This window comes from Cetorhinus maximus, chromosome 7, assembly GCF_964194155.1.
Source record: "Cetorhinus maximus chromosome 7, sCetMax3.hap1.1, whole genome shotgun sequence".
In the NCBI taxonomy this organism is placed as follows: domain Eukaryota; kingdom Metazoa; phylum Chordata; class Chondrichthyes; order Lamniformes; family Cetorhinidae; genus Cetorhinus; species Cetorhinus maximus.
In genome coordinates this window covers 45,126,763-45,265,164 of record NC_135885.1, presented here as the reverse complement: position 1 = coordinate 45,265,164, position 138,402 = coordinate 45,126,763, and the positions used below count along the sequence as shown (strand labels likewise).

The 138,402-nt window shown below is 43.8% G+C and overlaps 1 protein-coding gene across 2 annotated transcripts; it reads left to right on the top strand.

Moving 5' to 3' along the window:
• The first annotated feature begins 40,501 nt into the window (after positions 1-40,501).
• On the top strand, positions 40,502-137,739 carry LOC144682761 (anoctamin-7-like). 2 transcript variants are annotated; one of them, XR_013577100.1, is made up of 22 exons: positions 40,502-40,899; positions 42,906-43,079; positions 64,597-64,651; positions 64,884-64,940; positions 81,907-82,038; positions 83,969-84,161; positions 85,557-85,679; positions 86,788-86,883; positions 96,795-96,883; positions 101,905-102,020; positions 103,428-103,517; positions 106,291-106,443; positions 109,514-109,550; positions 109,995-110,104; positions 110,190-110,341; positions 115,537-115,699; positions 117,495-117,624; positions 125,135-125,268; positions 127,529-127,609; positions 132,974-133,045; positions 137,184-137,424; positions 137,461-137,739. XR_013577100.1 is itself a non-coding variant. In XM_078545420.1 (21 exons), the coding sequence occupies exons 1-20, from the start codon at positions 40,603-40,605 to the stop codon at positions 133,025-133,027; spliced, it is 2,436 nt and encodes an 811-aa protein (XP_078401546.1). In that variant the 5' UTR covers positions 40,502-40,602; the 3' UTR covers positions 133,028-133,045; positions 137,184-137,433. The 2 variants fall into 2 exon arrangements, 1 of the variants encoding a protein (XP_078401546.1); XM_078545420.1 differs by lacking the exon at positions 137,461-137,739 and having other exon boundaries at positions 137,184-137,433.
• Positions 137,740-138,402: the final 663 nt, after the last annotated feature.

The following is a 138,402-nucleotide window of genomic DNA, read 5'->3' as shown; positions in this document are numbered from 1 at the left end:
TAATTATCACTGTGGTATGAGGCCCTTGCATCTATCAGAAATGCTCTTTCTGCTATACCGTTTCTACAAGATGATCTCTTAACAGGTGCAACATGAGAGTAAGTATGGTGTAGTTATAGTCAATTCTGATTCTGTTCAATAGTTTTGACACTGACACCATATTGATAGTTACAACTTTGCTTAAATACTGTAATGTACTTATGTTAAATAGTCATTTTCTATGGACAATTGAGTTGTACTACCCTGTTTTCCCTTGGGTAAAAGCTGTGCTGTCGTTCCACGTTCCCTTTTACTCTGTTCACATGCACCTTTCCTGGTGCACTGTTCAGTCTACAAGACCCTCCTATTCATTCATTCCCTTACATATCCTTCTTTTTCCCCTCTTTCTGCCTCTTGTCCTTCTATTTCTGCTCATTGGAGTTTTAAAAAATGAGAGGTGATCTTATTGAAGCATGTAAGATTGAGGTGCTTGACAGGGTAGATGCTGGGAGGACGCTTCCCCTTGTGGGGGGAATCAAGAACTAGGGGCTTATCTTTAAAAAAAATAAGGGGTCTCCCATTTAAAGCGGAGCAGAGGAATTTCTTCTTTCAGAGGTTGTTAGTCTTTGATATTCTCTTCCATAGAAAGCAGTGGAGGTTGGGTCATTGTCTAACTTCACCCTGAATATGTTCAGATTTTTGATCATCAAGGGTTATGGAGTGGCAGGAAGGAACGTGGAATTAAGGCCATAATCAGATTCACCATGATCTTTTCGAATGGCGGAGCAGGCTTAAGAGGCCGAATAGCCTACTTCTGCTCCTATTTCTAATGTTATTAAATGTAAGGATAAAATTTGCAGATTGATTTGGGTCTAGAATTACAAGACTACCCTCTTATGAATCACTTTTTTAAAAATTTGTCTATAGATTCTGCATAAATGATGGGAACTAAACTGCACTTTAATTCCTGTAATTCCTAATGAATCACAGTCCATGGATACACAACAGAAGAGCAACAAATCCCTTGGTGAAGTTGGATGTTTTTGTGTAGTAATTATTTTAGTGCATTGTACTTGATAAAATATTTTCTCCTGATGTTAAGGTGATGCCATTATTTCATTCATGGTTGATTGCCAATTTAATTGTCATTTTAAAAAAAACAACAATGTACAATTTAGTTTACCAATGGGCCAAAATTTGCTATTTCCAAAGATATTAATGAACTAGAGCATTTATACAACTATGGGCAAAATTTTAATTGTAGTACTGTATGTCACTAGTGATAATCCTGTTGTGCATTAGTATTAGGGACAAATAAGTTATTTTGCACTAGTTATCATATTTAACACATGCATTTTTAATAAATGTGTAGGTTCACTATTCGGAGTGAAAAAATGAATTGTGTGAAGACCAAATAGTAAACAATGTTTATATTATAATTGTCTTTTAAAATGGCAACTATCTTTTATAAAATATATTTTTGCCTTTGCTGCCATTTGCAAATAAAGGGGAAAAAAGCAGTCGGGAGGTGCATTTCTCCATTCTGGGTCACTAGGGAAGCAAAAATGAATATCTTGTCCTGCTGTAGAAAAACTCTGCTCTAAATCGAACTCTCACTAGTGAAATAGAACATGCAGCATTATGTTAAGATCAGCTTTTGTACAATGTCGGTATAAATGGTGATAATATTTTTCCTGACTATTGTCTTTGTGCTGTACTGTTTATCATAGAAATTAGGGTGAATCTCATGGCTCATCCCAGTTTTTGAGGGGTCAATGCAAATGAATATGGTTTCAAACAAATGGAAGTTTATGCAAGTGGTGGATATTCATGTTTCTTTTAAATATCTCTTGAATGCTACTAAATGAAATGTAAAACAATTAATCAAATTAAGGACTTCAGTCTCAGTTTATGAATGTTACCTAAACCCCAAAACTGAATTACTGCCTTAAATGTACTTGATCTGTTAGTAATCAACAATGGGATGATTTCTATTACCATTGTGGCAGTCATTAAGTGAGAGCGTTTGAAGAGAAAAGAGGGGTTGCATGACGACGAGCAAAGAGCAGCCCATGTCCTGAAGATGTATCCAACCAAGTAATAAAGGCCTTCATATTGCCAGATTTTCTTCACAGTATACCAGAGGAAGGTGTGTGTGTGTGTAGGCACGCACATGTTATAAAACAATTCATAGATTTTGTGTTCAGAAATTTATTTGTAAAAGTGGCCATGCATAAGAGGAGGAAATCTGGAAGAAGGTGTGTGTGTGTGTCTGATTTTTGAGTCTATTGGACTTGAGAGAGTAAGGAAAGCTTTGTTAAGGAGCAACTGATTCATCCATGTACATATTTTCAAAATCACAAACTGGTCTCAAATGTTGGTAGCTGTGCATTTGTGTCATTAGTGCTTGCTGAGTCACTTAGAAAATTGCCTTCAGTGGGCGACATGCAAATACAATGAAACAAAAGGTTGCTATTGTCCTCTGTACCACACTGGAATCTCTTGCTATGGGAGAGGCATTAAATAGACAGAACCATCCTTGTTATACTCTTGTGCAATATTTTAATACTGTAAAGTCAGAATATTGCTGTATATATTTGTTGTGGTCTCTACATCACAATATGTTTAAGTTGTCAGCACTTTTTTTTAATTTTGCATTCCACTATGCACGCCACCATTTATTTCCAATTGTTTATTTCTTCATACTAAAGTAATGCACATGGTGACACCAAGGGTTGGTACAAACTAAATAATTATATAACTATAGTATACATTTCAGTAACTACTAACATAAAGCGTATAACCAGCTATCCTCTCCTCTAACATCATTCAGTTGATTATTTTCTGGTACCCTTAATTCCCTGGGCATTTTGTGTGATATATAGTCTGATGTCACAGAATAAAGATAATGTCTTTGTCACAATGAGTTATCAAGAGCCACTCAATTTGTTGGGAAACTCACTCATTTATTTATCATTCTTGCTTGTAAATCAAATTCCTATTTGTTTGAAGTAGTTTGCGATTGGTCCAACTTGTTCTGATCATGATCGCTTCCCGCATTTCCCAGATATTGACACACTAACTCTCCAAGCTCTGGTTTTCACTGGTATTAAAAGCCCTGATTCAGGTGATTGTTTCCTTTATTATTGCTCCCAGGTATCACCTGCCTAAGATTTTAACCTCTCTGGTCAGTCAGCAAACAATGGTAATTGTTTCATATTATGTGATTTATGTTTTGGATTATTTTTTAAGTTGGAAGTTTTAAAGCAATATTGTAAGAATTTAAATAAAATATTTCTGATGATATTTGCTGAATGGGCAACGTTTGTACAAAAGCTAGTAAATGACTGCAGCTGAAAGCTATCATATGCCAAAGTATTAAAATAATTAAATTTGGTAGCAGGAAATGGCTTTCTTTTTGTTTTAATGCTTTAACACACTTCTTCTAAAACCCATCAAAACAATTTACATGATTTTCCAGAAATCACAGTTATCACTTTCAGATGTTGGGAATCTGTAGAAGAGCTGATCCAATAAAGGTATTTATTTTTCATGAATTATTAAATTGCAGCCTAGCTACATGGTGAAAATAGGCATTGATGTTTTCTTCAATATTTTTGATTTCCATTTTTCTACCTTTTTTACTTTTCTCCTCCGTGATGTTCCTCAATGGATGGTTAAAGTTTATTTGATAATTGTAACAGGCTGCAGTCACATCTCCATAAGTGGAATGTCTAATTCCACATGACAATCTGATCAAGAATTGATAAACTTGCAGCGTCTAATTAGCTAATGATATTTACGATGATCTGGGAGACGTCCTACCTGCCCCCCTCCTCCTCCATGCTATGGAGAATGCTAGAAGGAAGAAAAAGAGGAGAATACAAATAATTTAACAAATGGAATTGGTAGCTAGATCAATCTAATAAAGAAACCTCGGTGTTGAAGCTGCAATGACTCAAAAGAATGAATGTCATCTTATGTTATAGGACAGCATAAAATTAGGATCTATAATTTACTCCTTGGTAAACTGGGGCTTTTCTCCTCCCCTGCCATTTGCCTGACCTTCAGGTAAGCAGAATGTATCTGAAGTGCACCTGGTTGTAAATTGCCTTCATTCAGAGCTCCATGGGCCAGGTGTTCAGGTGTCAGGGAGCAAATACAATTGAGAATCAAGCTGAATACAGAAGTTCAGGAGAGATGTGAAAAAGCAAATATGAGAAGCGAAGAGGGATTATGAAAAAAGACTGGCAGCTAACATAAAAGGAAATCCCAAAGTATTCTATAAGCACATGATTAGTAAAGGGGTGGTAAAAGGAGTAGAGCCAATTAGGGACCAAAAAGGGGATTTACATAGCGGCAAGAGGCATGGCTGAGGTGTTAAATGAATACTTTGCCTCTGTCTTTACCTACGAGGTAGATGCTGCCCAGGCCCTGGTGACAGAGGAAGAAACTCAGTCACTAGAAGGGTTTAAAATTGATGATGATATATTGGATAAGCTGTTGGTACTTAAAGTTGATGAGGCACCAAGACCGTATGAGATGCATCTAAGAACATTGAAGGAAGTGAGAGTGGAAATTGCAGAGGCATTGGCAATCTTTCAATGTTCCCTGGATTCAGTGAAGGTGACAGAAGACTGGAGAATTTCAAACATTATGCCCTTGTTCAAAAAAGGTTGTGAAGATCTGCCCTGCAATTTGCAATTACAGACCAATCGTTTTAACTTCGGTGGTGGGGAAACTTCTATAAACAATTATTCGGGATAAAATAAATAGTCACATGGAAAACTTTGGGCTGATTCGGAAGAGTCGACATGGATTTGTTAAAGGAAAATAGTGTCTAACTAATTTGCTGGAGTTTTTTGAAGAGGTAACAGGTGGCTGATGAGGGCAAAGACATTGATGTGGTGTATATGGACTTCCAGAAGGCATTCAATGCAGTGCCACACAACAAAGTTTTATAGGTCATGGAATTAAAAGGGACAGTAGCAATGTGGATACAAAATTGGCTGAGGGATAGGAAACAAAGTAATGGTTAATGGGTATTTTTCAGGCTGGAAGAAGGTTTGTAGTTGAGTTCCCCAGGGGCTGCTCTTCCTGATATATATAAATGATCTAGATCTTGGTGTGCAGGGTCAGTTTCAAAGTTTGCAGATGACACAACTTGGGAGAATTGTAAACTGTGAGGAGGACAATGTAAAACTTCAAAAGGACATTGACACATTGGTGGCATGGGTAGATAGATGGCAGATGAAGCTCATAGCTGAGAAGTGAGGTGATGCATTTTGGTACAAAGAACATGGAGAGACAGTATAAAATAAAGGATACTATTCTAAAGGGTGTGCAGGAGCAGAGATACCTGGACATATACGTACATAAGTCATTAAAGATGGCAGGACAGTTAGAGAAAGCTGTTTCTAAAGCACACAGTATTCTGGGCTTCATTAATAGGGACATAAAGTGCAAGAGCAGGGAGGTTATGATGAACTTATATAAGACACTGGTTAGACCTCAGCTGGAGTATTGTGTACAGTTCTGGGCGCCACACTATAGGAAGGATGTGAACGCATAGGAGAGAGTGCAGAAGAGGTTTACGAGAATGGTTCCAGGGATGAGACACTTCAGTTATGAGGAAAGATTGGAGAAGTTGGGACTCTTTTCCTTGGAGAGGAGAAAGCTGAGTGGAGACTTGATAGAAATTTTCAAAATAATGAGGGGCCTGGACGGAGTAGATAGGGAGAAACTGTTCTCGCTCATAAATGGATCAAGAACCAGAGCGCACAGTTTTAAAGTGTTTTGCAAATGTGAGGTGAGAGAACTTTCTCACAACGAGTAGTTAGGGTTTGGAATGCACTGCCTAGAAGTGTGGTGGAGGTAGGTTCAATTGAGGCATTCAAGAGGGCATTGGATGATTATCTAAATAGAAACAATGTGCAGGGTTATAGGGAAAAGGCAGGAGATTGGTACTAAGTTAAAATGCTCAGGGAGCAGGTGCAGACATGATTAGCCAAACACTCCGTCTACACCGTAACGATTCTGTGATTCTCTCGTCCCCCTGCACCTGGAAATGCCAAGCACTGAAAGCAGAGAAGGAAAACCTAAGAGGCTGCAACAAGGATAGCTGCTGGTGTCGGGATTTCTGGCTGCTATCCAAACACCAGCCAAAAAGTGTCCAATAGCAGTACCTAACCTTTCTGTGCTTCAGCCTTGCTTGTTTTTCCTGATCCTCCCTAGCCTATCTAGCTCTAATCCACGCCAAGTTCTGTTCACCCATCACCCATGTGCTCTTTGATATATGTTTGCTCCAGGTTAAGCAGCAATCGTTTTTTTAAATTTCTCATCCTTGTTTTCAAATCACTCCATGGCCCACCCTTTCCTATCAGTGGAACCTTTTTCATCTGCAGCCTCCACTTCTGACTTGAGTATCTCCATTTTTAATTGCCCTACCATTTGCAACAGTGCTTTCAGCTACCTGGGCCTTAAAGCTCTGGCATCCCCTCACTAAACCTCTCCACCTCTCTTTCCTCCTTTTTAATACACTTTTAAATGCTACCTACTTTACCCTAATATCTGCTTTGTGTAGCCCAATGTCAAATTTTGTTTGATAAAGTTACTGTGAAACACCTTGGGACATTTTTCTACTACATTAAAGGCACTATATAAATTGTGTTGTTTTTACTGCTCAAATGGTCTATCCATTTGGACTAAGTCTGTTCCTTTAAAATAATATAAAGACTTCAATCAAATGCTCCATAAAAATCTGAAATGTGTCACTATCGGGTTGAGACTGGTATTCTGACGAGTTGAATAACTAGGGCAGTAGAGAGGACTTTTAAACTAAATAGTGGGGCGAAGAGATCAATTTGAAGGAAGATGTATTTTCTCTTAAATTTACGACAAGGCAATAATATAGTAACAGTGACATGGGTAATAAGCACAGCATGGCAGGAAGGAACAAAGCATACAGACTTTGGAGTGCACTAGTAGATAAGGCCAGAGCTTGCAAAAATAGTAAAAAGGTAGAACTGAAAGCTCTGTATCTGAATGTACATAGCATTAATAACAAAATGGATGAATTGTAAGCCCAAATAGAAATAAATTTCAGAGACATGGCTTCAAGGTGACCAAGGCTGAGACCTGAATATTCAAGGATACTTGACATTTCAGAAAGACAGGAAGCTAGGAAAAGGTGGTGGCTTTGTTCTGTTAATTAAGGCAGACATTAGTACAGTTGTGAGAGATGACCTCTAAAGAGCAAGATGTAGAATCAGTTTGGGTGGAGAGTAAAGAAAAATAGCGAAGGTAAGATGTCACTTGTGGGAGTAGATTATAGGTCCCGTAACAGTAGTATACAAGAAGAAATAATGGGAGCCTTTAAGAAAGGTACAGCAATAATCATGGGTTACTTAAATCAACACACACATTAGATGAATCAGATTGCCAAAGGTAGCCTGGAAGATGAGTTCAAGTGTATTTGGGACACTTTCTTAGAGTAGTATGTTCTACAGCCAACCGGGGAACAGGCTATTCTAGACCTGGTAATGTGCAATGAGACAGGACTAATTCCATAATAAAGGAGCCTCTAGATAGTCGTGGTCATAAACATGATTGATTTTAACATTCGGTTTGAAGGTGAGAAGAGTGGATCTAAGACTAGTGTTTTAAACTTAAGGGCAATTACAAGGGTATGAAGACAGCGTTGGCTCAAGTGAACTGGGAAATTAAGTTATGGAGTGGAGATGCAGTGGCAGATATTTGGAGAGCTCTTTCATAACATTCATCAAAGATACGTTACAGTGAGAAAGAAAGGCTCTGGGAGAGGGATGCACCATCTGTGACTGACTAAGAAAATTAAAGGAAGAATCTAGTTAGAAAGAAAAACCATACAATTCTACAAAGATTAGTGACAAGTCAGAAGATTGGACAGCATTTAAAATCTAGCAAAGAATGACTAAAAAATTAATAAGAGGTATGCGAGAGAACTAGCTAGAAATATGAAAATAGGTAGTTTCTACAAATATTTAAAAAGGAAAAGAATGAAAGAAGCAAGTGTTCTGGAGAGAGAGTCTGGGGAATTAATAATGGAAAATATGAAATGGCAGAAATGTTGAACAGATATTTTGTCTGTCTTCACTGTAGAAGATGCAAATATCCCAGAAATACTGATCGAGTACTTAATAAGAATACTTATGAATAAGAATACTTATAAATCAAGAGGTGAAAGGGAGAGAGAAACTTGAAACAATTACAACAGTCAGGGAAAGGATAATGAGAAAACTATTAGAACTAAAGGCTGACATGTCCCCAGGACCTGATGCCCTGCATCCTAGGTCCTAAAAGAAGTGGCTGCTGAAATAGTAGATGCATTTTTTAATTTTCCAAAATTTCCTAGATTCTGGGAAAGTCTCCTCTCCTCAAGAAAGGAAGAAGACCAAGTGTGAAACTATAGGCCAATTAGTCTAACCCACTGTCATAAGGAAATTGCTAGAGTCCATTATTAAGGAGATTATAGCAGGGCACTTAAAATCTTAATGCAATTAGACAGTGTCAACATGGTTTTATGAAATGGAAATCATGGTTATTTGAGAAAGTTACAGATTCCCTTATCCACACTGCTTGTTAATGTGGTGGAGTTGGATGTCCAAGTGTCATTTGATAAGGTTACTATGTAAAATGTGAGCTCATGGTTTTGGGTAACATATTAGCATGGATAGAGGATTGATTAGCGAAAGCGAAGCAGAGAGTAGAGATAAATGTAACAGCTTGCCAACCTGCAAATGAACTCAAGTGGAGTGCCACAGGGATCAGTTCCTCAACTATTTACAGTCTATATCAATAACTTGGATGAAGGGACCAAATGTATGGTTACTAAATTTGCTGATGACACAAAGATGGGTGGGAAAGAAAGTAATGAAGGGGACATAGGAATCTATAAAGGGATAACCCTAGAGTGGGCAAAAACTTAGCAGATGGAGTATAATGTGGGAGCATGTGAATTCGCCCACTTTGGCAGGAGGAATAGAAAAACAGGATTATTTAGAGGAAGGAATGTGCTAATTAAGGGTAGAAAGCAGGACAAGCAACGTACAGATAGCCCTAGTGGGGGTGGGAAGGGATCGAAATAGGCTAAAAGGTAGAGATAAAATAATGAATGGAAATACATTTAAAAATAATGGAAATAGGTGGGAAAAGAAAAATCTATATAAGTTATTGAAAATAAAAAGAAAAGGGGGATCGGAAAGGGGATCATTAGTCATCTCAATTTCTCTGCTCCTCTCACCCACTCTAACCTGTCTCTCTCTGAACTTGCTGCACTCTGTTCTCTCAGGTCCAACCCTGACATTGTCATCAAACTTGCTGACAAGGGTGGTGCTGTTGTTGTCTGACGCACTGACCTCTACCTCGCAGAGGCTGAGTGTTAACACGCAGACGCTTCATCCTACCTCCACCTGTACCATGACCCCACCACTGAACATCAAGCCATTGTTTCCAGGACTATTACTGACCTCATGTGCTCTGGAGATCTTCCTTCCACAGCTTCCAACCTCATATTCTCCCAACCTCGGATGGCCCGCTTCTACTCCTACCCAAAATCCACAAACAGGACTGTCCCGGCAGAATGATCATGTCAGCCTGTTCCAGCCCCACGGAACTCATTTCTTGCTATCTTGACTCCATTTTCTCTCCCCTAGTCCAGTCCCTTCCCACCTACATCCGTGATTCCTCTGACACCCTACATCATATTAACAATTTCCAGTTCCCTGGCCCCAACCGTCTCCTCTTCATCATGGACGTCCAATCCCTCTACACCTCCACCCCCCACCGGGATGGTCTGATGGCTCTCCACTTCTTCCTCGAACAGAGGCCCAAACAATCCCCATCCACCACTACGCTCCTCCGTCTGGCTGAACTTGTTCTCACACTGAACAATTTCTCCTTTAACTCCTCTCACTTCCTCCAAATAAAAGGTGTGGCTATGGGTACCCGCATGGGCCCCAGCTATGCCTGTCTCTTTATGGGGTACGTGGAACATTCCTTGTTCCAGTCCTACACCGGCCCCCTCCCACAACTCTTTCTCCGGTACATCGATGATTACTTCGGTGCTGCTTCATGCTCTCGTCTGGACCTGGAATAATTTATTAATTTTGCTACCAATTTCCAACCCTCCATCATTTTCACATGGTCCATCTCTGACACTTCCCTTTCCTTCCTTGACCTCTCTGTCTCAATTTCTGGTGATAGACTGTCCACCAGCATTCATTTCAAGCCTACGGACTCCCACAGCTACCTCGACTACAGCTCCTCACACCCCGCTTCCTGTAAGGACTCCATCCCATTCTATCAGTTCCTTCGCCTCCGTCACATCTGTTCTGATGATGCCACTTTCAAAAACAGTTCCTCTGACATGTCTTCCTTCTTACTTAACCGAGGTTTTCCACCCACAGTGGTTGACAGGGCCCTCAACCATGTCCAGCCCATCTCCCATGCATCCGCCCTCACACCTTCCTCACCCTCCCAGAACCATGATAGGGTCCCCCTTGTCCTCACTTATCACCCCACCAGCCTCCGCATTCAAAGGATCATCCTCCGCCATTTCTGCCAACTCCAGCATGATGCCACTACCAAACACATCTTTCCTTCACCCCCCCGCTGGCAGCATTCCGCAGGAATCGTTCCCTCCGGGTCACCCTGGTCCACTCCTCCATCACCCACTACACCTCAACCCCCTCCCACGGCACCTTCCTATGCAACTGCAGAAGGTGCAACACCTGCCCCTTTACTTCCCCTCTCCTCACCGTCCAAGGGCCCAAACACTCATTTCAATTGAAGCAGCATTTCACTTGCACTTCCCTCAATTTAGTCTACTGCATTCGTTGCTCCCAATGCAGTTTCCTCTACATCGGAGAGACCAAACGCAGACTGGGTGACCGCTTTGCAGAACACCTTCAGTCTATCTGCAATCATTACCCAGACCTCCCTGTCGCTTGCCATTTCAACACTCCACCCTGCTCTCATGCCCACATGTCCGTCCTTGGCTTGCTGCATTGTTCCAGTGAAGCTCAAAGCAAACTGGAGGAACAGTACCTCATCTTCCGACTAGGCACTTTACAGCCTTCCGGACTGAATATTGAGTTCAACAATTTTAGATCATGAACTCTGTCCTCCATCCCCACCCCCTTTCCAATCCCCCTTTTTGTTTTTTCCCAATAATTTATATAGATTTTTCTTTTCCCACCTATTTCCATTATTTTTAAATGTATTTCCATCCATTGTTTTATCTCTACCGTTTAGCCTATTTCGATCCCTTCCCTTCACCCACCCCACCCCCACTAGGGCCATCTGTACCTTGCTTGTCCTGCTTTCTAACCTTAATTAGCACATTCCTTAGATAATATCACCACCTTCAACACCTTTCTCCTTTTGTCTGTGACATCTTTTGGTTATCTCCACCTATCACTGGCCCTCTATCCAGCTCTACCTGTCCCACCCCCCCCCACCCCCCACTTAAACCTACTTATATTTCACCTCTTTTCTATTTTTACTTAGTTCTGTTGAAGAGTCATACGGACTCGAAACGTTAACTGTGTTCCTCTCCGCAGGTGCTGCCAGACCTGCTGAGTTTTTCCAGGTGTTTTTATTTTTGTTTTGGATTTCCAGCATCCACAGTTTTTTGCTTAGTGTTTAATTGACTGCCACTTCTCTTCAAGGAATGCCTACCTTGAAGAAGTTTTTCTCTTCTCTCCGTCAGGATTTTCGAATCTCTCTTTTGCCTTGTTCACCTTCATTGCTTTCCATTTCTCTCCTGGTGTTTGACAAGGTGTTTACTAAAACCCGCTTTCACAGCCATATTTCCTTCCTCAGTGACTGTATCCGTCTCCGACTTACTCCACGTGAATTTCAACTGAAATTCCATCCCTCATGTTTCGAACCCACCCAGGATTACAGGTATCTCCGGGACATACAACACTCCTCGGACTGCTGTTCTCGTCGCATTCTGAGATCCACACTCAGTGCCATGCGCCGCCATATGAACACACTCGACCACTCCCTCCAGCAGCACCGCCGCCTCCTTTTTCAAAGCTGTGCGTGCCCCCCCGTTTCATTTTATTCTTCGTCTCATCCGACGCCTCAACAAGAAACTTTGTCTCTTTTTTTCAGGTGCAAAGGTACGCAAGCTCCAACAACTCAATGACACCAACTCCCATCCAGGACCCTCCACCCCTGCCTGTCCCTCAGTCCCCATTCTGTCTTCCAATCCCAGCCCCGGCCGTGTATTCACCATACCGTCTGACCTTCCCCTCTCCGACGCTGAACGTTCAGTGCTCAGCAAAGGACTTAGTTTCATACCCTTACGCCCTCATCTCAATGAATTTCGGGCTCGGCACGATGCTGAACTCTTCTTACACTGCCTTCGTCTCCATGCTCACTTCTTTGGGCATGAGTCCTCTCACCGTTCAACGGATCCTTTTACCCACCTCCAATATTCTCCCTCCACCTGGACCCCTCCCTTTGGATTCTTACCTTCTCTTGATCTTTTCATTGAGAACTGTCGGCGTGACATTAGTCGTCTCAATTTCTCTGCCCCTCTCACCCATTCTAACCTTTCTCTCTCTGAACTTGCTGCACTCCGATCTCTCAGGTCCAACCCTGACATTGTCATCAAACCCGCTGACAAGGGTGGTGCTGTTGTCTGGCGCACTGACCTCTACCTCGCAGAGGCTGAGCGTCAACTTACAGACACTTCCTCCTACCTCTCCCTGGACCATGACCCCACCACTGAACATCAAGCCATTGTTTCCAGGACTGTTACTGACCTCATCTCCTCTGGAGATCTTCCTCCCACAGCCTCCAACCTGATAGAAGCCCAACCTCGGATGGCCCGTTTCTACCTCCTACCCAAAATCCACAAACAGGACTGTCCCGGCAGACCGATCGTGTCAGCCTGTTCCTGCCCCACGGAACTCATTTCTTGCTATCTTGACTCCCTTCTCTCTCCCCTTGTCCAGTCCCTTCCCACCTACATCTGTGACTCCTCTGACACCCTACATCATATTAGCAATTTCCAGTTCCCTGGCCCCAACCGCCACCTCTTCACCATGGACGTCCAATCCCTCTACACCTCCATCCCCCACCGGGATGGTCTGATGGCTCTCCGCTTCTTCCTCGAACAGAGGCCCGAACAATCCCCATCCACCACTACTCTCCTCCGTCTGGCTGAACTTGTTCTCACACTGAACAATTTCTCCTTTAACTCCTCTCACTTCCTCCAAATAAAAGGTGTTGCTATGGGTACCCGCATGGGCCCCAGCTATGCCTGTCCCTTTATGGGGTATGTGGAACATTCCTTGTTCCAGTCCTACACCGGCCCCCTCCCACAACTCTTTCTCTGGTACATCGATGATTACTTTGGTGCTGCTTCGTGCTCTCGTCTGGACCTGGAATAATTTATTAATTTTGCTTCCAATTTCCACTCCTCCATCATTTTCACATGGTCCATCTCTGACACTTCCCTTCCCTTCCTTGACCTTGCTGTCTCAATTTCTGGTGATAGACTGTCCACCAGTATTCCTTACAAGCCTACCGACTCCCACAGCTACCTCGACTACAGCTCCTCACATCCCACTTCCTGTAAGGACTCCATCCCATTCTCTCAGTTCCTTCACCTCTGTCGCATCTGTTCTGATGATGCCACTTTCAAAAACAGTTCCTCTGACATGTCTTCCTTTTTCCTTAACTGAGGTTTTCCACCCACGGTGGTTGACAGGGCCCTCAACCGTGTCCGGCCCATCTCCCGTGCATCCGCCCTCACACCTTCTCCTCCCTCCCAGAAACATGATAGGGTCCCCCTTGTCCTCACTTATCACCCCACCAGCCTCCGCATTCAAAGGATCATCTTGCGCCATTTCCACCAACTCCAGCATGATGCCACCACCAAACACATCTTCCCTTCACCCCCCCTGGCGGCATTCCATAGGGATCGTTCCCTCCGTGACACCCTGGTCCACTCCTCCATCACCCCCTACACCTCAACCCCCTCCCACGGCACCTTCCCATGCAACTGCAGAAGATGCAACACCTGCCCCTTTAATTCCCCTCTCCTCACCGTCCAAGGGTCCAAACACTCATTTCAAGTGAAGCAGCATTTCACTTGCACTTCCTTCAATTTAGTCTACTGCATTCGTTGCTCCCAATGCGGTTTCCTCTACATTGGAGAGACCAAACACAGACTGGGTGACCGCTTTGCAGAACACCTTCGGTCTGTCCGCAAGCGTTACCCAGACCTCCCTGTCGCTTGCCATTTCAACACTCCACCCTGCTCTCATGCCCACATGTCCATCCTTGGCCTGCTGCATTGTTCCAGTGAACCTCAACGCAAATTGGAGGAACAGCACCTCATCTTCCAACTAGGCACTTTACAGCCTTCTGGACTGAATATTGAGTTCAACAATTTTAGATCATGAACTCTCTCCTCCATCCCCACCCCCTTTCCGATTTTCCCCCTCCTTTTTGTTTTTTCCAATAATTTATATAGATTTTTCTTTTCCCACCTATTTCCATTATTTTTAAATGTATTTCCATCCATTGTTTTATCTCTACCTTTTAGCCTTTTTCGATTCCTTCACCCACTCCACCCCCACTAGGGCTATCTGTACCTTGCTTGTCCTGCTTTCTACCCTTAATTAGCACACTCCTTTAGATAATATCACCACCTTCAACACCTCTTTGTCCTTTTGTATGTGACATCTTTTGGTTATCTCCACCTATCACTGGCCCTCTATCCAGCTCTTCTTGTCCCACCCCACCCCCTTAAACCAGCTTATATTTCACCCCTTTTCTATTTTTCCTTAGTTCTGTTGAAGTCTTGCGGTCTCGAAACGTTAACTGTGTTCCTCTCCACAGATGCTGCCAGACCTGCTGAGTTTTTCCAGGTATTTTTGTTTTTATAAAAGTAAGGAAGTTTTTTTGCTGCAGTTGCACAGGACAGTGGTGAGACCACATCTGGAGTTTTGTGTCCAGCTTTGGGTGTAGTTTTGGTCTCCTTACTTGAAAGGATGTAATTGTATTAGAAACAGTTCAGAGAAGATTCACTTGACTGATTCCTAGAGTACAGGGGTTATCATATGAGGAAAGGTTGGACAGGTTGGGGTCTGTATTCATTAACTTTTAGAAGAATGAGATGTGATCTTATTGAAATGTCATATAAGAGCCTGAGGGGGCTTGACAGGATAGATACTGAAAGGATGTTACCCTTGTGGGAGAGTCTAGAACTAGGCGAGACAGTTTAAAAATAAGGGATCTCCCATTTAAGGCGGAGATGAGATTTTTTTTCTGAGGGTAATTAGTCTATGGAATTCTCTTCCCAGGGGAGCAGTAGAGGCAGGGTCATGAAATATTTTTAAGGCTTAGTTTGAAGCTTGATTTGACAAGAGAGTCAAAGGTTATAGGGGGCTGGTCAGGAAAGCCGAGTGAAAATGTAAAATAGTGGAGTAGGCTTGAGGGGTTGAATGGCCTGCCCCTGCTCCAAGTTCATATGTTGTAGCTGGATGCCTAGAGGCCTCCTTGGCTGGTTTGAATCTAGTGCCCAATGTTGAAAGGGGAAAATCCATTCCGCAAAGATTGTTAAATCTTGTGGAAAGCTTTTGAGGTTTGCAGTGAGGGCTTCCTCTTTGCTGCTTACTGAGAAATCTGGGCCATAGTAAAGCTAGAAGGAATGAGTTGTCCTCCTGTTACACAGTACTAATTCACAACCCCCAGATCTTTCTCCCATTCAGCAGCTTTAAGAGCGAAATTCTGCACAGGTTGCATATGCTTGCCTCAACCTAACAGTGAAACGTTACACTTATCTAAACTTATACCAGATATGGGTCCATTCCATCATATCTAGACCTGGCTGTGATTGAGTTCTTACCTAAGGTCCTTTACAACAACATCTTTGTTTGTCTGCAAAATTGCATGTTGCCTCATTTCTTTCCCCACCATATTGCTATCATCCAGACCATTGATGGATATCAGTCTTGGCTTAGTAGTAGCACTGAACTGGAATACCATGGGTTCAAGCCCACAGCAGAGCACACAATCCAGGCTATCGCTTGCATGCAATGGTAAGGGAGTGCGGTTAGAGAAAAGAAAGAGTAGTTATGTTTGCATTTACTTAAATGAAATACATGAACATTTAATTTCATATTTTGGAAATTATATCTCTGGAGAAATAAAAAGCAAAATACTATAGATTCTAGAAATCTGAAATAATAAAGTCTGGAAATACTCAGCAGGTGAGTTCTGATGAAAGGTCATCAACCTGAAACGTTAACTCTTTCTCTCCATGGATATTGCCTGACCTGCTGAGCTTTTCCTGCACATTTTGTTCTTTATGTGGAGAAATCACCTGTTTTGAATACTTCATTTGTATAAATTAAACTTCCACAGCAAATTGATGATGTAAGATTTTCCCTGTTATTTTATGAGGAGATACGGGGGTGGTTTAATCATTCTTGCTCACTTGGTATTGACTTACATAGAGTTCTGCCACCATTAGAGTTGCAGAGGACAGACGAAGAGCTGATGCTACACTACACATCCCTATGAATGGAAGTCTTTGCCTATCTCCCCACGTGCTCCAGATGGCTCGGGTAGTGGCTGTGCTATCAAATTAATTTTTCTTAGAATAGTCAAGGATGCAGATTTCCAAAAGGAAGTTGTCGATGAGTTATTCTCACCTACTTTCCTGGCTTCCAGTAGAATGTACAATAATGCAGGCTTATCTTTTATAAAATGTGTTGGGTGATTTGTTACTCACAGATGCAATTTACACATCTTTCCCTAACACCTTCAAATAGCTGATAATGGTTGAATAGGCCATTTGGCCCATTGAGCCTGCTCTGCCATTCAATAAGATCATGGCTGATCTGATTGTGGACTACTCTCCTGTCTGTTCCCCATAACCCTCAACTCCCTTGTTGATCAAAAATCTAACTCAGCCTTGAATATTTTCAGTGAATCTGCAATTGTTCAGCAAATGTTATTCAATCTCAAGTGTGCAGAAGTATACTAACAACCAATTTTGAGATTGCAAGCTTAACTGGTAATGTGGCTCATTTATGCTTGCTAGAAGAGGAAGGGAAAGAGGAAAATTTCCAGGCTCCTTTTTTATTTAACTAAACAAGCCTGGTGAACAACAGTTCCCCAGTGCTTTCTCCATGGTATCACCTCAATCAATCAGTCAATTTGCCAACCAATCAGCACCCTTTTATCAAACAGTTGCTCCCTTTGAAATTTGGCATTCTTGCATCTGTCCTTATGAGTGCAAGATGAAAAACTTTGACAGCATGTCTCTTTTTCAGCAATACAACATGTTTTAAAGTAACTTCCTTGTGGCTCTTCTTGAGAGCCACAATTGATGTCAATTGTCAATTGATGATTCCGAAGTATCCATTCAAAGTGTGTAACTTAAGATGTAATAATTCCCAATGTGTTTACATGCAGCAATGCAAGAGTTGTTGCTTGGTGAATAAAACAGTTGTCAGTGAAAGGGGTTAACTTCTTTGCATGTTTATAAGAAAACAAAGCATTGGAAATATGCAGCCGCAGCTCTGGCAGCATCTTTGGAGTGAGAAACAGTTAATAATTTGAATCAAATATGACTTCTTTAGAACGGAGGGCAGGTAGAAATTGATGGGTTTTATGTCAATGATAGGGCAAAAGGAAAGGAAGAACAAAGAGGGAAGGTTGGGATAGGGTAGAGTGCAGGAGAGATTAAATGCCAAAGATGTCTTGGAACAAAAGGCAAAAGGAGTGATAATAGTTGTAGTAAAGAAACAAATCACCTGTCCAGAGTGAGTCTGAATGGCAGAATAATGAACAGTTCTCCAACAGCAAAACGATGAAAAACAAGATGGGGAATAAAGTTCATGGTCTAGAATTGTTGAACTCCATGTTGAGTCCGGAAGGCTGTAAAGAGCCTAATCAGAAGATGAGGTGCTGTTCCTCGTGCTTGCGTTAAGCTTTTCTGGAACACTGCAGTAGGCCAAAGTCAGAAATATGAGCATGAGAGCAAGGTGGTAAACTAAAATGGCAAGCAATCAGAAGTTTGGGGGTCATGCTCGCTGACTGAGTAGAGGTATTCTGCAAAGTGGTCATTCAAATCTGTGTTTGGTCTCCCCAAAGTAGAGGAAACCGCATTGTGAGCAGCAAATACAGTACAGTAAATTGACAGAAGTAGATGTAAGTTGTTACTTCACCTTGAAAGAGTGTTTGGGTCCTTGGACAGCGAGGAGAGAGGAAGTGAAAGAACAGGTGTTACACCTGCGATTTTATGGGAAGGTGCCATGAGAAGGGGACAGACACGGTGTTGGGGGTGATTGAGGAGTGGGCCAGGGTGTCACGGAGGGAACGGTCCCTTTAGAATACTGACAGGGAATGGGAGGGGCAAATATGTTTGGTGGTGGCATCACATTGGAGGCGGTGGAAATGGCAGAGTATGATCAGTTGAATGTGGAAACTGCTGGGTGGAAGGTGAGGACCAGGGAACCTATTGTGGTTCTGGAAGGGAGGGAAGGTGGGAAAGCAGAAGTGGGAAATAAGTCAGACACAGTTGAGAGCTCTCCTGACTACATTATGGGTGGGGGAATCCTCAGTTCAGGAAAAAGGAAAACAATGTGGCAGGTGACGCCCACATCTCGTAAACAAAGGGAAAAAAAGGAGTAAATGGATAATGAACATAAAACTAAAACAAGATAATAAAGAATTAAAAACATACTTTAAACATTAAAAGGATAATTTGTAGACCATTGTCAAGAGGCAATTTTTAATTTGGAACAAATGGCTGTCTCCTTATGGTTCAAAATTTAGGACAACTGAAATAACCACTTATAGAGTTGATGAACTTGGAACGGAGCATTATCTGCAGGTTCCAGCATTTTGTGTATTTTTTAAAGAAAAGGAAGCAGCCGTGGGAACTTGTAGGAAGATATGTGTGAATATGTAGAAATGCCGAGTGCTTAACATGAACGCCTAGGATGTTTGTGCAGAATTCTTTGTTTGAAAACCTCCCTTCAAAATGTGTGATGTTATTTTTAGTGTCAGCTCCAACTCTTCTTTTCAAAGGGCTAAAAGCAGTTTTGTAGTCTTTGATAGTATTTTGAACATTTTAATCAATACTTATGCTTCAAGCATCCAAGTTTGGTAATTGTTTTCTCTTTGTATACATGCAAATTGTTTTTGAAATAAAAACAGAAAATGCTGAAAATAATGCTGCCAAATCTGCTGCATATTTCCAGCCTCTTCAATTTTTGTTTCAGATCTCCAGCAATTCTTTTTATTCTGTCTCGGGATGTAGGCTTTGTTGGCTAGGCTAGCATTTATTGCCCATCCCTAATGGATCAGTGTCATAGTTCCATGTCAGGACAGCGTATTTTGCTTTTATATTTATTTTTGAGATATCTTGAGTCCTGTTTTTTTGCATTTTGAACTGATTTCAAACTGGGGAAAAAGCACATAAATTTCTGGCTCTTTCGAGTTTTAACATATTACAGGGATCCACATTTTAAAGTTCATGAAGGTGTGCGTATGGCTGTTGAGTACACTCATTTTAATTTAACATAGTGCCCCAGAATTGAGGAAAACTTTGGTACTTTACATTTTGAAGACACTGGTTTGGATTGAAGGTGAAAATTATATAGAAGAATAGACAAGAAAGCCGAGTGCAGCTGTAAAGAATTCCAAGTTACAGGTGTCGGATGGTGCCTGGTAGTAAATCAATTGGAACTTCTTAAAAGCTACTATTATGCAGTTTAAATTTAGGTGGGTTTTTCCGGACTGTCAGTGGTGGGCATTGTGGCAGGCAGGACCAGAAAATTCAGAGTGCGGCCAAAAGTCAGTTTCCTGCTGGCGTAAAAATGGATTGCCATTTTCCGCTCCAGATTTCCATGGTAGGTAAGGTTGCCTGCTGCGCTATGTTGGGAACTGCATTTGCATACGTTTGCATCTCATGAATGCTCATTAAAATCCCAGCTCACCCAGAAGTATACCCCCACTCCAAATCAAATGGCCATGCTGGCAGCTAATTAGACCAGTGTGAATCACAACCAGCTATAACTGACATATACCTGGTGAACCGCACTTCACTCACAACTTCAAGATTTGTGCATGCAACAGTCACTTACCTATCACTGCGCTGCAGTCAAGGTGCTTCAACTCTGTGCCAAGGCTGCTGAGGCAAGACCAGCAGGAAGGGGAGAGGTGGGTCTAGAAGGTACAAGTTTGACTGTTTGTGGTGGGGTGGGGGGAGTCGGAATTGAGACTAGACATAGGCAAGGGGCTGGAAGGCATATGCATGGCTGCAGGTGGGGTGGGGTGTGATGGGGTGGGATGTGGTGGCGGTTGCCTGGAGCACTGGGTTGGGCGGAGGGGGGGAGCAAAAACTATGTGAAAGGAAGAGGGGGCATAAGTCTGAGGGAGTCCTGGTGAATTGCACCAGAAAGTAAAGACGGTCCTGGGGCAGTGCCGCACCATGTGCAGGCTATGCTTGGTACACATGTCCTGGTCCCATTCCAGTGAGGGGAGGGCCTGTCTGTGCTGTGTCAGTTGTGGACAACATGGTGTGCAGAATGTGGTCAGCTGCTCACACACCTGGGGGTTGATGGCTTAGTTCTGGGCCACAGATGGCACAGTTAGTGGAGGCATCTGCACCTGTAGATGGGGAACTTGTAACTAAAAGGGGGTCACTTGATGGTCGCAAGGGGGGGCGGTGATCTCAGTAGGTCACTGTGCACAGGGCCTCAAGATGGGGAGGGGTCAGGTTGACATTGGGATATCAACAGAAAATGGATAAGGAGGGAGGACAGGGATATCTACAAGAATCACGATGAGCTCCAGAGTTGGAGGGGGAGGAAAGAGAGTAATCAGAGGGAGGAAAACTTGCACATGATGCTCTTCCAGGGCGATAGGAGGGACTTGAACAGTGAAGGGAGTGGGGTGCTGTTGGAAGCTGGTCTCATAGTAGTAGTGGAGCAGCACCATTTTGGCAGCCAATGGAACAATGCAGGAAGAGAAAGAAAAAGAGAAAAAAATTCACCAGGAGAGGGGTATGAGGGATTGTCAGAGGAGTCAAACTACTGCATTTTTGGACCAACAGAAGGGGCAGCCCAATAATTTCCACTTCAGGATTTAGAGAGCCAGCTGAGACATGTCAGGAACACTGAAATACCGAATGAAGGATTTGGGCACCTTAACTCATGATGCTCATTCATAGCGATTTTGGGGCCAAATGTTGATTGAGTTTGTTCCTCACATAGGAATACGCAAAGGTCACGAGGATCCAACTGTAAAAGGGCAACAGCTAAAGTGCATATTGAAAAAGCTCCAAAGACTGCTACACCAGCTGAAGGGGTTCAGGCTTTACATGCCTCAACGATTACAGTCATTGTATTAATGCAAGCCTGGGCTCTAGTCTACTCCAAAGAAGGCAGCCTGAATGTGCCCTGACCGAGGCTCATAGCGCCTGGCTGTAATCATCCAGATCCAACCATCTTTGTGAAAGCACTGTCATGCCTGGGAGTTGGAAGGGAGGGGTGGTCGGGGGCAGGGGAGGGGGGCAAAACTCAGCTTGCAGTAATCTTTCATTCTGTCTACAGCTGCAAGGGAGGATCTGGTGATAGAGTGCCTGGAATGAGGGCAGCCCAAAGGCTTCACAATGACTCCCTAGCATGGTGATGGAAGGTGATTATTGCAGGGTAATGTTCAATGTTCAATCATGTTTCTGATCAATTTTTCCACAGGCACGAGAAGGAGCGCAGAATGAAGGCAGCAGGCAACACTGCTTCCTTCATGGCTCTCCTGCAATTGAGGAGGCCCATCACTGTCAGGCAGGGCAAAGGGAAGAGCCACGCACTGAGGAACATGGGCTAGTGGGGCCCCATGAAGACCCAGAAACTGAAGCCAATTGCACAGGGATGTGGCTTTAAGAGCTCGCTGAGAACAGCCACTACAATTCATCAATAGAAATGAAAAGGCTTCCACTTTCTCAATGCGCAACTGATTTGGAGCACCATAAGCAGGGTTATGCAGGTTTGTGAGATGCCCTGAGAGCTCGCATGACTCTTGCATCTTGAGTCATTCTCAGGTGCACTGCTGGAGACCTTAGTCTAGTTGGTTGAGAGGAGGAGAGCTGCCATGTTTCTGCAAGGCCAGAGGCCCTCCGCACATTCAAGGTTGGCACATCGGTTACAAAGGCAACCCCTAAAAGACGTGGCTAATGATACCTGTTCAGCGGCCAGAAAATGGTTCTGAGAGGTACAATGCAGCTCATTCTGTGACATGCTCTTTGATTGAGCAGCCCATTGGCATGCTGAAGATGTGTTTCAGATGAGTTCCTCGGTAGTGTCTGAGGCCCAACCATCTTCAGTTGCTTCATCAATGGCCTTCCTTCCATCATAACGTCAGAAATGGGGATGTTCACTGATGCTTGCACTATATTCAGCATCATTCACAACTCTTCACATACTGAAGCAGTCTATGTCCAAATGCAGCAAGACCTGGACATATCCAAGCTAGGGCTAACAAGTGGAAAGTAACATTTGCACCACACAAGTGCCAGGCAATGACCATCTCCAACAAAATAGAATCTAACCATCACCCATTGATGTTCAATGGCATTACTATCACTGAATCCCCCACTATCAACATCCTGAGGGTTACTATTAACATATGGACTATCCATATGAATACTGTGGCTACAAGAGCAGGTCAGGGGCTGGGAATCCTGCAGCAAGTAACTCATCTCCTGACTCCCCAAAGCTCATACACCATCTACAAGGCACAAGTCAGGAGTGTGATGGAATACTCCCCACTTGCCTGGATGAGCGCAGCTTGAACAATAGTTAAGAAGCTCGATAACATCCAGAACAAAGCAGCCCAATTGATTAGCACCCCATCCACAAACATTTACTCCCTCCACCACCAGCGTGTACCATTTACAAGATGCACTTCATAAACTCACCAAGGCTCCCTAGCTAGCGTTAGGAATTAGAAATAATTTTAAGTAAGTTATATGTGTATGTTAGGAACAAGATATAGCTTTAAGTCTAATTTTTTAAAAAAATTTGTGTGTTAAAAAAGTGAAACCCCTGCATCTAGTTTCATTTAGGTTCAGTTGAGGCATTCAAAGAGGAATTGGATTTCTACCTGAAAAGAGAGAATGTATAAAGTTACGGGGATAGAGCAGGTGAATGGGACTAGATGCAGACTCGATGGACCGAAGGGCCTCTTCTGTACTGTGTGATTCTGAAATGCTCTTTCAGAGAGCCAGTGCAGACTCAATGGGCCAAATGGCCTCCTTCTGCACTGTCAAGATACTATGATAGGATCTTTCTCTGTGAAATGTTGCTTGTGGTTTTGTTTGTATACATTTTTAATGAGGTTTTATGACCCTTGAAGTGCAGAGCTGTGTTACAAAAGGGGTTAGTAGCTAGTTAAGTTTAAAAAAAACAAAGTAGAGAAAACATTGCTGTTTCCTAGCAACAGGGAGCCCAGAAAGATAGGGAAAAACAGAAAAGCAGTTTGACTTCGGTTGATAGGGGTATTCCACAGAGACTCTCAGAGCAGGCAGGAAGGGAGCTGCAGAGAGTAGATTTCCCAAAAGAAAAGAAGGTCCCTGAAACCAGAAAGGAGGATCCCAAGAAGACCTTCTAGTCAAAGGAAAAGAGCAGGAATCCGGAAAAGGTTCTGTTCAGTGAAGTTAAAGTAAGGAGCAGAGGAAAAGGCTCTGAATTAGAGTGTCACGACTCACTGGGGATGGTGCGTTGTAATGTCAATCCCCACTGTTCCCCGAGCCATGACAAATGTGATGAGTTTGATCAGACCACAAAACTGTCTCAATTCTACCTAACCATTTAATTTAGGTTAACAGAATACGATCACCAGGTTTGTAAACTTAACAAGTAAATAACAGTTTATTAAATAAATTGTCTTTAACCAGTATCAAAAGTAAGAAAATTGAGCTGCTAACTTTTAACTCTATAACTTAAATTCTACCCCTTCTTAACCCCTATACACAAACGCACACGATGGAAAAATACTAGGAACCTATTCTTGTAATTGCTGTCCTTTAGCCTCTTTTGAACTTTGTGATTATGGGCGAAGCTATAACCTTCACTCCTGCTAAATCATTCCCCAGGAGTAAATCCACTCCATCCACGGGTGATCTCTTAACCACTCCTACAACCACCAATCCAGACAACAAATCACACTCCAATTGCACTTTGTACAATGGAACTGGGACATACTCTCCACTTATCCCGTTTACTAATACTTTAGCCTTCATTGAACTCTCTGGAAGGAAAGCTAAGACCTTCTCCAGCAAAAGAGTTTGAGTAGCTCCTGTGTCCCTTAATATAGTTATGGATTTAGCTGCATCATTTTATGAAAAAGGGGTTATCTTCCCTTTAGATAAAAACCCTTTATATCTCTCATCTACCTTATTCGCTTTACCTGCATTCACAGCAGTGTTTACCTCCAATTCCTTATTTGTAGTTAAAGCTACAATTTGGTAACACGTCGGTCTTCAAGTTTCACCTCCACCCTCAGTACCTTCCTTCCTGATCTTGGGAGGAGATCTCAAAGTATTTCCAGCTATCCATTCTTTACCCTGGCTACTTGCCTTCCTTTAACTGTCCCACTTTCTATCCTTTTCAAATTTATGGGGGTGGATGGAAAAAAGGTTTAGTTTATGGATCAGCTCATAATTGTCAGCCATTACTGCTGCCTGTCTGGCAGTTGCAACTCTTCGATCTTCCACATGTGTTCTTATTACAGAAGGCAGGGAGTTTTTAAATTCTTACAAGAGAATGGTCTCTCTGAGAACTTCATATGTAATTTCAACTCCTAATGCTCGTATCCACCTGTCAAAACTATTTTGCTTAATCCTTTCAAATTCAATGTAAGTTTGCACAGGCTGTTTCCTTAAATTTCAAACTTTTGTCTGTGCTTCAGGAACCAATTCATATGCACTCAAAATGGCCTGTTTTACCACATCAGCCCTGGAAACCTCCTCTGACTGTAAAACATAAATTTCCTGTGCTCTACCTGTCAATTTGCTCTGCATGGGCAATGTCCAGTTTTCCTTTGGCCAGTTCATCTGTTTAGCTATCTTCTCAAATGAAATAAAGACTGCTTCAACTTTCCTCAAACTTTAGAAGAGCCTGTATGAATTTAAACATCTCCCCCCTGGGTTCTGGTCTGGAAATAAGTGCTGCCTCACGTATTGGTGTCTCTTTTTTAACTGTCAGCATTTTAAGCTAAAATTCTCTCTCTTTTTCTCTTTCATCCTAACTTTGCCATTTCTAACTCCCTTTGAAATGTCCTTTCTCTTTCTTTTTCTGCTGCCCCTAGTTCCAATTTTTATTTTGCAACTGAATTTGGTCCCATCCCAATGAACACCCCTTGGAGAACTCAGTCTCTCGCGTATTCATTCCAATCTTAAATGCTGTGCCAACTCTTCGATTATCTCTGCCTTCCTAGCTTTGGGATCCCTTGTAGAGTCATCAGGGTCATTTCTTCCACTTGCAGGGTAGCTTTAGCAATTTCCAGTGCCATCTTATTTATGACAGTGTAAACCTGGTGTTTCCTTTTAGCCTTTTATTTACTAAATCTACACCCAAATCGTCCTTGTCTTTTGTTCCATAATGTCCCAGAGCTGAGCCCAAACTTTGTCACGACTCACTGGGGGTAGTGCGCTGTAATATCGAGCCCCACTCTTCCTTGAGCCGCGACAAATGTGAAAAGTTTGATCAAATCATCAGATTGCCCCAATCCTACCTAACTGTTTAATTTAGGTTAACAGAATCCGAGCACCAGGTTTGTAAACTTAATAAGTAAGTAACTGTTTATTGAAAAAACTGTCGTTAACCAATGGCAAAAGAAAGAACTATGAACTGCTAATTTCTAACTCTATAACTTAAACTCCACCACCTTCTTAAATCTCTATACACACACATACAAGACACATAAGACACACAAAATGATGGATTTTAAGGGTGGGCTAAAACAGTTCAATAGCACCAATTCCGGACTGCAGGATTCGATGGGTTGATTTGGAATGTCTTCCAAATTCCTTTCAGTTCTTGTTGATTACGCGATGTGGTCTTCCAGCACTTTCAGTATTTAGTTCACTGGTTGAGCACATGCCATTCAATGTCTCTAACAGTGATTTTTCCCTTTGCCTCTTGATAGGGGTTTTCATAGAGAGCAGGTTATTTAGATATGAGGAGAAAAAGCCAGCTATTATTGTGGAATTACTGGAATTTTCCACACACAAGTGAAAGAGGTTTTAGGTCTTGTCCTTTCAGGCTTGGAGCTATTCGGGTGCACTGCCCTCGCATAAAACCTGGTCACTTGGTCAGGAGCCAATTAAAACATTGTTGCCAGGCAGCTCCCTTGGTTCAGGACTCCTTTCCGGCACCATCCTGTCTTTCATGGCACACTCTGTTCCAGGACAGCAACATTGTATACATGGAGGCGATAGCATAGTGATATTGTCACTGGACCCAGAGACCCAGGGTAGTGTTCTAGGGACCTGGGTTTGAATCCCACCATGGCAGATAGTGGGATTTGAATTCAATAAATATCTGGAATTAAAAGTCTAATGATGACCATTATTGATTGTCATAAAAACCCATCTGGTTCACTAGTGTCCTTTAAGGGAGGAAATCTGCTGTCCTCACCTGGTCTGGCCTACATGTGACTCCAGGCCACATAGCAATGTGGTTGACTCTTAAATGCTCCTTCAGCAGGGGCAATTAAAGATGGGCAATAAATGCTGGCCTAGCCGGCATTCCAAGAATGAATATTTAAAAAAGATCTCTCATCCTGTGCCAGTGGACATGTCTTTCAAACTGCAGCCATTGTAATTCTAATCCACAGCCAACAGAAAACAAAAAGATATGTTCTTTACAGTGCAAATCAAGCAGACTACTTTGTCCTGATGTCAAGTTCACATTCTTCCTTTGTGTCTCTCTTTTTGCTTCTCGTATTTTTTTATTGCTTCTTTCTCATTCCCTCTCTCCCTTTCCCTCTCTCATGCCTATTTTTTACCTTTTCATTACTTGCCCCATGTCTCTAATGCTGTCTTTTTAATTTCGTTCTCTGCTCTGTAATCTTCCACTCCAAAATTCTAATTCCCTTTCCTCTCCCTTTCATTCCCTATCTCTTTCTCTCACTCCTACTTCTTATCTTCCCCCCTCATACATTCCCTTTTTCATCTCTCTCATTCCTTCACTCACCTGAAGTAAGTGGAAGTATGGGCCTGTCTCACAGCAAAGGCACCCACAAGAAACAGGAGTTAGGCCTTGTATGCCGATCAACAGACCTCAATATGTACCGGTTGCCACTGGAAAACCAACTGGAAGTGAACTGGTTTACTTTCAGAAGGCCGTCTTCCAGCGTTTTGGGGCTGGAGGCCTTCTGCCTGGTAACAGTAGCCAGATGGATCTGTAGCTGCTGGTCATTGCTGTTGCTGCAGGCCTCATAAATCTGAAGCGGTTGATGGATTAACACCTCCACCTCAGCACAGTTGCAAACAGTCTCTCCCACTTTCTGTTCAACCTTCTTAACCTTCACTTACATGGCCAGATATTCTCACTGGGGTGGGAAACAGGAGCCTGGACTGTTTCTGGGTCCGGAACTCCATGGGGAGAAGCCCTTTGGGATTTTCTTAATTGCTAATGAGAGAGGTTTTCTGTCCAATTAAGGGTGGCAGGTGGGCTCTTGAATCTGGATGGCCAATCAGAGGCCTCAGAGAAGCAGCAGGCTGCAGTAGAGGGTAAGTAACTGAGAGGGTGCTTCATCATGGAGATGCCCTCTCACCAACCTTTTTAAAACTTTAAATATAAAACAGAGAATGCCACCAATTTGGAGAGGGATGGGGGGTGGGGTGTGGTCATGAGGAAGTGGGGAATCCCTCTACAGGATAGCCTTTGCCTGCACTAGCACCCAGGCAGGCAGACAGGAAGGACTGTAGGCTTGCCTGGAGCATTTCCAGAGTGGAATTGCCACTAGATGCACACCAGTGCCTCCCACCCCCTACTCCCCCCACGCCACCTGGTGGAATGGCAAACTGGAGGCTGACAGGAAAACCCTATTCATCTGCATTTAACAAGGCTCTTAGTGAGCCTCATTGGCTACCTGCCCTGTGGAGGCATGTGACTGGCGGCAGTACTTCTGGGACCTGCCCACCTCTGTTCCCAACCCCACTCACCCCCCACTCCAACTTTAGCAGGGCCCAAAGATTTAGCCCACACCATAGGACGAATACTGAAGAACTGAACTTTGTCGTGATTTGAAAGCAGATCATTGATCTCAGTGCTCCTGGACTAGGGAAGACAATTTATCGAAGATTTCTGGTCATGACTGCAAATCAATGACCTCTACTGGAAAGTGTGTGTGTGGGGCCATCAAGTTCAGCTGTGATGCTTCAGTGATCCAACTGAAGCTCAATGTTGGGAGTCAAGCTTGAACAATGACAACTGCTTGTGTACAAGATCCCTTGGCCCAGCTTGCATACATTTCTGACACTGAAAAGAAGAAAAAGGGAAAAACATTCAGGGACAAGATTCTTAACATGATCAGCTGGGTCATCTTCCCATAAATACCAGTTTCAAGTGCCTCCCAACCCCATGCCATCTGGTGGAATAGCAAACTGGAGGCTGATTGGAAAACCCTATTCAGCTGCATTTAACAAGGCTCTTAGTGAGCCTCATTGGCTACCTGCCCTGTGGAGGCATGCGACTGGTGGCAGTACTTCTGGGACCTGCCCACCTCTGTTCCCAACCCCGTCCCCCCCACTCCAAACTGAAATCTTCAATCTCATTAAAAGTAAAACGACATCGTAAAAATTCACAGGACAAGCTGTGTAACAGGAAAACTGAGGCATAGACCTCACCCACTGTCCACCCACGCACAAGTCATTAAGTGTGAGTCTTGCTCTACGCCCTAAAAGGCCAAGTTCAATTTTACTTCACAAAGTACTGCACAGTGTCTGACTATCTTAGCCCAACAGGAGAAGCATCCTATCCCATCCCCCAAGTCACACACACAGAACACCTTTTATCGCAAGGATCACAAATAGATACGTTGAACAGAGGAGAAAGTATTTACATTCAGAATGAATCAGTCTCATAAACAAGCTGTGTGAAATCAGACACTACAGTACATATAATGGATGTTGTAAAATCCCAACTATCCTAAATAAATAAACCTCGTCAATTCTGAACATCAGGACTTTGACCTAAAAATGACACAGGAAAAGAGCTCATAAGGGCCGCTTCAAAGATTATGGGCTTTGTGAACATGAATATTCCAGCATATCTTACTGTCCTGGCCCAGTGGGCTACTGCACTCAATTCACCCGAGGCTGATTTACACAAAGTAAATATTATATGATTTGTTTGGAGATGTTGGAAAGAGTCTTTTCAAATTGAGCTTCTTAGTTTCCATCAATTATCTATCAATCTGACTTATGCTAAAAGCTGCAGTCTTTTCGCCTACTCATCCTTTCAGTGCTATTTGTCTGTAAAAATGTCTTTAATTTCTCTGTTTGTTGAATTTCCTGTTGTAGCCTTTAGAAGCTTGATTCTTAGAAGTCTGATACACAGTTTAGTAATTAAGCATTTAACTCTTTCTGCTTTTTATATAGCTGTGTCTGCATTGTCTTTGCTGCTGCTGTTTGTTACTGCATTTCTACATTGTACTATTGCTGCCAGCAGCTCACTTCGTTAGCGGCGAACACAGGGGGCGATTTTCAAATGGTGTTCAAAATGGGCACAAAGTCTGCGGAACAACCTTTCCTCCCGCTGGCATGAGGCACAGACTTCATTAACATCAATTATCCTTGCACATAGGAGTCAGTGGTGCTGCAAGCTATGATTTTACACAGCTGCAAACAGCCCTCCCCAACTTGACACTACCTGCGTCCACCCCACTCCCACCTTCCTTAAGTTTGATTGTTTGCTGGGCACAGCAGTATTATATCTACTAACCTATTGCAGTGGCACTTTGATTCCATATTTAACTGAAGTTATCCCCACCACTCTCCAGTATGAGAGGTTACTCATTCCCATTTATCCACTTAACCCATTGCCTTTACAACCTCTCCACATATTTAATTATTCCATATTTAACTGAAGTTATCCCCACCACCCTCCAGTATGAGAGGTTACTCATTCCCATTTATCCACTTAACCCATTGCCTTTACAACCTCTCCACCCCAGAACTGTATGTCTGCACCCAACACCCCCAGCACTATTCAGCAATCTTTCCATGCTGCCGTTTCTGCTAAGAGACATCCACATTGAGCAAATTACACAATTATATTGAAATTAAGCCTCAATAATATTTAACTACAATGTGGCCAACAGATTTTGTGCAAGTACAAAACCCTATTGGTAAATTAGATGAGGTGCTGAATGGGCAGGAATCTGGCATAACACATCTCTGTCCATTTTTCTGCTCTGTTGCACCCTCTTTACACTCGCTAACCGATCAGAGAATTGACCCTAATATTTAATTTCTTCTAAACAATTTATTAGACATTTCAAGTGCTCGTATTGTTTATCTTGTTCTGAATGACAATTGATTGCAGATAAGGATGTTGTGCTTTTATCCCCTCCCTAAATCACACGTGCACTAGCTAGCAGCAATCAATTAATAGTCCCCCATCATCCATAAAAAAATTAAGACGAACTGGAGTTTCCATCCTGGTTGTTAGGAAACCCTAGTGGACATTTGTGTGCATGCGTACAACCTGTGGAGACTTACTCATCTGTATACAGGAATGGCCCTTGGAGCAGTTAGCCTCTGCCCATAGGAACACAACCTTCAGGAGAATAATGAAGAAAGAAAATTAGTGGACATAAAAATTGTTTGTTTAATGTTTATTATGAAATACTGTGTCCAGTCCCTTCACTTAGTAAACTATGTCAGTTATGGGATGGAGGCAGCAAAAACTGATTTTACAGTGTAAGTCAAAACTTGTGGTGTAAAATGCAATATTCTGCAGGTGTGAGGTACAATCGATCACTTAGAAAAACTGTGCCAAAGTTCACAGGAACTATATGAATCTTCAGGGACCCACTTTGATTCTGTGACTCTAAGTAAACTGGAGAACTGATGTAGGATTCAAGATGGTTCCTGGGTTGCCAACTCCTATGGAGCTCCAGGCACTTGTACCCATGGCCATCCACTTCCATTCTTTGCCCTTTTGACGCAGTTTCCTCTCTTCCACTTCCCAAGCTCCTCTGGCTCTAATAATGGATGCATAGCCTTAACTACAAGTTAACTGCTAGTCTAACCCAAACCGCCACTGACCATACTTAGTCCTTGTTTTCCTTAGTAAGCACTGGATCTTTTCTTAAATTTGGCTTCCAAAATTCCTGGACAATTTTTTGCGCTGGACTAAACTAGGCCACACAGATTCAGTTAGTGTGTCTTTCATTTGATGTTCCATTGCTTAAACTTTAAAGCTCCCTAACCTACATTCATGGCCAATGCCTTAATCTTGCTGTCCCATGTGGCTTTGTTACTCCCATCATGTCAATCACAGGTAATGCCATCTTTGACTTCCTTGTATCAATCTTCAACCACATCCCCCTTCGCATTCCCAAATCCACTTCCTTCTATGTCTGTCCCTGGAAAAAACTCTCTCCCAATTCACTTACAATTGTACCTTCAAATCCCAACTGTCTAGATTTTGGCCCTCCATTCACCAGAACATTTCTGCGGCTTCTGATCTGCCCAACCACACCATCACCTCCACCTTTGATGTTCTATTCCTCATTAACACCATTACTCTCTCTCACTCTGCTTGTTCCCTCTGGTACAGTCCTCATCTTTGCTCCCTTAAATCCAAAGGACGCAAACGTGAACAGATGTGGCAGCGATTGGTTTAGCAGATCTGGCTGGGCCACATTTCGGGTCCTGCTCCTTCCTGACTGCCAAACTGCTCACTGTTTCAGGATCATCCTGGATGCAACGATATCCCCAGCTGCCTTTTCTCTACTGCAGCCCATGTTAATAAACCACTGTGCCTGTCTCCTTCAACCTCACCTCCACCAACAGGTGTGAGGAGCTCATGAACTTGTTTGCCATTATAATTGAGATCATCCTAACAACTGCCTCTGTCAAATGCCTCTGTCAGCTCCCTCCCTTCCCCTGTCTGAGGGGTTGTCACACCACCCCCTCTCGCAACCATGTCATAAAACTTGTATGCAGCCCCCTGTTCCTCCGCCGCCCGCCCCCCCCCCACCCCACCCCTGCACCATATCTCACCCACATGCCAGCCCTTGGTGACACCATCCAAAACATAACAGTTTCCACATCTACCCTGACGACACCCAGCTCTACCTCACCATCGCGTCTTTAAATTACCAGGCTGCTTGTTCAACATCCAGTACAGGATGAGCAGAAATTTCCTTTAGCTAAATATTTGGAAGACCAAAGCCATTTGTCATGCCCAATACAGGCATGAAGATATTACGAATTTTTTTAAAGAAACTAAACAGAAGAAGGCAGCAAAAATATGGCGGCCCAAGGATCACCTGACTTCTTTTATGGATTGAAACACTCCCCAGGCTGTTGTTAACTCAATGGATGGAATCAATGGTCCTGTTAGCAGCAGCTGTGCTTGGTGGCATGAACGGATAATATGGCGGGAAGGCCAAAAATTGATTTCACAACGTCATGAAACCAATTTGCAATCATCCGCTCCGCCCATCAATGGCAGGCTGTGTTTCCCACCACCACATGTCAGGAACTTCATTGTTATATCTGCATATCGTTATAAGCCCAGCTCATCAGAATCATCCCCTCACACTGGATCATCCGAGCACATCAACATGATTGCATGCCGACATGTTTCACAACTGAACATAGGCGACGTGCACCCGGTGAGCTGCACTTCACTGGGGACTTCAAGGTTTGTTTGCCTACCTTGCTTTGGACAGCACTCGCAATCCTTGGGCCCATAGAACCATAGAAAAGTTACAGCACAGAAGGAGGCCATTCAGCCCATCTTGTCCATGCCAGCCCGAGGACACCCAGGTGCCCTTTCTAATCCCACCTTCCTGCACCCGGCCCATAGCCCTGCAGTTTACAGCACTTAAGGTGCAGATTCAGGCACTTTTTAAAAGAGTTTAGAGTTTCTGCCTCTACCACCAACTTGGGCAGCGAATTCCAGACACCCACTACCCTCTGCGTAAATAAGTTCTTCCTCATGTCCCCCCTACACCTTCTGCTACTTACCCTGGTCCTAGAATTCCCCACCAAGGGAAACAATTTTATCCTGTCCACTCTATCTATTCCCCTCATAATTTTGTACACCTCAATCAAATCACCTCTCAGTCTTCTTTGTTCTAAGGAAAATAACTCCAACCTATCCAATCTCTCCTTGTAGCTACACTTTTCTAACCCTGGCAACATTCTTGTAAACCTCCTTTGCACTCTCTCCAGAGCTATTACGTCCTTCCTGTAATGTGGTGACCAGAACTGCACACAATACTCCAGTTGTGGCCTCACCAGTGTTTTATACAATTCCAACATTATATCCTTACTTTTATATTCTATACCTCTGCCAATGAAGGAGAGCATTCCATATGCCTTCTTTACAACCTTGTCTATTTGAACTGCTGCCTTCAGAGACCTGTGTACTTGTACATCAAGATCTCTCACTTCATCAACCCCTCTTAGTATATTCCCATTTATTTTGTAATCCCTGTAACTGTTTGACCTCCCTAAATGTATGACCTCACACTTCTCTATGTTAAAATCCATCTGCCACTTTACCGCCCACTCCACCCACCCATCTATATTGTTTTGGAGATTATGGCTATCCTCTACACTATCCACTACTCAGCCAATCTTCGTGTCATCTGCAAATTTCCCAATCATGCCCCCCATGTTCACGTCCAAATCATTAATATATAACACAAACAGCAAGGGTCCCAACACCGAGCCCTGTGGAACATCACTTTCCATTCGCAAGGGCATCCATCAACCATTACCCTTTGTTTCCTGTTACAAAGCCAACCATTTATCCAGTTTGCCACATTACCTTGAATCCCATGGGCTTTTACTTTCCTGACCAATCTGCCATGTGGGACCTTGTCAAATGCCTTGCTAAAATCCATGTACACAACATCCACTGCACTACCTTCATCAACCCTTCTTGTTACTTCCTCAAAGAATTCAATCAAATTTGTGAGGCAAGACCTTCCTTTAACAAATCCATGCTGACCATCCCTCACTAGTCCATGCCTTTCCACATGACAGTTAATCCTATCTCTCAGGATTGATTCTACTAATTTGCTCACCACCGATGTAAGACTAACTGGCCTATAATTGTTTGGCATTTCCTTTGATCCCTTTTTAAACAATGGAACTACGTTTGCATTTCTCCAGTCCTCCGGTACCTCCCCTGTATCTAGTGAAGATTGGAAAATCATCCTCAGAGCATCTGCTATCTCCTCCCTGACTTCCTTCAGCAGCCTCGGAAACAATCCATCTGGCCCTGGTGACTTATCAACTTTCAAGGATTTTAACCCTTCGAGTACTTCCTCTCTCTTTATGACTATCCTGTCCAATATCTCTCAGTGTTCCTCCTGGACTACTATATCTACATCCTCCCTTTCCTTTGTAAACTCGGAGACAAAATATTCATTCAAAACCCTTCCCACAGCCACTGCATCTACACACAAGTTTCCATCTTCATCTCTGATAGGTCCCACTTTTTCCTTAACTAACCTTTTAGCATTAATGTATTGATAAAATATCTTTGGGTTACCTTTAACTTTACTTGCTAACCTTTTTTCATGCCCCCTCTTTGATTTCCTTATTTCCATTTTTACTTCATTCCTGCACTTCCTATATTCGTTTAGGCTATTTGCAGTGCTTAGTTCTTTGTGCCTATCATATGCTTTCTTTTTCTGTTTGATCTTCCCCTGTATTCCTCTAGACAACCAGGGGGTCTAGATTTGGCAGTACCACTATTATTTTTGTAGGGGACATGTCTACTTTGTACAATTAGGATCTCGCTTTTTAGTGCTTCCCTCTGGTCTTCCACTGTTTTATCCTCCAGCAGTGCTGTCCAGTCCACCTCAGCCAAGTCCCTTCTCATTTCTGCAAAATTTGCCTTCCCCCAGTTCAAGACTTTTACTCCTGCCTTGTCTCTGTCCTTTTCCACGGTAATGCTAAATCTAACTGAATTATGATCACTGTCCCGGATATGGTCACCAACTGTCACTTCACCCACTTGCCCTTCTTCGTTCCCCAAGACTAGGTCTAGAATTGCATCTTCTCTCGTTGGGTTTGTCAATAATTGGTTGAAAACATTTTCCTGGACACACTGCATGAATTTTTCTCCCTCAGTGCCCCTTCTATTATTTGAATCCCAATTGATATTAGGATAGTTGAAGTCTCCTACTATTATTGACCTCTTGTTCTTACAAGCAGAAATTTGCCTACATATTTCTTCTTCTATCTCCCTTTCACTACTTGGGGGTCTGTAGTATACTCCCGGTAGTGTGACTGCCCCTTTTTTATTTCTAAGCTCAATCCGTAAAGCCTCGTTTGTTGACCCATTTAGTATATCATCCCTTCTCACAACTGGAATTGATTCTTTAACCATTAGTGCTACCCCCTCCTCCTTTTTTATCTCCTACTCTATCGTGTCTGAAGGCTCTATATCCAGGGATATTAAGCTGCCAGTTTTGTCCCTCCTTTAGCCAGGTCTCCATTGTAGCAATGACATCCTGCTGCCATGTGTCTACCTGTGCCCTTAACTCATCTACCTTGTTTGTAATACTCCTTGCATTGAAGTATAAACAGTTTAACCCCGTCAATTTCCCTTGCTGGACACTTTGTAAACTTTGCTTCTGCTGTAACTCCATGTCTATCACAACATCCCTAGCTAATGTTCTATCTCCATTTTTCTGATCTGAATCTGACCTATCTGATCCTACTTCTGGGATCCCATCCCCCTGTCACACTAGTTTAAATACTCCCCAACAGAACTAGCAAAAGCCCCCTCAAGGACACTGGTCCCAGCTCTGCCTGGGTGCAGCCCGTCCGGTTTGTACAGGTCCCACCTTCCCCAGAACCGGTCCCAGTGCCTCAAGCATCTGAATCCCTCCCGGCTACACCATCTCTCCAGCCACGTGTTCATTTGGTCTATCCTCTTATTCCTGCTCTCGCTAACACGTGGAACTGGGAGTAATCCTGAGATTACTACATTTGAGGTCCTGCATTTTAATTTATCTCCTAACTACCTGTACTGAATTTGCAGGTCCTCATCCCTTACTTTACCTATGTCGTTGGAACCAATGTGTACCACGACCACTGGCTGTTTACCTTCCCTCCCCAGAATGTCCTGCTCTGTGTCATCCTGGACCCTGGCACCAGGGAGGCAACATACCATCCTTGATTCACGTTTACGGCCACAGAAGCGTCTGTCTGTGCCCCTAACTATTGAATCCCCTATCACTATAGCCCTGCCACTTGTTTTCCTCCCACCCCTCTGAGCAGCATAGCCACCTATGGTGCCATGAACTTGGCTGTTGCTGCTTTCCCCTGAGAGGCCTTCCCCCCAACAGTATCCAAAGCGGTATATCTGTTAGAGAGGGGGATGACCACAGGGGACTCCTGCACTACCCTCCTGAGTCTTTTACTGTTCCTGATGGTCACCCATTCCCTTTCTGCCCATGTAATCTTTACCTGCGGTGTGACCACCTCGCTAAACGTGCTATCCACGACTTGTTCACCATCGTGGAAGCTCCACAATGAGTCCACTCGCAGCTCCAGCTCCGAAATCCTGTTAGCTAGAAGCTGCATTTGGACACACCTTCCGCACACATGGTCACCAGGGACGTTGGAAGCGACCCTCATTTCTCACATCCTGCAGGAGGAGCATATCATGGGTCATCAGCTCCAGGCATCGCAGGCAGCCCTGCATCACTTTTAGGCAGACTCACGGGCAGGTTTCTACTTTCGAGACCAGCCGTAAGTTGGGGTTGGCTTTTCAATGGCTGCAGAGTGAGAGCTTGCTTGTGGAAGGGGGAAATGTAACCTCAGGTAAGGGAAGGGGCTGCAGGCACAGGGAATCACTGGGAAAGAGGGGTATCCCAGGGTGTGTGTGGGGACATGTTTGATCTGTACAAGTAGCCTCAAGATGGTGAGGGCTGAGGAGGCAGTCTTCAAAGATGAGGCCAGATGGAATGTGAGGGTGTGTATTAGAGAGTGAGTGCTGAAGTCCCCTGTGCTAGGAGTGAGTGAGATGCCAGTGGATGTATGATGGGCTTTTGAGTGTGTGAGTTTACAATGATGAGATGGTTGCATTAAATTGATGGCACGGATGAGATCATTCTACCCCTTTCTGCACTGGATGGTGAACCTCTTCTGGGCAGCATTGGCACTGACCATTTCTGCCACCACCTCCCAAGCTGGAGTAGTGACAATGATGGGCCTCCTGTGGCCAGAGTGAGGTAGAGGACATCGTGGCAGGCTCCAAAGGTGTCCAGAAGGCATCGCTGAATCAGGGGGCTGCACTCTTCTTGGATTTTGGGTCCATATCATCACCAGTATCCTCTTGAGCTGGAAGCACTGAGAGGTGTGCGTGTGGCTGAACTTCAAATCTGGCTCCCAGAGTGAGGAAGCGGCGAGGTGATGGCGTGGTGGGTGAATCAGAAGCCGCCTGCTGGTGAAATGGCATGTTTCCTGGAATACATGATTAATGAGTGGGATTGGGACAATATGGTGTGAAAAGCCGCCATTGCGGCCAGTAGGTAAAATGTTCTTTCTCCCGCCCGCTACCGCACTTACTGAAAGTCTGGGATGATTCTGCCCAATGTCTTTCCCCTGAAAAGGCATTCAAAAGGGTAATTTAAATTGAATGGGCATTCAACTACAAAACCATGGCTGTCTCAAAAGCTCTCAAAGTGTGAAAAAATAGCCCACTACCATCTTTTGGAAGAAGGACTTTGAACTCGTAATTAGTCACATGATTACGTCAGCCATGTTTGTTACCTATTCTTTTAAAATAACAGAAGTAGCTGTTCAGATTGAAAACACCATGACAGATACCATCTGAATCACCAAAAACCATCAAATCAGCTGCAAGTCAATCAAGCAGCCAAGGTGAAACAACTGTACCTTGAAAGTGGAAGAAGGATTCTTCCCCCAACCTATTCCATCTTCAAGTTCACCTGAGAGCCAGCCTCCTGCAATTCAACTGCATAAAGCCTCACAGCTTACTGGGAATTCTCTGCTTTACAAACCTGAATTCCAGCTAAAGCATCAATTCACCTAAGAAACTACAGGCCTGCCACAAAAGAGACTGAAATAATCCCAGATTGTAACTACTTTTTTTCATCTTTATGCATATGATATTTTATGTGAGATGTTGCGTTTTAACTTCTGGGCAAATATGTATTAATGAATAGTCTTCTTTATTTTTAAATTCGCCAAAGGCATGTAAATTCTTTAAATTGAGCCAAACCGCTGAAGGTAAGAAAACACACTAACCTTACATATAAAAATACTTTGATCATGGACTAAAAGAAAATACATAATGGGAGAATCAGAAGCCGCCTGCTGGTGAAATGGCATGTTTCCCAAAATACATGATTAATGAGGTGGGATTGGGACAGTATGGCGTGAAAAGCCACCATTGCGGCCAGTAGGTAAAACGTTCTTTCTCCCACCCGCTACCACACTTAGTGAAAGTCTGAGATGATTCTGCCCAATGTCTTTCCCCTGAAAAGGCATTCAAAAGGGTAATTTAAATTGAATGGGCATTCAATTACAAAATTTGTCTTTGATCGCCGCCACAAACTCCATTCCCTAGCCACCGACTCCATCCCTTTCCTTGGCAACTGTATCAGGCTGAACCTGACCATTCACAACCTTGCTGTTTATATTTGTCCCAAGGATGATCTTCTGTCCACAAGTTTGAGTCATCGCTGAGATTGGCTACTTCCACCTCTATAACATCACCCAACTTCGTCCCTGCCTCAGCTCATCTGCCGCTGAAACCCTTCATGACTTTGTTACCTTTAGACTTAACTATTCCAACACAATCTTGTTCTATCTCTTACATTCTATCCTGTGTAAACTCGAGGTCTTCCAAAACTCTGCTACTTGTGTCCTGACTCCGAGTTAACTCCAACAGCACCGAGTCCTGTTCTGTCCTCACCCCTGTGCTTCCTGATCGACATTGGCTCCTGGTGAAGCAACACCTCAATCTTAGGGCTGGATTTTCCAGCCTCACCCGCCACCAGGATAATCCATTCCCACTGAAAATTAATGGACTTTTGGCTGGGCCGCCCCATACCCTGCAGTGGGTCCCTCCATGACGGGCCCAGAAAATTCTCCTTCTTGTTTTTAAATCCCTCCATGGCCTTGCCTCCAGCCCCACAACTCTCTGAGATATCTGCACTCTTCCAATTCTGTCCTCTTGAGCATCTATCTTTTCAATTGCTCCATCATTGATAGTCATGCCTTCAGCTGCCAAGGACGTAAGCTCTGGAAATCCCTCCCTAAACCCCTCTGCCCATACACCTTGCTTCGCTCTTTCATTAAAACCTACCTGTTTTTGGTCATCTGCCCTAATATCTCCTAACTTGGCTTGGTTTCATATTTTGTTTGCTTATTCTCCTGTTAAGTGCCTTGAAGTGTTTTATTATATTAAAGGTGATATATACGTAGAATAAAACAGAAAATACTGGAAAAACTCAGCAGGTCTGGCAGCATCTGTGGAGAAAGAAACAGAGTTAACATTTCGAGTCCGTATCACTCTTCAGAGTTTGTCCAGCATTTTCTGTTTTTATTTCAGATTTCCAGCACCCGCAGTATTTTGCTTTGATATAAATATAAATAGTTGTTGCTGTATACTTTGGCAACATTGTGGCAAGGTCAATAATAGTTTTTACTTAGTTTTAATTTTTGCTCGTGGAGGTTATACTATCAGGGCCAATTATTAATGGGGTATCCTGGTACCTTTGCCTGTATTTTGAGATTGAACTCGGGAATTTTGATTTTTTTTGTGAAAACTGTGAATAATTGGCCATTCTCATTGTGGTTAGCTGTCCTTCTATGCACTAGCTCAATGTTATCATCTTTTGTTGAAGCCCATTATGCACAGCAAAATAGTACACATCATGTACCAGGTAGATATCTGACATTCAACAGCACTGAGAAAGAGGGGCTGTGGGATTTAGCACTCCTCGGAATTCACAATATGGGACTTGAAGATCTGAGGTAGGGCACCGAGACTTTGGTGATTGTGCTAGGAGTCAATAATAGTAAAACTAAAACATATTTGCTCATAAAGGTTTCGAAATTCCCTTGCCTGTTTCCTCTGATCCATTATGAAGCTAAGTGTCCAACCATTAGGCAAGCTGAGATTCGCGCATGTGCGTCCGCGAAAGAGAGCGTCACCTCGTTACCTATTAATACACCCAGTGAGTTTCAGTCTTTCAGGTTCTGGCTGAGGCTTGTCTTACTCATGCTGACATTCTCACCATACTTGTTGATGGTATGCAAAATTGAGATTTTACACCCGGAAGAGTGTAGGTGCTACAGGGACAATGGGAACTGGAGAGGATCTGCAAGTGCCTGACTATGTGTTAGTGTATGAGAAGAATGCCCACCCTTACTCCCAACAGAGAATGGACTTTCTGAGGGAGGTGAAAAAGGCTGGGCTTAGCCTGGATCCTGATGTTACCGAAGGGTCCAGCCTGGAGGCTATGGAGGAGATGCAGAATGATGATATCAAACAGAAGGGACAGGAAGATGTAAATCAAATAATCAAAATTCAAGCCCCTTTTGAGATACTGAGCCAAGCGGCGGAGAAAATGAGATTGAAGATGCCAATGAATGTTCATGTAAGAAAATCATAACTACTTCTGTATTTAACAACTTGTAAAGATTCAGTTTAGCATCTGAGCGATCAGCCGTTAGAACCATTGCCTCTACATAGAAATATACGTATCTCCGAAGGATCTAAATTATTGATGAGAATTTATAATCCCTTTACGTTTCGTTAAAAAGGTGTGTTGTTTACACGCCCGAGCCTTTTACAGTATGTATCCTTGGACTTTACACTCGTGCCACATGCAGCTTTACTTATTTCAACATGGGATGAATGTATAATATCTATGCAATGTCACTGTAGATGATCTTTCCGAGGAACATTCTGTAGAAAGTTCATTTTCTAAAGGCCTGTAGGATTCATTTTATCAAAAAGAATCCAATTGCAGGTAAATCAAAACTTGTAAAGTGTGCAGTCCCATTGTTCATATTGCCCTAACATGAACATTTTTAACCTTTAACTCTCTGTGAAAGATAAAATGTTATAAACTGCAAAAAAGTAAAATTTTAAAAAGCAAACCTAAAATCTAAAATGTAAATATTAATAGAATTTTATAAGTACCTTAGTCATAGAAGAATTGTGGAGCCTGTATCTTTGTATCTGATAAAGTTCCATGAGTAACTGTTCAAGTATGAGTCTAAGAATTGGTGTTGTTGGCAAGCTATTTGACAGTGGAAGGCATCGCTACTGAGCTCAATCTTGTCCCAGCCCAACACTGTCAGCAAGGCTTACTGGATACCAGGGATCAGAAACACTGGCAGATGTTTCCTCGTCTTGATTCAGGGATAGCTGCACCCAACTTCTTGCTGTGCTGGTGTAGAAATGTGCTTGACAATACACCCAGCCCCAACCTTGCCTCTAAACCCCCCATTTCCTGGTAAACAAATCCAATGGCAGAGGGTATTTCCACTCATATATAAAAGAAATACAAATTAGGAAAATATGTCCTCCAACATACTTCCTGCAAATGCATCAGTTGCAACTGAAAGCAACGGCTACCTGTTAGACTGAAGCATCACTACTAATGTTTAAGGTTTCAATATTGTGGGTCTGAGAGCTGGTTAAGGTAGAGACAGTATAAAATAAAGGATACTATTCTAAATTGTGTGCAGTAGCAGAGAGACCTCGGTGCATATGTACATAAGTCATTAAAGTTGGCAGGACAGGTAGAGAGAACTGTTTCTAAAGCATACAGTATTCTAGGTTTAGAGTACAAGAACAGGGAGGTTATGATAAACTTATATAAGACATTGGTTAGACCTCAGCTGGAGTATTGTGTACAGTTCTGGGTGCCACACTATAGGAAGAATGTGAACGCATTGGAGAGAGTACAGAAGAGGTTTACGAGAATGGTTCCAAGGATGAGACACTTCAGTTATGAGGAAAGATTGGAGAAGTTGGGACTGTTTTCCTTGGAGATAAGAAAGCTGAGAGGAGACTTGATAGAAGTTTTCAAAATCATGAAGGGTGTGGACAGAATAGATAGGGAGAAACTGTTCCCGCTCGTAAATGGATCAAGAACCAGAGGACACAGTTTTAAAGTGTTTTGCAAAAGAAGCAAATGTGAGGTGAGAAAAATCTTTTTCACACAGTGAGTAATTAAGGTTTGGAAGGCACTGCCTGGAAGTGTGGTAGAGCCAGGTTCAATTGGGGCATTCGAGATGGAATTGGATGATTATTTAAATAGAAACAATGTGCAGGGTTATAAGAAAAAGGCAGGAGATTGGCACTAAGCTGAAATGCTCAGAAAGCCGGTGCAGAGAGGATGGCCTCCCTCTATACCATAACAATTCTGTGATTCTGTGAAGTTCATGGGCCAGACAACAAAGCTTGTGGTAACAATAATAATCAATTTAATCCCTGGGTCACTCTGCCTACATCTGCCTCCATATTTGTGATGTTACCAGGATCCTTGCAGCAGTTATACCTGTAACAATTACAAAATGAAATATTTCCAGACAGATTATAGATACTCAAAACAACAAATTCATTTTTGTGTGTTGAAATTTTGTTTTTCAGCCATCCCATATAGATGACACTCAAGCAACTCACCTGTTGAATGTGCTAAAATACCTTGAGACAGACAATGAAGAAAACTACATCAGTGCACCTTATAGACATGACAAACAAGCTGTATTCAAAGGAATTGATGAGAAGACCACCTTTTTTCGTCCTGCCGTGAGATCTCTAATTGTAAATTGTGTTTTTTGGTGTGATAATCATTGTTTCAATTTGTACTCTTCTGTTTACACAATAACGGCTTGTTTTTATAATATTCTTGGTATCGTTGTGCTAACACATATTATTTACAGAGTCTGCTGAGGTCAGGAAACGGTAAGGTCAGGAAAATGTTAAGAAACATCTTACAGTGGCTTCCTTAATTGGTAAATGAATGCAGTATCTCTGGTCTGTTTGCTTTTGTAGATGACTGATTTGACTGTGTAGAAGGTTGCTTCTGTGTGGCAATTAGTGCACATCTGTTCCATTTCACCGTACTATTATCTGTTTGGATGAAGTAGGATCACGGATTTGGTGTCAGTTCAACCATTTGTCCATAACAAGCTTGGTCTTGAATCCAAACTGGCTGTCCTGGAAGGAGGTCTGGTAGGTTGGGTGCTTTGCGACGTTTGTCCTAGTTCCACATCTGGCTGGAATGATACTCATCCTCTTTTTCCATCACCTTGTCCAAGTTATCAGCTTGTACCTGCAGCGATTGTGCGTGGGAGAGTAGCGACTTGAGTTCTCAGTCTCCTTCCTATTTGGAGTTCATTTGGTGCTGAACGATTTTGGAGTAGAGTTGAACGACAGCTCAGAAGTGCAAGTTGGATGTCTTCATTCTTCTTTAGCAATTCTTTCACTGTATGCATTCCTCTTTCAGCTTCATCATTGGCTTGAGGGTATCTTGGTGAGCTGGTAGTATGGACAAATACAAACAATGTTGTGAATTCTTTAAGATATTCATTGGTGAACTGTGGTCCATTGTCTGGGATTCTACGTGTTGCAAATATCTCCTTCAGCGATGTAATCACTGCTTCAGAAGTGTGACCCTGCACTTTCTTGACTTCTATCCATCTGGAGTAGCAGTCTACTATGATCAGGAACATTCTACCTCTGTGTTTGAAGAGGTCCATCCCAAGATATTTCCATGGTCTTGATGGAAAGGAAGATCGCATCAGTTCTCTTGTCCCCTGATGATGAATAGTACAGGTAATACAATTTGATATTTTATTCGTTCATGGGATGTGGGCATCGCTGGCTAGGCCAGCATTTATTGCCCATCCCTATTTGCCCTTATTTAGAGGGCACTTAAAAGTCAACCACATTGCTGTGGGCCTGGACTCACATGTAGGCCAGACCAGGTAAGGAGGGCAGATTTCCTTCCCTGAAGGACATTAGTTAACCAGATGGGCTTTTACAACAATCAGTAATGGTTTCATGGTCATCATCAGATTTTTAATTCCAGATTTTTATTGAATTCAAATTTGAAAATTGAATTCAATGGGATTCGAACCCAGGTCCCAGAGCATTACCCTGGGTCTCTGGACAATACCACTATGCCACCACTTCCCCTGTATCATCACTTCCAGCGACTTTGAGAGACTTGGCCACCAAACGGAACATCTTGCTCTGACTTGACATTTTGTCATGCCCAAATGCCTTTGGTGCAATTGTTGCAGTATATTGAGTCTCAGAACTCTCAGAATGACCAATCTCTCATTATAGATGAGTAAATCATCAACAACTCTGAGATATCCTCTCTGTTCACAGTACTGTCTAAGAATGGGATTGAGTGGCATGTAAGCTGGCCATCCTTTGATGCAGTATCTTGTGACCTGAGCACATTCTTCATCAGATTTCTGAGCATCTTGGATTTCATTTAGTCACTGAGTTATTGCTGGTAGAGTTGTTGTTGTCGATGTAAAGGTTTCTACCTCTTCAACAAGGGCTATATCACCTTGCTCAAGCCTTGCCACTAGGATATGAGACAAAGCAGCTGCTGTTTTCTGAGAACATACTTTGTCTTTGCTTCAAACCCCATCATCTTGAATCATATTCACGGAGGCATTTTTTTCTCACTCCTTAGAGTGTCCCTATCTTGAAATGGAGACCAAGAACATAATCTATAAGCTTTGCACAAACCCATGAAGCAACTAATGTTTTTTTTCTCTATCACTGCATATCTCTGTTCAGTCTCTGTCAGTGAACAGGATGCATAGTAAACTGGTCTATGCTTTCCATCCATCTCTAACTGAAAGAGTGCAGCTCCCAGTCCTGTGGAAGATGCAATTGTAATAATGTTAGTGGGTAGCTCTGGGTCATCATGAGCTAAAATATCAGGTGATATCAGCATCTCTTTGATTTTCTCAGAAAACCTCTGTTATGCTTCCTCCCAACACCATGTATTGTCTTGTTGTAACAGCTGACATAGTGGCTCATTGACAACAGCTGGGTTGGCAGGAACTTTCCGACTTGGTTTCCTGTACCCATGAATCTCTGGAGCTCAGTCATGTTGCGAGAAGCTGGAAACTCCTTGAATTGTCTTGCCTTCCATGGATCAACTCTTATACCAGATGCATCACAATAAAACCAAGAATTTGACAGTCAGCTGCAAGAATTTGCATTTGTTGTCGAGTGTAAGTGCTGCTTCCTGTAGGCATTGCACTGCTCGCATTCTAGTGTCATGTTCTGCTGAGTGGATCCATGGATCAGAGCATCCTCCATTTGGGGCATACGACTCTATCCATTCCTTCTAGGATGCTTGACGTTGTCCTCTGGAAGATTTCTGGCCTAGATGTGATGTCAAAGGGTAATCTGTTGAAACAAAACCTCCCGAACGTTGTAATGAAGGGTGTGAGAAATCTAAACCCTTCATTGAGGGGTAGTTGCCAAAGACCACTATTTGTTTAACTGTGAAGATTGAACCCTTTCCCAATTTTACTAAGCTCTCATCCACAGATGACGTAGGACGAACTTCAGGTTTGACTGCTTTGTCCAGCTGTGTAAGATCTATGCAAATTCACAAATTCTGATAGATCTGATGGGTTTTGGCACTGAGACTATCCTCGAGCATCAGCTTCTTGGTTCTGTCAGAAGTGAAATATCCCTTTACTTTAACAAAGAGTCAATTTCCTTCTTTACCTTTGGCAAGAATGGATGAGAAGCTTTTCTGGGTGTTAACAGATATACTGGCTTTGTTTCAGGAAGTAGAGTGATGTACTATAACAAAAACAGAAAATGCTGGAAAAACTCAGCAGATCTAACAGCATCTGTGGAGAGAAAGCAGAGTTAATGTTTCGAGTCCGTATGACTCTTCTTCAGAGTGATGTGCTATGCTGTCTTCAGCTTTTGTCGTCTTGTGAACAGTGTGGAAATTTAGCTCTGAAGTTTTTAGGTTGATCTTCTCTGCTTTCCAGTTCCTTGACCCTGCAATTCAGATGTAAGTCAGCACAGGCTTTCCTGCTTAAGAGTGAACAGCTCTGGTTCAGGATCAGATATAAGCTTTCAGTGATTTTTCTTTCTCTACATTGGAGGGTAGCATTCAGTTGTCCTATGACCTTGAGTTCTATACCTCCTGGCCCAGGTAGTTTTATGCATAATGGCTGATGAGAATTTTTCTCCAACCACAGTTCAGCATCAGAAGGAACCAAAGCTGCTGCAGCTGTGTCTAACTTAAAGTGTGTCTTATTTCCCTCTAGGAGGATATCAGCACTCCAGTAGCTTCTGTTTGGTTCCTGGATCTCTTGAAGAAAAGGCATCTCAATATCATTGATATTTTCTACTTTAAGCATCTTGCCACATTTGCTTTTTGCTCATTCTGTACAAGCTTCTTGTTGCAGCATACAGGTCGAAGTGACGTTTCTTTTCTGCAAAGATGGCATTCAGCCTCTTTGGCAGGACAATTTTTGTGCCTCTGTCTTTTTGCACCACACCGATTGCAGTTAGCTAGGGTGGTTGATGAACACTCTTCCTGCCTTCCCTGCTTTTGTATGGCCACCTCTCTGCTTTTAAATTTAACATATTCCACTGAGTCAGTCATTTTTGGGGTATGGTTCTCCCTATCACCCCAATCACTGATTGATTTTGCTTCCTTATCTCAGCTTGCCTGCAGTTGAATTGCCTTTGTTAAAGTTAAACCATCGCTTGACTGCAAATAGTCAGGGATAATGCTTCGTCCAAGACCCCGATAACAATTTTGTCCCTTATTAGTTCATCTTTTAAGCTGCCATATTACAGTTCTCTGCCTGTCTGTAGAGATTGTTTATAAATGTATCAATTCGGTACTGAACGTTCAGTGCTCAGCAAAGGAATTAGTTTCATACCCTTACACCCTCATCTCAATGAATTTCGGGCTCGGCACGATGCTGAACTCTTCTTCTGCCGTCTTCGTCTCCGTGCTCACTTCTTTGGGCAGGAGTCCTCTCCCCATTCAACGGATCCTTTTACCCACCTCCAATATTCTGCCCTCCACCCCTGCCTGTCCCTCCGTCCCCACCCCATCTTCCAATCCCAGCCCCGGACGTGTATTCACTATACCCCCTGACCTTCCCCTCTCCGATGCTGAACGTTTAGTGCTCAGCAAAGGACTTAGTTTCATACCCTTACGCCCTCATCTCAATGAATTTCGGGCTCGGCACAATGCTGAACTCTTCTTCTGCCGTCTTCGACTCCGTGCTCACTTCTTTGGGCAGGAGTCCTCTCCCCGTTCAACGGATCCTTTTACCCACCTCCAATATTCTCCCTCCACCTGGAACCCTCCCTCTGGATTCTTACCTTCTCTTGATCTTTTCATTGAGAACTGTCGGCGTGACATTAGTCGTCTCAATTTCTCTGCCCCTCTCACCCATTCTAATCTGTCTCTCTCTGAACTTACTGCACTCCGTTCTCTCAGGTCCAACCCTGACATTGTCATCAAACCCGCTGACAAGAGTGGTGCTGTTGTTGTCTGGTGCACTGACCTCTACCTCACGGAGGCTGAGCGTCAACTCGCAGACACTTCCTCCTACCTCTCCCTGGACCATGACCCCACCACTGAACATCAAGCCATTGTTTCCAGGACTGTCACTGACCTCATCTCCTCTGGAGATCTTCCTCCCACAGCTTCCAACCTGATAGTCGCCCAACCTTGGACGGCCCGCTTATACCTCCTACCCAAAATCCACAAGCAGAACTGTCCCGGCAGACCAATCGTGTCAGCCTGTTCCTGCCCCACGGAACTCATTTCTCGTTATCTTGACTCCCTTCTCTCTCCCCTTGTCCAGTCCCTTCCCAGCTACATCTGTGATTCCTCTGACACCTTACGTCACATCAACAATTTCCAGTTCCCGGGCCCCAACCGCTTCCTCTTCACCATGGACGTCCAATCCCTCTACACCTCCATCCCCCACCAGGATGGTCTGAGGGCCCTTAGCTTCTTCCTTCAACAGAGGCCCGAACAATCCCCATCCACCACTACTCTCCTCCGTCTGGCTGAACTTGTTCTCACACTGAACAACTTCTCCTTTAACTCCTCTCACTTCCTCCAAATAAAAGGTGTGGCTATGGGTACCCGCATGGGCCCCAGCTATGCCTGTCTCTTTATGGGGTATGTGGAACATTCTTTGTTCCAGTCCTACTCCGGCCCCCTCCCACAACTCTTTCTCTGGTACATCGACGATTAGTTCATGCTTCATGCTCTCGTCGGGACCTGGAAAAATTTATTAATTTTGCTTCCAATCTCCACCCCTCCATCATCTTCACATGGTCCATCTCTGACACTTCCCTTCCCTTCCTTGACCTCTCTGTCTCGATTTCTGATGATAGACTGTCCACCAATATCCATTACAAGCCTACCGACTCCCACAGCTACCTCGACTACAGCTCCTCACACCCCGCTTCCTGTAAGGACTCCATCCCATTCTCTCAGTTCCTTCGCCTCCGTCGCATCTGTTCTGATGATGCTACCTTCAAAAACAGTTCCTCTGACATGTCCTCCTTCTTCCTTAACTGAGGTTTTCCACCCACGGTCATTGACAGGGCCCTCAACCGTGTCCGGCCCATCTCCCGCGCATCCGCCCTCATGCCTTCTCCTCCCTCCCAGAAACATGATAGGGTCCCCCTTGTCCTCACTTATCACCCCACCAGCCTCCGCATTCAAAGGATCATCCTCCGCCATTTCCGCCAACTCCAGCATGATGCCACCACCAAACACATCTTCCCTTCACCCCCCCGGCAGCATTCCGCAGGGATCGTTCCCTCCGGGACACCCTGGTCCACTCCTCCATCACCCCCTACTCCTCAACCCCCACCTATGGCACCTCCCCATGCCCACGCAGAAGATGCAACACCTGCCCCTTCACCTCTCTCCTCACCGTCCAAGGGCCCAAACACTCCTTTCAAGTGAAGCAACATTTCACTTGCATTTCCCCTAACTTAGTCTACTGCATTCGTTGCTCCCAATGCGGTCTCCTCTACACTGGAGAGACCAAACGTAAACTGGGCGACCGCTTTGCGGAATACCTGCGGTCTTTCCGCAAGAAAGACCCAAACCTCCCTGTCGCTTGCCATTTTAACACTCCACCCTGCTCTCATGCCCACATGTCTGTCCTTGGCTTGCTGCATTGTTCCAGTGAAGCCCAACGCAAACTGGAGGAACAGCACCCCACCTTCCGACTAGGCACTTTACAACCTTCCGGACTGAATATCGAATTCAACAACTTTAGATCTTGAACTCCCTCGTCTATCCCCACCCCCTTTCCGTTTCTTCCCCCTCCCTTTTGTTTTTTCCAATAATATATATAGATTTTTCTTTTCCCACCTATTTCCATTATTTTTAAATCTATACATATAATGCCCTGTCAGTCTTTCCACCCCACCCCCACTAGAGCTGTACCTTGAGTGTCCTGCCATCCATTCTTAATTAGCACATTCTCTTAGATCATATCACCACCTTCAATACCTCTTTGTTCCTTTATCTGTGACATATTTTGATTATCTGCTCCTATCACTGCTTGCTTGTCCCTACAACCACCTCCCCCCCTCCCCAACTTCTCAGGGTGGTTCCCTGATGCATTCCTGCCTTTCCCAGGGGCAGGCTGGGAACAAGTTGGTTGCCCATTCCACAGAGGTGGTGGTCAGTCAATTAGTCCAATTAAGGCCCCACTTAAGGGCCATTTTTCACTGGCACCAGTATTTTACCGACATTTGAGCAGCCCCTGGCATGTGTGGAGGCCAGCAGCTCAATCAAGGCAGCCTCCAAGTGGCAGGCCAGGGGCCAACAAAGTCAAAGATTCCATGCACCAGTGACAGGATACCGGGACGAAAGGCTGTAGCTTCTTCCATGAATAGGCCTGCAGACGGTTTTCCCCTCCGACCCAATAACCCTACCAGCTTTGGGCCTTATAATTTATAACTTCAGTGCAGCCTTGGTGAGGCACCCTTGCACTCACCTGCCTGTCTTGACAGCACCCGTCTCTCCCAGCGGGGCTGTTAGCCTGACATCACTGTGAGCTCTTTGACTGGGCCTGCAGCATTGGGAGCCTGCCCACCATTGTTAATAGGGCAAATAGTGGGGAGGCAGCCACTAGGCAGGTTGTGCAAAAGGGCATGCTGAGGACATGGGCTGGCTCAGGACCCCCAAATGGGTCCAATGTCATGGTCTTGATGCCCGTTGGCACACCTAGTCCTCAGTTCCTACAGGTTAATTGCAAAGAAATAGGGATGGATTCCAAAATGAATCATTTCATACAGAATACAGATACTAAAGTCAGTCTTCTAATAAAGTTCTTAATCTGCAATATAAATATTCCCTTGTAATCTTATTTCACTGTTATTTACACCTCAAGACATTTTTCTACATTAAAAACATTGTATAAATGTAACCTGTCACCAGCAGTTCCACCCTTCCTCTCACTCAGAATTTGTCTGACAATGCGCAGTGGAAAAGAAATAGTGTAGTATAGCTTTGTAAATTCTGGTGAACTTGTGGAGAAAAGGAATTTTGTGGCAAAATATTTGGTTCGATTAAATTTCTTTAGCAGATGACTAATCTATTTAGGAAGACCCTGGATAATTTGTGTTGATTGTTTTGGCTTTTGACTTCTGATGTTAACTCATTTAAAGCAGTACAGCTTGGGAGGGTTGCCTGCAACACTGACAAACAGGAGCTGGAATAGATGATCCAGGATTATCCTAAGGCCCTATGTTTCTGCTTCCAGTAATGGGGACAACAACACAGCTTTGAACTTAATTCCATCACTTGCCTTTCATCCATAGTATCTTTAGTACTTCATCTATTGCATCTATTTGATTTTAATCTTTCTTGCTTTTTGCTTGTCATCTTTAAGTTCATAATTTGTGTCTTTGATAAGAGCCGTTTCAGCACTGTGGCCGAGACAGAAACCCGATAGCGGGGATTCAGACACAGGGGAGAATTTTACAATCGCTGTGTGGGCGCGTAATAGGCCCAATCCTTTGTGAAATGGGGTGCAAAGACGGGGGAGAGTGTCCCAACCCAACGGCATCGCACCTCATCGCAATATTTCAGCCTGTGGGCATGCATAGAAATCAGAAGCACACCTGCCGACAGTTAAAGGGCCAATTAAGCCCATTAAATCCCCAGTTGACAGCAATTTTGAGTGGCCTGTCCACTTTTACACTCGTTGTGTGGGCTAAGCCAGGTGGCCTTCACATTTTTCATTCATTCTACATCCAGGGCAGGGTAAAACGTCCAGAAGGTGAGGAGTTAGGAGTTTTGTTGTGAACTGTTTGTTTTTGGATTAGAGATCATTTCTGGCATTTTTTGGTTGTTTTGGATAGCCAGATTGCTAAAAATTTGCAGAGGCTTTCTACAGAAAGACCCTTTCAGTGCAGAAACCTTCAGGTCAAACATGGGGATTGTGTACCCAGCTGGAGGGACCTCCTCAGAAGAGGAGGAGAGGGCCAGAAGGGAGAGGAAGCCGGTTGCCCACAGGCACCAACCCAATGTCTGCCAGAAAGGGTGGGGGGACAGCAGGATTTGCAAGGGAGAAGGGTCCAGAGAAGGTGCCAATATCAAGCGGTTAGAGTGTACAGGCTGTGATCAAGCTGCCTGGGCATGACAGAGGTTCCGTGCTGAAGAAGGTTCCGCCTCTCCAGGGACACTGTCATCTCTATTTGCGACATGTTCGGCCCTGAATTAGCCTCAAACTGTGTCGATGGCCACCCTATGCTAGTAGCTGTGAAGGTGACAGTGTCCCTGAATTTTTATGCCTCAGACTCATTCTAGGGATCAGTAGGAGATCTCCTGGAGTCTCACAATCTGCTGCCCACAGCTGCATTAAGTTGGTTACAGATGCACTGTTCCAAAGTTGTCAACACCTTCATTCACTTCAGCACAGACAATGCCAGCCAGACAGAATGAGCCAGACGATTCATTGCACTTGCAGGATTTCTGAGAATTCAGGGAGCCATTGACTGCATGCATGTGCCCATAAAGGCACCAACAGGGGGCTGGGTGCATTTGTCAATAAAAAAGGCTTCCACTCTCTAAATGTCCAGATTGTGTGTGACCATAAGAGTGAGATATTGCAGGCTTGTGCCAAATATTCAGGAAGTTGCCATGATGTCTTCATCCTGCATCACTCCCAGGTGCCAAGGCTGTCCATTGCACGGTTGGAGGGATGGCTCCTGGGGGACGAAGGCTATCCACTGGAACGGTGGCTGATAACACTGCTAAGACACTTAAGGCCTCTAGCCGAGGAGAGCTACAACTGCTACATGCCACCACAAGGGCAGTAATTGAGAGGACAATAGACCTGTTCAAGATGAGGTTTCACTGCCTGGACCACTCAGAGAGATCACAGCAATACCCTTCGGAACAGGTCTCCCTTATTGTTGTTGTGTGCTGTGCCCTGCACAATCTCGCTCTCTCAACGGGGGACCCACTGGAGGATGAAGACAGTGATGTTGTTCCATAGGCCGCAGAGGACGATTCCAGTGCTGAGTCTGAGGAGCAGCCTGTACTGTCCCAGGGTGAGGAGCAAAATCTCAAATTGAGAATCCTATGGGAAGCAATGAGACCAGAGAGACCTTGATTCAGAGGACTTGTAGTTAGGACTCCAAAGCAAGGAGTCAAGGTGATAGCGTGGGGAATGCCATCTTATTGATCAGTGCTGATGAGGCCCTCCTGTCACTCTTCACTCAAGTCCCGACCTCTGAAATATACTTTGCAGCCCTTTATATGTGTGACACATGACTCCCAGGTCTCTCCCCTAACAATTGAATGAAGCACACTAAGGCCATTGCAGGTGATCTCACATTTTAATATTGAAATGTGAGATATACATGCACCATTACACACGTGTCAATGAAAAATTACTCACCTGTGAGACCCCTTCTGTGATCATAACAACTTAAATTTCCACTGACGAGTGCTACGTCTTGGTACTTCCCCCTCGCTGGCAGTTGCATTGGAGGCAGGCAGCTGACTCCGATGCCCTGTTGGCCTTGATGGCTTTGGCGGCCATTCTCTGGACTTGGACTCCCTATGCAGGAGAGTCCAATGCCATGGCTAGGCACTCCTCAGTTGTCGCAGTGTCATCAGGTGCAACGGTCACTGGCAGAGGGGCAGAGGAGCTGCTGCCATCATCGGGAGCCCACAGATGCATGGAGCTGCAGGTCATCCATCAACATGAGGATTGTGTGAACCTCCCTGCTCACCAGAGATGGACAGGATGCCAGCAGAATCACTAGGTGCCTCAGTCATTTCTCACATTGGCAGTGACCTGCTGAGGTCACTGCCAATGTGTGGGCTCGCAGGTCTGAACACAACCCCAGAAACCCCTGATTGAGTTCCTGGAGCTGCCTTTCCATGAGAGTCGTCACTCTCTCCATGGAGGAAGCTATGCATTCAGAGCTCTGGGCCACGCAGTGCTCGCACTCCGCACGGACTCCTCCAAAACAGAGACCATGGCACACAGACCCTCAGGGATCTCTGCCAGATCTTCATGCGCACCCTGCTGGACATCCAGCATTTGCTGCCCAATAGACGATTCCAGAGGCTCATCGTCTGCTTTGGCCTCAGCATCGTCCTGGTCTCCAGCAATCCTCTGGCTGCCGGTGCCCTGGGCACTCTCTGCTCCCGCCATCTCCTCAGGTGAGTGTGACATGCCTTCCCAAGTGTGCACTACCATCTGCTCCGAAATGCTTACGCCCACTCGTGTGCCTGTATCTCCTGGTGCATGGTGCAGAGGGAGGATGTGGTGCGGTGCATCTGGCTGCAGGTCATCCTCTGATGTCAAGGGAAGGTCTCGGCTTTCTTCTGGGGTCTAGAGGATCTTCCATCTGAGGGAGGAAGAAAAAATGTCAGTCTTGAACAGCGTTATGGATTCAGAGTGCGTGCAGTCTGGTTGCTTCTCACAATGAACATCTGGCTGAACAAAGACTTCTGAATGGACGAGCAACGGGGATTAATGGATTTCACATGGCAGTCTTACAGCCACTGCCCTATGTCTCTCATACCCTCCCCCAATCTCTTCCCTGTCCACTGCACTCTTACCCTCCTGTGAGACCCCTGCCTCTCTGCGACCAGTGGATCTGGCTCCACATTCACACACCATCTCGAGTACTTACTGCACTGCCTGATTTAAGATCAGAAGATTAGGGACCTCACCACCCGTCTGTCCTCACTCCTGCACATTGTAGCTCCTCTTCTCCTGTAAGGACAAAAGTGCTTTCATTAGTCCCCCCTCTACATGCCAGAACATACCAGCCTCCCCCCCACAAAAGACACAGGTTCGGATGCCCGTCACATTGCCGGACCTCACCCTGACATACATGCCAGCCATCCGGTCTAATCACATGTAGTATTTCAAGGCTCATGAATATGTGCCAGTTTGCACTTGGCATTTCACACCCATGAGCACCAAAAGTGCTGCCATCCACAAACACATCTCTCCTCGGTTACAACTGAATTCAGTACTCACCCTGGCAGAGCGCAGAAGGTCATTGAACCTCTTCCTGCACTGGATCCAGGTCCTACGACGACACCATGTCCGCTGAACTGACCTGCCATCTCAGTCCATGCCTTCTTTGTTAAGTATGGTGGCCTCCTTTTTCCGTCTCATGGCACCAATATGTCCCATCGGGCACTGACTGCCTCCAGCAGAACCCGCAGGTACTCATCAGAAAAGCCGAGAGGTGCGGGGGGTGGTGGTGCAGACTGGTTCTGGCCATTTCTATCCCACCTGGCATGGGCTCCGGGTGCAGATGACATATTGTAGGCACAATGGACAGCACAAGAACTGAGAAAAGTAGTCAGACCCCTGGAAATTCAAAACAGCTCCCTGAGGCTGTTGAATAACGACTGTCAGCCTTCATTCAGGGAGATCCATTTAAGCCTCCTGCCCGCACCCTCATTCGTCTCGCCACCCACCGTCTTCTTGCCCCTGCCAGCAGTGCTGAGCCTGTCTAAGTGCGTGTTTCATGTTGGCCAGCAGTTAATTTGTCAACCAGCATGAAATTGCTGTCGGGAGCCGATCACAGGTGGGAGCGGATTTCACATCGCACATCACCATTCACACTTGCCCGTCAGGCCTAAAATTCAGGCCATAGAGTTCTGGGAAATGCGGGCACAGATTTTGGAGGCAACAGCAATTTCAAGGACCTTGGAGGGGAAAGAGAGGTTGGAAATAGGATGGAAGGGTCAAGGGTTGATTTTTTTTGAGGAATGGGGTGACGATGGCAGATTTGAAGACAAATCGAACACTGCCTGAAGTAAGAGAATCATTAACAGAATCAGCTAGCATGGAAACCAAGAAGGAAATTTTGGTGCTCAGTGATTTAGTTGGAATAGGGTTGAGGGAGCAGGAAGTGGATCTCACAGATAAGATGGACTTGTAAAGCACATGAGGGACGATAGGAGTGAAACTAGGGAAAGAGGTGGGTTTAGGCCTATCACAGAGGGGAACTTGAGAGAGGAGATTTGGCCCCATGGACTAGTGGAGGGGAGGGAGGCAGCAGTGGTAGCTGATCAGATGTGCTTAATCAGGGACAAAGAAGTCAATAAGCTCCTCGCATTTGTGCTTGGAGGTGAGCGTGGAGGCGACAAGGGAAGGGCTTATGGAGCTGGTTCCCTTTAGAGGAAAGAGGCTGGGGTCATCTTTGCATTCTGGGATGATCCTGGAATAGGATCAGTTTCGAGCAGTTTTGGCTGACAGAAGGAGGGTCTGGTATTGGTATTTGTGGTCCAGCCAGATCTGGCAGTGAATGGCTAAACCGGTTGTCTGACATATCTGTTCAAGTCTGCATCCCTTGGACTTAAGGGAGCTGAGTGTTGTACCGGGGAACGGCCAGGGTTGGAGAGAGGGAGAGCAATGTTTTTAATGGGAATTCGGGCATCAAAAGTGAGGGTATGGTTTAGCGGAATGGTTGCTGAAGAAGTGTCCTCGGTGAGAGAGTAGGATGGGGCAGTTTGTTTGTTGTTCATAAGGAGGCAATGAAGAAAGACAGAGAGACAAAGTGTAGATTTATCTAAAAGGGAGTTAAGCCTGGATCATGGCTGGACAATTGGAACGTCAAGAAATACTGTATGGTCGGGCTAGGGATTTGGGACAGTAGCATCGCAAGGATGGATGAATGAAAGGAAGCATGATAACAAAAGAAAAGGATTTAGGAAGGATAAAGAAAAAAAGAAGTATAACTGACATAATTATAATATGTGGAAATAGAAGCAATGGGCTCGGGTTCAGAGCAGCAGCCTAAACCTGCATACAAATGGATTTCATCACAATCCTGCACCTGCTTCATGCTGATATGACTGGAACTGTCTTGAGATCTGAAACAGATTCCTTCAAAATCTGGATCAGGGTCGAGCAAGGCTGTGTGATAGCCCCCAAACTATTTACAATCTAGCTGGCAGTGGCTATTCACCTCAAAGATCAACTGCCCGCTGGTGTCAGTATTAAATACCATCTAGAGGAAAACTCTGAGATAAACTCAGTCACCTCCATGCCAAAACTAAACTGACTGCCATAGATAAACATGATCTACAGTTTGCAGATGACTATACCAGATTTACAAGCCACTGTTGCTCTCTTCAATTCTGCATACAAGAGACTTGGCCTGTTCTTTAATGTTGCCAAAACAAAACTCATATATAAACCCACACCTGGTCAGCCAAATATTCTGCCTCCCATTTATGTTGAACAAGAGACTCTAGAAAGTGTTAAGCACTTCTCATACATTGGCAGCTACCTCTCAAAAAGCCATCACTGATGAGGAGCTCCAACACCGGACAATTGGAATGTCAAGAAATACTGTATGACTGGGCTAGGGATTTGGGATGGTAGCAATGCAAGGGTGGAGGAATGAAAGGAAGCGTGATAACAGAAGAAAGGAATTTAGGAAGGGTAAAGAAAAAAGAAGTAAAACTGGCATAATTATAAAAAGTGGAAATAGAAGTAATGGGCTCGGCTGCGCCACTTCAGCCTTCTACAAACCATGGCAATTGACATCAAAGACCTCCTCAAGTCAACCAGAGTCCTAGTGTACAGACCAGTTGTCACCACACACCTGTACTCCGGTGAGGCTCGGCCCAGATTTTCACCACAATGAAGAGCCTCTCCATTGTGGCGAAAATAGCCGAACTGCCCGAAAATCCTGAGTCTCACCCCTTAACACTGCACTTCCCATTTTTGCGGGGGTGTAGTCACGTTTTAGAGAGGCAGCTGGCCATTTAAATCAGCAGCTGCCTCCACTCTAGTCGGATTTTGGTAACCTAGGAGTGCGAAAACCAAAGTGTGCAAAGTAGACCTGGTAGGAGCAGGCTTGGTGTGTTTGTTTGGATTGCTAGGGAATCCCTCTGGAGAGGCAGGGTAACCCTGTGGAATTTGCTTTAAAATTTTATTCACTTAAAAGTTCTTTATATTAATATTCTTTAAATTTTTATTTACTGCCCCAGAAATGGCACAAAAAAAAATTCCGATTGTCTTCCCTTAACCCAGGGGAGTAATAGGGTGGGGCTCCTGGTCTTGCAAGGCAATTATTATCGCGGACAACTGCACTCAGGTGGCAAGATGATCTTTGTGCTGGAGAAGGGCATATAGCGCTTTGTGCGAAGAAACGTGAAGATGGGCATGGCACCCCCCGACTTAGAGGCCAAAGAAGCCAGTCAGCATGAGCAGCTGGAGGCCAGAGGGACAACAGAAGGTCAGGAGAAGGGTGTGGGGAATTACATTAATTTCACTATAGCTTTGGCGTCTCAGATATAGAGAGCCACAGCCTTTGCCCAACTAGCATGCTTCCCTCAGGTACAGGGTGTTATTAATTGCACCCATGATGCCATAACGGCCCCAATTCACCATGCAGACACCTTTGTCAACCGGAAGTCCTTCCACTCAATCAATGTTTGTGGCTACCACAGATTCTTCCTTCAAGTGTGTGCAAGGTTCCCTGGCAGATGCCATGACTCCTTCATACTAAAGAGTTCCCAACTCCCTCAACTATTTCAGCCATCAACACAGATCATCGGTTGGATTCTAGGGGACAAAAGTTACCAACATTTATTAATTGTAAAAAAAATTAACACATTGTAAGCTTTGCTAATGACCCATTTAGGAGTCCACAAACAGAGACAGAGCGCAACAGCATCCATGTCATCACCAGGAGCCATCGAGCAGGCAATTTGCATTTTAAATGTGTGCTTCAGGTGCCTCAATTGCTCAGATGGGGGTCTGCAATAGTCCAGCAAGTGTATCAAGAATAGGAGTGGTGTGCTGCATGCCGCACAACATTGCCCAGCAGAGGGACCTACATTTTTTAAAAATTCATTCATGGGATGTGAGCTTTGCTGGCTGGGCCATCCCTAATTGCCCTTGAAAAAGTGGTGGTGAGCTGCCTTTTGAACCGCTGCAGTCCTTGTGGTGTAGGTACACCCACAGTGCTGTCAGGCAGCGAGTTCCAGGATTTTGATCCAATGACAGTGAAGGAACAGCAATATATTTCCAAGTCAGGATGGTGAGTGACTTGGAGGTGGACTTCCAGGTGGTGGTGATCCCTTTTATCTGCTGCCCTTGTTCTTCTAGATGGTAGTAGTCTTGGGCTTGGAAGCTGCTGTCAAAGGAGCGTTGGTGAATTCTTGCAGTGCATCTTGTAGATGGCGCACACTGCTGACACTGTGCATCGGTGGTGGAGGGAGTGAATGTTTGTGGACCGGGTGCCAATCAAGCAGGCTGCTTTGTCCTGGATGGCGTAAAGCTTCTTGAGTGTTGTGGGAGCTGCATTCATCCAGGAAAGTGGAGGGTATTCCATCATACTCCTGACTTGTGCCTTGTAGATGGTGGACAGGCTTTGGGGAGTCAGGAGGTGGGTTACTCATCACACAATTCCTAGCCTCTGACCTGCTCTTGTAGCCATAGTATTTATATGGCTAGTCCAGTTCATGTTTTGGTCAATGATAACCCCCAGGATGTTAATAGTGGGGGATTCAGTGATGGTAATGCCATTGAATATCAAGGGACGATGGTTGGATTCTCTCTTGTTGGAGATGGTCATTGCCTGACACTTGTGTAGGGCGAATGTTACTTGCCATTTGTCAGCCCAAGCCTGGATATTGTCTAGGTCTTGCTGCATTTGGACATGGACTGCTTCAGTATCTGAGAAGTCGCGAATGGTGCTGAACATCGTGCAATCATCACCGAACATCCCCACTTTTGGCCTTATGGTGGAAGAAAGGTCATTGATGAAGCAGCCGAAGATGGTTGGGCTGAGGACACTACTCTGAGGAACTCCTGCAGTGATATCCTGGAGCTGAGATGACTGACCTCCAACAACCACAACCACCTTCCTTTGTGTTAGGCATGACTCCAACCAGTGGAGAGTTTTCCCCTGATTCCCATTGACTCCAGTTTTGCTTGGGCTCCTTGATGCCACACTCGGTCAAATGCTGCCTTGATGTCAAGGGCAGTCACTTTCATCTCACCTCGGGAGTTCAGCTCTTTTGTCCATGTTTGAACCAAGGCTGTATTGACAATGCCATGGGCAGAGCTCCAACCTCTGAAGAGGAGGAGGAAGCCAGTGTTCATTCGGAAGCTTCTGAAACGGATGAGGATGAGGAGGCTGCCAATGACACAGCAGCTGAGAGGCACAGCCCTGTAGCCAGGGCTGATTCTATGCAGGAGGGACTCATCGCCAGACAGGTCCTTATGCAAAATAGATTCTCATAAGGTCTCTAATATCACAATTTCCATCAGCCAGTCCCTGCACATACTTCCACCTAAAGAACCTTGTACACTGACTCCACAATTACTCAAGGGACTGCCCATCCCCCACAAGGGAGAGAATAAACATCAATGAGTTGGACTCAGTCACATTTATATGGCTGAAGCCCTCATCATCATACCCATGAGCCTGATCATATTGCAAACACACAGGGTGATAAGTCATTCACAACCTGGCCCCATCACATGAACGCCAGTGACTGTAAATGAGGGGCTCATGCCACCAAATTGTCCATAATCAAACCATGCCCATAATGCTGGGAGTAACACGATGTCAAACTCTAAACCCTATAAATGCTGATCGGACTGTATGTTGCAACATACATGCAGATAAGACACCTCACATGATGAGTCCATAAACTGTGCAACAACAGTTATTTGAAAGAACACGTGCACTGTCCATTGCGGCCAATAGTCCTATTTATCATGTGGGTGCCACATGCAACATTTCTGATTTCCATATATCTCTGCTTACTGCATAAAGCACATCCTGTGACACCTGGAATGCAAACACAGCCAAAGTAGTGGGCACAGCAGATGACCAATATTACCAGGATGATACATGGTCTCTCGAGCTGTGATGCCCACACCTAGGCCAATGTATAATACTGCAGCGCAATGAATGCCAAGCACCCAGCCCTCATACTTGAGGTGCATCTGCTGCCCAGCATCTCTCCTTGTGGAGTCTGATCATTCAGCCTCTCTTAAAGTCAAGCTTGGATGGACAATGAAAGATGCAAGGAGCATCTCAGTGCTTGAGCTTTTGAGCTCTTGAATCTTATGTGTAACAGCAAAGAAGAAAGAAGCCCGCTAAAGCATCATAAATCAGCCGACAACTTTGATCCTCTTGACGGCACATCGAGATGGGCCTCAGCATGCTGCCCTCATTATTACTGGTAAGATCCACCTTCATATTTTTACCATTCTTTTTGTACAAACACACACTGAGTCATTTACAAGTGTAAGTAAATATATTCAAGAAGTGTTGAAGTGTACTGATACAATGTGAAATGTTTAACCACAGTGAACTCCCTCGTGCTCCGGATGAGATGGCACCATATGTTCTCGCACACTCCTACAAAGTGCCCCGCCTTCCAACAGTGTTGCCTTGGAGGAGGTGGAGGCAGGCTGTTCACTTCTCTGTTTAAATGGGAAGGAAGAATGTGGTGACCTGCCTCATTCTGCAGGGACTTGTTGGGACCTCCATCAGACTGCAGCCTTATCTTTGCACGGGCAGCCTTGGTCACTGGTATATGTGCAGCAGATGAGGGCTCTGGCGGAGGGGCTGGGGAGCTGAAGGAAGACAAGGTGTTGAGGAGTTCTCAGTACCTTCACCCTCTCAGTGACCTGCACAGCCCTGGGATGGCCCTCAGGTGGAGTTGATGGGGCTGGCTGCTGGTGCACAGCAATCGCCCATTCCAGCAATTGCTGTGCCAACAGTGCGACCACCCTGTTAAGGATATAAAGCTCCTCATGTATTCAATGAATGTCATACTCTGAGTGGACTGATTCAGGCTACTGAGGGAGGCTTGTATGAGTGGACTGATTCAGGCTACTGAGGGAGGCTTGTACCCTTTCCTGGCCTATACGCTGCTCTTGCATCCACTCTGAGTGCTGTTGCATGTGTCTCTCCATGAGATGGCCAATCTCCCATGGGCAGGGCTCATGTGGTTGAGCCCCCTGGATAACATGAGCTCATGACGGCAATGGACTCCTCCATTCTCAGTCGGAGAGCTCACACTGCCTCAGGGAACTCTGCCAGATATCCACACATCTGCTGATTATCCAAATGCTGCGCCCCAAAAAGTTCCTGAGACTCCACATTCCTGCCTCAGCACTGCAGTGGAGCATCATCGTGACTTTCCTCCCTCTTCTGAGGAGGTCTGTGCATGGATATCTCTAACTCTGACACCTCCTCCTGCAGTCTGGTGGGGTGCCCTTCACCCTCCACCACCAACTCTACACGCGCACCCTTGCAACGTGCTTGTATCTGAGTTGGCGGAGCGTGGGCTAGTATGATATGATGCTGCCTCCTCAGACACCTGTTCCTCTCCTGATGCCTGAGGGATGATCTAGCCCGGCTGTGGGCAGGGGGTGGTGAGGGAGCAGAGCTGGGCCCGCTATGAGACACAAATTCCATGAAAGTCTGATTTTGTTTCTTCCTTAAAAGGTCCTCCCTTTTGAGAAACACTTCAGCAATGGACATAGCCATGTTAACTTTTCAGTGAATACAGCAAATGTAACTGAAATCTTGTTCATTTAAATTTTGGAAAATTCCAGTGTGCTCGCTCCCATCCTCTGGACTTGTATCCTGTACAGGCCCCCAATTTGTTATGATCCCTGTAGAGGCTGATAACTTTTAAGCAAGAGATTTGAATTCCCAGTGAGAAAGTTAAAGGAAGCGCATGGCAAGATATCAGATTTTAAGACTTTGCTGTAAACAAACCAACTAAAATCACCATTGACTAAACTAATATCCTAAGCTACAGAAAAGATAACCTTAAATAATATCTTAATGTGACCGATCACCCCATGTGGCATATATATACATTACAACATGCTCTCCACAGGATTACAATCTTTACAGGGGGCAGAATTCTCCGGTTGGTGAACGTGGGAGGGGGGCCGCTCGCCGACGCGTAAAATGATGCGCGGTGACGTGGGCGGGCGTCCCAACGTCACTGCTCGTCATTTAGATTTTCAATTCGGCGGGCGCGCAGCTGAGTTGATTGCGCGCCTGCTGAACTGTCAAAGGCTTATTAAGGCCATTTAAATAGTAATTAATTCAATTAGCTAAGCTGTCCGTCCAACCTTATGGTTGGTGGGCAGGCAAAGAGCCCAGGTGGCCCTCGCATTTTTCATGAAACCTCATCCACGGCCGGGATGAGGTTTCATGAAGCGTTTTAAAAGTCAATAAAAATTTTAAAAATAATTCTTTCACATGTCCCAGCTCATGTAACAGTGTCACATGAGGGGACATGTTTTAAAAGTTTTTATTTCCCTTTATTTAAATTTACACATGTCAAACTGATCAAACGTATGCGCGAAAGAGCACAGGGAACGACTCTGGGAATCCTCCCCACCTGCCTGCATAGGGAATGCTCAGCACTTCCGGGTGAGCGACACGCTGGATGGGCCTTAATTGTCCCGTCCACGTAAAATGGCGGCGCATCCCCAATCGGGGGCGCCGATCGGGTTTGCGCCCGCCCCGGCACAACCCCCCCCTGATGGGGGGAAAATTCAGCCCAGGAAATAGTTCACCATCACTCCCAGCTTCCAGTGGATTCACTTCTCCCTGTTTTGTTGAATTGTAGGTGCTTTCCCTCAATCTCCTGAGAGTTCCCGAACTAACTTTCAGCAGTAAGGCCCACTCTGGTGATTCCTTCTCCTGGCCTTAAATCATTGTGTGTTCCTTCTCTTCAATCACTGTACAAGCTTCCCCCAGCATTCTGTCTGGTAACTAACAGAAAACAACCTTTTCCCTCTGCAGAATGCAGCAACTGCTGTTCCTTGTCTCTCCCTCTCTCTGTTGCCCTTCAAAGTCTCTGAGACAGAAAGTCTGCAATAACAAGAACATTTGCTTCTGCCTTTGGTTTCAAGTGCTAAACCTGGCACGAGCATTTCAATCTGGCCTAGGCCTCCGGTTGTTGGGCTTGTGGTCAGGTAGAACTCATAGCAGTCGCATGGCCCTCTTCATTACTCCATTTTATCCTCAATTAAGACGGTCCAAAACATAGTCATCGTATAAAACCCTCACGCTCATAACAATAATCTGTTCACACTCATTATGTTGGGAAATATTTGAGCTCTTAGGCTATACTCAGAGGGAAATATATAACAAAAAACAGTAATAGAGACATAGACACTCAGATTTTTCACTAAGCAAAATGATGCAAAGGCTGCAAGAGGTTTAGAATGCAGGTGAGTAATTATAAGTTTCTTTAAGTCAAGCTAGATAACCTGACATGGGGAAAAATAATTGTTCATTATTACACAAAGTTGTACTGATTGAAATAAATAAATCTAATAAGAACTGTTTCTCTGTATGTTCATATGCTGTAAAATAAAGCAGCATAATGATTTACATTTGATTTCTTTTTACCAAGTGCTTAGGTAGTCTGAATTTGGAGAGATTGAAGAAATGCCTGTGTGAATGACACAATTATTCTGATAAGGAAATACTGTCTTACCCTTTTGTTATGTTATTGTATAGTTAGATGACCAGGCCACTTGGAAAAGTATACTGAATAGAATATTTAAGAGTTAATTATTTCGTATGAGTTCAATCACAGATTTAACTTGAATCTCTCACTCATAAATATACTTTGTATCTTCCTGCATGTTTTCGTTAGTATTACATCAAACATAATGAGTCCTGTCATATGACAGTTCTATCTCTCCGAGAGGGAGATCATTTATAGACTGATGATAACATTCTTTCTGGAAAGTAATCGCATCACATTCTGTTTGTGTTGTAGGTTCACCACATTCTGAATCATATCCAAATATCCATGGAAAATCAAAAGACAAAAGGTAACTTTAAGGAACCATTAATTTAGTTTCAGCATTTCTTTTCAGGAAGTATTTTTTGCTTTTTGTATAATGATGTGCACTCCATCAAAGAGCTCATCAACTATAGATGCTTTGTGATACTTGACTGAAGTTTTTATATACATGTATATATATCACATTTAATAAGCTTTTGGTATCCAGTTTGCTCTACCTATTATCATATCTTTATAATTGTTGTTGTTAATAATTTCAGGAGAACCAGCTGAAGAAACAGAAATAAGTTTTTTGCCGAGTTCTAGCGTGAAGAAAGGTATGCCATTCCCACAATTTAGAAATGCAATGTCCAAGCTAATTTATTTAAATTTCTTTGTTTCGTCTGAAGGACACAGCAGTCTGATTGAGCCTGTGGCAGGTGGTGAGAGCACCAACACAAGGGAAAAGTCTACTTCCTCACCAATCTACCTGTCGCAGATGCATCTGTCCATGGGACTATTAGTAGGAGTGATTATTGTATAGTCCTTGTGGAGATGAACTCCCAATTTTACACTGTAGGCACCCCCATAGTGCTGTGTGGCATTGCCACCACACTAAATGGACAAAACCAGACTGGTCAGGCAGCACAAAGCTGGACATCCATGAGGCGCTGTGGAATGTGAGCAGCAGCAGATGTGTATGTCACCACAATCTATAACCTTATGGCCCTGTACATCCCTCATTCCCTCAACCATTATCATCAAGCCAGGGGATCAACCCTGTTTCAGTGAGGAATGTAGGACATTATGGCAGGAGCAGCACCAGGCATATCTAAAAATGAGGTGCCAACCTGGTGAAGCTACAGCACCAGATTACATGCATGTAAACAGCATTCTATAGACAGAGCTAAGCGATCCCGCATCAGTGGATCAGAACAAAGCTCTACAGTCCTGCCACATCCAGTCATGAATGGTGATGGACAATTAAACAACTGATGGGAGGAGGAGGCTGCACAAATATCCCCATCCTGAATGATGGAGGAGCTCAGCACATTAGCGCAAAAGACAAGACAGAAGGTTTGCAGCCATCTTCAGACAGAAGTGCTGAGTGGATGATCCATCTTGGTCTCCTCCTGAGGTTCACAGAATCACAGAATGTTATGGCACAGAAGAAGGCCATTCGGCCTGAGATGTCTGCACCAGGTCTCTGAATGAGCATTATGACTTAGTGTCATTCTCCTGCCTTTTCCCTGTACCCTTGCATATTGTTTCAATTCAAATAATCAGCCAATGCCCTCTTGAATGCCTTGAACTTACTTCCACCATATTTTCAGGCAGTGCATTCCAGACTCGAACCATTCGCTTTTCTCACATCGCATTTGCTTCTTTTGCGAATCACTTTAAATCTGTGCCTTCGTGTTCTCGATCCTTTTATGAGCAGGAACAGTTTCTCCCTATCTACTCTATCCAGCCCCTCATGATTTTGAACACCTCTAACAAATCTCCTCTTAGCCTTCCCTCCAAGGAGAACAGTCCCAACCTCTCCAATCTAAATTGTGTACAAGATGGTTTTTTAGACCAGTATGTCGAGGAACCGACTAGGGAACAGACTATCCTAGATTTGGTATTGTGCAATGAGAAGGGTTTAATTAACAGTCTTGTTGTGCGGGGTCCCTTAGGGAACAGTGACCATAACATGATTGAATTTTTCATTAGGATGGAAAGTGAAGTAGTCCAATCTGAAACTAGGGTCCTAAATCTTAACAAAGGAAACTATGAAGGTATGAGGAGTGAATTGGCTAAGATAGACTGGGGAACTTCATTAAAAGGCATGATGGTAGATAGAAAATGGGCAGAATCATCCCAGATTTGCACTGAGTGCGGTAGCGGGCGGGTAAAACGATGTTTTATCCACCGGCCACGATGGTGGGTTTTCATGCTGTATTGTCCCATACCCACCACCTTATTTATGCATTCCCAGAAAACATGGTGTTTCCATGGCAGGCGGGCGAATCAGAGCCCGCCCGCCATCACCTCACCACTTCATCATGCCAGACGCCATATTTAAAGTCCAGCCAAGCACACACATCTCAGTGCTTCCAGCCCACGACTGCTGCAGAGAAGATGGCCACGAAAGGCAAAAAGACTGCAGCCCCCAGGTTTGGCGACGTGTCACTGGAATGCCATTTGGATGCTGTGGAGGCCTCCCATAATGTCTTCTACCCCTGCTCTGGCCGCAGGATGGGCAACGATGTGACCAACCAGGTTTGAGAGGCGGTGGTCAGTGCCAGTGCACTGCAAAAGAGAACAGCCACCCAGTGCCGCTACAGAATGAATCATCTCATCCATTCCGCCAGGTTAACTCACTCTTCTCATCAATCTCAACTCACACACTCACAAACCCATCACACATCCACAAGGATATCACACCTCAAGGGACAATACAGCTAACTTTCACACAAACTCTCACATCTCCATCAGGATCATATCCTCTCAAACCCACATCTTCATTCTTGTCCATGGCGCCGCTCACCGCATAAACATTCCACACAGTGCCATGCATCCTGCTCACACTCTCTCCATCTGTTTTCATGCAGGAGAAGCTGGCTCACATCAGCAGGGAGAGGTCCCAGACTGGGGGTGGAGTGGCCCACATTAGGCCCCTCACGCACTTTGAGAAGCATGCCATCATGTTGGCTGGTGATGATGTGGACTGTGCCTGTGACGACGGTGAGGTCGGTGGCAACACCCACCTGAGGATCCTGCACCACATTATCCCTCCCTTAACGCAACTGTCAATGCTCTCTTTCCTGCTTTTGACTCTGCTGCCATGCACTACTTATCTCTACTTTGGTTCCCAGGGAGCTCTGCCAAGCAACCGACACCCTCAGCCAGCCACTCTCACAGCTCCATCCACTTCCTCATCTACAGCCAAGATGACTCCTCCTCCAGTGAAGAGGTGGAAATAAGCAGCCCGGAAGACCCGTCACCACATGAGGGAGCAGCCGGCCCATGAGTGATTATGGAGGGAAAAGTGTGTGTGTAGCAGGGCCGATCAGAGCACTGTGCAAACACTCTCACGCACATGTGGATCCTTTACATATCACACTCATCTCAATGTCCCGAGCATTTTGAATGCTGCCTGCTGGGGTTCACTTTCAATTGTCCATCTGAGCTGACCTGCATCTCCACCCACCCACTGATCACACTCCCATGCAGCACCTGATCTCGCCCAGCACGACTCTCGTTTCACTTTCGATTTGGACAGCATGGTGCTAATTCAGTTTCACTTTCGCTCCCCCATCCTTTACCTTGCTCCAGTCACCCATTTCCTCTCCTCCATCACAGTTGGCCCCTCCGGCATCACCTTCCACCTCCCCTCCGTGACCTACCAGCCCGAACCATTTTCCTTTGGGGATGTCCAGGTGAATGTGCACGTTCCCTTCCTTCCTGAAAACCCCACCCCCTTCCACATTCACCTCCCCAACCTCCTCCTTCCCATCCCGGGGTCCGTGTCTGCCTTTGGGTCCCCACCAACCACCCTTGCCGCTCTTTCTATCGCTACCATTGAACCCTCACCCTCTAACCCTACCGCCTTACTCTGCCCTCAACCATTCTCACCCTTCCTCCACACCACATCCACCCTCAGTATGCTCCACAGGAGGCAGACATGGACCCATCCAACCCCTCCCTTGCACATTCACCTGGTCATCCCCCCCTGCACACCCCTTCCTCCCCTAGAACCCCTCCCCCCACCAAGGAATCCCTTCCCCCCTCCTTACCCCTCCCCCCTCTTCACCCCTTCACCCTGGAACCTCTCCCACCACCACCCCCCAGAACCCCTTCACCCCATCTAATCCTCCCACTTCCCCTGGACTCCAACCCCCACTTAGTTCCTCCCCCTTCCTGACTCCTTCCTCCACCCTTACCTCTTCAGCCACTCTAAGACCCTCCCCCATCCCAAATCCTTCCTCCATTCTTACCTCTTCCTGCAGCCTCACTTCTTCCTCCAGCCCTACCTCTCCCTCCAGCCTCACTTCTTCCTCCAGCCTTACTCACACCCCCTTCCTGTCCCCTTCCTCCACCCTTAATTCTTCCTCAACCCTTACTCCCTCCCCTCTCCCCCTCCTCCCCCTGGACATCCTCCCCTCTCCACACTCCTTCCCTTATAACTTACACACCCCCCCCCCCCCTTATACCTACCTCCCCAATTGTGGTCTTCTTCCCTGTTAACCCCTCCTGCCCCTGTTCTCCCTCCCCCGCCGGCACCTTCATTCCCCCCGCAACCTCCCCCCATCCTGAGATTCCTTCATTCCCTCCCCTCCCAACCTCACCCCAGCCTGAAACCTTCATTCCCTTCCATCCCAACCTCACTCCCCCGACACCTCTTCCTCTCCCAGTCGATCCTCTCCCATCCTCTCGACCATCACCCGTTACAAGCATCAACAGTGACTACCCAACTTCCGTGTGCTGCTTCGCATAAAAATCCACCCAGCATGCCATGGACATTCTTCCAGGGTCCCGTTGCTGTCGGCCTCCAGCATCTTCTGCTCCTGAATATCCGCGATGTGAGTAAAGCCCTGGCGGGTAAGTCCCAAATTCTGCACTTCACACTTGTCAAGACGTGTTCTACACCGGCGTGCTTTCCTGCCGACGTGGACAGACAGACCAGTGAGGGGGGAACGATTCCTGCAGGCAGGCCTAATAATGATATGTTGATGTGTTACAATGAGGTTCCCAGTGTCCGATGGCAGGAAACATGGCCATGGCGGGCTGAGCATACAATCACGAACTGGTTTCACGCCATCAAGAAACCAATTGCGCCATATTGTCCGCTCATGCCACCGAACACGCCCAACACCAGTGGGCATGGAAAATCCCGGCCAATAGCTAATATTTAAGAAATGAATGCATTGCAACAGTTATACATTCCTTTCTGGCGCAAAAACACAACAGGAAAAGCGGCCCAACCATAGCTAACTAAAGAAATTAAGGTAGTATTAGATCTAAAGAGGAGTCATATAAAGTTGCTAGAAAAAGTAACAAGTCTGAGGATTGGGAGCAGTTTAGAATTCAGCAGAGGAGGACCAATAAATTGATTAAGAGGGGAAAAATAGAGTATGAGAGTAAACTTGCAAAGAACATAAAAGCAGACTATAAGAGCCTCTATAAGTATGTAAAAAGACAAAGCTTAATGAAGACAAACGTAGATCCCTTACAGCCTGAAACGGGAGAATTTATAATAGAGAACAAGGAACTGGTAGAGCAATTAAACAACTACTTTAATTCTGTCTTTTCAGAGGAAGACACAAATAACTTCCCAGAAATAAGGGTCTAGCAAGAAGGAGGAATTAAAGGAAATTAGCATTACCAAAACAATAGTGCTGGAGAAATTAATGGGACTGAAAACTAATAAATCCCCAGGGCCCGATAATTTACATCCCAGGGTACTAACGGAGCGTGGAAATAGTTGATGCGTTGGTTGTCATCTTCCAAAATTCTGCAGATTCTGTAACAGTCCTGGCAGATTGGAGGGTGGCAAATGTAACCCTACTATTTAAAAAAGGAGGGAGGGAGAAAACAGAAAATTACAGACCAGTTAGCCTAACCTCATTAGAGGGAAATGCTAGAGTCTATTACAAAGGATGTGATGACAGGACACTTAGAAAATATCAAGGGGATTAGACAGAGTCAACATGGATTTATGAAAGGGAAATCATGTCTGACAAACCTACTGGAGTTCTTTGAGGATGTAACTAGTGGAATAGATAAGGAAGAACCAGTGGATGTGGTGTATTTGGATTTTCAGAAAGCTTTTGATAAAGTACCACATAAGAGGTTAGTGTGTAAAATTAAAGCACATAGGATTGGGGGTAATATATTGGCATGGATTGAGAACTGGTTAGTAGACAGGAAACAAAGAGTAGGAATAAATGGGTCTTTTACAGAATGGCAGGCAGTGATCAGTGGGGTACCACAGGGATCAGTGCTTGGGCCCCAGCTATTGTTATGATCCCCAGCTGAGGTTATCCCTGGACAAGCCTGATCCCAGAGTGGAACCCAACTTGATAGATCCTAATTTTTATTTGTTTGTTAAGATACGTGGAGAGTGGCTACTGAACAGAGTCACAGGGGTCAGCTGATGAACTTTTAACAAAAGAATAAAACATTTATTCAACAGGAAAAGATGAACTATATTACAATACTCCTTCACCCACAACTATAGCTTTACAGATGTACACAGATTTATAAGGATAACACAAGTTACAAAAACTATCTTATACTCTAATGTTCAAAATAAGTACATAGATCATGTAAACCTATGGCACCCTGTGGTCAGACACCTCATCTTCCGACTAGGCACTTTACAGCCTTCCGGACTGAATATTGAGTTCAACAATTTTAGATCATGAACTCTCTCCTCCATTCCCACCCCCTTTCCGATTCCCCCCCCTTTTTTTCCATTAATTTATATAGATTTTTTTTTTCCCACCTACTTCCATTATTTTTAAATGTATTTCCATCCATTGTTTTATCTCTACCTTTTAGCCTTTTTTGATTCCTTCACCCCACCCCCACTAGGGCTATCTGTACCTTGCTTGTCCTGCTTTCTACCCTTAATTAGCACATTCCTCAGATAATATCACCACTTTCAACACGTCTTTGTCCTTTTGTCTGTGACACCTTTTGGTTATCTCCACCTATCACTGGCCCTCTATCCAGCTCTACTTGTCCCACCCCCTTTTAAACTAGCTTATGTTTCACCTCTCTTCTATTTTTACTTAGTTCTGTTGAAGGGTCATTCGGACTCGAAACGTTAACTGTGTTCCTCTCTGCAGATGCTGCCAGACCTGCTGAGTCTTTTCAGGTATTTTTGTTTTTGTTTTGCCTTTCTTTTTCTGTGTGTGTGTCTGTGGGAGGAACCTGCCTATCTGGCCCCCTGTTGCTAGGCAACAGCACTGTTATTCTACTCTTGTATGTTTACCTTCACTTTATAGGGGTCGTAAAACACCTCATTGAAATGCAAGCACTTTTCTAAAGTTAAACTAAAACTCCATTTGACCTTTCTTAAGACAGATACAGAAATACAAATCAAGCTTAAAATTCCAAAGCTAAAATTCATTCCTAACACCCACAAATACAAGTATAACTTAGTTAAGCTATCCCTATTTCCTAACACTATTCACAATATACATCAATGATTTGGATGAGGGAACCAAATGTAATATTTCCAGGTTTGCTGACGACACAAAACTTGGTGGGAATGTGAGCAATGAGAAGGGTGTTAAGAGACTTCAAGGTGATTTAGCCAGATTGAGTGAGCAGGCAAATCCATGGCAGATGCAGTATAACGTGGATAAGCGTGAAGTTATCCACTTTGGTAGGAAAAACAGAATGACAGAGGATTATTTAAATAGTGATAGATTGGAAAATGATGGTGTACAAAAGCACCTGGGTGTCCTTGTACACCAATCACTGAAAGCAAGCATGTAGTTGTAGCAAGCAGTGAAGAGGGTTTGTTGGCCTTCACCGCAAGAGGACTTGAGTATAGGAGCAAGGATGTCTTACTGCAGCTATACAGGGCCTTGGTGAGACCACACCTGGAGTACTGTGTGCAGTTTTGGTCTCCTTACCTAAGAAAGGATATACTTGCCTTAGAGGGAGTGCAGCGAAGGTTCACCAGACTGATTCCTGGGATGGCAGGATTATCATACGAGGAAAGATTGGGCCGACTAGGCCTGTATTCACTGGAGTTTAGAAGAATGAGAGGGGATCTCATTGAAACATATAAAATTCTGACAGGGATGGACAGACTGGATGCAGGGCTGATATTTCCTCTGGCTGGTTGGGGTGTGGAACAAGGGGTCACAGTCTCAGGATACAGGGTAGATCATTTAGGACTGCGATGAGGAGAAACTTCTTTGCTCAGAGGGTGGTGAATCTATGGAATTCTCTACCACAGAAGACTGGAGGCCAAGTCACTGAATATATTTAAGAAGGAAATACATTGATTTCTGGACTGCAAAGATGTCTAGGGGTATGGGGAGAGTACATGAGAAAGGCGTTGAGATATAGGATCAGCCATGATCATATTGAATGGCAGAGCAGGCTTGAAGGGCCGCATGACCTACTGCTGTTCCTATTTTCTATCTTTCTTTGTTTCGCCTTCATAACTGAAGTTTCTCGTCCCAGGAGCCATTCTTGTAAACCACTTCTGCACTTCTGCACTCCTTCCAACGCGTTTACATTCTTCCTAGAGTGTGGTGCTCAGAACTGTACACAATACTCCAGCTGAGGTCCAACTATTGTCTTAAAAAATCTCAGCATAATCTCCCTGCTCTTGTACTCTATGCCCCTATTAATAAAGCCCAGGATACTGTACGCTTTATTAACTGCTCTCTCCACCCGTCCTGCAACCTTCAAAGTTCTATGCACATATACACCCAGGTCCCTCTTCTCCTGCACCTCTTTAAGAATTATACCCCTTATTTTGTATTGTCTGTCCAAGTTCTTCCTACCAAAATGCATCACCTCACACTTCTCTGCATTGAACTTCATCTGACACCTATCTGTCTACTCCACCGACTTGTCTACGTCCTCCTCACAGTTTACAATGCTTTTAAGTTGCGTATCATCCGCAGACTTTGAAATTGTCCCTGCACATTAAGATCATTAATATATATCAGGAAAAGCAAGGGTCCCAATCCCAATCTCTGGGGAACTCCACTACAAACCTTCCACCAGCTTGAAAAATATCCATTGACCATTATTTTCAGCCAATTTTGTATCCACGTTGCTACTGTCCCTTTTATTCCATGTGCAATAACTTTTCTCACAAGTTTGTTGTGTGGCACTGTATTGAATGCTTTTTGAAAGTCCATGTAGACCACGTCAACAGCATTACCCTCATCAGCCCTTTCTGTTACCTCTTCAAAACACTCCAACAAGTTAGTTAAACATGATTTCTCCTTTAGAAATCCACGTTGGCTCTTCCTAATCAACCCATATTTTTCCATGTGACTATTAATTCTATCCCGAATAATTGTTTCTAGAATCTTACCCACCACTGAAGTTAAACTGACAGGTCTGTAATTGCTGAGCTTATCCTTACAACCTTTTTCAAACAAGGGTGTAATGTTTGCAATTCTCCAGTCCTCTGGCACCTCCCCTGAATCTAGGGAATGCTGAAAGATTATGGCCAGTGCCCCTGCAATTTCCTCTCTTACTTCCTTCAATATCCTTGGATGCATCTCATCTGGTCCCGGTGCCTTATCAACCTTAAGTACTGACAGTTTCTCCAACACTTCTTCCTTATCAATTTTGAACCTCCTCTGTCACCGTGGCCTCGGTAATATTTGCTTCCTGGGTAAAGACAGATGCAAAATATTCATTTAACACCTCAGTCATGCCCCCTGCGTCTATGTATAAATCCCCTTTTTGGTCCCTAATCATCCCTACTTCTCCTTTTACCATTCTTTCTCTTACTATTACTATTACTATTTGTGTGCCTATGGAAGACTTTGGGATTCCCCTTTAGGCGTCCAGCATCACAGAGGTCAGTCTTCAGCCAATTCAATTCATTCCATGTAGTATAAAGAAATGGCTGAAGGCACTGGATGTAGCAAAGTCTATGGACTTGACAATATCCCAGCCATAGTACTGAAGACTTGTGGTCCAGAACTAGTTGTGCCTCTAGCCAACCTGTTCCAGTACAGCTATAACATTGTCAAATATGTGACAAAGTAAAAAGTTGCCCAGGTAAGTTCTGTCCATAAAAAAAGTAGGAAAACCTAATCTGACAAATTACACCCGCATCAATCCGCCCTCAGTCATCAGCAAAGTGATGGAAGGTGTCGATGACAGTGCTATCAAGGGCACTTACTCAGCAGCAGCTTGCTCACCAATGCTTGGTTTGAGTTCCACCATGCCATTTGGCTCCACTGGCTGGAGTCATACTTAGCACAAAGGAAGATGGATGTGGTTGCTGGAGGTCAACCATCTCACCCCTAAGACATCACTGCCGAAGTTCCTCAGGGTAGTGTCCTAGGACCAGCCATCTTCAGCTGCTTCATCAATGACCTTTCCTCCATCATAAGGTCAGAAGTAGGGATGTTTGCTGATGATTGCAACAGTGCCGGACTTAGAGTTAGTGGGGCCCTGTGCATAGCTTCACTTTCAGGCCACCCCCTGCCTCGGGACCCAGCCAAGAGAAAAAACATGCTCTCTTATCTCCCTCCTCAGGCTGAGACAGTGCAGTGCTCCCTGATTACCGAGCCTCTCACAATGCAGCAAGTATCGGCTTGGCTCTTGGCTCTCGAGTCTCTCGAGTATGAATCTGCAACCTTTGGACACAGAAATGAGAGAGAGAAGCACTCCCCACTGAGTGATGGTAAACAGCTAAAAGGAATAAGGGGCTTCCATTTCTGTACAGCCTTTTACCACCTCAAGACATCAAAAAGCCCTTCCCAGACCATGAATCTCTTTCAGCATGCGGTCACTGTTGTATGCTTTTGTATGTCTATTAATTCACTCCCAAGCCTTTTCTGTGCTAAGCCTCCCATTATCCCTCCCCAACCCATTACCCTTCTCTTATGAGTCATCTGTTCCCTCATTTCCCCTTTCCATCCTACTACCCCCTTCCCAGGCCCATTACCCTCTCCTGCATTCTCTGCTCCCCTCCTGCATTTCTCCTCCCTCATCGCTGCCCCCCAATTCCCCTTCCACTGTCCATTCCCCTCCAATTCCTCACCGTAATTCCCCCTCCTGCATTCTCCCCTCCACATGCCACCACACCATTCCTCCTCCCACACTCACCTATCCCCATTGCTCCTTTCATCTTCTGTTCATGTTTGAGATCCAGAGAGAAAGATACATATGATGGCACCTGACATGGTAGGTTGCAGTTGCCCAACTGGCTGCCCCGTTGTGCTGAAATTACTATAAGTGTAATTTTTTAACTTCCAGCATATCCACAAACCTCCAATGACAGATTACCATCAGCCATTTAGCTAGTTGTCTTTCATTGGGAAGATGCCACACAATTCCCAGAGTGATAACAACCACCTTGCACAAACTTATCAAGCAAACCACCAATTCTCTTTACACAAATGTCAATTTCTCTTGTATGACTAGTCATATTTCTGTTTCAGCTCATGGAAGTGACAAATTTCTGTAATTGATCGAACTGATGAATAATACTAGAAGCAATTGTGATTATACTAATTTCCAAAGATAGGATTTGGATGCAGCAAAGATATTTGCAGAAACAAAAATCTGAATACTAACAATGTACTGAAATAAAGGAAAACTAGCATCCCCTTTACAAATTAATTCCTCTAGTTTATGATTGCTGTTCATTTTAGTTCGGTAGTCGACTTTTATATTACCGAGTTTACAAACATATGTTAAACGTAGACTAATCAGGATCGATTGCAGCCAAATACTTTAATTATAAAACATTCCTTAAGATATAATTGTAATTAATGTAAATTCACTCTAGATGCTGTTACAACAATTAGGTAAATGTGTTTTTTCTATGAAATAGTTCCGACTGAAGATGCAAAGAAAAGGCTGAGATTTTAACTTCTGGTGAACTGAGGTCAGGGTGAGGAGTGGAGAAACTGTGGAGTTGGAACGTGCACAAGTGGAAACTCCAGCAATTGAGTAAAGTGGAAACTTATAGCTTTCTATTCATAATGAGGGAGCCGTCGAAAACTCTATGAGCCTATTGGAAAATATTTACAGGTTTACAAAGAAACTGTGACCGTAATCGGGGGGATAGAAGACTGGAATCAGCAGGACAGTAGAAAGGCAAAGCAGCAGTGATGTGTAGGATAGAGATGGATGGGAGCAGTGTTCTTGGCACTCCTAGAAAGATAAGAGTATCAGTGTGTGAGAATGAGCCCAGGAACTGTTGGAGATCTGTGGCTGAAGTATCTGTGTTGCTGTTTATTTTATAGAGAAAAGCAAAGTGTTCAAAAACACCAAATATCATTTTTTACTGAAATTGTCTAAGGACAATTGTGTAAATACTTGCACCATTGTCAACAGTTTATCAGAAATAATTACCTTCATCTTAGTAACTTCAGTTTAATTTTGAGAAGACAACGTGAATTCACCAATCTGCACATCATGTTCCCTTTTTAGGTCTGACTTTTTCTTGCCCAACGGAATGTTCCAGTCGGATATATTTCCTCCAGGCTTCACCCTGTATTTCTTTGTGAACTCGGTATTAAAGGCGTAGGACAATCCATTTCTAATAAAAAGGTATCTTTGCCTCCAGAGTTAAAGGGATGTCCCACAGTTTGGGGCCCCTTGTCATTTGGGGGTCCCATTCCAGTGCATGGTTTGTTTCACAGTAAATCCACCTCTGGATTGCACAATGTTTGGCACCATTCGTGACCCCACAGATACTGACGCTGTCCATGTCCATGTGCAGCAAACCTGGACAATATTCAGGCTTGGACTGATAAGTGGTAAGTAACATTTGCACCACATTAGTGCTAGTCAATGACCATCTGCAATAACAGAGAATCTAACCAACCTTCCTTGGCAATTACTGAATCCCCACCATCAACATCCTGCAGGTGATTATTGACCAAAAATGTGACTGGACCAGCCACACAAATACTGTGAGCAGGTCAGAGGCTGGGAATTCTGCAGTGAATGACTCACCTCCTGACTCCCCAAAACCTGTCCATCATCTACAAGGCACAAGTCAGGAGTGTGATGAAATACTCTCCACTTGCCTGGATGAGTGCAGCTCCAACAACAGTCAACAACCTCGTTGCCATCCAGGACAAATCAGCCTGCTTGATTGGCACCCCATCCACCACCTTAAACATTCACTCCTTCCACCATTGGCGCACAGTAGCAGCAGTGTATACCAACTACAAGGCTCATGACAGCAACTCGTGAAATCTTCTTCAACAGCACCTTCCAAACCTCTACTACCTACAAAAATAAGAGCAGAAAATGTATGGGAACACCACTGCCTGCAAGTTCCCCTCTAAACCACGCACCTGACTTGGAAATATATTGCCCTTTCTTGACTGTCACTGGGTTGAAATTCTGGGACTCCCTACCTAACAGCACTGTGGCTTTACCTACCACACATGGACTGCAGTGGTTCTAGAAAGCGGCTCACCAGCACCTTCTCAAGGGCAGTTTGGGATGGGCAACAAATGCTGGCCTTGTCAGTGACACGCACATCCCATGAATGAATAAGAGAAGTTTTTGTATATTCATTTTCTTTTGATTAAAAAGGGCTGATTGTTTTAAACAGAGGAAAACAGAATGACAATGCAAATAGTTGCCTAATGTTTTTATAAAAGATTAGTCCCAAAATAACAGAAGCCTATATTGTTCGTTTTAAAAGGGAATTTATTCTGCATTTCAGAAGTTAAAAGTTTTCCTGTCTCCCATTAGGTCAATAATGATTAATAAGTGATTGAGCTTTTCCGTGATAAGGTATAGCATCCATAGAGACAGAGAAATTAATGCAGCATTTAGTCAACCCTGCCAGTGTTCCAATGATGAGCAGAGGGATGGTGGTTACTGGGGATAACCCTACTGGGTGTCTCAGAGGTATTTCATTTATACAGACTCCATCCCGGAGTTGGAATATACTTGGCTATCCAATCTTTATAAACAGAGATAAAATCAATATTTTGTATTGTACCTCTCAAGTCTTTCCCAAAGAAATATTTGTGATAATGTCAGCTGCATAATCTCTCAGCTTTATTTGGAAAAAAATAAATGATTTCTTATTGGTCAATCATTAATTTTAATTGCTGCCTGGCTGAAATAGTTGTGTGGGAGGCTGGGGTTTCAATTCATGGGGCACTGGCACCATTACCAGCGAAAGAGGATGCTGTTCCATTGGTGTGCACTCCACTTAAACTGGGCTGAAACCAGTGTTCTGATGAATAACTTGAGTGGGAATAGGGTTTTAAAATAATAAGGAAGAGGGAGAGTACATGTAAGAGTAAATTTATAAGTGCGAAGAGAGAAGTCAAGGCAGAGTAGTGGTTTGGGTAAAATCAAGCAGATTGTGTCATGAAGATACAGGAAGTTTAATAAAAGTAACATACCAATGGTGACTAAGGTCACATCAAGGAAAAAAAATAAAAAGTTAAAATTAAAGACATTATATCTGAATGCATAAATCTTTTGTAACAAGACAGTTGAATTAACAACTCAAATAGAGATTAATAGGTTTGATCTCTTACCTATAAATAAAATATGGTGGCAAGGTGAGCAAGGCTGGGAACTAAATATTCCAGGGTATGACTCATAGAAGAGATAGGCACATGGAAAGGAGGTAGCATTGTTCTGATAATAAAGGACGAGAGAAAAGCAATAGTGAGAAAGGATCTTAGCCCAGAAATTCAGGATGCAGAATCAGTATGGGTGGAGCTAAATCAAAGGCAAGAAATATAAAAGCAGATTTAAAGAGCATTTACAAGTGTGTAAGAAGGAAGAGGCTAGTGAAAGTAAATGTGGGTCCCTTAGAGACAGAGGCTGGAGGACTTATAATGGGAAATAACAAAATGGCAGGGATGTTAATCAAATATTTTGTATCTGGCTTCACAGCAGAAGACACAAAGAACATAATTGTGGGGTCCAACGGTCTAATGAGAGTGCGGAATTTAAAGTCATTGTTATTAGTAAATGTAAAGTACAAGAAAAATTAACAGGACTAAAAGCCTATAAATCCCCTAATGGCCTATATCCGAAGGGCTGTTGAGTTAGCGGATGCATCAGTTTTGATGCTTCCAGAATTCCCTGGAATCTAGAATGGTCCCCATACATTGGAAGGTAGCAAATATTTCACCATTGTTCAAAAAAGGAGGGAGAGTAAAGAGGGAATATATAGAATATATATCGGATGTGTGGGTCTACACATTGGACTAAATAGCAAAATAGAACAGAAGGGCTCTTCAGCAATCCTCATTATCTGCTGGAGGACAGATTGTTGGACTGCTGTAAGAGCCTGCATGTCTCATTTGACTACTGGTAATCGCAGCTATGGTGACAGCAGTCTGAGCCTGCATGGCAATATGCATGGGATCTCATGACCACCATCTGGGCTTCCACTGCAGCACTGAGATGTTAGGTGGCCTCTACCCATGCTGCAGTGCAAGATGAGACATTGGCCACCAGTTGCTGCATCACTCATGGATCTACAAATTCTGTCAAGGAGTTGGCCACCACTTCGACACTGGAAAGGATGGGCTCCAAATTCTGCATGATATGTTGCGCCATGTTGGAACCAGACTCCCCAATGCTCCTTGATAGTGAAAACAGACTGTCTGGCAGACCTGCCAATTCACCAAGAATCCTGATATTCAAGGCCCTCGGCATTCTCCTGTATGCTGGCTCAAAGAAGTCCTCATCTGAGTCTCCTGCAGAAGAACTTGTCTCCAACTTCGTATTCCAGTGATCTGGCACAGGGACTGTCCTTTCTCCCCAGCCTTGCTGCAGTTCACTCATGTCCCACTGCAGGTGCGATGTGCATGCAGATTCCAATTCTACACTACTGCCTAATGATCACAGAGTGCCAGTGTCTGAGCTTGTGACTGCGTGTATCAGATCAAATAAAGTGCTTCTTCCTCCTGAGGCTGTTGTGGCTGAGCAAGCAACAGTTCTTGGGTGGCTTAAAGCAGGAAATCAGAAGGGAAAAGTTGGAGTCAAAGAAGAGGGGCAGGCTTAGAAAGAAAGAGGCCCATGGTCACCCCATCAGCAGCTTGCACATAGTGTATAGCAGGAAGAGGGTAAGGTGGGGGTTGAGAGGGAGCATAAGGCAGAAACATACCATCATCCTGAATGTTTATTGTGATGCCAGATGCAACGGGTTCTGTCACAGCAAGGCCCATGATGAGGAGGACCATCTCCTCCGTAAGGCACAGCAGACGGAGGCATTCCTGTTGCCCACTGGTTCTGCTCTACAGGCTACCTTGTCCTGCAAGAGAGAGAGAAGAATGTCAGTTATTCCGTTGCACTGTGGTTTGGGGAAGTACCTGCCACAGCTGACTCGCTGGGCTTATGGGAAGCTGTGCAAGGTATGTGTGTGCAACTGGCATCATTGAAAGGTGTGTGAGTATGAAGTACCTGAATTTTAGGCTTGGGTTCTGAGTTCTAGGGAGTGCGGATGGGTGAATGCTGGGGGTGCCTTGAGCGTGATATCAGACCACCCTGCTCAACCTCCTGTAGAGCATTCAGGCAGCCAATACTGCAGCCCCACTCAGATAAATAAGGAGGCAGGACTGAGTTTGCCTGCTGCCTGCCTCGATGGTAATGGGCGTGGGCAGATAGCAAATTGCAATCCCACTCCCAAAAACAGGCCTTAACAAATCTTTAGCCTGATGTGTCTGATCAATAAGAAAGAACTTGCAATTAAATTGTACATTTTGCAATGGCCCAAACTGCTTTATAGCCAGTATAATTTTTTGAACTGCGTTCACCATTAGGTTACATAAATGTGTCAGTTAATTTACACACGCCAAGATCCCATAAACAGCGGAATGATGAAGGACTGCTTGAAAAATGAATGATGGGCAGCACATCAGGAAAGCTGCCTACTTTTAATAGTGCCATAGGATGTTTCGCACAGGACTTCAATTTAACATCTCATCCAAAAGACAGCACCTCCAACAATACAGCACACCCTCAAAGCGTCAGCCTAAAATATGTGGTCAAGTCTCCAAAGTGAGCCTTAGAACCCACAACCTTCTGATTCAGAGATGAGAGTTCCAGCTTGCAAGGCCATCACATTTCCCATGTACATGTAGTATTGATGTGCCTAAGGGCAGGATCTCTGCTCATTCCTCCACACCTTGTGGTCTTGAGCTTTCCTCTTTAGTTTCTCGTAAGAGCCTCCGATTTTCAATTTCAATGAGTAATATGACTCGGGAAAAGAATACATGAGGTGGTTCCCGGTTGCTTTCCTCGAGTGCGCTTTAAAAGGAGGCACAAGCCCTCTTCCAGAAGGATCTCTGCTTGTAAGCAGCTTTTGACTCTCAAGGTTCTAGCTCTTTTGGTATCACCACGAAAATTTGTTGATTCCGCCACCCAGCCACGGCTCGTAACCCTGAGCATGGGACCCTTACCTGGGCCTGGGCCTGGGTCAACTCATAACAGGGTAGAATGGCCACCACTCAAATAACTCTGCCAACTTGACATCTCACATAACCCTTGAATAATATTAAACTCAGTATTCATTATTTACAGATTTATTTTAAACTGGTATCTCTCATTCACTGACTGTATTATTAATGTACATTGCTGTTTTCTGGCAAACAGATTATGAAAAAGAAAGTGGAATAGTAAAAAAGATTCCTGCTTTACCATACTTGCTGATGAAGAAAGCATTTAAATCTGCCTTCACACTACATGAAAAACCCAAAGAGGAAACTAGTGCATTTCCAACACATGGTAAGTGGAGCAAGCCTCAAGAGCAGTGCAACTAATTGCAGCTGAATTAGAACATAAGGAATAGGAACAGGAGTAGACCATTCGGCCCCTTGAGCCTGTTCCGCCTTTCAATAAGATCATGGCTGATCATCTTGTGTTTCGATTTCCACACTGCCATCTAACACCAATAACCTTCGATTCCCTTGCCTAACAAGAATCTATCTACCTCTGCCTTAAAAATATTCAATGATCCCATTTCCTCACCTTCTGAGGCAGAGAGTTCCAAAGTCGCACAACCCTCTGAGAGAAAAAGTTCTGCTCATTTCTGTCCTTAAAGGTTGACCCCTAATTTTAAAACAGTGCCCCTAGTTCTGGACTCACCCACAAGAGGAAACATCCTTTTGACGTCCACCTTGTCATTTTGGCTCATGTGAATAGTAGATGCAAGATTTTGGATCATGCCTCATCTTCTGTGTTCCCTCCCTAAACTTCTCTGCCTCTCACTTCTCTTTTAAGCCATCTTTAAAATCTACCTCTTTGATCAAGAATTTTGTCACCTGTTCTCATCTCCTTAAGTGGTTCAGTGCCAATTTCATCCAGTAGCACTCCTGTGAAGCACTTTAGTCGGGGTAGTTTACTATGTTAAAGGTGCTACACAAATACAAGTTGTTGTTAATTAATCAGTCCAAGGCTCTATAATCAGCAACTTTAATCTTTATTTAGAAATACATGATTTAGCCTCTGGCTTAACATATATTGACACTTCAATCATGGGAAACACATAAGTGATACACACCTGTATTACTTACATGTAGATAACCCACTGTATGGACCTTTTGGATACCTCGAGCTTGAACTCGTCTTAAGTTCAAGCTTAAGGAACTTGTTTTAAATGTAAGCTCACCCCAGACCACGTGAATACACCAACAGACTGACCTTGGTTACAGTATATGAGGTAACCTCAGAACTATGTGCTATTCTCTTTGTCTGGTGCTGTAACCCCCCGCCCACCCCAAAAATGTGTGGGCTTGGGTCAGGTGGGAGGTTAAAAAGTTAAAAATCTGAACTAGGATCCCAACCCACCTCCAACCCATCAACTTCTAGTTTTAACAGAGGTGGGGTGAGGAGTAGGAGACCGACCTGTTCTCAAGATGTAGGTCAGTTGCTGAAACCTTTTAAGGAGAGTGTGTGCTTTCATTTTAACAGTGGTTTTGTTTTGAATCCTTGCTAGCCACAGGATAGGAGCATGTAAAAGGAGGCAAGAAGGACTGGATCCATAGGATAAATGCATTTAGAGCACTTCTTGTGGGTCAAGTGGAGCAGGAGTGTTTCATCTTGGCCAAACAAGCTTATCCTGTAAGTCCCCACAATCTGCTTGCGCCACTATGATCAGACCCCTTGACTCCACCCTGCTATCTCTCCCATCAATCATGAATTTGGTCCCCCTGGCTACCATTACACTCCCATGTGACCTCTCGCTTCTGTCCCTAACCCGCTACAAACACAGCCTGGTAAATATCTCTTCAGAGTTGCTCTGAGAAATCTCCTGCTCTCTATCCCGTAACTCCTGTTAAAAGGTCTGCATGCGTGAGCATCTTGTGAGGGTAGGGCCTGGCACAGGCTCTGATACCCTGTATATTTGAATAGCAAATTAGATGAGGTAATATCCCGTGTAGAATCAAATCCCAGCAAGTCCATACTTTCAAGAAAACAGAAAGGAAAGTCTGGAATGAGAACGAAAACCAGGGAGGTGCTGCATGCACAGACAGCTATTACTCTGTGCATAATTGTATCTTACTCTTTACTGGATGTCTTTCTACAATCTGTGTTTATTGTCTCATTTTAATTGTTAAGAAAGAAATCAAAATAGTTTTTGTTTCACTGGTTGTAACATCTGATTCAACATTCACATTGCAAATGTGTATTAATGGGTCTTGTTAACTTCCTGCAGATCTTCACAACAAGTGGATCGAGCTTGATAATCTGTGGGCTAGAAGCTACAAATTTCAGCCATTATGGAAGATAAGAAACTATTTTGGAGAAAAAATTGCATTTTATTTTGCTGTGATGGAAAGTCTTTTACACAGCTTAATTCTTCCTGCACTCATTGGTTTAGTTATTTTCGGATTTGGCCTTCACCAAAGGTACTGCAATTCATTGGCTTATTTTCTAAAGCAACTTGTGATAAAGATCAAAAATAGCATAGAAAAAAGATTATTTTGTCTCTTAAGCTCACCCTGCCTGATTGATTCATCATGTGAAGACCCATCCTCTAGCCTAAGCTCTAAAGTGGCAACCTCAAAAGCACATGTGGTGCCAGTATCTGAGCTGGTGCTTGAGATAATGAAATTGAATGATTCTGCATCATCAGGAAGGCTGGCCTTCTCTTCCTTAAGTGGCAGAGGTATTTTCACATCTACAACGGAAGAGAAAGAAAAGAGGTTGTTTTTAGTGTAAAGGGAGGGAATTGAGAGAAGTGGCTGGTGAAGCCATCTGCAGTTTGCCATGCAGAATGTGTAGGGTGAGATAGAAGTCATAAGAAAGAAAGAGGATAATGTGTGATGCCTTCTCCAGCATTGTCAATCACCACAGCCATGACTCTGCACTGTTCGTTAGGCATTGAGGGAGGGAGAGATTGTGTAGGTTTGGTCCCATTTCCTAGCTACCTGGGCTACCTCATGTGAGAAAGAAGGGAGTGTGTTTGTGAGATGTTTACAAAATGTGCCTGTCATGGTGAAAATGCTAGTATGCAGTGTGACAGGTGGAAGATGTGGAGAAATAAGGGTTGCAAAACTGATGAGTATATGAGTATGAAATGAAGAAGGTGTAAAACATGGCACAGTGGTTGCTGAAGAGTGAAGAAAAGGGGAGAGGCGACTAATGTGAATAATGAGGCTGGAGGTGTGAGCAGAGCATATCATTACTTTGACAACTCTGGTGATGTCATTGAATTTCCTTCGCCATTGCAACCATCTTTCAGGAGCTAAATTCTTGGCATTAACATATGCGATACCTTCTCACTGGTGGCAGAGTTGTTGCCAGGAAGGTATTCTTTGCCCTGGGATGAACAGGATCTCTCTCCCCCTGCCCAGCATTTGGATTAGGGAGTACAAAGCAGCATTTGAGGACCAGGTGGCATGAGAATGATCATAGGCCTTACAGCCATTTTTATCTTTGGAGGTGTCTCCTGTTGTTTGTTGTCTGCAGCCAGAGTGCACCTCCCAGTGCTGGCTACTCTTTAAGTGATGTCAGAGATTCCCAAGTTCCAACACAGCACCCCACCGCTGCTCACCTGACTTGTTATAATGAGCACACAGCACAACTATTACGGGTTTCCTGGGACAGCAATAGCAAAGACATGCAGTGTGTACCCCGTGCCCTGCAACGTGGTTGAATTTCCAGGCCACATTATGAACGTCTTGGTACTTATATGACTGCTGCAGTGAGCAAAACATTTACATGCTCAAATAAATTTTGACTTAAACCAGTCTGAATTAATGTTTTGCCAATGATCACATGCTATGTATTTCTCTTTACAGTGTATTATGTTACAATGCCTACAGTGACCTGAACACATTATTGCACGGATATAACTGTAGCATAGTCTGTTCAACTCCAAAAATGATCCCAGAAGTGGCAGATAAGGCAGTGGATCAGATCAGGTAAATGGTCATTCAGGAACATATTTCAGATGTTTTTATACCCCATTTTAAATACCTGTATAATATATCAAACAATTATTAATGCAAGCTAATAAAACAGTTAGAAATCTCCATAATTTGGACTAATTTAGGTAATGTTTCATTACAGTCATCCACTTGCAATGCACAATTAAATTTTGTTTCTCTACTTCGAGTTAATTTAAGTGCCTTTTGAAATGCAAGGGCCAATTTTCACTGGTGTCCCATGGAATGCCTACTCAAAGATGCCGAGCACAGGAAATGTGGTACAGACACCTGATGGCTTTATGCGACCCTGGGATATCCAAGACTGTCTCTATGCAGTAGGTACATGCCTTGGGGTGGCCATTCAAATGAGATGGAAGGGGCATTGTTGGTCTTATCACCTCATTGCCCTGGTTGTTTGCCAGTCAGATGCCCATTTTGGGGGTACCCTGCATCCAGCATCTCTCTAAGCAAGGCAGCAACCCTAAAGGTGAGTCCCATTTTTTCCTCAATGGAGTTATTGAGCCAGAAATAGGCTGGGGTTCTTCTGCTATTTATTGAACAGTAGACGGATGGCCACATTCATGTAGCCGTTATCAATGCTGCAAGGACTCTCACTCTACCACAGAGACCAGGTTTAGGTCACCATTGGTGAAATAAGGTTTGGGTGTGCTTAGTGTGCCTGATGCCCTGACATACACAAAAATACCCATCCGATACAATCAGTTCTGTGTTTTGAGGACCTTTTAACTCCAAGTTACTTGAGTAAATAACAAAAAAATTGTTAGTTAAGATTTAGTAAGGTCTCAATGACGATTGTGCTAAGAAGGGTAAAGGGAATTGTTGGTACAGATTAGCTATGACCTAATTGAATGGCAGAGAAGGCTCAAAGGGATGAATGGCCTACTCCTGTTTCTATGTCTCTATGTTCCATACCAATAAGGGTCACAGAGTGAATAGAATACTGTCACTCACAAGTAGAGATCTTTTTCAGACCAGTCAGATTTGTGAGCTGTGTTGTTTACACTTGACAAAGAGTAATCACGTTAGCATACACGCTATATACAGCAGAAAATAAATCTGATCTCACATTTCTTTCTTTCAGAGGTATCTGTGACAATATTGCTGGAAGGAGAAGGAATATTGAGCAAATTCTTAACAGGACGTGTGCTACTGAGGCACATGGTGATTGTGTTTTTCAGTAAGTGTGAACTTCTTGACATTTCAAATGGATGAAAAATTATCGGCGGTGCTATAATTTTAATTGTTGTTAGCATTAACTTTGCCGATTTTTCCCCATCATGTAGAAAATAAGATTATTTAGCTTCAGTTGTGTCTTCTGTATTATGGTAATGATGCATTCTCTACACAGTCGCCGCTTATTATAATTGGTCCGGGCACATAAACATATGAAAAGATCAAGTGCAGTCTTTTCAAGCATCGTGCCAACATTTCACTGCCTATGGCAGCCTTCAACAGGCAAGAGCAGCACTGCAAACCTCAGTGCACTCATGGCAATTTGCCTGGAGCTTGGCAAGGCACCTCAAGGAGGACAATAATACAAACCTCTTCATGAGACAACATACAACACTTAGGTCAATGCCAGGTGGTCTATCCAATTTCATTCCTTTGACACTGTAGCAGATTGATACAACTGTATGTCCCCATTTCAGGGGACATTTAAGAGTCAACCTCACTGCTGTGGGTCTGGAATCACATGTAGGCCAGGCCAGATATGGATGGCAGATTTCCTTCCCTAAAGGACATTAGTGAACCAGATGGGTTTACAACAATTGTTTCCTGGTCACCATTACTGAGCCTAGCATTTAATTCCAAATTTATTTAAATTCCACCAGCTGCCAAATTGGGATTAGAACCTGGGTTCCCAGAGCATTAGCTCTGGGCCTCTGGATTACTAGTGACATTACCACTACACCACCATCTCTGCCAATTGGGACTATGAATTCCAATGCTTGTTTTTATAATGGATTAAAGGAAGATAAATGTAGTGAATGGGTTTTATGAGAGTGTTTTTTTGTTGAAAAAGTGAATTATTTAATAGACACTTTACTTTATCGCATCTCAGCATGTTCCAAATGGGGTGAGTTGGCATGGTAGGTGTAAGGGCAAAGGGTGGTGGATGGAGGGTATGGGTTAGCATGAACTGGCACTAAGTTGGCACAAGGGCTATAGAGGGCTATGGGGATAGGTAGAGGGGCATAGGTTGCGTGGAGGGTATGAAGGGCCATGGGGGCTGAGTAGAGGGACATGCATTGGCATTAAGGGTTTGAGTGGTGGGGTCATGAGGTGGCATGGCCTGGCATGGATGGGGCATGGGGAGTATGTGCAGGGGGTGAGAGAATGTAATGGGTGAGGGCTGGAGGGCTAGTTTATGTTTTTTTCAGAAAGTTCAACAAAGTGCCGGCAGGCTTTTCGCCTAGCCTGCCTCTGCACACGGTTTCAGTGTTAGCTGCCAACACTCTTAGTTGGTTAGTTGCCACCCTCAGTGCCCCCCCTTCCCCCCCGGACCAAAAATCCGGCTTTCCGGGGCACTTTTTCCTGGGCCGGGTTTACAAAGCTGGGAATTATGTCGACTTTGCGCTCCCAACCCAGGAGTGAAAATTCAGGCCGATGCTTCACTGCCATTACATTTACGTTTTGCCAATTGTGTTCTACTTTGAAATCTGATTGCCATAACATGCTTAAATGTATTTATTGCATAAACGATGTTCCTTTTGTTCTTAAACTGTCAGTCAACTCTTGGGAAATCATCACAAAGCAGATAATATCAGAGAATTGTCCTTTTAGATGTAACTTATTTCAAGATAACAACAGTTATGATAACACCACCACTTTCCAACAGAAACATGCTAGCAGTTAGTGATAATGCTGGATTCAACTTGATAACTAAACTTGACAAATAAGGACGTGTTTTGACACAACAGGGAACTAAAGCAAAACATTAACATACATAGAAGTCATATTGACCATTAGGTAGCAATAAAAAATAGTATGAAACTATTAATAACATAAATATCATATGTGGTAAAGGCTGGAGACAGGGACTTGTAAACTTTGCTGTAGCACTCGAAAGAAAGCAATAGTATCACAGTTTAGAGGTTTCCAAATTTGATTCCTCAATGCTTACAGTTTCAGTGTTTTGGGTGCCGCTTTGGTTCAGAATGACATCCACACAGCGTGCACACATATCCTCCACTGGCTGCCATTTTGGTGAGGGTGTTAGGATTGTGTGTTAAAAGTATGCAAAGCAGACAGGCAATTACATCAGTCAGCATGTCTTGTTCATTCGTCGAGGCTAAGGTGACCGTGTTCATCATCTGGCATGTTTGGTAGGGTTCTGGTGGGTACATTGGTGACTGCTGAGCCTGATCTGTGTCTGGAAGGTTCTGCTGCAAATAGGACAGGATAGCACAGACAACTGAGTTTTGGACAAGTTGCTGGCTCGGGATTTCTTGCCCTTGCATTTTCTCTCTGCCTCTGAAATGCATTTGTTTTTGAAGGAGGCCGCACTATTTTTTATTTGGTGGCGTTAGGTGCAGCGATTCTGGGTGAGCTTCTCCCAGGACTCAAAGCTGATATCAAAACTTCCAAGTGAAACCTTCAGAGTGTCCTTGGAGCACTTCCTTTGACTGCCATGAAAGCACACCCCAGACTCAAACTCTCCATAGAAGGTTTGCTTTGGTAAGTGAGTGTCAGGCGTTCTTGGTACATAACCAGTCCAACTCAGTTGTGACTGCCTCAGTATGGTGTGGATACGTGGCATACCAGCTGGAGTGAGCATCTCAATGTCTGGCATTTTGTCCTGCCATCTGATCTCCAGCAGCTTCTGAGGGCAGCTCAAGTGAAAGTGGTTGAGCTTCATGGCACAAAGCTAGTATGCAGTCCAGGTCCCCCATTTGCAGAGTAGAGTGGGCAGGGCTATTGTACTATAGACTTTCAGTTTGTTAGGTAGGCTTATTCCTCTTCATTCCCAGACTGATGTTCAAAGTCTGCCAAAGGCAGCAGTTGCTTTGGCAATTCTTGCATGTGTTTTGTCATCAATGTAGACAGCTCGAGAGAGTGTGCTGCCAAAATACGTGAACTTACCGGCTGCTGACAGTTTCTCTGGTTATGGACTGAAACCTTGGGCTTGAGATAGGGCTTTCATGGAGCAAGCTAGTATATTACTTCAGTTTTCTTCGCACTGATCATAAGGCAGAAGTAATCACATGTACTTGAGGACAAATCCCTGCTACATTGCGAGACCAGCAAGTGCAGACAGGGAATCGCAAAGTCCTTGGAGACATTGGTCTTTGCCTGAAGTCATCTCAGATTGAACAGCTTCCCGTCCATGTGATATCTGATCCCAATGCCAAGATCACTATTAGGGAAGGCATCAGAGAGCATGGCGGAGTAAAAAACATGCCAAAGAGGATTGGTGCTTGCATGCAGCCCTGTTTAACTCCATTAGTGACTGAAAATATGTCAGAAGACCATCATGCAGGCCACGCACAAGCATCCCAGTATGGAACTGTAAAACCATTGTGATGAATTTCTCAGGGCAGCCCTTATGGCTGACATTGTCAAAGCCCTTGATCAGGTCAGTAAACATGGTGGAGAGGTCCAGGGTCTGTTCTTGGCATTTCTCCTGGAATTGTCCAACTGCAAATGCCATATTAGTGGTTCCTGGACTGTTTCTGAAACCACACTGACTCACTAGCAGGAGATCCTGGGTAAAATGTTGCATTCAGGGATTCAGAAGAATTCTGGTGAAGATTTTGCTGGAATTGGAGAGGAGTGAGATTCCCCTGTGACTGTTGCAAAATTGGCAATTTCCTTTAGCTTGTTCAGGTGGAGAATAGGCACATCTTTGTATTCTTGCAGGATGGTGCTCATTCTTGCAAGAATCCATTCCGACTTGGGGTCAAATGTTGTTTGGGTTTGAATGATCATTTGTCCCTCTCATAGGAATGCACAAAGGTTAGAATAATCCAACTGTAAAGGAGCGATGGCTAAAGTACAAATGCAAAATGCCCCAAATACACCTACATGTTGCAACTGAGAGGTTCCAGCTTTACACGCCTCAACGATTACAGTCATTGCATTAGTGCAAGGCTGGGCCCTAGTCTATTCCAAAGGAGGCAGCTGGACAATGCCCTGTCTAAGGCTTACGGTGCCTGGCTGTAGTCATCTAGATCCAACCCCCATTGTGAAAGTAGTGTCATGCCTGGGCCATTGGGGCGGTGGGGGGTGGTGGGGGAAATCAGCTTCCAGTGATCCTTAGTGCTGTCTACAGCTGCAAGGAATGATCCGGGGAGGGAATGTCTGGAATGAGGGCAGCCCAAAAGCTTCACAATGACTCCCTAGCTTGGTGCTGGCAAGTGATCATTGCACGACTACGTTTAATCACGTCTCTATTCAATTTTTCCACAGAGAAGAGGAGGAGTGCACAATGGAGCTAGTAGGCAATGCTGCCTTTTTCCTAGCTCTCATGAAACTGAGGAAGTGAAGAAGGAGCCGTCGCTGACAGGCAGGGCGAAGGTAAGAGCCTCACCCTGAGGAATATGGGCCAGTGGGGCTCCATGAAGATCCTGAAGCAGTGACGGAGAGACCAATTCCATGGAGGCATTTGACACGAGCCAGGGTGTACTGAAGACGCCTCTATTACTTGCAGATGGACGATGCCTTTGCTTGTTAAGGGATATGGTGGTTCACATCTACCACATTCTTCAGGAGGATCTGATGCCACATGAGCTGGGAGGCCATCCATTGTCAGTGGTTCTAAAGGTGACTGCCGCACTCAACTGTTTTGCGAACGGCTCGTTCCAGGACTCCACTGGGGACCTCTGTGGAATATGACAATCCTCTGCTTATAATTGCATCTGAGAGGCCACTGACACACTATTTAGCAAGGCACACAATTACATTCAGTTATCCCTGGATGAAGTCAGCCAGGCTGCCAGAGCAGTGGGATTTGCAGCAATCTCCAACTTCACACAGGTGCAGGGTACCACCGACTGCACACATGTGGCTTTAAGACCTCCCTGGCAGCAGCCACAATGATTTATCAATGGAAAATGCTTCCACTCTCTCAATGTGCAGCTGATCTGTGGTCATCAAAAGCAGATTATGCAGGTCTGTGCGAGATACCCTTGGAGCTCGTGTGACTCTTACGCCTTGAGTCACTCGTAGGCGCCATAGATCTTTGAGGGCCTTCAGCACATACAGGGGTGACTTATCAATTAAAAAGACATGGTTAATGACGCCCATTTGGCAGCCACAAAGTGCTTCAGAGGAGAGGTACAATGTGGCTCATTCTGTGACACGCTGCTAGATTGAGCAGACCATTGGCATGCTGAAGGTATTTTTCCGATGTCTGGACAAGTCAGGCAGTGCTCTCCAGTACTCTCCCCAGAGGGTCTCAGCATCGTAATGGCTTGGACTTGCTACTCGAAAGGGAAGATGATTGCCAGATGGAGAGATGGAGGAGCTGCACACCTGCTCTGCTAAGGATGAGGGATGAGCTCGATGAGGCCGAGGTAGTTGAAGCCCCAGAGGAAGAGGCCATAGCATGGGCCAGATGCAGCAGATGTGCCTGTGAGATCCTGTTGGCCACAAGGCTCCAAGACGACGAAGACGACTAGCTCATACGAGCCTCTTTCACCTTTGCCTTCCATGCAGGCTTGACATTAACACCTTTGCTATTCTCAGCATCTCAATGAAGGACGTCAATCTCAGAATGAGTAGTCACAACCTGCCTCATCCTTGGAAGGCTAGGCAGCCTCTGGAGCATGTGGCCGTTCTGTTATGGGATAAGACACACACTGTGAAAAAATTATACACGGTGCAGTCTTTTCAAACGTCAAGCCAACATTTCATTGATGTGGCAGCCTTCGACATGGCGATGCTGGTCCAGCAGAACGCTCATTTTCTGCTGGATAGGTGCTCGGACCTGCACACCATCACTATAGGTCTGATCTGACTCCAGACTGCAGCATCTCTCCACAGGCCATCCCCCATGCAAGAATAATGTTCTGGCCTCATCCTCAGACTGAGTCCGCATCATGAGATTGTTCTTTGGGACGCAGTGATCTGTCACTCTCAGTCAAGGATGTGATCCTGTGAGTCAGGTCCAATGGTGATCTCAGTGTGCTGGAATGTTGTTGCCACGGCATCAGACTGAACGTGGACTGACTCCTCCATCCTCCATTCTGATCCGCTGACAGCCTCTGACAACCCTGCCTGCTGTACTCTTGCTTATCTTTGGAGCTCCAACATCTTTCTGAGGGCCGATTCCAAAGGCTCCTCATTGGTCTCGGACTCAGCAGGAGCCTGGCCTCCAGCAGTCGTCCGAGCGGTCACTGCCTCCACCTGCTGTGGACCCAAATCTGTGCTGTGCTCAACAGATGGTAACCCAAAGCCTGCTCTAAAAATACGCCCCACTGAGGCGTATGTCTCTGCGCTGGTGGAGGGTGTGGGTGAACTCTGTGATGGCTCTACATCTAGTGGGTCCTCAGGATCCTCATCCAAGGTGGTCTGGGAGCTGGGGCTGATGGGCTGGCTGGCGGTGTTCCTCCTCATTTTCTTGCTGGTGTCTGTAATAGAGAGAAGAGATGATTAGTGATTGGCTGGATAGTCACCTACATTAAAGAGCAGTCACAGTTTTGGTGGGCGAAGATTAGTGGATGGCGCCTCACTGGCTTGTTGGGAGATGCCAAGCTCACCTTCAGTGTAGGAGCGGCCCTTGTCCTCGCCAGCCGGCTCAGCCACCTGCTCCTCAAAGTGGGTGAGTGGCCTGAGCTCCGGCATCCCCCCTCCTGTCTGGGATCTCACCCTGTTGTTTTTTTTAATTAATTCACAGGATGTGGGCATCGCTGGCTGGGCCAGCATTTATTGCCCATCCCTAATTGCCCTTGAGAAGGTAGCGGTGAGCTGCCTGCTTGAACCAGTGCAGCCCCTGTGGTGTAGGTACACCCACAGTACTGTTAGGTAGAGAGTTCCAGGATTTGACCCAGCGACAGTGAAGGAACAGCGATGTATTTCCAAGTTAGGTTGGTGAGTGCCTTGGAGGGGAACTTCCAGGTGGTGGTGTTCCCATGTGTCTGCTGCCCTTGTCCTTCTAGATGGGAGTGGTCATGGGTTTGGAAGGTGCTGTCTAAGGAGCCTTGGTGAGTTCCTGCAGTGCATCTTGAAGATGGTACACACGGCTGCTGCTGTGCATCGATGGCGGAGGCAGCGAATGTTTGTGGATGGGGTGCCAATTAAGTGGGCTGCTTTGGCAAGTGGAGAGTATTCCATCACACTCCTTACTTATGCCTTGTAGATGGTGGACAGGCTTTGGGGAGTCAGGAGGCGAGTTACACGCCACAGGATTCCTGACCTCTGACCTGGTCTTGTAGGCACAGCATTTATATGGCTAGTCCAGTTCAGATTCTGGTCAATGGTAAGCCCCCCCAGGATTCAGCAATGTTAATGCCATTGAATGTCAAGGGGCGATGCTTAGATTATCTCTTGTTGGAGATGGTCATTGCCTGACACTTGTGTGGCATGAATGTTACTTGCCACTTGTCAGCCCAAGCCTGAATATTGTCCAGGTCTTGCTGCATTTGGACATGGTTCAGTATCTGAGGAGTCGCAAATGGTGCTGAACATTGTGCAGTCAGTAGTGAACATTTGCACTTGTGACCTTATGATGGAAGGAAGATCATTGGTGAAGCAGCTGAAGATGGTTGGGCCTAGGACACTACCCTGAGGAACTCCTGCAGTGATGTCCTGGAACTGAGATGATTGACCTCCAACAACCACAACCATCTTCCTTTGTGCTAGGCATGACTCCAACCAGCATAGAGTTTTCCCCCTGCTTTCCATTGACTCCAGTTTTGCTAGGGCTCCTTGATGCCACACTCAGTTAAATGCTGCCTTGATGTCAAGCCCAGTCACTCTCACCTCACCTCTGGAGTTCAGCTCTTTTGTCCATGTTTGTACCAAGGCTGAAATGAGGTCAGGAGCTGAGTGGACTTGCTGGAATCCAAACTGAGCATCAGTGGGCATTACTAAGCAAGTGCCACTTGAAAGCACTGTTGATGACCCCTTCCATCACTTTACTGATCATCAAGAGTGAACTGATGGGGCAGTAATTGGCTAAGTTGGATTTGTCCTGTTTTTTGTGTTCAGGATATACCTGGGCCAGAGTTTTTCTCTCGTCGGGTGGGCGCATGCCTGACCCGGACGATCGTAATGTGACACACGATGACATCGGGCAAGCGTCCCAACATCATCATGTGATATTTCGGTTGGCGGGTGCACACAGGAGTTGGCAGCACCCAGGTGAGAAGTTATCACTACACTTGGATTCACCATCAGTCCTGGTGGGATTTGAACCTGGGTCCACAGAGCATTACCCTGGGTCTCTGGATTGCTAGCCCAGTGACAATACCACTGGACCACCACCTCCCTGTAAGGGCAATTTTGTCCTGCATAAAGACAGATGGACCGACTGTGAGCAGGAGGGAGGCCAAAGCAGATGATAAGCCAGCCTGACTTGTGCGTGTGCTGAGCGGACCTTTGTAAGTGCTGAAGATGTGACTTGTGCTGATAGTGTGTGAGATCCCTGTGGATACCAGATGGCCTTATGAGAGTGTGAATTGAGAGTGAGAAGGTTGACTTACCCTGGCAGAGTGGATGAGGTCATTCATCCATTTTCAGCACTGTGGCTCTGCAGGTGCTGACTGCCCTGCCAAGCATTGGTGGCGAGGTTGGTGGACCTCTGTCTCCCATCATGGGGTAAAGGACCTCCTGCCAGTCCTCAACTGCCTGGAGGAGTGCCACCAGTGCCTTGTCACTGAACTTCAGTGCACATGGTTTGTCTCTTCTGGGGGCCATTCTGCTGTTTGCCACGATAAGTCATGGGCTGCAGAGAGTCAATGTGTGCGCGGGTACCATTTATCCACTTCGACCAGATTAGGTAACGGCAGGATGGACGAATCCCAGACCACCCCACTATGAGATATGTCTTGCTCTTTGTTTATGCATACATAGTGAGATAAAAAGCGGACGATCTGGTACAGTGACCCGCCCCGCCGGCCAGCGGGAACTGCACCGACTTTCCTGTCCACCACCGCACAGCCTCCAGAATGGCAAATTCTGCCTTGCATATCAATCAAGTGGGCATCCACTGAACCGTTTCCAGGACCTCAATATTTGCCACCATATATGGAAATTAAAACTGGGCACAGTTTTGTAAATGTGTTGCAACCAAGGCCTTGTATAAAGAAGTGATTGTATTAAGATTGTATAAAGAAAGCTTTGTATTTAATTGTCCTAACTATTCATCCTAACATTCTATTCGCTTTTGCAACATACTCACAACACTCGTACATTCAATGACATGAACTATAATCTCCAAAACCCTTCAATGGCTCAATCGCCATGACTGTGCAACACTACGCGGTGCATGCATTCCTGAAACTGCTTCTGCTCAAATATATCAAGCTACAGTTCTCTATATTGAGGGAGATTTTTTTGCAGGTACAGACTCATTATGCATTTCAAGGATAGTTGGTTAAGCTGCAGAGGAACGTGAAAAACTGAAGAGCATGCCCAGTGTATGGTCCACTCAGTCCTGCTGAATTTTGAAGTAGAACATTGAAACTGATGTTAGGCCCTTAATTAGATTATGCAAGGCACTTAGTGCCTGCCAGAGGGGTCTAAATGTCACCCAAGGGAATATGGTGCCAGGTGTACTTCAGTCGCCATTCAAGGGCACCTGTTATTGGTACCTCCAGCTGCTTGGTCACTTTTAAATAAGGCCCAAATTTTAAATGGCTGTGCTTGTGTGGGTGATGTGGCCACTTTGCTTACTTTGTGCTTATTTCAGGCAGGTGTTGAAGATTGCACCTGAAGTCTCCCAAGGCTGGAATTGTTAACTTGCTTGGTCTCCAAATTGTACAGTCTGAGCAAGAAGAGTAATAATTCTTTTTACTCACTGCTGCACGATATGGATTTACAACTGAAGATCAATAGTGAAACAAGTAAAATGCATTATTTTAAATGTGCCAATTGTTTTTGTTGGAAGTTTTACTGTTTCTCTCATTCATCCTGTTTCCCTCACAGGGTTCTTTCAGATGATGTCTTTAATGTAATCAAGTCTTCCTTTGACAATGCTGCTACACCAATATTTGGGCTTATCATCTGCATTTGGGGTAAGGATCCTCTTTAAACTACAATAAAGTATAGTAGTTGGGAGAAAATATTCTGGCCACGCATCATATCCGAAGGAAAAGAGGAATATTTGAAGTATTATTTGTACATTACAGAAATCCTATCTGTGGGGGACAGTAAATTCCACTTGCATCTATCTTTCACCAAGCTGCACTTGAAATCAATGTGCATTGCTTCTCTGAGTGCATGTCTACAGGCATAATTGACATTAAATCGTGGAATCATCATAAAATCCTTGGTTACAGCATAGAAGGAGACCACTTGGCAATTTAGCTAATGCCACTTTCCTGCACTTTCCCTGTGGCCCTGCAGTTGTTTTTTATTGTTTTGCCAATCACGTTAAATCTGTATGCTCTGGTTCTCAACCCTTCTGCCAATGGGAATAGTTTCTTTCTACCTGCTCTGTCTAGACCCTTCATGATTTTGAACATCCCTATCAAATCTCCTCTCAACCTCTTCTCCAAGGAGAACAATCCCAACTTCTGCAATCTATCTTTATAACTGAAGTTTCTACATTACCATAGTGACTATACTTCAAAAGTAGTTCATTGGCCATGGTTGTGAAAAACACTATTTTAAACAAAAATAGTGTCTTGAAGTTCCTCATCCCTGACACCATTCTCCTATCCGTTACTGCATTGTCTTTAAAGCCTTCACACCCTTCCTAAAATGTGGTGCCCAGAGTTTTTTAAAAATTCATTCATAGGATGTAGGCATCATTGGCTGGGCCAGCAATTATTGACCGTCCCTAATTGCCCTTGAGAACTGCGTAGCTTGCTAGGCCATTTCAGAGTGAACCAAATTGCTGTGGGTCAAGAGTCACATGTAAGGACAGCAGATTTCCTTCCCTATAAGACATTGGTGAACCAAATGTGTTTTTATGACACAAAAACAAAAATTGCAGGAAAAACTCAGCAAGTCTGACAGCATCTGTGGAAAGGAAGACAGAGTTAACGTTTCGAGTCCGATGACTCTTCATCAGAACTGTTGAAGCGAGAGTACAGGGCAAATGTGTTCCCATAAAGACAAAGGTGGGGACCAAGTCCAGAGAACCCTGGATGTCAAGGAACATAAAGGTTAGGATTAAGAAAAAAAGAGAAGCTTATGACAGATACCAAGGGCTCAATATGCAGAGTCCCTAGAGGAGTATAAAAAGTGCAGAGGGGAACTTAAAAAGGAAATTAGAAAAGCTAAGAGAGTGCATGAGAAAGTATTGGTGGGTAGAATAAAGGAAAACCCAAAGGGGATTTTTAAATATATAAAGAGCAAGAGAATAACTAGGGAAAGAGCAGGGCCAATTAGGGACCATAGGGGTAATGTGTGTGTGGACCCGGAAGACATAGGTACAGTCCTCAATGAATACTTTGTGTCAGTCTTCACAATAGAAAAGGACAATGCAGATATAGACATCAGGGTGGAGGATTATGGAATATTAGAGGAAATTAATATAGAGAGGGAGGCGGTATTAGTGGGTTTAACGGCCTTAAAAGTGGATAAATCAGCAGGCCCGGATGAGGTGTATAGCAGGCTGTTGAGGTAGGCAAGGGAAGAGATATCACGGGCCCTGGCAGTAATTTTCAAATCCTTTCTGGCCACAGGTGAGGTGCCAGAGAACTGGAGGACTGCTAACGTTATCCCATTATTAAAAAAGGGAGGAAGGGATAGACCAAGAAATTACAGGCCAGTCAGTCTAACCTCGTGGTGGGGAAGTTACTAGAAAGAATTCTGAGGGACAGAATATATCTGCACTTGGAGAGACATGGATTAATCAGGGATAGTTAGCATGGATTTATTAAGGGTAGGTCATGTTTGACAAATTTGATCGAATTTTTTGAGGAGGTAACCAGGAGTGTTGATGAGGGTAATGCATTTGATGTGGACTACATGGACTTTAGCAAGGCTTTTGATAAGGCCCCTCATTGCAGACTGGTCAAGAAAGTAAGAGCCCATGGGATCCAAGGCAAAGTGGCACGTTACTGCCTGGGCTGAAGGATCTGAGCTATGAGGAAAGATCGGATAGGCTGGGGTTGTTTTCCTTGGAGCCATGAAGGTTGAGAGGGGACCTGATAGAAGTGTATAAGATTATGAGGGGCATAGATAGCGTGAATAGGAAGGCACTTTTTCCATTAGTAGAGGGGTCAATAACCAGGGGTCATAGATTTAAGGTAAGAGGTAGAAGGCTAAGAGGGGAGTTGAAGAGAAATTTTTTCACCCAGAGGGTGGTGGGTGTCTGGAACTCATTGCCTGAAAGGGTGGTTGAGTCAGAAACTCTCGTAACATTTAAGAAGTATTTAGATATTCACTTGAGTTGCCATAGCCTCCAGGGCTATGAGTCAAGCGCTGGCAAATGGAATCAGTGTAGTCAGATCCTTGTTGACCAGGATGGACACGAAGGGCTGAATGGCCTCTTTCTGTGCTGTGGACGTCTATGAGCCTATAAGTCTATCACTATTCTCCTCACAGTTCACTATACCTCCAAGTATAGTGTCATCTGCACATTTCAAAATGCTGCTCAAAGAGCCAAGTCTGAGCCGTTAATATACATCAAGAAAAGCCATGGTTCTGGTACCAACCCTTGGGGAATCCCCCCACCCGCCCCCCCCTCCAAACTTGGAGAAAGTTCTATTAAATTGGAATATAGTAACTACTTCATTCAAAAAGGGAGGGAGATATAAAGCAGGAAACTATAGGTCAATTAACTTAACATCTGTTGTAGAGAAAATATTAGAAGCTATTATTAAAGATGTTATAGCAGGGCACTTGGATAAATTGAAGGTAATCAGGCAGAGTCAACATGGTTTTGTGAAAGGGAAATCCTGTTTAACCAATTTATTAGAGTTCTTTGAAGAAGTAGCATATGCTGTGGATAAAGGGGAACCAGTGGATGTACTGTACTTAGATTTCCAGAAGGCATTTGTTAAAGTGCCACATCAAAGGTTATTGAGGAAAATAAAAGCTCATGGCCTAGCGGGGTAACATATTGGCATGGATAGAAGATTGACTAGCTAACAGGAAGCAGAGTGTAGGCATAAATGGGTCATTTCTGGTTGGCAAGATGTAACGAGTGGTGTGCCACAGGGATCAGTGGGGCCTTAACTTTTTACAATTTATATAAATGACTTGGGTGAAGGGACCAAAGGCGCGGTTGCTAAATTTGCTGATGACACAAAGATAGGTAGGAAAGTAAGTTGTGAAGAGGATATAAGGAAGCGACAAAGGGATAGAGATGGGTTAAGTAGTGGGCAAAGATCTGGCAAATGGAGAATAAGGTGGGAAAATGTGGAATTGTCCATTTTGACAGGAGGAACAAAAAAGAAACATATTATCTAAATGATCAGAGACTGCAGAGTTCTGAGATGAACCTTTTTAAAATTGTGCATTTTTAACTGTTTGTTACAATTCAGACTTTCATCCAACACTTAACGGAATAAGATTTTCTATAAGCTTACCGCATCACCTATAAAATGAAACCTGCAACTTGGGGCAAATGTTACCAGCCACCATGAGGCAGGAACAAGGAGAAGGGGAGGAGCCAGTAAAATTAAGAGGAACCGTGGTGGGTGGGCTCCCTGACTATGTTTCGCCACTGAGAAATTTTACTGGCAGCAGAGGCAGGAGGCTTATTTAAACATGCAAAGGCCCTACTAAAGCCCATTTTCTCAGGCTGTCAACGTTTTGCCAAAGGTGGATTGACTCCCCACTAGTTGGGGAGGCTGCCAGCTCAATGGAAGTTGCCTCCCAGTGACAGCCTAGGAGGGATTCTCTTTTAATCAAAGAGGGGGCCGTGGGCAGGGAAGGCAGCCCCTGCAGCCCCAGCACTCTCCCGGACAGGGGTTTACCCTCCATTTTATATTCTTCTTTCCATTAGTAGAGGGGTCAATAACCAATGGGCATAGATTTGGAAGGGTGAGCTATGAGTGGAAACTGCCATCTAATGTGGTTAAATACAAGGTAAAAAGTCTAAGAAAGGGAAGTAAACAGTGGGGACATAAACTAAATGGCTCTGAGCTGCAGGACGATAGGTTTATTGGGGTTAGTTCACTGAAACTAACAGTCTGTGGCAGAAGTAATGAATGCTCATTGGATCTTGGAATAAGGACAAATCCTAGGAGATGATAATCAGTACAAGATATTGATGTGATCACGCTTGGAATGTTGGCTGGAATTTTTTGTGGAGGTGGTGGTCCTGCCACCCCAGCTGAAAAGTTGGGGCAAGCTCACCTCCTCAAGGACAGGAAGCCCTGACCTGATTTTATGGTCATCTGGCCATTAAATGGCTCTGGTGGTGGCTTCTGCCCCCACCTGGGAGGATGACCCACCTCCAAGGCCTGATGGCCAATCAAATAACTGGCAACTCTCTAGTCCCAGTGGCGCCACAATGAGTGGTGGCCACTGGTGATACTGCAGCCAGTCCATGGCGCCACAATGAGTGGTGGCCATTGGTGATACTGCAGCCAGTCCACAATGTGGATGATCACTAGAGGCCAGATACCAAGGTAAGTAAAGCAGATTCACTGCTCTGGCTGGAGGGTTGGGGGGCCATGATTGGTTGGCCAGTGAAAGGGGGAAGCTGAGGCAGGGATCACTGATCAGCAGGCAACCCCTGCCCCCACAGCTTGCAGCTAGGCAGCTAGGCTCTGCCTTTAGTGATGTAGATATATATAACAGAAACTGGCTGTCTAGAGGCATAATGTGGCTTTGTTTCCATTATCCTGTTGTTCAGTCTGTGACAAGCAAACAGGCAACTTGGTACCAAGCATCTGTCAATACTGCATATGTCATGTCCACCGGAATGTGTATGAGAGCAATGCAAGTTGGTTGTTGTCATATTTTTGCCTATTCTCACTTTTCACTGACAGATTTTAAGAAAACAGAATAGAAAATGATGAGCTTGAACATCTGTGTTTTACTGCTTAACAGACATCATCCTGTTACAGAGTGCGTTAAATCCATCGTTTTAAAATTCTGAGCTGGTTGAGTAAACATATGGTTTCATTTCCAGGTACAATTTTTTTGGAAAGGTGGAAAAGGAAGAATGCAGAACTGGTCTATGAGTGGGATGTTGAAAATTATGAAATTGATGAACTAGTCAGGCCTCAGTTTTATGGAACAGAACCGGTACATTTTCATTTATATATAAATATTGGGGTCATTACCTTCAGCTGTTCTGAAACAGTTTGGTGAAGTGATTTAGAGAAAGGCCCGGATTCAAATACCATCTGTCATGAATCACAAATTTGGGATTTCCCACTTGGCCTTGTAAAGGGTGAATTGTCCACCTGCTCCTTACAAGGCCATGGATGTGGAGCAGTTGAGGGCAAAGAAGGAAACTCCTACACGGGGAGGGAAGCAGTCTGGACCCTGACAAAAAGGACAATTTAAAAGAAAATGTTGTTAAGATGACTGATGGTGCCAATAAATTGCATGTCTGGGGACAGCCAAACACCCCCACCTTGCAGATGGTAGTCAGGTAGTGGAGTGTCCAGCAGTCTGGAACTGGGTGTCCAAGATTCATCCATAGTGACTTGATTGCCCATTGACCCAAAGCATATAATTTGATCCCCCACCAACCCAACATACTCCAACAAAGGATGAAGAAAGCCAGTAAAGGTCTTCATGCAGAATATGTGATGGAAAATAATGACATGCTTTGGAGTTTATCAATTGAACCATGTTCGGTGCTTAATTGGCCCAAAAGGCTGCATGATGAGTGACACACTGGAGGCCACAGAGGTCAAGCAGCAGCAGGATGAATAAAGCACAGAGCGGGAGAGTAGGGAGACCAAATGCAAAAGCAACATTTGTGAATGTGGACCGAACAAGGGCAAGTGGGTCTTCTAGTGCCAGTGACCGAGCATATAAGTAGCAAGTCACAGAATTGGCAGAGAGAATGATGGCAAGTAAATGAAAGACACATGTGGACAACACTGGTAGGAGTAGATTGCCTGCCTTTAATGAAACTGTCTAATTCTCATTAATTATTTTCAATGTAATGAAATCAGGCAGGTTCTATAAAGGGCAATGACCTGTTCAACTAGATTATCAACCAGACAATGAAGATGAAAATCTACTCCAACAAATATCTGGCCCCAAAGTTTGTTTTTAACTACAGATGAAATGTAGAATAACAATTTATTGGACATGTAAGAAAATTACATCAGGTAGCTAAATATTCAGCATAAAAAGATTTGAAAGGAGCAACATTTTCAGCATATATGGATATCATTAAGAACAAACATAAAATTACTAAAAGCAATCAGTACTTCAGGTAGACTGTCTCCCTTCTCTCTAAAGCTGCTGCCTGGCTTGCCCACTGTTTCCCATAATTCTATTTTTACTTTTTTTGTTTTGTAATTCAGTGGCAATTAGCAATGCTAATTTTTCTCTTGTGTTTCTTACTGATGCAGCTCTCCCTCAACACTGCAATAATAACCTCAGTCGAGTAAAAAAAAAATGCACTAGACTATCATTGTATAAAATGAGCACTATCTCTGACTACATTGATAATATTCATCAATTTTATAGGATCCAATCACGGGTGAACCCGAAGCCTTTTACTCAGTCACCAGGCAACGGCTGAAAGTAGTGCTTTCACTTGCAGTTGGGATTATAATGGTAAGCAATTTATGTGAAAGAGAATGTCTACTTTTTTTTCCTTTCAACCTCTCCTTTCCCCTTTATTTCATTCTTTCATGTATGTGGGTGTCTCTAGCAAGACCAACATTTATTCCCCATCTCTAAATGCCCCTGAGAAGTGGTGCTGAGTTGCCATCTTGAACCATTGTAGTTCATGTGGCGTTTTTTTATTATTCATTCATGGCTGGGCCAGCATTTATTGCCCATCCGTAGTTGCCCTTGAGAAGATGATGGTGAGCTGCCTTCTTGAACCGCTACTGTCCATGTAGTGTAGGTACATCCACAGTGCTGTTAGGAAGGGAGTTCCAGGATTTTGACCCAGCGACAGTGAAGGAACGGCGATATATTTCAAGTCAGGATAGTGAGTGACTTGGAGGGGAAATTCCAAGTGGTGGTGTTCCCATGTGCCTGCTGCCCTTGTCCTAGATGGTAGTGGTCGTGGGTTTGGAAGGTGCTGTCTAAGGAGCTCTGGTGAATTCCTGCAGTGCATCTTGTAGATGGTGCACACTGCTGCTATTACATGTCAGTGCTGGAGGAAGTAAATGTTTGTGGATGGTGTGCCAGCCAAGCAGGCTGCTTTGTCCTGGACAGTGTCAAGCTTCTTGAGTGTAGTGGGAGCTGCACTCATCCAGGCAAGTGGGGAGTATCCCATCACACTCCTGACCTGTGCCTTTTAGATGGTGGACAGGCTTTGGAGAGTCAGGAGGTGAGTTACTCATGCCCCAATGCCATTCACCCACTTTCTACTGTATGGAACAAATGAATTCTATGGTGATAGTCGGATGTTTTAAAAAATAGGTTTAAAAAAGTCATTCATGGATAACCTTCCACGTTCTTAAAACAATTCTCTTTACTACAGGCCAATAAAAGTGTCAATCATCCAGACCTATTAAAGTGTCAGTAGCAGAAACTGCAAGCAGTTGAAACCTCTTTATTTTGTATAAATTAACATTGTGAAATTGACAGTATAGATCAGAGAGCCAGAGCTGTCAAGCAATGTTTTCCCTGGAGTTCAGGTATTTAAGTACTGTAATGGATGTCTGAACTCTCATCCAAAAATACATGGAGGCTTGGCTAAGAGCCCAGAAATCCATTACCCTTTTGAAACACCTGGGCCGGAATTTTCCGGCTTTGTTGGCATCGGACGTCATTGCGATTGGGGGGTGGACAGCATGGCGAGAAGGCCAAAAATTGGTTCCACGCCATTGTGAAACCAGTTTGCAATTGTCCACTCCACCCAGGCCATGTTTCAGGAATTTCAGGAATCTAATTTTGGGAACCTAATTTCAATGCTTTGGCATCTCGTTATATACCCTGCTTGCCGGACTCATTCCCCGATGTTGGATCATCTGGCTCATTGGCGTGATTGCATGCTGACATGTTTCACAACTGTACATAAGCAAAGTGTACCTGGCAAGCTGCATTTCATTTGGGACTTTGAAGTTTGTTTGCACTCGCAGTCATCAGCAGCAGGCTTCGCAGACAGCATCGCATCAATTTTAAGGGGTGCTCACAGACAGGTCTACCTACCAGACCAGCCATAAGGCAGGGGTGGCTTTTCAACAGCTGCTGGGCAGGGCTTCTTTGAGTAAGGGGGAGAAGTGGCCTCAGGCAAGGGAAGAGACTGCAGGGTGAAGGCTGTACTGGGGATGGGAGGGGGGGGGGATGGTTGGGGGGGGGGGGGGGGGGGGGGGCGGGTGCGGGGTGGGGGGGGGGTGGTATCCCAGGGTGTGTGTGGGGACACATGTTGATCTATGCAAGTGGCCTCAAGATGGTGAGGGTGGAGGCGGCAGTCTCCAGAGGACATGAGGCCAGATGGTGATGTGAGGGTGTGTGAGAAAGAGTGAGTGGTGATGTCCCTTGACCTGGAAGTGAGTGAGATGCCAGTGAATGTGTGATAGCCTTGTGAGTGTGTGAGTTTAGAGTGATAAGATGGTTGCCTTATCCTGGCGATACGGATGAAATCATTCACCTAGTTTCTGCACTGGATGGTGAACTTCTTGTGTGCAGTATTGGCATTGACCGCCTCTGCCACCGCCTCCCAAGCCAGAGTGGTGAGACTGATGGACCCCCTGCAGCCTGAGTGGGTGTAGGGGACATCGCGGCAGGCCTCCATGGTGCCCAGAAGGCATCCCAGGGATATGTAACTACACTCTTGTTGGCTTTTGGGGCCATTTTTTCACTGGAGCACTCCTGGGCCGCAAGCATTGAGAAGTGTGCGCTTGGCTGTAGTTTAAAGATGGCACCCTGCGTGAGGAAATGACAAGGTAATGGTGTGGCTGCCGGCCAGCGAGACAGCGTGTTTCCTGTGGCTGCATAATGAATGAGGCAGAATGGGACGATACAGCGCGAAAACCTGTCATTGCAACCGGCGGATAAAATGACTTTTTTCCCACCCGCTCCAACACTTTGTATAAATCTGGGACAATTCCGCCCCTGATGTCCAGGGTCCTTGCCTGACACATTATTAACCCCTTTGCGTATTCAAATATATGAAAACCCCTCTGCAATATTGGGTTGCTGTAAATGCTGACCATATTTTTCTACTTAGCATACAAATGCCAGTGGAGATGGACAGGTACGGTTGAATTCCAGTGGCTGATAACTGATACTTTGCAGAAGTGTTGTTGTGTTTACACCTGTTGTGCTTCTATATATCTGGGCCAAACTCAATATTGAACTTGTGTTATAAATGGATGTGATAAATGTATCAATTTTAAAAACCCAATTTTCTTTTTTGCTTTATATGCAGGTGGGCTCTGTATTCATCAGTGTCTTAGCAGTGGTAATTTATAAAACCTGGGCCAGATTTCGAGTGACAACTTCTAACTCGTTTGAAGGTTTTCTCTTAACCACTGTCGTTAGTGCATTACTCAATGCACTGTCCATTTCAATCCTGGGAAAAGTAAGTTTACTTGGTTATTATTTTTGATAAGGATGGACTAAATAGAAGCAACCTGATTGGCTACTGATAATTAACAAATATCATAGCTTGAAATAACCAAACTAGGTGTGAAACAGAGAAAGATCTGTACCTGCGCCAGCTAACAGCCACATCTGTGCTATCAGCTTCATTACAGAATGCCTTCCAAGCTTTTTATTTGATATTTATTGATTTGCCACTGAATCATAGAATGGCTACAGCACAGAAAGAGGCCATGCATATCTATGCGATTCTCTGTAAGAGCAACTCAACTAGCCCCAATCCCATCCTTCCTCCGTTGCTCTGCAAGTTTTTTCTCTTCCAATGATTATCTTTGAAAGCCGTGATTGAATCTACCTCCACCACCCTTTCAGGCAATGCATTCCAGATCCTAATTAATCACTGGATAAAAAGGTTTCACCTTGTATCTCATGGTTCTTTTGCCAATTACCTTAAATCTGGGTCCTCTGGTTCTCAAACTTTCTACCCATGGGAACAATTTCCCTATATCCACTCTGTCCACTTAAATTCAAATCTCAAAACTTCAAAATTTTTACTTGTAAAGTCTGGCTTGAGGTTTTCAGGATCCTCTCTGTGTCATTTGGGAAAGGGTTACATAGTTAAAAACAGGCTTATATTTATTAAAAGTTGCCACAAAGCTTTTCTTTTTCTATTTCAAATATCAGTAATAAGAAGCTCTGCAGTGTAAGAAACTTCAATGTGTTTAAAATCATGATGGGTTTTGACAAAGTAAATGAGGAGAAACTGTTTCCAGTGGCAGAAGGGTCAGTAACCAAAGAGCACAGATTTAAGATAATTATCAAGAGATCCTGAAGCGACATGAGAGGAATCGTGATCTTGATTGCACTGCCTGAAAAGGTGATGGAAGTAGATACAATAATGTTCTGGAATTTGTGGTTATAACAATGGCACATCTGTCAACATTCACTGACATTACTGTGGAAGACTAACAGCAACTTCTGGTGGCTAGACGTGCATTTAAACATGGAAATTCAGAAGTTGCTGTCAGTGATATCCTACTTCCCCACAGGGTGCACTATTGCATTCTTTGTAATTTCAGTGAGAACAAAATCAGCGATTTGATATGAATTTCAACTTTTTATGCAATCAGGTGTAACTGAGTATTTTTTTAATAGTGTTAAGTCGTAATTACTACTGAACAACCTCTCTGGTCTGGAAAACCGAACTTCAGAAGTATAGAGTATTGGTCTCCTTACTTAGGGAAGAATGCAAACATGTTGAAAGCAGTTCAGAGAAGGTTTACTAAATTAATACCTGAGTTGGGCGGATTGTCTTATAAGGAATGGTTGGACAGGCTAGACTTTTATCTGCTGGAGTTCAGAAGAGTAAGTGGCACCTTGATTAAAACACATACAATCCTGAGGGGTCTTGACAGGCTGTATATGTAGAGAATGTTTCCCGTGTGGCAGAATCTAGTACTGGGGTCCACTGTTTAAAAATAAGGGGTTGCCCATTTAGAACAGAGATAATGAGAAATCTTTTTTCTCAGAGAATTTTGAGTATTTGGAACTCTCTTCTTGAAAAGGCGGTGGAAGCAGAGTCTTTTAATATTTTAAAGGTGAAGTGGATAGGTTCTTGATAAGCAAGGGGGTGAAGGGTTATAGGGGTAAGGTGGGAATGTGGACTTGAGGTAATAATCAGATCAGCCATGATGTTATTGAATGACAGAGCAGGCTTGAAGGGCTAAGTGGCGTACTGCTCCTAATGCATATGTTTGAATGTTCATTCTTTCACAATAACATTAAAAATAATAAATAAATAAATAATAAATGTTTTAAAAAGTTTATTTATGATATTTACAGTAACATGATCAAAAGATGAATTATAATCCATGCTTTTTATTTCTAGTTTGCTGTCTGTGAGAACTCTTCAATCTGATTGTCTGATCAGCCTGATTGATAATTTCACTATTGCTAGATGAAATTGATCAACTGTGGGATGTTGCCAGATTGAAAGTCATGTTGGAATAGAGGAAATCAACACTCTAGTGCTCACTAAGTCTTTGTGGACATCTTACTTCGAAGTCAGCAGTGAGCTCTACCCTTTTGCCTCTGACTGCAAAATCCAGGCAAATAACTTTCAAAAGAGAATTTGATAAATATTTGCAGTGGAAAAATTTGTAGGTGGAACAACAGGAGTTCAACCAGAGAACAGTGAGACTAATTGGATAGCTCTTTTAAAGAGCCAGCACAGGCACAGTGGGCTGAATGGCCTCTTTCTGTGCTGTATCATTCTATGATTCCAGTTAAATAATAAGCATTTGGAGGAATCACACACAGAGAATGAAATAGCTGGAGAACTAGTCATCCATGACCAATTTTATATATTTGCTCTATATTCTGTTACATATTTAGTTTTGACAAAAAAAAGTCAATGTGAGTTTAAAATGGTACCAGCAGGATAGATTTCACTCTGCACTCTGAGTAGCCATCTACAGAAATGTGTGTCAGTTCTGCCTCACTTGTATTTATTGAATCTTGGGTATAACCAGGTGCATCTAGGCCCTAAAAAACTGGAAACATAAAGGCAATCTAGATAGCTTCTTCAAAGCAAATATATAAGCAATTATTTATATGTGATAAAGCAACCATGAGCATAAGGTCACTTTGAAATATTTACTTATTTAGAATTACTGGGATTAAATCAAATAAATCTTTACCTAATTTCATTGGATTCTTTTGGCAAAGAAAATACATATTGTTTAGATATCATTTAGACCATGGTAACTTATAAATCTCACAATCCCACAACTTCCCCAATATGATTTGAAAGGTCCTTCTCTCTCTGGAGCTTGTCCAGTTCTCTTTAAAAAGACAATAGAGAATCCATAATTATTGCACACTTCAGTAACCCTGTTCCAGGGGGTTGATGACTCTGAAAATTAATCCCCTCAATCCTCTTTAATATTTTAATTTTAATAAACTGAATTGACCTTTTTATGGGATGAAATTTCAAAGTCCTGGTATGGAAAATATGTGATGGTATTTGACAATTGTTATTCTAATTTTAGGTGTATCACATAATCGCAGTAAAAATGACTGATTGGGGTAAGCAGTTATATATTTATATATTTAAGTGTTTCAAAACCAGTTTGTTGCCCATGAGACATGATGTTATCTGCACATTTAAATATTATTATTCAAAGTAGCCTATTGTGTGTGGTTATGAATATTGTAAATTGAGGACAATTGAGAGGTCAAAGGAATATGGAAAGGAAGCATATCTCTGATGAGGGGAAACTAGCAAAGCCACTGTTATAATGACTGAATAAGGAGGTGAAAAATAACCAAAATACACTGGCTGTGTTAATGTTAGTGCACCTCGTCATTTGACTTTACTTATATGTCATTAACACTAAATGTTCCCAGAAGGTGATACTAATATTTAGAAAGAGAAAAGAACTTGCGTTTATATATCATCCTTGGGATGCTCCAAAGCATTTTACAATGTATCACTGCTATTGTTTATTTCATTCTTTCTTTTCTCTGCAGAAAACTACAGGACTCAGACTGATTATAATGACGCTCTGATAATAAAGTTATTTGCTTTTGAGTTTGCCAACAATTACTCATCTCTGTTTTATATTGCATTTCTCAGAACGGTGGGTAATGCATCCAACAGTTTATTAAAAAGTGACCAATTGCATAAGAGTTTCTAAATACTCATCATTGATCTATTAATTTTAGAACAATGAACAGTTTTTCGCGTCATTTGGTTTGCCTGGCTTGGAGGATAATTGTGGAGAGCTGAACAATTGCATGACGGAACTTTGTTTTCAAGTCCTTACGCTGATGATCACAAAACCACTACCTAAGTTTATAAAAGATGTTATTGTACCGTAAGTCTGTCTTTGTAATGCTCATCATTTGCTTTACAGTTTTAAATGATTTGCAGTAGGGCAGTTATTGGAAATGTAATTTTATAGTTAATTTGAAATTATTTTGGTTTTTCCAGTCCATTAGTATGGAGCTAAAAGCTCTCTCCTTGAGCTTCAAACCCTCAGTTTCAAGCAGCTTCAGCTGTGATTAGGTTTCATGTAGATAAGCTACTGGTAGCCCCACTTGTTAACAGCCATTGATAGAGAGGCAGAGAATGGTGAAACCACACAGGAGCCCTGATATTAATCTGAAGGAAGCTGCCGAGTTGGAAGGGGGGGTGTCTGGGGGCAGGGATTGTGGAGCTGGGGTGGTGTTAGCAGGTGGGAGGGTGGGGGAAATTTTGCAGGGAAATCTTGGGAGTCAACTCAGCAGGTCAGAATCTGCAATTGCAGCTGAATTGAAGAAATTAATTTTGACTTCCATGTTTGGTCGTGCAGCGGGTGTGATGCACACTCACATGACACAATCTCAGCTATGTTTAAAGGGACATTATACAAATGTCATTTGGAACTGCTCATTGTGGAAGTTGGATATCAAGCAAAGGCAGCATCCTGGTTCAGTGATGCACCACTGGAATTATTGCTGGATGTAGTCAGGAGCAGGAGGGATATACCTTTCCCTAGCAATGAAAGGAAGAAACCGGCAGCTCTCACCAAGAAAGTGTGGTTGGAGGTAACTGAGGAGGTGAGCAGCCGAACCATTGTGTCTAGGTCTTGGATGCAATGTAGGAAGTGGTTTATTGACCTAATTTGTTCAGGTAAAGTGATTACATTTGATGATTCAAATCCTGTGCTTTAAGACCCTGTCCCCTCCACACTGTCTTACCAAGTATTCTCCATCATATCACTCTTCACCATCGTTCAGCTTTCAGCAGCAGCTCTGCACTTTCTATGCACTTCATCACTTTCCTGTTTGTCTGTCCACCATTGCCATTCACCTCAATCCTTATACAATGTGATGCATCTGTCTCAATGTGTAGAACACGTTAAATTCAAAGCTAACTAAAATGCAATTGAAGACACTTCATTAACATCATCTAAGGACATTAATTGTAGCACTAATTAGAATCCTGATTTCAGTAAGTAAGTTGCTTGCTGACATCTAAATAAACATTAAACATGGAAGTGTGTTTTTGTGGTAAAGTGAGGTACCCTGTCCCTTTAAGAGATTGCAAGTGTACTGACCATGTGACAGCACTGACGAATCAATGTACAGCATGGGCAACTGGGAACTATAAATCGAATTCTGGAGGTTTCCGAGTGAGCATGTATGATCTGATGCTCTGCCCTATGTCTCTCCTTGTTATTGATTGTAAGCAGCAAATGATGAGAACATAGGAAGGCGTGCAGTTAGAGTTCGGTTGGCTAGCAAACTCATTTACCCAAGGCGTAAAAGTGGGGATGGAGATAAAGAACAAAAGAAAATAAATTTCAAGATGGGTGAGCAAAGCATTAGAAAGAGCATCTGTATTTATCTTGTAAAATAGGTGACAGCCAGCAATCGGAGCAGAAAGCAGTGCTGCAGCTTAAAATTTTTTTAAAAAACCTGCAGAATCGCGATCGCGGGGATCCTGCCAAAACTCGGAAAGAGTGCCAAACCCAGCAGAGATAAACTGACAGCTGCAGAGACAGAGTTTTTAAAAAAGTGACTGCTCTTAAAGCGGCAATACATTTAAAAGGGCAAATGCATGAAAGATAGCTATGGACAGAAAGTTATAAAAGACCCCAGAGAGAGCGCGATTCCACAGTAAGCCAAACACCTAAATTTGCCATTACCTGGAAATGCAGCCCCCTTGCAGTCAGTCACGATGCCGCAGTTTGGGCATGTCGATCCATTCGATACCATTTCAGATGACTGATCTCAGTATGTCGAACGCCTAGCGTTCTTTTTTACCACCAACAATATTGCGGGGGAGAAGAAGAGGGCAATTCTTTTGTCCTCATGCGGGAGCAAAATGTACGGGCGGATCTGCAGCCTCATGTCACCTGAAAACTCCGACTCGAAGACTTTTGACGAGTTAATAAAAATTGTACAAAACCAACCCTCAGTTACTATGCAGTGCTTCAAGTTCAATTCAAGGAACAGGCTTCCAGAGGAGATAATAACTGAATACGCTGTCATTTTAAGGGCATTAACTAAGCATTGTGAATTCGGAACGTCCATTGGTGATGTGTTGGGAGACCGACTGATATGTGGGATTGGAGATGATACTATCCAATGGCGCTTGCTGGCTGAACCTAGTCTAGACTTCAGTAAGGCATTAGAATTAGCTACCATGATGGAGATCGCTGTTAGAAATTCTGAAGCTTTAAAAGATACACAAAATGGCACCATCCATCTGGTCAAGCGGGACAATCCGGCAACAAAAGGTGCGAAAACTTTGGACTCCATTGAAAAGTGGGAAATGGTCTCTAGCTCCAGACCATTGAAAAACAATGGCAGTGAAAACACACAAAATGAATGCGAGAAATACATCCAGGCCTCCAGTGAGCGAACAACAGCTCAAACAAGTTGAGTGCTTTTTCTGCCATTGCTATGGCCACATAGGGCGGCACTGCAGAGAAAGGCTAAAACAACATTATAAAGGCAGAAGGAAAAATCATGATATATGCCTCATGGAAGAGCCAGAAGAAATAGAATCAGACATCCATTCATTATATAACCTCAAAGTGGGTAGAACCGAGCCAATCCAAGTAACCATAGCAACGGACAACCCATTAAGATGGAAGTTGATGCGGGACTGTCGATGTCTGTTATTGGAAAGCATACATTTAGATATCTGAGTAAAGGAACTGATCCTTTGAAGTTAGAAGTTTCGGACACAAAGCTGAGGACATACACGGGTGAAGAAATAAATGTGAAAGTGGTATATTAAGTCAAGGTGCAGTACGAGAAATAGTCTGCAAAATTACCCCTATTTGTAATGTCAGACAGGGGGCCAAGTCTCCTCGGAAGGAACTGGCTGGGAGAGAGGGCCCGCTAAGTTTCCAGTTCGAAATCAGAAGTGTTGTTGCAAGAAAAAATGAGTACGCAAAGACCCAACGGGAGAAGCCCATAGAAGTGTTACACCAGGATAGAGTTCAAACTGAAGTCAGCATCCTTCAAAAGGAAATGAAAAGCCTATTAAAGGACTTTCGTGTGCTACAAGATTCAATCAGCTCCCAATTTGTGCCACTGAAAAGATATGAAGTAGAAAAGGAAGAGTTAATCCTGTCCCTGGCCGAGTTAAGGAACAAATTAGCTGAGAGGGGACAACGATATGTGATTCTCCAGGAAACTATTAATGAGAATAGGAAAGAATTGGAAGAGCTGAAGCAGCAGCTGCGGAAAACCCCTGAAGCTGTAAAGCTAGAAATCCCTAAATTCTCAGAAGAGCTGTCGAAATTAAAGAGAAGACAGATATAGGTCAGTGCTACCAAGAAAAGGACACGCAGGAAGATAAAGATATTATTGACAGTCCTCAGAAAGAAAAGCATTTTAGAAAAATAGGAGGAAGGGCCATATTTTTTAATGCCTTTACTTCTTTCAATTTTCATTTCTGAAGCAAAGTCTGTTCTCTAATTTTGTTGCACCTGCAGCATTTTTAAAATCTCTATTGATAGAAACACACTGCCCATAAAAAGGCCAGCGAGACATTTCGGCCGGAATTTTCCAGCCCCCACTGCAATGGAGCCATTGAAACCTCCATTCACATCAGCAGGACCGGAGGATCCCACCGGCATGAGGGGCTGGAGAATTCCAGCCTTCATTGCTCAATGTTGCAGATTTGAATGGCAAATAATGTAACAACATTAGGGTTGAAAGTGATAGTGTAAAATCAGCTTTCACACAAACTGCTCAGTCTTAGTGCTGGAGAAGATCCTGAGTCACGAAAGAAGCAAGAATGTATTTTCACGGTGATGCCAGGGTTGCTTGATGGTTGCAGAACTGGCAAAGGAACCTTTTCAGAGCTTTTAGTTATATCAAATTTTATATAATTTGATGCAATTATAAAAAAAGGTCCATTTCATATATATATATATATATTTACATTCATATTTATTAAGGCACATATATTTTCAATTTGTATACTGTTCATATGTAAAGATATATTCAATGCGCTCACATTCCCAATGAGTAGCTATATTACAAGGGAGTATTGATTTGAGAATTGGCACTGAATTGTTGTAGCCCTACACCCATCCCTTTGATTGTTGTTCCCTACTGGAATTGTGGCATCACTGACTTTATTCTGCAACGTTATATGTTGTATATTTTTCATGTTCATTTATTTCTGATTATTTTACACTGAGTGCAAGAAACAACTAGGATGCATAGATTTATTTAATTGTTATGCAAATACCTTTTTATGTAGTTATTCAGTTGCAACACATTAATGTATATGGATTAATTATTTATGTAATATATGATGGGCACTGATTTATTTTTTTTACAGACCTACTGCAGCAGATGAGAAAAATAGTATTTATTAATGCACCCAATTCACATATCTTTATCCATGAACTATACCAGAGGCAATCCACTAATATCACAGATGAGAGTCAGGGCCAGGTGAGGACTTGGCTCTAGCAATACGCACCAACATTGGAGCGGGCACTCCTTTGTATGTGCAAGTATGGAGCTTAGAGCTGGTTCTGTTAACTCTTATACCTACTGAACAGTAAGAGATGGAAACTTGGACATGGACAGTAGGTCATTATCAACCACGTCAGGACCATCTGGAAAGTGTTCTACCCGACATCTGCTCTTACTGCCAATGGAAAATGAATAGTAAAACTCGTCTCTCCTTGAGGATCCAGGAAGAAAACATTTCTTAACATTTGGAATGTGGGGCAAAAAAAACCCTCACAAACAGTTATTGCATTAATATCAAGTTCTTCTGCCTGCTGCATGAATTGGTTGGGGGTGGGGGGGGGCTGCTGTGGGGGTAGGGGTGTCTACCTGTTTAAATTAAATGTATTACTATCTCAGGCAGAGAACTTAAATACAGGTGCTTTAAGAATTAGTATGATAAGACTGCACAGGTCATAATACCTCAGAAATGAATTATCCTCCACCCTTAGCAAACAAAACTTGTTATGAACAACATTGTGGATCAATATTTTATATTTCACTACCGTTGTTCTAATATTTTACCTTCACGCATTGTTTTTAGGTGGTTAAAAAGGCTGGTGAACAGATTCTGTGGTGGGAAAAGGGTATATTTATTTTCCAGTAAAGTAGATGGAAATATTCTTCGGGACTACAATAAACATGACCTTGGAGACTTCACACTGGAGGAGTACACTGAAAAAGTCATACAATATGGCTTACAGATGGTAAGACTGAACATTGGTTACTGCACAGTTACCAGAAAGAAAGAAATATTATTCAAGTGATAGGTGAGAAGAGTATATAGACTGATAAATATTTGGATTCTAATCTATGGGATTAATCCTGGTTCCAGCAGATTGGAGGGTGGCAAATGTAACCCCACTATTTAAAAAATGAGGGAGGGAAAAAAACAGGGAATTACAGACCAGTTAGCCTAACATCAATGGTAGGGAAAGTGCTAGAGTCTATTATAAAGGATGTGATAACAGGACACTGAGAAATTATCAACAGGATTAGACAAAATCAACATTGATTTATGAAAGGGAAATCATGTTAGACAAATACTGGAGTATTTTTGAGGACGTAACTATCAGAATAGATAAGGGAGAACCAGTGGATGTGGTGTATTTGGATTTTCAGAAAGCTTTTGATAAAGTCCCACATAAGAGGTTAGTGTGCAAAATTAAAGCACATGGGATTGGGAGCAATATATTGGCATGGATTGAGAATTGGTTAGCAGACAGGAAACAGTAGGAATAAATAGGTAGTTTTTGGAATGGCAGGTGGTGACTAGTGGAGTGCTTGGGCCCCAGCTATTCACAATATATATCGATGATTTGGATGAGGGAACCAAATGTAATATTTCCACATTTACTGACAACACAAAACTAGGTGGGAATGTGAATGGTGAGGAGGCTTCAAGGTGATTTAGACAGGTTGACTAAGTGGGCAAATACATGGCAGATGCAGTATAATGTGGATAAGTGTGAAGTTATCCACTTTGGTAGGAAAAACAGAATGGCTGAGTATAATTTAAATGGTGATAGATTGGGAAATGTTCATGTACAAAGATACCTGGGCGTCCTTGTACACCAATCACTGAAAGCAAGCATGTAGGTGCAGCAGGCAGTTAAGAAGGCAAATCGTATGCTGGCCTTCATTGCAAGAGAACTTGAGTACAGGAGCAAGGATGTCTTACTACAACTATACAGGGCCTTGATGAGACCACACCTGGAGTATTGTGTGCAGTTTTGTTCTCCTTACCTAAGAAAGGATATACTTGCCATAGAAGGAGTGCAGTGAAGGTTCACCAGACTGATTCTTGGGATGGCAGGATTGTCGTAGGAGGAGAGATTGGGCTGACTAGGCCTGTATTCACTAGAGTTTAGAAGAATGAGAGGGGATCTCATTGAAACGTATAAAATTCTGACAGGGCTGGGCGGACTGGATGCAGAGGTGATGTTTCCTCTGGCTGGGGGGTCTAGAACAAGGGGTCACAATCTCAGGATACAGGGTAGACCATTTAGGACTGAAATGAGGAGGGTGGTGAACCTGTGGAATTCTCTGCCACAGGTGGCTGTGGAGGCCAAGTCACTGAATATATTTAAGAAGGAAATACATAGGTTTCTAGACTCTAAAGGCATCAAGGGGTATGGGGAGAGAGTGGGAGTATGGTGTTGAGATAGAGGATCAGCCATGATCATATTGAATGGCACAGCAGGCTCGAAGGGCCGAATGACCTACTCTTGCTGCTATTTTTCTATATTTCTATGTTCTATGTTTCTATGAGACTGGAACTCAATGTTACCAAAGAGAAACATTAAAATTCAGTACACAATTAATTTTGATCCATTTTAAAATAATTTAAAATATTAATTTAGGATATACAGTAACTTCAGTTTGAGAAATAAAACATGTATATAATATTGTGATTGAAATGTTCAAATTTATTTTCACAGGCCACAATGAATTATTTAAATTAAAAATAGTTATTTTAATTCTTCGCTATTTGGTTTACAGCTTTTTGCTGTCTCATTCCCACTGGGACCATTCATTTTCTTCTTAACCATCTTATTTGACATACACGTGGATGCTGAACGACTGTTATCGACGTATAGACGTCCCATCGCTTACATGGCTCAAGATATTGGTAAGGAATTGACATTGACTTCCTGTTAGACAACAGCTTCCTTCTGTGTCTCTCTTCGAGGCACTCGGTGCTGGCCCTTCATAATTAGCAACCCCAATTGCCCCATCTCACTCTCATCATCCTTCCCACCTCAGTGTGCCTGGGGGCTAATCTTGCTAATCATCTTCCTGTCCAACTTGTCCCTCCAGCTGCTAATTCTGCCGTTGGATCAGCTCTCATCGCCCTTCTGTGCATCTCCTTCCAGAATGTCCATTCACCTATGAACCAGGCCCTTGCCATCCATGAACTTATTGTGGATGATTACATAGACATCATGACTTTAAAGGAAACCTGGCTGAGGAGTGATGGCACCTTCCTCATTAATGAAGCCTCCTCCTGGCGACATCTTGCCCCATTTGCCCCACTACATGGCAGTGTGGTGCTTATCACCAGATTGAGCCATGGCTTCACCCCTACTCCTCTGACACTTTCTCATCTTTTGAGTATCTCATCTTGTCCCACCCCACTCATCGCTCATTCAAAATCACCATTCTCTACTGCCCTCCGAAGGATGATACTATGTTTCTCACTGAGATATCTTCATTGCTTTTCTCCATCAGCCTCTACACCGAGTGACTTCTCATCCTTGGTGATTTCAACCTCCATCTCAACTCATCGTGTTCTCTCTCCTCTGAGTTCGCTGCCTTCTTATCCTCCCTAAACCTCTCCCTCCATGTAAACTCCCTAACCAATTATCACCACTATCCCCTTGACCTTGCCATCTCACATGGTCTTATTAGTCCCATTGTATCAATTACAAGTAAGGCCATCTCTGATTACTTCTTTGTATCACTCACATGCCACTTTCATGTCCCAACCCTGCTGAATCTTTCTGAATCTTCCCCAGGTAAAAACTATCCCCCAAGTCATTTACAATTATGCTTCCAAAATCCCTACTGTCTAGCCTTTGGTCCCCCATTCACCACAACTTTTCTGCAGGTACTGATTTGCTCAACTGCACTCTCACCTGCACCTTTGATGCCACGGTGCCCAATAAAGCCACTACACCCTCTTACATCGGCTCCTTCCCCAGTGCAGTCCTCATCTACACTCAATGTAAGTCCAACTTGAAAGGATATTGCAGACAACTGGTTTAGTCATCCACCATCGGAGCTGACAGGGCCATTAAAACACTTTTGTGTCCTGCTGTCTTCAGCTAAATCTGCTCACTATTCCAGGATCATTCTGGAAAGCAAAGCTGACCCCCAGCTTCATTTCTGTACAGCAAACTGTCTTCTTAAATATCTCTCCCCTCCACCCTCACCTCCAACAATAAGTGTGAGGAGCTCATGCACTTCTTTGTCACTAAGTTCAAGACCATCCAATCAGCTTCTAATCCTGCATTCCTCCATTTCAGTTGTCCACCTGGTCAAACTTTCTCTAACGTTCTCCCACCCTCCTGCCCAAACCCTGAACTCGCATCTTTCTGTAGTTTCTCTTCTTTCTCCCCTCATGCCCTCTCTGAGCTCACCTCATCCATGAGACTCGCCTGCCATTTCCTCGATCATATTCCCACTAAACTGCTGACCTCTCAACTTCCCCTCCTGGTACCCATGTTAGCCAGTGTTGTAACCGGGTTCTCTCTTCAGGTGTTGTCCTTCTCTCCTGTAAATCTGGTCTCGTCACTCCTCTCCTCAAAGGAAATACTCTTGACACCACCTGACAAACTACACCCCACCTCCATGCTGCCCTTCAGGAACATTATCTGAAAGCACAATGTTAATTTTCACATGTACGCTAACAACACCCAGCTCTGCCTCACCACCAACTCTCTCGACTCTTTCACTGTTGCTAAATTATCAGACTGCTTATCTGACATCCAGTCTGGATGAGGAGAACTTTCCTGCAATTAAATATTGGTAAGAGTAAAGTCATTGTTTTTGGACCTCACTCCAGATTCTGTTCCCTAGCTACCGAGTCCATCCTTCTCGCTGGCAATAGTCTGAGAGTAAGCCAGTCTGTTCATAACCTTGATGTGTCACATTTGACCCTGAGTTGAGCTTCCCGCATCATATTTTCATCATTACTAAGACGCCCTAGTTCCACCTCCATAATATTGCCCGACCTAGCTCCTGTATCAACTCATCTGCTGCTAAAACTTTATTCATGCCTTTGTTAGCTTTAGACTTGATCATTCCAATGCTTTCCTGGCTGGTCTCTCACATTCTACCACCCGTAAACTTCAGCATATCCAAAGCTCTGCTGCCCATGTCTCAAATTGCACAAAGCTTTGACCCCCTATCACTACTGAGCTCGCTGACCTCTAATTCTGACCTCTTGAGCATCTCTGATTTTAATGGCTGCACCATTGGCATTGTGCTTTCAGTTGCCCAGGTCCTAAGCTCTGTAATTTCCTCCCTAAACCCCTCCACCTCTCTACTTCGCTTTCCTTCTTTAAGACACTTCTTAAAACCTACCTCTTTGACCAAGCTTTTGGTCACCTGACCTCCTCTCTCCTTATGTGGTGCAGTGTCATATTTTGTTTTGTAATGCTCCCGTGAAACACCTTGGGATGTTTTATTACATTAAAGGCGCTATATAAATACAAGTTGTTGCATTAGTGCTGCAGTGAAGGAAACAGCAAGGAGACGTCCATACAAAGATATGTTACAATTTGTGGAAATTGAAAAAGATACAGTTATTCCTCACTTAACATTGGCTTGGTCAACATTGTTTCATTATAACATCATTAATAAGATAGGGAACATATATCCTTTTAACATTGCAATGTTCACTGTAACGTCATTTGCCAGAGACTTCCTGTTCTGTGGCCTGTACGACAATGCACCCACAGATGACAGCCTCTCTCAGTTTTCACTGGTCCACTCTCCCTGCTGTCCCTCAATTGAGATGCAGCCAGTGGACACTGTTATTGTCCTCCCCGGTTTTCTCCTGTGCCTTTGAGATTGGTGTACCACCACCAGGAACTCCATCAGCTGCTCCTCTTCCCCCACTCTCCTCCGGCTGCTATGACCATTGAAGCCCCTGGTTTCCGGTACCACCACCAGGAATTCCTTCAGTTGCTCCAGCAGCGACACCATCTTCTGCTGCTAGGTAGGGCTCAGTCACTCTGAAATCAGGTGGCTGGTGAGTGTAATCTGATTTGCATTTATTTAGATTTAAATTTCTTTTATATTTATAATTTTATTTTATGTTAAAAGTTCATTCATTTAGGAATGTAAGAATTGAGGAATGTACAGTACTTCAATGTACCCTGTATAATGTTTTCATTTTCTTTCTGACAAGAAATGTCCAAAAGAATTTAACTTCAGTTTTTACATTAATTGTAATGGGAAAACCTGATTACCTTAACATTGTTTCATTAACATTGTTCTGACCATGTCCTCTCAGAAAGTGAGGAGTTTGTTCTTGTGTATTGTTTCAGTTTTGGTGTGCCTTCATCCCAAATCAAACGGGAGGAGGTATTTGCTGCGTTCAAACTTCTCTACTCCCAACTATCCTGCCACAAATCAGTGTCCACTGAGGATGCTGAATCTTTGAAAGTGCATCTAGCTGATCTAGCGCACGCATATTGCGGGATTCCAAACAACCTGTCTGATTTTCACATACAACGCAGATGTCTTACAGCACTGTGAGGCCTTAAGGCCAACCCAGACATACACACCAGTAAACCTGACAAAGGGACGGAATAGTCATCCTTAATAAGCATTACTGTATCAACAAAATTCATGCCATTATTAATAACAGGTCCAAATTTGTGTCCATTGGACCTGCCACTCAGCATGATCAGACAGCCTTGCTCGAAAGTAAGCTAAAAAAATGCTTGCTGGACTTGTGTAAGAGCAATGAGCTACTAGCTGGACTTGTGTAAGAGCGATGAGCTACTGCATGATATATATGACAGGGTGTGTCTTCACAGTTCGTGCGTCCATGCATGTATGGGCTGCCCAAGACACACAAAAGTGATGTCCCTTTATGCCCTATCTTATCTGTGACTGGTTCTGCACAGCATGAATTGGCCAAATGTTTGGGCGAGTTATTACAGCCAGTTTTGAGCAAGTTTTCCAGATACACAGTGAAGGATTCCTTCACATTTGCAAAGGCCATACAGGACTTGCATATCAATAGCAATGCTGTGTCCATGTACTCATTTGACATTGCTAGCCTATTCACCAATGTTCCACTTAAGGAAGCCAAAGATATTTGCACTGCAGCACCATATCATGGTGATCTAGACCTGTCACCATTGCGTGAATCTGTATTCATTGAGCTTATGAACTCGGCAACTCGAGCAGTTGAGTTCAGTTTTAATGACACCATGTATGCCCAATAGATGGTGTTGCCATGGGATCCCCTCTAGGGCCATCTCTCGCAAACATCTTTGTTGGGTTCCATGAGAAACGTTTCTTTGATGGAATTGCACCTAACCTCCTACCCCTCGCAAATCTCCAATATGTGGATGATACATCTGCTATATTTAAATCGGCAGCTGCATGTAATAATTTCTTTACATGTCTCAATGGGCTTCATCCTGCGCTCAAATTCACCTATGAAATGGAGCAGTCAAATGAACTCCTCTTCCTTGACGTACTAGCTGAGAAATCTGCCAGGGGTTCTCCACCACGGTCTACTGCAATATCTACTACAATACTTGACTGGTCAATGTACACATTGAGATTCTTACACTATAAGTTTGGCCTTATCGGCAACCTCATAAATAGGACCCAAGCCATTTGCTCACCATGCAAGCTTAATGCTGAAATATGGTGCATCAAAGCATTCCTGCAGGATATTGGCTACCCTGATCAAATCATTTTGCTCTGTATATTGTGCAAACTCATGAACAGGCCTAGGACCATCACTTTCAGTCCTGAAAAGTGCCCAGTCTTTTTTTTATTCATTCATGGGATGTGGGCATCACTGGCTAGGCCAGCATTTGTTGCCCATCCCTAATTGCCATTAAACTGAGTGGCTTGTTCAGCCATTTCAGAAGACATTTTAAGAATCAACCACATTGCTGTGGGTGTGGAGTCACATGTAACCAGACCAGGTAAGGACAGCAGATTTCCTTCCCTAAAGGGCGGTAGTTAACCAGATGAGTTTTTCCTGACAATCGATAATGGCTTTGTGGTCACCAGATTTCTATTGAATTCAGATTTCACCATCTGCCATGGTGGGATTCACACCTGGGTCCCCAGAGCATTACGCTGGGTTTCTGGACAATACCACTATGCCACCGCCTCCTCTACCTCAGATTACCCTGGAAGGGGAAGAATCTGAAAAAATTGAGCAACAGGTGAAGCTGTTTCACACTGCTATTATGCAGTAGCAACACGAGTGGTTCACCACCAACAGGATGCTGTCATCAAGCCAAAAAGACGTTCTGCCTATCACAGAAATGAGTAATGTAGTATATGAATATCAGTGCCAGTGTGATGCTAGGTATGTAGGCCGTACATCCCAAAGACTGGAGGATCATATCAAACAGCATGTCCCTTCTGCTGTTCGCAATGGGCAAGGTACAGACCATTCCCAACCAGCCCGTGCTTGCAAAACTCTAAATACAGTGTCAAAATACAAAATAGATGTGATTCTGCGATTGGATAACATTTGCTAAATAATCCTCAGTGTGCAAAAAATTATGCTGACAACCAATTTAAGATTGTCAGTCGGGCTCGCCGTGTGGCACATTTGCATGTATTGGAAGCTACATATATTAATACACAGGGCCCTGTTCTTTGCAGGCAGAAAGAACATATACATGCATTGCGCCTGTTTCAGCTGAACAAAATAAGTAATAGCCATTTGCTGGTTCATTCTTCAGGGCAATGCCTTGACCAATCAGAGTCAAGCTGCCTGGTTTAAAATTTCAAATAATGCTTGGCAGTTAACTGTCAATCACCATTAACTGGTGCATTCTTCATGGCGACGTCTCTTTCCATTTGCCAACCAATCAGCACTTTCTTCTCATACGGTATAAACTTGTTGCTTCCCTTGACATTGGTATTCTTGCAGTTGTCCTGATGAGTGCAAGATGAAAAGCTTCAACAAAATGTGTTTTTTCAGCAATACTCAAGTTCTGTACTACCAAACAACTATTGCTTCACTTACAGAATCGCAGAATTGTTACAGCACAAAAGGAGGCCATCCAGTCTGCTGTGTCTGTGCTGGCTCTCCATATGAACAGTTTACTTAGAGCCATTCCCCTGCCTTCTCCCCCATAACCCTACACATTCTTCCTTTTCAATAACTATCGAATTCCCCCTTGAATGCCTTGATTGAGTCTGCCTCCATGATATTCTCAGGCAATGCATTCCAGATTCTAACCCCTCACTGTGTGAAAAACTTTCTCTTCATGACTTCATTGCTTCTTTTGCCAATTACCTTGAATCTGTGTCCTCTGGTTGTTGATCCTTCCACCAATGGGAACAGTTTTTTCCCTATTTAGTCTGTCCAGACCCCTCATGATTTTGAACACCTTTATCAAATCTCCTCTCAATCTTCTCTGAGGAAAACACTCCCAATTTCTCCAATCTACCATATAACTGAAGTTCCATAAAGCTGTACCTTCCAAGAACGCAACCCCAACGTTAAGGGAGGAGTCCCTGTATAGCATCCAGGTCACTTGTGACTACCAAATCATGAATTGAACAGAAAAAAGGCAAGCTAGAAGTGGCCAATGCTTTGAAATTATTTGGGCTACTTGCTGTTTTTATATAATGTGCACCATTAATTGTATACAGGTTTACACAGTTTCAGGTTTCTTTTTGTGCAGACAGTGTTTGTCAGTGCAGATACAATCTACCATATCAGTAAATAAAGACAATCATTCTGAAGGATTATTGTTTATGAAATCTTTGGGACAAATGTGAATAGAGACTATTCCCATTTGACAACATGGAGTTTACGTGGCATTCCCTTTATTTATTCAATCAATCACTTCTTCACAACACTATTAAATTTGTCTACTGTCTTGATTTACGCTGAGTAGCCATATCCTCTATGATGGCTTACAGCTCAGTCTTGTGACCAAACTGCACAAATGCCAGTTTCTGGATTTCTATCCAGGATGTTCTGAAATATGCCATGAAGTGCTGATGTTGTCTATTAAAGTGTGGTTATTTGTACCAGTCTATATCCCCAGGCTGCTCTCTCCTGGCCTACCACTAGGCTAGAGGCTTTGTACAAGCATTCTGTCAGTGCGTGCTGATACTTGCAAATCTCTTATTAAAATATTTTATTCTTGTGGTAAGGTCATCAAAAAAATTTGTGTGCCTTAACAAACATTTTGTTTATTTTCAGTAGTTAATTTTAATTAGCCAAAAAGTGATGGAAGTGGGCTTTACTGCTCTTTAGCCAATTGTCCATTTTTAATTAATTTCTCTATGGTTGTTACATGTAAGGCTTAGATAGAAAATATACCCCCTACTGCCAGCAAAATGCTACTGCACCATGCTTTTCCCTGCTTTGTGGATATGGGTCATGACTAACATGGATTGTGTATTGTCAGGTCACTGGTTCACAATATTGGATCTAATAAATAATGTAGCTGTGCTGACCAATGGCTGCCTCATTGCATTCACTGCAGAATTCGGGAGGGAGAAGCCCTTTCATGAAAAACTCATCATCCTGATTGTGTTTGAGGTATTGCAATTATTTTAATAAATGCCAACCTATATAGTCTGCTGGGAAAATTTTGCTACAATATTTTTTGGAAAAAGGAAAATGAACAAGTTTGACTGGTATTAGGCGCTGTGATTTAAAGGTATAATAGCAACATGCCTGATTAATCTCTTTAAGGAGGAAAAACAAACTTGTGACTTTTTAATTTTCTCAACTCTTAACAATAATGATGACAATGCGATAAATGGTGGCACAAGAAACTGGAGGATTCAATGGGTGAAATGATAGCTTTTTATTCTAAGACCTGGACTCGAGTGATAAGATGAAAGTTTCCTTCTGTTGCCAATTAGGGTTGCACTTTTTTATTGCTTTGTGAGATGTGGGCATCGCTGGCAAGGCCAGCATTTGTTGTCCATCCCTAATTGCACTTGAGAAGGTAGTGGTGAGCCGCCTTCTTGAACTACTGCAGTACATCTAGTGAAGGTGCACCCACTGTGCTATTAGGAAGGGAGTTCCAGGATTGTGACCCAATGACAGTGAAGCAACAGCAATATAGTGCCAAATTAGGTTGGTGTGTGACTCGGAGGGGATCTTGCAGGTGGTGGTGTCCACATGCACCTACTACACATGTCCTTTCAGGTGGTAGAGGTCGAAGCAGCCTTGCTGAGTTGCTGCAGTGCATCTTGTAGATGGTACACCCTGCTGCCACTGTATGTTGGCGGTGGAGGTATTGAATGTTTAAGGAGGTGGATGGGGTGCCAAACAAGCGGGCTGCTTTGCCCTGGATGGTGTTGAGCTTCTTGGGTGTTGTTGGAACTGTTCTCATCCAAGCAAGTGGAGAGTATCCCATCACACTCCTGACTTGAGCCATGTAGGTGGTGGACAGGCTTTGGGAGATGAAGTACTTTTTGCAGAATTTCCAGCCTCTTGTAGCCACTGTATTTATATGATTAGTCCAGTTATGTTTCCGGTCAATGGTAACACTTAGGAAGTTGGTGGTGGGGGAATTCAGTAATAGCAATGCCACTGAACGTCAAGGGCCGATGGTTAGATTCTCTTTTGTTGGAGATGGTCATTGCCTGGCACTTGTGTGGCACAAATGTTACTTACCACTTATCAGCCCATGATGTCCTGGTCTTGTTACATGCAGGCACAGACTTTTTTATTGTATAATCATCAGTGGACACCACAGTCTGTAGGCTCAGTCTGGCAGGTATATTGTTCAAGACTCGGCAAGCTTGGTCAGTAGTCATGCCACAGAGACACTCTTGGTAAGAGAATTTGAAGATCCCCACCTAGAGTCCATACCATGTCTTTGCTACTTCTTTTAAGTGGTGTTCAATGTGGAGGAGTACTGATTCATCAGCTGAGGGTGGGGTGGGGGGGTATTGCAGCTAGTGGCAATCAGCAAGACATTTCCTTGCCCATGTTTGAGACTTCATGGGGTTTCTGATGGATTTGATTCACCAGTGGGATAGGACCTACCTAGGGATGGTGATGTGGAGCTTGGGACATTGTCTGTAAGGTATGATTCGGTGAGTATGGCTATGTCAGGCTATTGCTTGACAAGTCTGTGGGATAGCTCTCCCAATTTTGGCACAATTCCCCAGATGTTAGTGAGGAGGACTTTGCAGGGTCAACTGAGCAGGATTTTCCTTTGTTAGTTCCAGTGCCTAGGTTGATGCAGGTGGACCATCAGTTTTATTCTTATCCAACTTTTTGGTAGTGGTTTGATGCAACTGAATGGCTTGCTAGGTCATTTCAGTGGACAGTTAAGAGTCAATCACATAACTGTACATCTGGAGTCACTTGTAGCCAGACCAAATAATGACGGCAGATTTTCCTCCCTAAAGGATATTGCTGGACCAGATGAGTAATTACAACAATCTGGTCGTTTCTTGGTCACCATTACTGAGACTAGCTTTTTATTGCAGATGTATTAATTAATTGAATTGAAATTCCATCAACAGCTGTTAAATGATCAGCTGTAATATCCTACCACTATTAACTCAAATCATCGAACTGAGCAAAAACCTGGGATCTTCTTGATCTTTATGGATTTAGTTCCATTGTGCTGAATGTCTGATCATAAACATTTCCCATTATATTAATATGAACTCTACTTGTACCGTATAATAATTACATAAAATTTTGATGATCTATATATTTTACTGCAAATATATTAGTACTAATGCAATACACCTTCTACTGCAGTAGCTTATGCATTTGAACAAATGGTGTGTAGTAAAATATGTAAGAGAGTGTATTTTATTTCTTTCAGCATATAGTGTTTATATTGAAATATTTGCTGTCAACTTTGATACCAGATGTTCCTTGGCAAATACAACTGGCAATAGAGAGGGTAAGTCTTTAATGGCATTATGTCAATCTAAAATACTTTTTGAGTTAAAAGTGAAAATGACCATAGACTTGATAGCATTAATTTTTCATGGTTAAATATAGGAAATGTTCCATGTCTAATACTGAATATACTAAACAAAATGTGCATGCTGAGGTAGTATATCAGAAAAGATCTAAATCTCTGAAATTCCATATGGTTGGTCATCCTGCTTGTTGTAAAATATAAAAATATATAATTATAGAATCATAGAGGCCAGCCTACCCATCCTGTCTGTGCCAGGTCTCTGCCATTCTCCAAATGCCACTCCCCCCACCTTTTCACGTAGCCCTACACTAACCACTCACTGTGCAAATAAGGTTTTTCCTTATGTTGCCGTTGATTTTTTTGCCAATTACGTTAAATTTGTGCCCTCTGGTTCTTGACCCTTTCACCAACAGGAACATTTTTTCCCTAACTGCTCTAACCAGACCCTTCATGATTTTGAATACCTCTCCGCCTTCCCTTTGCCAAGGAGAACAGCCCCAGCTTCTCCAATCTAGCTACGTAACTGAAGTTCCTCATCTTTGGAACCATTCTCATGAATCTTTTCTGCACCCTCTCTAATGACTTCATATCCTTCCTAAAGTGTGGTGCCCAGAACTGGATGTAATACTCCAGCTGAGGCTGATCAAGTGTTTTATACAAGTTTACCATAACTTCCTTGCTTTTGTTCTCTATGACCCTAATTATAAAACCCGGGATCTTGTATGTTTTTTTAACCGTGCTTTCAATCTGCCCTGCCAACTTCAATGATTTGTGCACATATACCCCCAGGTCCATCTGTTCCTGCACTAGGTTTAGAATCATACCCTTAGGACTGAGATGAGGGGAAATTACTTCACTCAAAGGGTTGTGAATCTTTGGAATTTACTGCCCCAGAAGATTGTGAATGCCCCATTATTGAATACATTTAAGGCTGGGATAGACAGATTTTTGGTCTCCCACAGATATGGGGAAGGGACAGGGAAGTAAAGTTGAAGTCCAAGATCAGCCATGACTGTATTGAATGGCTGAGCAGGCTCGAAGGCCATATGGTCTACTCCTGCTCCTACTTCTTGTGATCTTGTGTTCATTTATTGTCTCTCCATGTTCTTCCTACCAAAATAAATCACTTCACACTTCTCTCCATTAAATTTCATATGCCACTTCTCCATTCATACCAACCTGTCAGCCCTTTTGAAGTTCTACGCTATCCTCCTCACAGTTCACAATATTTCCAAGTTTTGTGTCATCCACAAATTCTGAAATTGTGCCCTGTACACAAGCCTAGGGCATTAATATATATCGAGAAGAGCAGAGATCCTAACACCGACCCCAAGAAAACCCCACTAAAAACTGCCCTCCAGTCTGAAAAACAATCATACATGACTACTCTGTTTCCTGTCACTCAGCTAGTTTCTTATCCATGCTGCTGCTGTCCCTTTTACTCCATGAGCTCCAACTTTGTTCATTAGTCCGTGGAACGGCACTTTATCAATGTCTTTTGGATGTCCATATACACTGCATCAACCGGATTACCCTCATCGACCTCTCTATAACCTCATCAAAAAGCTCCAGCAAGTTAGGGAAAAATTTTTCCCCGTTGGGGGGGGAAGTAGGGGAGCGGGCATGGGTGGGTGCGCCTCCGATCGGCGCCCCTGATTGGGTGCATGCCACCGTTTTACGTGGGCAGGCCAATTAAGACTCGCCCTGCATGACATCTGCCAGGAAGTGCTATGCGCTCCCTGTGCAGGTCGGGGGGGCGATTCCCTCAGTCGGGAATGTGCTCTTTTGCACATGCGCGCGAAAGAACACACTGATCTCCTGAGGCTAAGTGCTGCCTCAGAGAGATAGGCTCCGAATTAAAATTTGCAATAAAAATGATAGAAGCATTTCCCTGGCATGTCCCCTCAAATGGACATGTCCACAACTTTAACTGAAACCTTTATTAAGAATTTAAATACCCTCATGAAACCTCATCCCGCCCATGGATGAGGTTTCATGTTTTTTCTGAAGCCCGCCAGGGCTCCCGGCCTGCCCACCAACCTTAAGATTGGACGGGCAGGTCGATTAATGATTTTAATTAGTTTCTCAATGGCCTCAATAGGCCATTGACAGGTCATCGGGCATGCAGCTGACTCGGCTGCGCCCCCGCCGACCTGAAAATGGAAATGAAGTGGGGTGACGTCGGAAGTTCCACCCGACGTCGTCCTGCGTCATTTTATGCATCGGCGAGCGGGCCCCGCCCCCACTTGCCGACCAGAAGATCCTGCCCTTAGTTAAACATGATTTGCCCTTAACAAATCCATGCTGGTTTTCCTTAATTAACCTGTATTTACCCAAGTCACTGTTAATTTTGTCCCTAATTATCATTTCTAAAAGCTTCCTCACCACCAAGGCTAAACACTCTGGTGTGTAGTTGTTGAGCTTATCTTTGTTTCCATTTTTGAACAAGGATGTAACATTTGTAATTTTCCAGTCCTCTGGCACCACCCCTGTGTCCAAAGAGGATTGGAAAATTATGGCCAGTGCCTCCATAATTTCCTTCCTTATTTCCCTTAGTACCCTTGGAATCATCTCATCCGGTCCTGTTGACTTATCAACTTTATGTACAGCAAGCCTATCTAATATCTCCTCTTTATCAATTTTTAACCCATCAAATGTTTCAACTACTTCCTCTCACTATGACTTTGGCAGCATCTTCTTCCTTGGTAAATACAGATGCAAAGTATTAATTTAGCATCTCAAAAATGCCCTCTGCCTCCATGTGTAAATCACCTTTCAGGACCCTAATCTGCCCCTTTTACTCCTCCTTTTACTATTTATATGCCTATGGCAAACTTTTGGATTCCCATTTATGTCAGCTGCCAGTCTCTTCTCATACACACTCTTTGCTTCTCTTATTTGTTTTTTCTATTCCTCTCTGATCCTTCTATATTAAGCCTGATTCTCGGTTGTATTTATCCACCAGACATCTGTCATATGTATAATTTTTCTGCTTCATCTTACTTTCTGTTTCTATCACCATCCTGAGAGCTCTGGATTTGTTTGCCCGACTTTTCCCCCTCATGGGATTATACCTTGACTCTACCAGCACTATGTCCTCTTTTAGGGTAGTCCTTTGTACGCTTACAATTTTTCTTGCCAATTTTTGATTCCAATTTACCCAGGCCAGATCTGTTCTCACCCCATTGAAGTTTGCCATCCCCAAAATAATTATTCTTACTCTGGATTGCTCCAGGTCCAGAAGTGTCTCCTTTCTCCATAGCCAACCTAAAGTGATGAAATGGTCATTGTTCCCTAAACGTTCCCCCACTAACACTTGATCCACTTGGCCCACTTCATTCCCAAGAACCAGTTCCGGAAATGTCTCCTTTCTCATTGGACTGGAAACATACTGATGTAGAAAATTTTACTGAACACACTCTTCATTATCTCTTCCCCTTTCTGCTCTTTACAATATTATTATCCCAGGTAATATTAGGGTAATTAAAGCCCCCCCCCCCCCCCCCCCCCCCCCCCCCCCGCCTCCATTATAACTACTCTATAAGTCTTGCACTTCGCTATAATTTCCCTGGAAATTTGTTCTTCTATATCTTTCCCACTAGTTGGCGGCCTATAGACTACACAAAGCAATATCATGGTATCTCTTTTGTTAGTTAACTCTAATTAAATAGATTCTGTCCTTGACCTCTCTGGGACATCCTCTCTCCCAAGAACTGCAGTGTTCTCCTTAATCAATATTGCCCCCCTCCTCATTTCTTTTCTTCCTTATCTTTCATGAACACCTTGTATCTAGGAATATTTAGTATCCAGTCCTGACTTCTTTCAGCCAAATCTCTGTGATTGCCACATTATATTTCCACGTGGCTATCTGTGCCCAAGTCTTACCAACCTTATTTATTGCATTCTGCGCATTCACATACATGCACAGAAATCCTAATTTAGACTTTATTATATTCCATCTTACTGTGACCTCACCTAATACCTCCTTTAGTGCTATCCATCTCTCCCAAATTCTCCCAATTTGGTGCTCCTCTCTAATATTAGCTGCTGGTTCCCACACCCCTGCCAAGTTAATCTAAACACTCCCCTCAAGCACTAGCAAATGATCCCACAAGGAAATTGCTCTCGGCTCTGTTCAGGTGCAACCCGTCCTACCTGTACAGATATCTCCCCCAGACATGGTCCCAATGTCCCAAGAATCTAAAGCCCTTCCTCTGAACCATCTCTCCAGTTACACATTCATCTGCTCGATCCTCCTATTTCTATACTCGCACGTAGCACTGGGAATAATCCGGAGACGATGACCTTTAAAGTCTTGTTTGCCAGCTTCCTTCCTAGCTCCCTAAACTCTGCCTGCAGGACCTCATCCCTCTTTCTACCTATGTGGTTAGTACCAATGTTGACCACAACCACTGGCTGTTCACCCTCTCAGAATGCTCTGCAGCTGCTCAGTGACATCCTTGGCCCTGGCATCAGGGAGGCAGCATACCATCCTGGATTCATGCCTGCATACGTAGAAGCACCTGTCTTTTCTCACAACTTTCAAATTGCCTATCACTATTGCTTTTCAATCTTCCTCCTGGTCCCCTTTACAGCTGAGCCAGCCATGGTGTCATGGACTTGGCTCTGACTACGATCCCCAGATGAACTACTACTCTCACCAGTATTCAGAACTGAATACTTGTTGTAGAGCGAGAAGCACTCAGGGTACTCCTGCAGTACCTCTCCACTCCTCGATTGCCTGATCACCCATTCTCTCTCTCTGCCCGCATACCCTTAAAAGCTGTGGGGTGACCACATCTATAAACATGCTACCTATGAAGCCCGCAGCTTCACAGATGCACTGTAGTGATGTCAGCCTCTGCTCAAGCTCTGAAATCCGAAGTTGGAGCTGCTGTAGCTGGTGACACTTTCTGCACATATGGTTAGCCAGGATACTGGAAGAATGAGAGCACGATGTGCACTCCACGGGCGATATTTAATGGAGACAATGGTGGTCTTGCCTAGGCGAGAGGCCTGTACCACCACTTTTCGGGAAGGCCCACCGAATTAAGGGCTGAATTCAAAACCACCAAGTACCAAAGAAGAGTCATTATGGACTCAAAATATTAACCCTGTTTCCCTCTCCACTGATGCTGCCAGACCTGCTGAGTTTTTCCAGCACTGTGTTCTTATTTCAAATCAAACACATACTAATCAGGAGCAAGCATAATTCCCAAAATAAATAAGTTTCTCAGTTCCAAAGTAATTTTCTTAGTATTTCTGTTTACATTGTACATGTCTGTCTGTGCACAGATGAAGAGCAATATATAACAGAATGGCATTGTTTTGTTACATTAGGAAAAATATGAAGCACAAAAGGTAATGGAAGCTGAAAGCACCAGTTCATTTTAGGCAAAGTGCAATAAATATGTAAGTAATTGAAATATTCACCATGTATTCCTAATACTAGCCTTTGCATTTACTGATTATTCCATAATTTAATGTTTATTATAATTTTATGGGGCTTTTCTGTTCCTTTGGGGAGCATGGAGAGATCAACAATTGTAGCAACAGCATGGAACAGAATGAGGAGTTATCAATAGAAAACCATTGCACTAACTGTTAAATTGTGGCAGGGAATTTCAAGTTCAATCTTTGAAGGATCCAGCTCTCCTGAAGTTGAGCTATACCAATACTAATAGTACTCATCACAATTACTGTTTATCATAAAAAATGCAAATAAACATTAATCTAGCTCCAAAGTCACTCCATAGTAGTTCTCTTGCCTCTGAATCAGAAGGTTATGGATTCAAGCCTCACTCCAGATACATGGGGCAGAATTTTACAGGCACCTGCTGGTGAGTTTGCAGGTGAAAGGACCTGTAAAATTCCCTGGGTGGACTTCCCGCCGCCCTCCCACCCACCCTGACCTGTCCACAATTTCATGGGGATGGGTGAGGCCTAGGGCGGTTTGCCCGCCCATGCCCCAATTGAGGCCCTTGAGTCCAATTAATAGTCAATAAGGGCTCCTTCCCACCCAGGCCAGCCCAAGGGCTCCAAGGATGTTGGTGGTGGGGGTGGGGGTTGAGGGGAGCACAGCAAGTTACCCTGCCCAGGCATTGTGGGGAACATCTCCATTATTTGCCACTTTGAAGATCAAGCACCCCCATCCCAACAAAGTCTGGGGCCCCTGGGTGCTCCCTCCATTCCTGCCCTTCAAATCATGAACCCCCCCCAACCACACCCCTCACTCTCACATCCACCAACCCCGCAGCTCACACACCACCCTCCCTCAACCGCCCAGGGCCTCCTGCCACAACAACCCCCCGGCCATTACTTACTTGCATCTTGCCTCTGGCAACCACTCCCAATGATGCTGCTAGTATGACAGAGCTACTGGCCAATCTGAGGTGGGACTTGCGCCCAAGAGAGGGGCTGGAAATCTCGTCTCCAGCCAATTATTGCATCGGGGGAAGCGCTGATCAGCAGGAATGCGGAAGCTCCCCAGTCGGAAAAATTCTGCCCATCAGCCCATAATCTAAACTATCGCACCAGTGCTTCACTGAGGAGTGGTGAGTACACTGTGAAAGCTGTAAACCAAGATCCTGCCTGCCCTTTCAAATAGATGTAAAAGATCCAGTGGAACTAACACAAGAGCAAGAAGATTCACCTGGTGTCATTACCACCCTCAACTGCATCATTTGTATTTATATTCCTATTGTGGACTATGGGGCAAATAGGGTGGAGTTTCAAAAGGACATAATTCTAAAGGTGGGGCAGGAGCAGAGGGACCTGGGTATAGATGTGCATGAGTCATTGAAGGTGGCAAGACAGGTTGGGAGCACGGTTAATAAAGTGTAGAGTATCCTGGGCTTTATTAATAGGGGCTTAGAGGACAAGAGCAAGGAGGTTATGTTGAACATGAGTTTGGCCTCAGTTGGAATATTGCATCCAGTTCTGGGCACTTTAGTAAGGATGCAAAGGCATTGGAGAGAGTGCAGCAAAGATTCAGGAGAATAGTTCCAGGAATGAGGAACTTTAGTTATGAAGATAGATCAGAGAAGTTAGGACTGTTTTCCTTGGCGAAAAGAAGGCTAAAAGGAGATTTGATAGAGGTATTGACAATCATGAGGGGTCTGGACAGAGTAGATAGGGAGAAACTGTTCCCACTTATGAAAGGATCAAGACCCAGAGAGCACAGATTTAAAGGAATTGGTAAAAGAAACAAAAGCGACATGAGGAAAAACATTTCCATGCAGCGAGTTGTTAAGGTCTGGAATGCACTGCATGAGATTGTGGTGGAGGCAGGTTTAATAGAAGCATTGAAAATGGAATTAGACTGTTATCTGAAGAGGAAGAATACCCAGGGTTATGGGAAGAAGGCAGGATAATGGCACTAAGTGAATTGCTCATTCAGATAGCCAGTGCCAATATGATGGGCTGAATGGCCTCCTTTTGCACTGTAACAATTCTGTGACCTATCTCATTGTTGTATGTGGGATCTTGCTGTGTGAAATTCACTGCTGCCATTTTCTACTTTACAACAGTTAATACTGTTCATAACTATTTCATTAGCTGTGAAACACAGAATTTATGAAAAACCACTTTATAACTAAAATGTTATTTTATCAAAAAATTGGAAACTGGAGTTTTGACTTGTTCTTCAAATAATCTGACTATTAGAGTGTTTGCTTTGTTTTCCTTGTCAATAGGAACAAGAACACTGAATATTGCTGAGCAAATTATTTTTTAACATAGGAATTTCTTGTTGCCGGACAAAAATTCATGACAACAGTGGAACAGTTGTTAAAAATGATGAGGCAGCAAATATTTCTTAGATTTCAGTAAGGGCACTTTAGCCATATTTGTTTGTGTGGTATGCTGTAGTTCTGCAGTACTGATTTTGAACAGCAGAGGTGGAGTGTTGGAAAAACTGCTTAATTGTTTCTGTTCAAAGGGCTTGCATACCATGACATTGTCATAATGAGCACCCTCGCCTTTGAATCAGAAGGTTGTGGGTTCATGTCCCACTCCCGGAAACCAAGAACTGTGAATGTACTCGAAAGAGTTGAACTTATAAAACAAGGACACAAGAAGGGAACATGTTAAAATGAGAAAAGTGTTGATTATACCACATACTACAAATGATAGACAACAGGAAGAACATGAAGGAGTTAAGGGAAGCAACGAGCTGAAAATTCTATGAAAGCATTTGTGAAGTATTTTAGTGCCATGTTAGCAACAGTTTTAATATTTAGTTGTGTAAAAAAAAAAGTGCCCCCCCAGAAAATATTTTCAAATCGCTGCATGGAATTGCAGATTTCCTGCCCATTATGAAAATCAGATGGTTTCTATCAAATTGAAATATGTGCTGATGTACATGACTGCAGTGTGCAGCCAGCGCTGACTGCACTGTTGAGTGGCTGCACACCTCAGCAAGGGGCCCAAAATTGTGAGTCTAGCGCCAGTTGAAACTAATCTGTTTTAGTGCGCCTGAACGGGGAAGTGCATTGTGGCTAGATTAGGTGCTGGAAGCCATTCAAAAATTAATTGTAGATTAGGAAACACACAATATTGGCACAACATGGTAGAGAAGGGCCTCTAAGGTTTTCCAATGCTACACTGTAGTTCTTAGTCGAGGAGGTGCAGAGGAGGAGAGATGTCATCTATGCACCAGGGACCGGGAGGCCCTTCAGACAAAGTCTTAGAAGGCTGGTGGTCAATAACAGGAGTCAAGTCCTGACCTTATGACCTGGCTGTAGTGCCATAAAAAGTTCAATGAACTCACATGAGTGATCAAGGCTACTGAATGCATTTTCAAATGCCCTATCTTCCCCAACTGCACTACTAACCTAAGCCATTGCTCAATACATCACATCATTATTGCTCACCCACTAATAATCTCTATCAATCAGCACTCATACCTAACATTCATAAACTTCATCTCACCCTCAAACACTTAGCAAACCTCATAGCCACACCGGCCGAATAGATTACATTAGATTCACTGACACACTTCCCTGCCTCCTGCAGGACTACTTGGTGCACCTCTGGAGGTAGCAGGTGCTATCGGGTGTTGGAGCAGAATTGGGAGTGCAGTTGGTTTCACTTCCCCTAGGCAGGGAAAGAAATAAAACAGCTAAGATGCCCACTGCTAAATATTTTCATTAGACACAGAATATAAGGGTTCATCCCACACACCTATCAAAGAAACTGTACAAAGGAAATGTGGACTGCAGATCAGGCTACAAAATGATCTCTGATCCCCTAACCTGCAGTTCCTGTGAACACAGCCGCCCACAGGAAGTACAGAAGCAGTAAGTAAGCCATTCACGTTTTCAGCAGATGATATAGTGTTATCAGGTAAGGACAGAACAGGCAGTGATAGGATCTGTGGCCAATAAGCTGTTGGCTCTCACTGTTGGCCACCGCATGTGAAAAGTAGCTACTTAAGTAGGTATTGAAGGGAGCTTGGTATCTGTGACAGCATCAAAAATGACCTGCAGGAGAAAGGGAGAAATTGAAAAATAAATAGCTGTTATGTGCTGACTGTATTTTTTTCCTTTAGATCTAAAGGAAGAGACAGAACAGAAGTACGTTTTATCCATATATGTAACCATCACTGAAGAGATATCTGACCTGCACTGAAGTTGAATAAACAAAAGATTGTGAGAAAGTTTACATGATCCTTTCACAATTAGCTGTGTAGGATGCAAGCTAACTGACCAAAAAAACTAAAACACTGGAGGTAAACATATTCCTAAGTCTCCAACTGGTAAAAAAAAGCATAGGGCTGAATTCTCCAGTCGGTGAGCGGGGGCGGGGCCCACACACCGACGCATAAGATGAGCAGGGGCGGGCGTCCCGACATCACTGTGCATCATTTAGATCTTCAGTTTGGTGGACTCGGCTGTGCACCTGCCGAACTGTCAAAGGCCTATTAAGGCTTGTTAGAAGCTAATTTAATCAATTAAATGAGCTGCCCGTCCAAACTTAAGGTAGCAGGCAGACGAAGAGCCCAGGCGGCCTTTGCATTTTTCATGGAACCTCATCCATGGGCGGGATGAGGTTTCATGGAGGGTTTAAAAATTCAATTAAAAAATTTTTTTTAAATCACTGATATGTCCCAGCTCCTGTGACACTGTCACATGAAAACAGTTTTCAAATATTTTATTTAGAAACTTTAAACTTAAACAAATCTCCCTCAGGGAGATTTCTGCTCTCTTTTCACGCACATGCGTGAGAGAGTGCACTCCAGACTCAGGGAATCCACCCCCCACCCCCGCCCGCACAGGGAACGCTCAGCGCTCAGGTGGGCCTTAATTGGTCCACCCATGTAAAATGCTCCCTGCACCCCCTGCTCCTACACAACAACCCCCCCCCCCCCGATGGGGGTCAAAATTCAGCCCAGAAGCAACGGAGAATCTCATTTGTTTCCTGCACATGGTGCAAAATTGAGGGCAGCTCACCCATAATTTTTTGATGTGCACTGTTAATGACTGTGATTCTCCATCATTAATCCTTCCTTTATTAGTGGCTGTCTTCTCCCCTGTTAGATTCTGGTAGGCCTGCTGTGCATATCTAGTATTTTATACTTCATACTTTTGCTTTTGTTTTTTTATCTCTTTAAAATGAGCCACTTCACTTTAGTAAAGTGACAAATTCAGGCTAGTTATCTATACTGAACTGGGAAATTTCAAATGTTTTATAACAAGTGTCATGTAATGCCAGTTCATGAAATCATTTCTGATGCAAAAGCTCATGATTACGCTGTATTTTATCCCAAT

Excerpts from the sequence above, each read along its gene's own strand:
- LOC144682761 (XM_078545420.1), top strand. The coding sequence starts at position 40,603 with ATGGGAACTGGAGAGGATCTGCAAGTGCCTGACTATGTGTTAGTGTAT. Across the intron at positions 43,080-64,596 it reads CTGCCGTGAGATCTCTAATT|GTTCACCACATTCTGAATCA; the intron begins GTAAATTGTGTT and ends TTTGTGTTGTAG. Across the intron at positions 96,884-101,904 it reads GCTTATCATCTGCATTTGGG|GTACAATTTTTTTGGAAAGG; the intron begins GTAAGGATCCTC and ends TTTCATTTCCAG.